The following is a 144,179-nucleotide window of genomic DNA, read 5'->3' as shown; positions in this document are numbered from 1 at the left end:
TAATGCTTTGTATTTTGTCTACGCTGCATGCTTGGCAGCATTGTGTTACACTGGCAAATGCAGCTAACACTGCAATTATGTGTTTTCGTTTATTTATGTCAGACTGTACAAGGGAGCCGAGGCCTCTGTCAGGCACTCCAGCCTTTAGCCCCGGCTACCCCCTTTGTGTGAAAGGAAAAATAAACTTCACTTCATGTGCTGTTTTGTGACATCCATCAAACATGAAAAAACAGTTATGCATGTATGCTATGTTGTGAGGCTATGCAAAGAACTGCTTCATTTTTTATTCGAGTGCACTTCCACAACGATTTTACGCAGATATAATTTTGCAGTTTAAAAATAAAATCTATTGTTGCATGCTAAAATTCTGTCAAAATTCTGAACAGAAGAATACCATAAATTTCGAACTTTAGGTACCTGGTACGCAATATGACACCGGCTGAAAAAATATTAACAGAACAAAATTATTTTAAGCTCAACGTATCACTGATACCATGCATTGTAAACGTGCAATATATATCTTCTCAGTTTCCTTAATGTTTCTGGTACACCCTAGCTGGAAGGCATTGGGCTGATGGCAAGGTAAAGTGGCAGAAAAAGTTTTACTGAGAAAAAAGTGGGATGCATTCATCCTAGTAACCCTCAAAAGGTTAAGAAATTGATGCTCAGCAGTAGAGCTTCCTCCACAGCAACAAAAAACCTACATTGAACCACAGTGCATGCACACACCATCTCTCCAGCATTTCGCTCATGCACTCTGTCATGGCAGAATTTGGTACCAATGCAGTGAACAGCTGTAGGCCACTGTTTGCAACATATGTTGCATATAAAACTCCATCAACAACAACATTTGGTGAAAACTGTTTCATTGCCTTTCTTGTGTTGCCAATGCGTGATTAGACACTCTGAATTACGAGCTTTCCAGTGACATAAAAAAATGTACATTAAAAAATTGGTTGGCTGTAGAAACAATCAGGCCCTCAAAACCAACAGAATCGTTAAGAAAGGGTAAGTATTCATTGGTACAAGTACATCCCTGGAGCTAAGAAGCCAGCTGCGCTACTCAACTTCTCAAGCGTTTTCTTATAATGTGCCAAGGGGGATGCTGTGTATTATACAGTTGCGCAATTTTTCCTTTTATTTTGGCCTACTTAACATTTTAAAACATCAGTAAACTGTTAAAGCATATATAGTATTGCAAATAATGACTGTTAAATCGAACACAACAAAATCAAATTTGGAGTGTTAAACCCCTGAATATTTCTACAGATCAAATAGCACTTGTCTAAAACACACAGCCAACCGCTCCAGTTGCCGTTTTCCGCAGAAATATGTTAATGCCGACGCCGTATGAATATTTACATGACATACGGCGTGCTAGGCCTTTGTGAGATAGTTTAAGCGTGAACAGAAGCATGTAGCTAAGGTGACATAGAAGCCGTCGCTAACAAGAGCTATGCACTCCACTGCTCTGGACAAGTGTGATTCCACCTGTAGCTGCAGTGTTGTCATTTTTTGGTGCATGAAATTCTCTATGTTCACTTTACATCTGGTCTTTGATATAAATACATGGAAAGATAGAAATAAAAAGAATAACAAATAAAACCTTCTAGGTCTGAGTGAGAATACAAGCCAAGCTGCTTGTGTGGCAAGCAGGCGTTCTACCACAAAGCCACGTGCCTGCTCAAAAATAATTTTCATCCTTTACAAATACACGCGTCTTGTATACACGCTTCACAATACAACATGTAATATCGCAGTATTTCATGGTACAAATGTGCATTGCCACTGGCCATCAGAACGTGTGATTATAATAATGACTTTGTTGTTTAAAGCCAGCCATGAATAACAAAAGGCACAAATGCTACTGTAGTATTCTCTTAAGACCACATAGTGGGTGCATAACAAGTTTAAAAACATTTCATGCGCATAGTTGCTCGTGGTTTAAAGCATACTACCCATTGCCTGTATTGCATAGTCTATCCTGTGTCCTATCTCTGCGCTCTTCAAAGTAACTATGTGTACGTATCAACAAGCTTGCTTAGCCACCATTTAGAAATCCATTACACAGACTGCAGCTATATGCGAAACCCTTACTGGCACAAGCCACTTTAAACATTATTTACATAGAAATATTCTGCAGTATAAACGTTTCAAGTAATGTTATTCTGTAAAAAGTATGCACTAGGTGGTTGGAGTATGCGCTAGTGATTGGATATGACTGTCGTGTTCTACTCGAACCTTAAGGGTTTCCTAATTTTTTTTCACCAAACAACTGTAAGGTTCATATATAGTAATGTTCCACAAGCATGGTTTTGTAAGTGATCACCCTTTTTGGCCTATACTGGAAGAGTGGAGGGGGTGCTGTTAGGAGTGAATTTACAGGCTGTTAAGAGTAGATGGGCAAATCTGACAGATTGTTGTGCAAGTATTAGGGCATGTCAGTTCAGATTAAATACCTGACAAAGATCACTGGCAGGGATCCTGATAGATGTGGACTCTTGAAAGAATTTCATGCTAGGAAAGACGTTATGTGTCATTGACTCATCTGTTGAAACTTGGAAGGTCAAAAAAGTTTTGCAAGCATAGTTATGTGACGTTTCTTGACAGTACATGACTGTGACATCGCACACTCCCACACTGCACATGTGTCTGTTTCCTAACATATTTGCTAGCAAAGCCACAACAGGGTGTTGATTTTTTTTTCAAATTTCCTGACTTTTCCAGGTTTTTCACAGCAATTTAAAAGCAAACTTCATGACCATGAAGTCTGCTTGGAAAACTGTGCGGTGGAAAGAACACTATAGCGGTAAAAAAATAAAATATGAGGCACTCATATAAAACAAATGAACATATTTTGCACACACACTCATAATGTTGTGAGTGTATATAAATATGAAAAAAATGTGTGTATCTGGTCAAAATAAACCTGTGACCCAGACACTGAGGAAGTTGGGCGTTTGATTTTTGGAACAACCAGGACACAACCACACAAATAAAATCAACTGCAGCTGCAGGTTTGAAGGAGCCTGCAATAGTCCAACAGTGCAGCCGATGCTGCTAGGAAACGTAGAAGTGGTGCCATCTCGCGGCATTCATATAAAACAAGGATGCGGCAACCCGGCCAGGTGGCATACTGTAGCACATTCTAGTTCATTATAATGGCTGTAGCCTGCAGGCCATTTAGGATTGCATTAGATTACCTTGACCTAGACAGCTGTATTTACTAATGATTTGCATCCCCGTCTAATTTGTACACGTCTAAAATATACTTTTCAGCAAAAAAGAGTATTTACGTATTTTATGCATCCTTGTCTTGACAACGACTAACAACAACGTCGCAAGAACAAACCGCACAGCAAAATTTACTTTATCCTTTCTTTCACTCTCTCGCTTTTTTTTTACACAATGCACACATGCTTGTTGGCGTTTTATTTCTCTGGGTTCTGACACGTGGAGCACAGTGAAAGTCCTCAGGCACCTGCAATAAAAGCTGTGGCAGCGTTTGAAGCGCTGATGTTTGAATATGGGGTGGAAAAAAGGAATCTGTCAGGCCGCAAGAGATTCTCTGATTTCATAGGTAAATAAAAGATGCAGAATCGTGAGTTAGGCAAACTGGTGAATGTTCACCGTAGAAAATTTTACAAAGGAACAGGCTAGAAGCGGTCAGAGAGGGTCACAGCGCTGATTTCACAACTGCAATTTATTTGGGAAAGGGAAGAACATATATAAGAAATATTGACTCATCAAAACTGTGCACATGTACACATGTGTTACAACACAGAATGATTCGTGTCTTCTCTAAGAGCTTGTGTTCTTCATCTAGAAGAGTGTTACATGGAATACTTATACACTTGTTGCTAGATCTAATGAAAAATTATTTGGCTATTTCACACATGCGCTAATCAACATGTCAATATTTGATATTTGATTTCTACAAGTGGGGCACACACAGGGCTGGGCAGTATCGCAATAGTATTTAGGAGATACTTTTGAGTGTCTGTATTGCTTTTTTGCAGCGCCCATTTGAAAAACTGGAGCTTGTTGCGGAAGCCACAAACCACCCGAAGAATTTGGTGCGTGGTGCCGTGTGCCATCTACGATACTTCTTTCTGCAGAGCATTTCTAAAAAACGCCAGCATGGCCAAACGGCGATTCGAAAGAGGTCTTTTTGAGTTTCCTTTCGCATTCCTTGTTTTGTCCGTTCTTAATTCTTTCTGCCTTTTCTATAATGTTTCTAGAAAACACAAAACCTTCAACTGGAAGTTCGTTTGTTTATGGTTCCAGCACTTCGCTTGAACTATGCTCCTTCTAGCATAGCTAATACTGTTGCTGTTGAGTTCCGGATTTTGGTGTACAATGCGTGTGACTGATGCTCTCATACGGCATAGTTTTTTATTGCAACTGATATCTGTAAATATGTGGCTATTAACAATTATGTGCAGTATAAGCATCCTTTGTAATGCCTTAATGGCACTCAGAGGACGTCGATAATATAATAAATCAATTTCATTTGCAAGTTTCAATGCGCTGCACATTTTAAATATTATGCTGCACAAAACAAATGTCTGTATGGAGTATAACTATCCCCGACATAGAGAAAAGTATTTGAGTATCTGTATTCCGGAGTACTTTTTTTTTGCCTTGTGCAAAAGCATCTCAGAAATATCTTGTCACATCAATTACAAATTTTTATCAGTATCTGTATTTATGCTTCCAAACCACGCATTTCGATATCTGTATTCCAGTATACTTTTTCGGGCATCTCTGCCCAACCCTGAGCACATATCCACATGGCTCACAATGAGCTGCCAAAAGTGAACGTTTATGTAACGCCCCATTTCACGTACATATTCGCAGCCGCCAGACATTGGGATCCCATTAACTACGCTAGTAGTGCAAGGAGCATATCTGTGAACATGACTGGAGACACATTTGTTCCCTTTCCCTGGCTGCTGACACAACGCTCTATCCACCAAAGTACACACATTATGCACTTTATTACGTGCTGAGAATGACATGTTTATGTCATAACGAGCACCAACATTTCTCAAACCATGTACTATCGTGTGTATGTATGGGATAACTGCCTGCCTCTTTTTCTTGCTAATTTCTGGGGCATTTGAATCACAATGATGAAACTTCTTGAGCTTTGAAATAAGTTTTTCCGACAAGGAGCAAATCACGTCACTCGGAAAGCCAGAATTTGCAAGGCGAGCACCTTGTGCATCAAATGCATGCGCCATAAGGTGCTCGCGTAACTTCTGAAGAGCGGCACCCAGCACAGTTGAAGCAATGGCTCCCTGTATGGTTTTAAGAGGCCAGAATTAAAATTTAGAATTGGCTTTATGAATCTAGGTTGGTATTGCTACAAATGTGATCTTTGATGAAAGCCTGTCTTAAATCGAGAAACTGTAGCTCATAAATTTTTGGCAACTCCAAAGTGAAATGCTGACATCCCGTTTTCCTTAAAATATTTCTTTATATTAGCAACCAGTACAGAGCAAACCTTAATGTCCAGTTGAACTAAGAAGTCATGGACATATCAAACAGCGTGTGATGATAACCAATTCATATGCTTTTGCACCTGCCCGTCTACATACCCAAGAAAAATCTAACTATTTACAGGTATATTCATTATTCAATGCAGATGCCAGATTTTTGGACAAAATTATTTCCCTTCCAAGACACAACGGTAGAATTTGATAGCCTGCATGAGCTCTAAAAACGACGCAATAGAGAAGCCACACTGGCAATGAAACAACAACTCATCGTTATCTTCTCTTATGCACTGCTTTATACACTTCAAATCTTCACATTGGGGCAAGCAATAATATAAATCTTTTACGTCTATACCAAATGCATTGCGGCACAAAGAAGGTTGTTCACTTAGTGATAAGATGATAGATTCCGAGTTAGAAATTCTTAGCGGATCACAAGTCTTCAAACGCTCCAAATTTCTTCGAACATACTCTGAAACATTTATTTACCAAGTGTCTCTTTCTGAAACAACAGCTCTTGGCAACATGAATCTTCACTGAAATAAAAACTGGTACTTCTTGCCTTTTTGCTTTTTTCACACTTGCCGCTACGCATTCCCGATTAAGCGTTCGTAACAGGGCATGAACTTATTCACTCAGTCACCCACTTTTTGCATCAACACTTTTTTTATTCATATATACCCTAAAGGCCCATTCGGGCATTACGTAGGAGTTTTAGTTGTACAATAAATTTGCAAATCAGAACATTGCCATTATAAAATTAAAATGGTAAACAATGTAAAATACAGTTCCATAGACAAAGATGCAAAAGGGGAAAAAATTGTGGCAGGAATGAAAACTCAATAAAAGAGACACAGCTATGTGCGAAAAAATATATATACAGAAAATTGCCCTGAAAAAAATTGGCCCCGTATCTGCATATTTGACCAAAAATGTCCTCGAAAGACTACCGTCTTTCGCCTGAAAAGAGTGAATAGAATGAAATATTTCTTTGATGTTTTGCACGAGAAAACTGGTGAATAGGATCCTGGAGGTGTTGCGTGAGACATGAGTGCCATCTGGTGGTAATCTGAGAAAACAAAAGGATGGCCTTTGTTATAGCGAGAACGCAGCTGTGCGTGCAATCTTGGAAGCCATATTTTGTAGATTTCAAGATAGGTAGCAGCACAGTATCGTCTTAGCAAAGCGTAGGAAACTCGCCTTTTCGTGCAAAGCGTCACATTGTCAGCTGCACTGCTTAGAATTACTTATTTATGACTTTTCTAGTATAAAGAAACACAGTGCAGAATATCAACGTGTTGATATTGTGCCTCAAATGTGCTCAGTATTTGCTTTTTATCGACAATCGTACAAATATCAACGCAGAAACTTGAGCAATACTGGCGCATGCTGTGGATGTGGTCGTATTTGAGCCTTTTTTCTGATAGACAGACCAAAATTTTTGTGTTGAAATATCCCAAGCAAGACTATCGTCTTTAAGGAGAAAATATATTTACAATGAAAGAAGAGTAAAAATAGGCGCATACATGCACTTACAAACTCATACAGATAGGTAAGCCATATGTCCAAGAAAATATTGAATAAGTTTACAAAACGGCATGATCAATGAATCAAGCAATGTCGCCCAGCAGTGTGTTCCAGTGATGTATGGCTCAAAGTAATGGTGAGTGTTGATACACAATTGTGCATGCCAAAAAAGGCTGTATTTTGATTTGGTGATCAGTTTCAAATTAATATGAGGTGTGTTTGTGCGTGCTTCACGAAGACAGATTTACTATGATAAAATGTATAAAAATGCAACAACAGTGACGACAGTATGCGTTTTTCGAGAAGGGGTAATGAAAGTGAGTGAGTAATATCTGTAGTGCTGCAGTTGCGAGAATACTACTTGGTGAAAAATCCTGCTGCTTCATTTTGTATTGATTCTAGTTAATCGATGAGATATGATTGATGTGGGTCCTAGATGATGGATGCATATTCTATCTTTGAACGGACAAGTGTAGTGTACGCTAGCATTTTAGTGCTGTAGTTCACCAAGTAAAGGTTTCTTTTAATAATGCCAAGTGCTTTTGACAGTTTACTAGTTATGATATCGATGCACTTATTCTAAGATAGGTTAGAAGATAAATAAATTTCAATATATTTAAACAGGGATACTTTTTCAATGGGGACAGCTTGAATTTTATATTGACTCATTTCTGTTTTATGTGCTCTTGTAAATGTCATGGCCTTTGTTTTGGAAGTGTTAATTTGCATTTGCCACTGGTGACACCAAAATGAGGGTTTATTAATGTCCAACTATAATGACACGTTAGCTTGGGTGCTATAAATTTTTCTATAAATGATGTAGTGATGTAGTTGTATGTAAATAATCTGATGGTAGATGATAAACCATGTCCAATGTCGTTGATGTAAATGAGAAACAAAACTGGTCCCAGGATTGATCCCTGGGGAACACCAGACTTTACATGCGAAAGTGAAGATGCGTGTCTATTCACATAAATTTATTGGCTGCAGTTGCTCAGAAAATGATTTGTTCAGCTTTTTTCCAAACCAGTGACTACATTATCATTATACATAGAGCCATCCAGAGTTAAAAAGAAGCCTTCCTTGTCAGCAATCAAAATACACAACTTAGCTTCCAGATGCGTCTCAGACAGCATGAACACCGTTGTGAGGAGTGACCATGCTATGTACAACAAAGGCAAGCTGAAAAAGCCAGTAGACAATTTTTTTGAAGCTAAGTTGCGTTTTGGTTACCTTCGTGCTACTTTCGTTTACGTACTCTTCTATGAACGTAATGCTAAAAAATACCATGTATTTAATAACACCATCTCAAGAAAATGAAAATGAAATGAGAGAAGAGTGTGCTACTCTTGAAATATCTGCAATAAGTATATAGCGGAGGACGTTTGCAGCTGCATCGCCAATCATACTAATAACAGTAATATTATAAAAGGCAGGATATAGCCCAGCAAGCCTCTTGTGATGGCAGTTCTAACATAAGCACCTAACTAAAAGGCCTTCAAGCCAAGCTGAAATTGTGCCCATGACAAATATGCACAAATTTACCGATGTGAGAAATGCTGTGCTTGGAAAGTCAGATATAGTATGTGATATGTAGAAGGAACATACATCAAAATAGGGCGTGTACCAATATGAAAGCTAAGGAATCCTTTAGTCAATAAGAACAAGCTGCCGAGCGGATATTTCCCTAGTCTTGTTTACACTGTAGTCTGACACGATTGTGACAACCCTTTAATCTACGAGATCTGTGATTTCAATGAAAGAGTTAAAAAACACGAATATGATGTCACCAAATCATGGGCGGCCTTGAATGCCCTCGCTGAACATGTGGAATATACAGGCTTTCAAACGAACTGGTCAAGTAACCGTGTTCTGGAGGAAGAAAACAAGCTTGCATCATGCCGGCACCTGGAATCCCTGCACATGCTTACAGCTGCACATATCCTCAATAAGATTTATGGAACGCTGACCATATACTTTTGCTGCTTACATCAAGCACCTAGTCATACTTAAATACGATGTACCTTTCTCATGGCTATCATTCAGAACAATATCCGGTGCCCAAGCGTCAATAAACTTTGTGTTGTTTTGGTCAGTGTATCCTTTTGTTTGTACACTAAGAAGAAACAGTTATGCATTGCCTTTTTTTTTTTCAGGCCTCTTCTAGCTGTTCACTGCAGTTGCAATTGAAGGAGTGACCTTTTGAGTATTGATCAAGGGTGATGCTTATTTTCGTGATGGTGGCACAGAATTCCGTCAGTTTCCATGAATTGGCCAGGTTTTACCAAAGTTCCCCCAGTTTTCCAGCAAGGCCCATATTCCCCGACTTTTCCAGGTTGGTAGACACCCTGCACAAATAAAGATAGATGGCAGTTAAATCGCGTCCTGTGTTTCTCGTCTTATGCGAGTGTCATTCTGCACTTTATTACTTTGGAAGTACTTGTTGCTGGGCTGGTTGGTATAACATTATTAGGGGAAATTATAGACGATGCGAATGTGTGGTGCGGTGTAAATATTTTCTGTAGTTCAGCTGCGAGTGACGCTCTTTCCCTGTGCTTTTTCATTTTTCCTGTGGTGCTTAGGCATCTACAATTTTCCCCCTCTTTTTCGGAACTCTCCGGTACAGCCTTCCTGTCCTGTCCAACACGTACAAGACTAACATCCGTGCACTGCCAAGCGTACAAGCCCAAGCACTTCGGACATGCCTTGGCCTTCCAAGATGCTCATCGACAGTGTCAACTATTGTTATTGCACAAGAACAACCGGTCACAACGCATATCATTGTCGAGACGCTGAGAGCGCACATTCGGCATTTATCACGGCTGCCGTCACATCATTTAGCGTGTTTGACAACTCGGAGGCCCCATTCTTAGTACTGCGGTATTGTGACAAACCATCAAGACATGCTACCACCAGGCTTCAAACTTGCGATGCATCCAGCAGCTGCGCTATGGAGTCTTCGTCAACCTGACGTGCGATTATCAGTTCCTGGAATCTTTAGGAAGGCACGCATGTCAAAGCTAGCCCTGAAGCAAATGACTTTGCGTCTGTTGGACGAAAGGTACTTCGACCACATACATGTTTACACCGATGGCTCCACTAATTCCAACAGCTATTCAGGAGCAGTGGTTGTTCCATCTGAAAATGTGTTGCTTCAGTACAAGTTTTCTCACACCACGACGTCGACAGCAGCAGAGCTCGCAGCACTTCAAGGTGCAGTAAAGTACGTTTTTCGGCAGCAACCTAACCAATGGGCCATCTTTTGCGGCTCCAGGTCAGCCTTACAGTCACTGCGGTTTGTTATGCAGCACGGGTTACACTAACAATCAGTATATCAGATAAGGTACGACTACCACGAAGCGCTCAAGGAAGGTAACGATATTATATTTCATTGGTTGCCGAGTCATTGCGAAATCGTCGGCAATGACCGCGCGGATGAAGCTGCTCGATCGGCTCATGACCAAGACCAGCACACGCCCATACTACTTTTGAGAACGGACGCTGCAATGCTACTACAATCACTTGCTCGCCGTATATCTCTCCTACAATAGAATACGCAGGGCTTCTCCAACACGCACCTGTATTTGATCGACCCAAACTCTACACTTCGTTTGCCATCCGGGCTCCCACGATGCGCTGAAACTTTACTGTGTCGCATGAGGTTGGGCGTAGCATTTACGAATTCGTACTCTCGTCTCCTTGGAATGGAGAGCACTTCGGCATGCAACATCTGCGCCTGCGAGGAAACGCTTGAGCACATTCTATGTCATTGCCCAGCATACCAGACCGAACGACGTATTATGGAAGCCAAGCTCTGTCAGCTGTATTCACAGCCGCTTACAGAAGAGAAGATCCTGGGACCTTGGACGACGTCTTCCCATACGCGCAAAGCCACAAAAGCCATCTTGTACTTTTTAAGGACCACAACACTTCACGACCGCTTGTGAAAGAACTGTGCGAGACCGTGCTATGTAGTCTCGAGCTGACTATTTATGCTTCTCTTTCTTACTCCTCTTCTTTTCTATCTCTTTCCGTTCTATTATTCTCCTTTTCCCCCACCCCAAGTGTACGGTAGCCAACCGAGCCAAGCTTGGTTAACCTCCCTGCCTTTCCTCTCTATTTATATATATATCTCTCTCCCCCTTAGCTTAATGACCTCCCTGAAGATATGTACCCTCTCACTCAATAATAACCATTGTTAAACTATTGTATGTGGCATTGTTGATGCAAAATGACCTTATAGTACATGCTAGAGCTCCTGCAGAATCACCGGCTGAATGTGACAACCAGTGTACCATTTATAGGACACGAAGTACTGACATTTTCAATATATCTTGTTCGCACAGTGCTTCACTGGAGTCATGCAAGCTTAAAATATGGTGCTCCGACAAAGAAATTTTTCTTCCTGTGCTGTGACCAATGGGAAAACTATGTAGACAATAACGAAAAGATATCACAGCTAGGCTTAGCGTTGTGATGTCTGCCTCAATAAATTAATCTAATAAATTAAAGCAAGTGTGCTTATATCACCATGGCGTTGCCAGTTTATTACTACATTTGATATGAACCTCTGCTCACTCCACCATGGTGTTCCAGGGGGTGTACACAGGCTTACCTCTGAGACAGAATTGCCAGAAGTAATTTCACTGTCACAATCTTAACAGGTGTGCGACAAGCATGTGCCAGTGCAGAGAACACAAGAGAAGTGGTCACTGCTTACATGTTCAAGGTCCTATGCACGCACACCGGACTATGATTTTACAGAGTTTTACATCTTGAGGGGAGTATACATGGTGGTGGCTGGAGCCATCTTTGTGGGCATCAGCTAGACTGTCACAATGTGCATATTGTTGCTTGAGACAACTGTTTAGGACAAAAAAGGGAACCGTAGAAAAAAATTAGGCTAGTGTAAACGCTTGTGTTGAGGAGACTCTCAAAAGGTATATGGTGTGTCATCCTGCAACATATAAGCAACATTTATACCTAGTTTATGTTAGTAGGAGTCTGCTAAACATTGGCCATACAAGCTTGCGGATAGAGAATGATGATGTCCAGAAGATACCCTCCTGAAATGTTAACCTGCACCGTTCTTCTTTGCCCTTCTTGGTGCACTGGAATTTTTGCCACTAGTTCCTTCAGTGGGCGCTTTTGAAGGGCTTGTGAATAAGCTCACTCTTACCAGCTACTTTTCCCAAGAACAATCCTGCTGTTGAAACTTGTTTGCTTGGCAGAAATTTTTAATAGGAAAAGAAGCTTCAATCGTTACCCAAATAGAGCTACAGCACCGCAAGATTACTATGATCTTACGTACACAGACCTCCCACATACAACTCACTAAAACGTCACCAATTACCTCTACGGTGAGCCTGATTATGCTTTAAGACAGCATGTAAGTTTCTTGATCTTATACTTTTTAATATGTACATGAACCTTGAAAAAACAAGACTGTCACGTGCAGTGCATAAAACCAGTGCTTGTGAACTGCAATGATGCCATCGTTAGCACCAGCAAAAGTAAATTCACCCTGCTAGAAAGTAAATTCTGCATGAAGCCTGTAAATGTACTGTTAACAAAGTATTCTCAACAACTTCATTACTTCTATTTCTGTAATTTGCATAATCCTGTCTCATGCATACCTTGCTGTCAACCCAAAAATTATTGACCTCTGAGGTGTTACTGAAGTGACCAGGCTCATTTAACATACCTGCAAGCCTCAGTGCTAACATAAGAAAATTGAAGACTTTGATAAAGTAATGCTCTCTGCTACTCACCCCTTCAAAAAAAATTTTAGCATCCCCTTCTGTCACAGGTCCCGTTAATTAGGGAGGCGATCGCCGGGCTAATTCCAAGGGTCGAAGTATTGGCCCACGAACCGCACCACGAAAGCGTGGACAATTTAAAAGTGGTCTTATTTGGCGTGCCAGCGGACGCCGGCTGTGGCCCAAAGAACAAGTCAGAGCCGAGAGTTAATAAACAAAACAAAATTATATTCTCAGTTATGGCAGATCAAAACGATACACAAGTATGCACACTCGACAATAGTTGAATACAATATGTCACCAATCAAACAATGCACTGCAGAGTACAAACAGCCACACTCGAAACAACGGACATAGACAACAATACGCACTACAATACAGTCGCATGCATCGAACAACCAAGACACTTAAAGACTAAAGAGTTAAAAAACTTATTCAGTCCAAAGTTCTTGGAACAAAAGTCTGAATGATACTCTTCCGAGAATCACTCACTCAAAGTCCAGCGTTGTTCTCGTTCCGCTGTCCCCGAAGTTTCTCTTCCAGGAAACCTCGCGTCTTCGATTGGCCGCTCTCCAAGCTTCAAACTTCTTCGCCGGAAACACGTCGGCTTCACAAACGCAGCTGCTGCCACGCGTCTTCGTTCGATAGCGGTAGACACACACTCTTGCCTGTAGCTCGAGTCTTTACCCCTCAGGTGGAAATCCTCTTCTTCTCCTCCTTTGTCATGGAAGACAACAAGGCGGAACACCCTACGCACTCTGGCGCATACCTTCTTCTTCTCCTGCTTTGTCACTAAAGACAAAACCTTCACCGACAGACGCAGCGGGATACCCTACGCACTCTGGCACTAACTTCCTTCTTCTCCTGATCTCCCATCTCTGCTGCTCGGTTAAATACCTTCCGCGCGAAATTCCAGAAAATTCTCATCATTTCGTCGGCGCGATACGCAGCGAAGGCTGGGGAAAGGGCGAGACGGTGCGAGGGCCGTCCGCGATGGATGACGCAACCCTGCATCACCCCGCCCCTTTCCATCGAGAACGTCCTAGGGCTTGCTCGGCCGCCGATGCGAGGAGGTTCGACGGCGAACCTACGCTTCCGAGGGGAGAGGAACGCGCGCCCGGGGAGTCTTCGGATGCTTGTTTTCTTTTTTTTAATCGTTGACCTCTCGGCAATTTTTCGCGAGAATTTAGTGGCGCGCCCTTTTTTGAGCGCTCGTTTTGTGACACTGCCCCCCACTTGAGGAATATTATCTCATAATATTCAAAACCAAACAAACCAGTGTGAACAGTCCCCACACTCTCAAAAACTGTAACATAGTCCGTCGCTCATGACACGTCACATTCACAGTAGATCACTCAATACAATTGTACATTGTAATTCAATCTCACAACACATAAAATATAACCACAGGTGCATGAGTAAAACACTCCATCACATATTCCAGACCATACAAATGTACAAAGTTCTCTCAGTGCAACACTTCTACAATCACATCACCGTAACAAACATTGCGACTCGCTCGACATACAGTTGTGACACAGGATAACAAGAACATTAACAGAACATATGGCACTCAGCCGTGCCAAACACATTCTGATTGCACCTCAGTACCTATCCTGTATACCTTGAGCGGCGCTTGCGCCCTTTCTTGCGGTGCTCGCTCGACCTCTTGTTTTTCCTCGTTCTTTATTGGCGAGCCCTTTCCAACGACGGTATCTGAGGCCGCGTCTCAGCCATCTTTGTCACTTCTGACACCGATAACGGGTCATAACGTTCAACGGGTCCTGTCTATTTATTTACCAGCTTGTTCATGTCACGGCATTGGTCTTGGCTGGCCGACTCCGCCATCTTTACATTGTCGTTCAGTTGAGGTCGAGCCGACCTAAGTCCAGCTGCCCAGCACGTAAACTCATTCAATACAATCATGTTCTCATTCGCTGTCTCTTGCACCCAGGCTTCACCTTGGGCTCGGGTGAAATCCTTCACAGGATTGTTCTCCGCTGAATATCGCGGTACCTGTGTCGGCGGGGGCTCCATCTTCGGGTCTTCCCCCAAACGTTCTGGTTCGTTCGGCCCTCGCGCCCCTTCGATGTTTCCGATGACGAGGTCGTACAGGGGGATCGTCATGCATAGAACGGTAACCTTCCCGCTGAAGTACGGGGTTTTAACCTCAATCTCTGCTTCGGGAAGCATCCGAACCGCACTATCGATTGGGCAAACTGGTTGCGTTTTGCCTGGTCACTCACTTTCCCGTGCCAAATTTCTCCGCACGATAACGGTGGAGCTACCGGTGTCTCTTAACACCGTAATCTTCTTGCCCGCAACTTTTCCAGGCAGCGTTGGCATTCCCTTCGTAACACCGGTTGACTGTTTTCTCATTACAGCACCCACAATAGGAAGTTTCTCCCCATTTTTCAACTCTACGAATCCGTCGGTGACGGCATCACCATCGGATTTTGGTGCTGCTAGCACACAGGATACCTGGTGAGTTTGACTCGCTCCGTTTCGACATGCGTCTGCTTTGTGCCCAGTCTGACCACACTTGAAACATTTTACGACCGTGGGACTCGTAAAGTTAGTTCGACAGTTGTTCACGCAATGCCCCACTCGGTTACATAGAAAACATCGCGGAACATTCTCCGGAGCACGCTTCTTTTGTTCGGGTGCCGAATTTTTTAATCTACGGGACACTCCTTCTTGACCTTGGCCAAATTAGTGCCACCTTGCGCTTCCAAGAATTGATCAGCTAATTCAAGCATGTCTTCAAGTGACTTAGCTCTCCTCTCTTTCAAGTACAGCGACAGGCTTGGGTGGCAACTAGTAAGGAATTGTTCTCTAATTAGGAGCTCTCTAAGTTCATCGTACTCCTGCGCTGTCCCTGAAAGTTCAATCCATCTGTCGAAATAATGGCAAAATCGGGCGGCATACTGCGTAGCCGTCTCAACATCAGCTGGCTTTCATGTCCGAAATATGTCCCAGAATCCTTCCACAGTAAATCTAAATCGCTTCAGCAAAGCAGTTTTCACCTTTGCATAGTTGGCTGCATCGGTCGGCGTCAGCCTACCATACACACTGAGCGCTTCACCGCTCAAGCAAGTACTCAAAGCAGTTGCCCCTTGATGTTCCGGCCAATTCTGGCTCCTTGCAATCGTCTCAAATCTGTGAAGGTACGCGTCAAGGTTGTCCTTTCTTTCATCAAACGCTACGAGCAGCTTGCTTGGGTTAAAGCGGAAGCCTTGATCTTCCCGTTCGCTGCTTTCAACTCTAGCTTGAACCGGAGTTTCACTTCGCTGCCCGCAGGTCACGGGTTCAAATCCCGGCTGCGGCGGCTGCATTTCCGATGGAGGCGGAAATGTTGTAGGCCCGTGTGCTCAGATTTGGGTGCACGTTAAAGAACCCCAGGTGGTCTAAATTTCCGGAGCCCTCCACTACGGCGTCTCTCATAATCATTTGGTGGTTTTGGGACGTTAAACCCCACAAATCAATCAATCAATCAGTTTCACTTCGCCGTTGCAAACGGAGCCGCTCGAGTTCCATCTCGTGCTGCCGCTGCCGTTCCCTTTCAGCCATCTCCGCTTCTCTTTCTTCTTTCGCCCTCTCAGCTGCCAGTCTTTCTCTCTCCAACTCCAATTTCAATTGTTGCTCTCTTTCTTCCTTCAGCTGTCGCTCTTTTGCCTCTCTTTCTTCTTTCAGCTGTCGCTCCTTTGCTTCTCTTTCTTCTCTCGCCCTTTCAGCTGCCAACCTTTCTCGTTCCAACTCAGCTGTTTTTTCTTCCTTGGCTCTCTCAGCTGCCAACCTCTCTCTCTTCAACTCAGCTTCCTTTTCCGCTTTGGCTCTTTCGACCGCCAACCTTTTTTTTTCAGCTCAGCTGCCTTTTCTTCTTTGGCCCTCTCTTTTTGTTCTTTTTCCTTCTGGGTGACCCACTTCCGTAGCTCAGCGCCAGAAAGACCCATCTTCTCACCAAGAGCGACTAACTTCTCGAGATACATTGTGTCTCGCAAATGAAGTCTTGCCGCGTGCAAAAAGTATCTGCCTAAATCAGTACATCGGAACTCTCTCGTGCACTCGTTAACGAGAAGACTGAGCAACACACAAAATCATTCCGACAGCAGAATCAAGAACTCGAGGCTCTTTCTCACTACTTTGGACACACTGTGCACCAGAAGGTCCTCGTCGCGGACGCCAGATTAATTGTCACAGGTCCCGTTAATTAGGGAGGCGATCGCCGGGCTAATTCCAAGGGTCGAAGTATCGGCCCCCCGAACCGCACCACGAAAGCGTGGACAATTTAGAAGTGGTCCTATTTGGCGCGCCAGCGGACGCCAGCTGTGGCCCAAAGAACAAGTCAGAGCCGAGAGTTGATAAACAAAACAAAATTATATTCTCAGTTATGGCAGATCAAAATGATACACAAGTATGCACACTCGATAATATTTGAATACAATATGTCACCAATCAAACAATGTACTACACAGTACAATCAGCCACACTCGAAACAACGGACACAGACAACAATACGCACTACAATACAGTCGCATGCATCGAACATGCATGCATACCATAAGGAACCTTGCCGTCTTTGCTCGGTCGGGAGCTGTATGCATTCGCGAGAACCGCCTCTGCGCATGGATACGTGGTCTCGTTCTGTAATACTGTCTATAAGCAATGTGGTAACGACTTGCCCGATCATGAACACCGTGTGTTATGCTATTTGTGGATGTATGCCGTACGTGTATGTCTGGTAAGTGCGTGTGTAGCGTAAGGATCGATGTGTCGCTTGGGTGAAGTGTATCCTTGCGCCAAAACTTTCATTGAAGCTTCTTCTTGCGTAACTGCGTGAGACAGATACGAAATGCACAAGTTGGAAGCGATGAAATATTACCAGGCGTTCACACGACGTTATTTTCTAAGTGGCTTAAATATGCTGTCGCCGATTAGGATAATCAGTTTTCTAAGCTATGTCTGTTCTTGTGGGTGTATACAAAGAAAAAAAAAAGAAATAAGGTTGAAGATATGCTGGGAGCACTATAAATATTAGGTCGAAATTGCCACCTTAAGCGTCTTCTTAAAACTAAACAGTGCCGCAAGGCAGTCGAGCCTTGCGGTGAAGTGCACGCTGTGTATTGCGGTAAAGCATACATATTGCGCGCGCTCATGTGTAAATTGGAAATGTAGCACTGACATTGGGCCTCGTGTGTACACCTAAATTGTACACGCGCTATCCTCTGCCTCATCAGTGACGATGCAGCAGTCAGTATCGTCATCATCTTCAGCTTGTGTAACAAGCCCAGAACAATTTACCCAGTAAAATACATTTTGTGGCAGGCAATTCGCAAGGCATTCAAATTTAAGTTCATTGCAGGATTAATTCAAGATTGTTAAATGGCACCTTCAAATAAACAAAACATGCATATGAGAGGCTTCAGTCGTACTTCAAAATTTGTGCCATGCCTAAGTGCAAGGTGGTTAGAGGAAACTGGTTATGACCCGACATAATACCGCATGTTCGAACGTCTTACATGGGCTGCTTGTTGGCAAAATGGGGTGGTAATTAGGTAAGTGCCTGCAGGGATCTGCACCAAGAGACGAAACCTGCTACATTTTTTCAAAAATTTCATTATTTGTGTCAAGCATGCGTGCACTCTTCGTTGTTGTGTTCTATCAGGGAGCAAGTATATGGCATATGCTTGAAATCCATACGTTACCCCTGCGATTTGGAGATGTCATCACAGTGGACATGAACGTGCAATGTAGTTGAAAACATTGCTGGGCACCAACTTCCTAACAATTTGAACCCGCTTATACTACAAAAGTTACCACGTGACTTCAGCCAAATAGTTTCTAACTGTTGTGGTTACTGTCAGATAAAAGTAATAATGAGCTAGTTGTGCTTGGACAACAGTCTTGCTTTACTGTATTAAAATACAGTAATTTAGTACCTGCATATAGAACTGACCACTTAGTTATTTTTTTAATTTGTGGTCCTATTTGTTACAGTTTACTTTCAAAATATTTCATACAAGGTGGTTGAGTTTTAAGTCCATACAGTGGGCAAATTTTATCAGCAGTACCGCATGCTGTACAATCACTTTTACTTCTCCTAGAAAGCATGGTTTTCCACTATTCCGGTATGTCTCGGCTGGGCTTCTCGACCTCGACGACTGTACATGTCAAACAGTTTGCCAAGTGTAACTACTTACTCCCCCATAACTCTAAATTTTGTCGAGCCATATTAATAATTGGAAGTAAGGACCAGTTACAAAACCCTTTTTTTTATGAAGCGCTCATTAATCAGGAACCTAACAATTCTGTACATAAACGATGACAGCAACCACTTCTGCACACATTGAACGATTAGGTTGTACTAATAAAAGCATTAATGTAATCAGACTCTTTTTTTAAAGTAAATACAATGCATAAATAGTCTTACCAGTCCGTGATTCAATATTGTAGCTAAACTATCACTGAAGGCCAGAGTCATTTACAAATGCCATGTGAATTCCCGGAAAGCGCTAGGTAGCTTGATATAAATTGGGGATGTCTGCAAAAAAGCAAAAAGCCTACGTTTATGTTGCGCAGAAGTCCAAGTGAACATGCATGCATATGTTCATGAACTAGTTCCCTGTAACATGTGGTGCAACAGCTCTAGCTTAAAAGCTTCAGGAGGCTTTTATGCGGCTCCAAAAAGATTTTAGTTGCACCACAAGCTCCGGATATGCCTTTCATGAGTCACGTCATTGTGCCTGTTGAGTCTTTAAAAAAACAGGTTTGAAGGGGATGCTAAAAATTTTTTTGAAGGGGTGAGTAGCAGAGCATTAATTTATTAAAGTCTTCAATTTTATTATGTTAGCTCTGAGGCTTGCAGGTATGTTAAATTAGCATGATCACATGAGAAACACCTCATAGGTCAATAATTTTTTGGTTGACAGCAAGGTATGCATGAGACATGATTATGTAAATTGCAGAAGTAGAAGTAATGAAGTGTTCGAAAAGACTTTGTTAACAGTATATTCACAGGCTTCACGCAGAATTTGCTTTCCAGCAGGGTGAATTTAGTTTTGCTGATGCTTCCGATGGCATCATTGCACTTCATAAGCACTGGTTTTATGCACTGCACGTGACGATCTTGTTTTTTTTTCAAGGTTTATGTACTGATTAAAAAGTATAGGATCAAGAAACTTACATGCTGTCTTAAGGCATAATCAGGCTCACCATAGAGGTAATTGGTGACATTTTAGTGAGTTGTATGTGGGAGGTCTGGGTACATAACATCATAGTAATCTTGCAACGCTGTAGCTTTATTTGTGTAACAAATGAAGCTTCTTTTCCTGTTAAACATTTCTGCCAAGCAAACAAGTTCCAACAGTAGGATTTGCCCTTGATAAAGCAGGTGGTAAGAGTGAGCTTATTCAGAAGCCCTTCAAGAGTACCCACTGAAGGAATTAGTACCTATAGGGCAAAAATTCCAGTGCACCAAAAAGGGCAAGGGAGGATGGTGCAGGTTAACATTTCAAGAGGGTATCTTCTTCACATCATCCTTCTCTAGTCACAAGCTTGTATGGCCAATGTTTAGCAGACTCCTACTAACATAAACTAGGTATAAATTTTGCTTCTCTATTGCAAGATGACACACCATATACCTTTTGAGAGTCTCCTCACCACAAGCACTTACATTAGCCTAAAAATATTTTTTTCTACGGTGCGCTTTTTTGTCCTAAACAGTTGTCTGAAGCAACAATATGCACATTGTGACAGTTTAGCTGGTGACCACAGAGATGGCTCCCGCCATCACGAAGTATACTCCACTCAAAATGTAAGACACTGCAAAATCCTAGTCCGGTGTGCGTGCATACGACCTTGAACATGCAATCAGTGACCACTTCTCTTGTGTTCTCTGCACTGGCGCATGCTTGTCGCACAGCTGTTCAAGATTGTGACAGTGAAATTAGTTCTGGCAATGCTGTCTCAGAGGTAAGACTGTGTACACCCTTAGGAACACCATGGTGGAGCGAGCAGAGGTTCATATCAAATGTAGCAATAAACTGGAAACACCATGGTGATATAAGCACACTTGCATTAATTTATTACATTTTTATTGAGGCAGACATCACACAGCTAAGCCTAGTTGTGATCTCTTTTCATTATAGTCTACATAGTTTTCCCGTTGGTCACAGCACAGGAAGAAAAATGTTTCTGTGGGAGCACCATATTTTAAGCTCCAATGAAGCACTGTGCGAACAGATACATTGAAAATTTCAATACTTCCGGTCCTATAAATGGTGAACTGGTTGTCACATTCAGCCGGTGATCCTGCAGGAGCTTTAGCATATACTCTAAGGTCCTTTTGCATCAACAATGCCACATACAATAGTTTAACAATGGTTGTTAATGGGCAAGATGATGCATAGCTTCAGGGAGGTAATTAAGCTCAGGGGAAAAATTATGATGCCTAAGCACCACTGAAAAAATGAAAAAGCACAGAAAAAAGCGTCAGTGGCAGCTGAACTACAGAAAATATTTACACTGCACCACACATTCGCGTCGTCTAGAATTTTCCCTAATAATGTTATACCAACCTGCCAAGCAACAAGTACTTCTAAGGTAATAAAGTGCAGAATGACACTTGCATAAGACAGGAAACACAGGACGCGAGTTAACTGCCATCTATCTTTTTTTGTGCAGGGTGTCTACCAACCTGGGAAAGTCTGGGAATTGGGGCCTTGCTGGAAAACTGGAGGAACTTTGGTAAAACCTGGCTAATTCATAGAAACTGGCGGCAGTCTGTGCCACCATCACAAAAATAAGCATTACCTTTGATCAATACTCAAAAAGTCACTCCTTCGACTGCAACTACAGTGAACAGCTAGAAGAGGCCTAAAATAAAGGCAATGCAAAACTATTTCTTCTTAGTGTACAAACAAAAGGATACACCGACCAAAATAACACAAAGTTTATTGATGTTTGGGCACCTGATAATGTTCTGAATGAGAGCCATAAGAAAGGTACATCGTAATTAAGTATGACTAGGTGCGTGGTGTAAGCATCAAAAGTATATGGTCAGCGTTCCATAAATCTTATTGAGGATATGTGCAGCTGTGTGAATGTGCAGGGATTCCAGGTGCTGGCATGATGCAAGTTTGTTTTCTTCGACCAGAACATGGTTGCTTGACCAGTCAATTTGAAAGCCTGTATATTCCACATGTTCAGCGAGGGCATTCAAGGCCATCCATGATTTGGTGACTTCATTTTGAACTGTTGTGTTGTTTAACTCTTTCATTGAAATCACAGATCTCATAGACTGGCATGTTGTCACACTCGTGGCAGACTACAGTGTAAAGAAAACTACAGAATTTTCCGTTCGGCACCTTATTCTTCCCTATGACTAAAGCATTCCTTAGCTTTCATGTAGGTACATGCAATATTTTGATGTATGTTACTTCTACATATCACATAGCATATCTGACTTTCCAAGCATAGCATTTCTCACATTGGTAAAATTGTGCATATTTGTCGTGGCCACAAATTCGGCTTGGCTTGAAGGCCTTTTAGTTAGGTACTTATGTTAGAACTGCCATCACAAGAGGTTTGCTGGGCTACCTCACAGAATTTTCTTACGTGCAGTGTTGTTTGGCATTTCAGCTTCAATAGAGCGACACCAGGTGCTGTTTGTCTACATGACTTTGTGTGAGCTGATGCCGACCTGATTGCATGCGAGGAGTTCTGCAATGCTGCCAACATCAGAAGTACATGCCACTGTGGAAAAGTAAGAAGTGTATGAACTGTTCTCCAGATTTGGTAGGTAAATCAATAAGGCTGTGCTCTTTCTGCAATAGGTGGCACAATACGTAGTGAGCTGTGCACCAGGGTCTCATGGCTTGTCATATGTGTATATAAGGAAAGCGCAGCTGAACCATTGAGGGCAATAAAATGGGTTTGTTGACATTTTTTTTTTCCTTTGTCGAAGTTCTTGCGATCAATCTGCTCATGCTGTGAAAGTAGAAACGAATGTAGGCTTTCGCCACAGGCACGGCTGTCATGCACAGATACCTATGCGCGCACACCGGTCACATGAAAATGCCTGAAAAATCAACATACACATTTGTATAATAGGCACCTGCAACATGTATGCCCCACTAGAGGGATGGTTTTGTTTTGTAGCACAATGAAGCTATAGGGAAAGTCAAAGCTGGTTTTTATTTTGCTTTTGTTTTTGAATTGAATATTGGAATTTAGTTTCCGTATTCTAGACGTGTACTCTTTAAACACTGAAAGTGTTATTAACGTACGTCAACAACTGCAGGCTGCGGTACCCACACTTACTTTTGTAAGGGCCTGTGATGCAGTGGCTTGTGTCGTCTTCAGTTGTAAAATAGTGCCTGTACATCCTCGCAGGACCAGTGGTTTAGCTGAACCCACAATACTCACATATTCAAGCAGTTTCTGTTACAAATATATTTTCTAACTTTGCCAATTGTGTCATTGCTTATGTGATCATGCATGAGGCACCACAGCACAGTACGTCACATCACATAAGCTGCACAGACTGCAGTGAAACAAAACTATGGTTAACTAAGACAGTAAAATACATGCAATACCTAGAAAGAAGCGGTAGCGACACTCTATTAAAAACCTCAGCAAAACCAATTTCTTCACTGCGCTTAGCAGCTTGGCATTTAATGCAATGTTTTCTCACATTGGTCGGGTATGCCAGGTAGGGAACTTTACCGGCACAGTGTCCCTTGACAATGTCCCCCTTTGCGGCATGTTCCTGAGGACGTGCTCATTGTAGTGTGTTGTTCATTCTTTGCACAAGCATTTGAGCTCTAAATGTTTTTGCAGGCAAAATAGGTTGAATGAAGGACCTGATTGTTCATGAGGACTGCTCGCCTCCACTTGTCCAGAAGATCACCATCTTTTGTTGCACAAAACAAGGAAAACTTTTTTCCCACACCTTATGCCCCAGGGTGTATTGCAGCAGGGTACAAAACGTTTTCCCCAATTATGAACTGCAGACTATGACGCATTCTTATGAAATCATGCCTTAAATTACTGGGCAGCAACTGATGCTACTTATCATTGAAACCCAACAATTACAGCGAGAGCGTGTCACACTCTTTTCACAGTGCTCCCACACAGTCTTCTTTATATTATCGTTTCGAATGTTGTGCCGCCTGCCTTGTTCTTGCATAGCAGACGCCCTTTCGTGGAGAGAGCGCTTGCTTGCCAGGCAGTGCTATGAGAGCTTGCACACCAGCTGTCAAACTCACCATAAAATTATCTGAACGAGTGTCACGTTGGCCAATAAGAGCTCTGTGAAGTGCCGCATAAGGTATACAACATGTGCAGAAAGCACGCACAATGACTTTCAGTAGAAGCAACGGCTCGCATTGATGCCGCTGACGTACGACGGCGATGTTGCCGACGGCTAATATTAGTGTTTGGGGGAGGCATATAGCTGATACTTTTTTAAAGCACATAATTTATAGCTGATACTTTCGAACGGCCGTAGTTATTTCGTTAAGTGGTTTGATGCACCAGCCATATTTTGCAGGAACGCCTTGTGGTGTCTGACATACAAACTATACCGCCGAAATAACTAGCTAGCAAATTAATGAACTAGCATGCCACCATAAGCGATTCCTTCACAAGAGCTCCAGTCGTGGATAGAAATCTTTACATTTATTAGCACGAAGACCTCCACGCGAAATTGCACGTCTACGTGAGTTTCCTAAACGATGAACACACTCATTGACTCAGTAGGTCATGTCTACAGTGTTAAAGCAGGCTTTAAGTTAAGCAAGCCTTGACATAACCCATACTCATAGTGATAAACTTGCAACTTAAATCGCAAAGTGGAGTGGAAAATCTCTGTCTGAAATTCTGATTTGATTAATTTGATTGATTGATATGTGAGGTCGAACGTCCCAAAACCACCCTATGATTATGAGAGACGCCGCAGTGGAGGGCTCCGGAAATTTAGACCACCTGGGGTTCTTTAACGTGCACCAAAATCCAAGCACACGGGCCTACAACATTTTCGCCTCCATCGGAAATGCAGCCGCTGCAGCAAGGATTCGATCCCACGACCTGTGGGTCAGCAGCCGAGTACCTTAGCCACTACACCACCACGGCGGGGCTGCCTGAAATTCCTATTTCTGATTCTATGCAACTGTGTCTTTTGTCGCAACTCGTTAGACTTAACAGATGGAATCATGAAATGCTTTCGGTCGACATGAACAGGCACCGATGGCATCCAACAGCAAGGTCATTCTAGGGTGAAAGGTATTTCGCAGCTCAATGCGCACTAAAGTACAAGTGCATATCCAAAAAACAGATGCGTTGTACACCACCGAATCCGTACTTCTAAAGCAAAGTTGGAAACTGAGGGTGACTGTAAACAAACGAGGGCTGCGAGTGGTCCTACGTGACAGCATCTAGCCAAAACCAACTCGGCGCCAGCCTCGGAGAGGTTCGAGGAGAGAGAAAGAGGGAAGTGTGCTTTTAACCACATATATTGTGACTTAACGAAGTTGCAGGGGTGTTCGCACACCTCTCCTACTGGGCGCGAAGAAAAATGAGTATGACAACAAGAGTGAGGAAAGCCGCAAAGCAAGTTTGGGTGAAGTTGTTGATGCTTTTAACAACGCTTGCACATTTTTTAGCACCCACGACTGTGACGAAGCTATGCAAAGCGTACTAAGTGGTCAGCCATCAAACTCCTTCAAAGCAATGTCATTATATGAAACAGAACAAGGTCACCAACAACCCTAAATAAATTTTAATTGTGTTGAGTAATTGCAAGATTTGCATATTTTTCAGTTCTCGCTGCAAAGAAATTGTGACAACGAACAGAGATTAAGGGGCTCGACTGTACAGCAGTAGCAATAGTTGAAAAAAAAAGCTAAGAAATTTCTGTGCACAGACATTTGTGGCGTCTCACATATCATGTTACTAAATTCATGTTTCTCTAGAGCTTGTGTGGGTTCAGGCTCACTCATAGGTAGCAGGCAACATCATCGATGACTACCATGCTTGAGAAATGTTAACCTGGGCCGAGCAAGAACCGCAACAGCTACTGCACCCGGGTACCGGCATTCGGGACATTACCCGGTTACATCAAGAGGAATGGTGCAAACTGCCAGAACCGCAGCCCAAACTGGCCAGGCAACAGCAGACGATCCCACATTGAGTTCGGGGAGGATCGCTTAAGCATCGCGTCCTATTTACTAATTTTGTTTCCTTCCTCACATCAAACTCCTTATTTTCCTTCTTTTCGGCATGGGTTTTGCAAGAACTACTCATGCGAAACAACACTAATATTGTTTAACCATAACAATTCCTCTACTTTTGACAAAGGCCATATTATTCACTGTATATTTTTAAATTTTGCTAAAGCGTCCGGCAAGGTGTCTCATCGCTTACTACTTCTCCAACTTAGTATTCTTAACATTGACCCTAACATCTTGAACTGGATAACCATACTCAATTTGCAACTTGATGCTGCATCCCCTTGTTGTGATGTAAAGTCGGGCGTCCCTCAAGGCTCTGTTCTCAGCTCATTGTTACTTCTAATTTATAATAATGACTTACCTACAGAAATTAATAGTCTCACTAAACTATTTGCTGATTGTGTTTTATGCCATGAAATCACTAATCAGCATGATAACTCTATTCTTCAACCTGACTTGAATAGCATATAAAGCAACTGCTCGCAACGGCTTATGTTCTTAAATCCCACTATAAAAGCTAAATCATGCATTTATTGCATCGCCCTGACTTGACAAAATCTTTCGGCTATGCCATCAATAACATCAAACTCGAGTAGGTAACATGATATAAATACCTCGGAATTCAGATTGCCAATAACCGTTCTTAGCATGCACACATTGAATACATCACGAAGAATGCTAACAGATCTCTCTGCAGTGGCGTACCAATTCTTTCGTGAGTGGGCGGCGGGCAAGCCTACCTCACTCGTCACCAAATATATATATATATATATATATATATATATATATTTATTTATTTATTTACAATACTGCCAGTCTCTTACGAGACCAAAGCAGGAGGGCATGAGTATCAAAATACAATGAATGCTAAGTACTTTCTTACAGGCGGCATACAGAACTGTAGTTATTTTAAAATTAGTAATAATAATCCTAGTTACATAGAAACATTAGACATAGGTATTTATGCACTCCAAATATTCACACTTCGGAAGCAGCAAACTAAATCTTTGCTGCATAAAAAAAATCAATACAGATTTATACAGAGAAGGCATTGTGTAAACTTATACATCCAAATAAATACTACTGGAAAACAATATTGGAGGTCATGGTTGAAGAAAGCCGTTGTCTCAAAGTATACTCTCAATTTTTGAAGTGAATTCTGCCAGTGATGTTACGTTAGTAATGGAGGGATCTAACCTATTCCATTCGCTGATTGACAGGGGGAAAAAGGATTGCTTGAAACAGTCGTTGTTGGAAGAGTATTCTTTGATAGTGTATGCATGTTTATGTCGTAGTGTTCGTGATTCTGCCAAAGATATGTACCTGGATGCATCGATCCGGCTGTGGTTATGCAGAATGTGGTGTAAAAATTTGAGACGCGCGATTTTTGCTCTTGTTGCAAGAGTGGGTAGACCGGAGGTTTCTAAAAGGTGTGTGGGTGAGTCGGTGCGTTTGTACTTATTATGTATAAACCTAATGGCCTTCCTTTGAACCCGTTCAACTTTTGCTATATTAGTAACACCTTGCGGGAACCACACAGTGTTAGCGTACTCCAAGATTGGTCGCACGAATGTGGTGTAAGTTAGGAGCCTAGTATCTGTCGGCGCGAAGGGTAAACGCCTTCGTAGAAAAAACAGTTTACGCAAAGCCGATGCTGTAACATTGTTAATGTGCGCATCCCATCTCAATTCGGAAGTCAAGGTGACGCCAAGATACTTCTGCTGCGTAACTCTTTGTAAAGGTACGCCGTTAATTGTATAGGTAAAGTCGGAGGGTTCTTTTTTCCTGGTTACCGTCATGCAAACTGTTTTTGTTAGGTTAATTAACATTTGCCACTGCTCACACCAGTGAGCAATCTTACTCAATGAATTATTTAAAGATAAATGATCATCCGAACTGTTAATTGCTCTATAAATAATGCAGTCGTCTGCGAAAAGTTTAATTTTACAGTCTATGTTATCAGTGATGTCATTTATGTAAATTAGAAATAATAATGGCCCTAGGACGGAGCCTTGGGGAACACCTGACTTAACTGGGGCTGTCCACGACGATACTCCTTCGAAAACCACGAACTGTGACCGGTTTATAAGAAAGTCTCTTACCCAGTTCGTAATTTCCCCATCCCCAATAATGTTCTGCAATTTCGAAATCAGTTTAGTATGACACACTCGATCGAACGCTTTTGCTAAATCAAGTAGAATTACGTCAGTTTGGCCACGGTTGTTTATACTGAGTGCAAGGTCGTGGACAACCTCGGTAAGCTGCGTGATTGTTGATAAACCTTTCCGGAAGCCATGTTGATGGGGGGACAGGAGATTGTTGTTTTCTAGAAAAATAGTTAAATGCTTAGCGATTATATGCTCTAGTATCTTACATGACGTACTGGTGAGGGATATAGGTCTAAAATTAGTAGGAACAGCAGTATCTCCGGTTTTGTGTATGGGTATCACCTTTGCTACTTTCCATTCTGATGGCAGTTTTGCTGTTTCTATTGATTTGCGATAAATTATGCCGAGGTATTTACTACACGGTTCTGCGTATCGAAAAAGAAATTCATTTGCAATATCATCGGGGCCACTGGCTTTCTTCGTGTCTAGATTCAAAAGTAGGTTAAGAATCCCGGGGTCGCTTATAACTAATGGTTCAATGGGAATTCGAGCTGTGGGCAAGGCCGCAGGAGTGGTGCCATTGTCATCAGTAAAGACAGATTGAAAATAATCGTTGAAAATATTGGCCTGGTTTGTTTTATCGCTATCGCTTAAACACGTCTTTGTTTCAGCGGCAGAGCGAAAATGTTTCCAGAATCGTTGAGGGTTGTTTTTTATGTAACACGGAAGCGTTGTAGTAAAATATTGCCTTTTGGCGAAGCTAGCTTTTTGTTTGAAGTCTGTAATAGCACGTGCTAGGTTAGATACGGTTACTGGATTCTTGCCTTTCTTTTTGATTGCTTGGCGTAGCCTCTTAACTTTTCGCTTTGCGTGTAAAACTTCGCGGGTTATCCAAGGATTATGTTTTTTTTGCCTTTTTGTTCTCAGTGGGACAAAGTGGGTAACGCAGAACACAACGATAGTCTTGAAACACGACCATAGATGATTTACATCAGTCGTTGGATGTATAGCAAGGTTTGAAAAGTTTTCAAATTCGTGAGCTAAGTAGGTTACAATGCTGGCATCATCACCTTTAGGAAAATTTTGTACAGTAGTTACTGATGAACGTGGTGTTATGTCATATCCTAGTTGGAGCTGACAGATTGGTATGCGGTGATCTGATATCCCCGGAATCACATTGACGACTGATTTATTTAACGGGAACTGGCCACTAATCAATATAAGGTCGAGTACGCTTTTTGTTTGATCTTTTATACGTGTTGGCGCAAGCACGACTTGTTGTAGATTGAAATTTAAAATTAAATCCATAAGTGTCTCCGATGACTGTGACGTGTACTGCATGTTGTTCCAATTTATGTCGGGAAGGTTAAAATCACCCATGATGATTAGTCGAGAGTTATGGGCATGAGTTTGAAGATAATCTTGGATCGCTATAATACATTTGTTGTCTGATGAGGGGCTTCTGTAAACGCACCCGGTTACTATGCTGATTCCATCACAATGAATTTTACAGAATACCGCCTCTGCGCCTATAACTTCGGGAAGCACGGCAAAAGGAATCGATTTGCTTATCAACAGGGCCACACCCCCACCACGTGTGGGACGATCTTTCCGGATTACAGCGTACTCTGGGGGAGTGAATTCGTCGTTTAAGATATCAGGCGTCAACCATGTTTCCGTGATGGCGACTATGTGTGGCTCTTGATCAAGCAGTAGTTGTTCAAGGCTTGCCGATTTATTTAGTATACTGCGGGCGTTTACGGTTAGTAACATTATTTCTTTGATTGGGCGTGTTGTCGGGTCTTCGGGCGGTTTACTATGTCGTTTTTTTCTACTGGAACCCTTTCACCCTTTTCGTCGTCCCAGACAAAAGCGACATCGTTAATATAAAGCTTGGTGTATGCTAGTGCGACTTTGTCTTTTTTTTCCCGATTAGTTTTGGCGCTGTCCCAAAGCTTTTTCCTTGTCTCACGGGTTTTGCGAGCGAAATCCTCCCCTATAGAGAGGCCAGTATTTTTGAGCTTGAAGCAATTCTTCAAAACACTCCCTTTCTGTCTCGAGTCAAGAAGCTTCAGAATCACTGGTCGTGTCTTGTTTAGCGCATATCTGCCTAATCTATGAATTCTTTCAATTTGAACCGGCTCCAGCCCAAGAACACTTTCTATTATACCTTTGTTAACTGCTTGCTCCAGTTTATCGCTTGTTTCGTCTTTCATTTCTTCTAGGCCATAAATAATTAAGTTTGACCGACGGCTGCGGTTCTCAAGCTCCTAAACTCTTTGCTCAAGCGTTTTAATTGTGCTATTCATGGCAAAAATCTGGTCGTTGCAGGCTTTAAGTTTTTCTTCTAGTGCGCCTAGAGCGTCCAGTTTATTTCAATACCCGCTAGTCTCTGTTCCTTAATTTCCTTAATATCTGCGGAAATTACATTCAGTTGCTTCATGATTTGAGAGAGCTCAGGTCCGGGATTGGTCTCTACATCACCGCCGAGCAACAACAGTTTTCTCACGAACAATGAGCATTCAAACAACAGATCACACAGCCGGGGGCACGGCAGCACCAACAGGCATCGGTCACTAGAGCGGATACATTTACCGAAACGTTTCCTTACCTGCACAAGGAATACGAAGTGGTTAGGGATCCGCATGGCCAAGGTGCCGCCGTGCCCTATGGCCGCCGCGCTCCTGGGTGACGAACTTATAGGCTGATCCGCGAGGGGCGACCACGGGTGAGCGCATGCGCCGGAATCCGTGAGTGTTGACGAGTACTGATGGCGTTGATAATCCAGGGCGATCCTTGCAACTGTCTCTGGCACGTGGCTGTTCGTCGCTTTCCGAGTGGCGCTAACCAAAAATGGCTTTCCGGTAGCGCTGGTGCAAGGTGGGAACAGCAGGCCGAGTAGAAACTGCACAAGGAATACGAAGTGGTTAGGGATCCGCATGGCCAAGGTGCCGCCGTGCCCTATGGCCGCCGTGCTCCTGGGTGACGAACTTATAGGCTGATCCGCGAGGGGCGACCACGGGTGAGCGCATGCGCCGGAATCCGTGAGTGTTGACGAGTACTGATGGCGTTGATAATCCAGGGCGATCCTTGCAACTGTCTCTGGCACGTGGCTGTTCGTCGCTTTCCGAGTGGCGCTAACCAAAAATGGCTTTCCGGTAGCGCTGGTGCAAGGTGGGAACAGCAGGCCGAGTAGAAACTGCACAAGGAATACGAAGTGGTTAGGGATCCGCATGGCCAAGGTGCCGCCGTGCCCTATATATGGCACGGCGGCATATATATATGCCCCATATATATTTATATATATATATATATATATATATATATATATATATATATATTTATATATATATATATATATATATATGAACCTACAAGGAACATTATCAAAGCGGAAATGTTGGCAAAATTACACTATGTTGTAACATATCCTCATAACAATTTCATTCTCTTATAGAAACACAATTGAGTAAATGGTGTTGTGATAAATAATTACACCTTACTTGTTCGTTACCCCATCGTGCAGCCAAGAGTGACCACTGTCGAAAGTGGGGTGGCTCAGCCCCCTAAGTTTTCTTAATGGAGGGGGGGGGGGGGGGGTTCGCGTCCCCTTGCTCTCCCACCGGCTGGTACGCCTACGTCTTTCTGGTACATTTGCAGAAGTTTTTCGAACGCTTCATGTCATCTAAAATTATAACTCTACAAAACATCAAATAGGCCCTAGCTGGAATATGCTGCTCATCTTTGAATTCTGGTCAAAAGATATTAACAACTATAATTGAATCAGTTCAGAAACATTCAGCGCGTTTCACACACTCAAATCATTCCCACTCAGCTAGCATTTCACTGACGAAATCAGACCTTGGACTAACAAATTTGAAACTTCGAAGAAAAATGTCCCATGTATTTCTTTTTCAAAAGATCAGCTACCATAAATGTTCACTTAAACAGGAAATCATCTCGGCATCTTCATACATATCATTGCATCATCATTTCTTTTTCATTCAAGGTTTTCATTCCTTTTTACTGCACTAATTTTTTTCAGACTCCTTTTTAGCAAAAACGAGCACTAAGTGGAACCGCCTTCCGCATTCTCTTGCTTGCATGGAGGATGCGTCATCATTCAAGGCTGCTATAACGGATTACGTCTTCAGCCTATTGTAACTTAGTTTATTTGAGCATGTATTTTAATTAATATGTTGTATTGCTATGATGTGTTTGTTGCCTTTTTTATAACACTATGCCTCTGTAAGGCCTTTATGCGCCCTGAGGTTAAATGAATGAAATGAACCGCATGTGCCCTGCGAAACATGCCACGCTCAGTGCGTTTTACAAAAGAGAAAAAGACTTCCTGCCACATATCTTGGCAGATTGCTCAGAACTCAAGACCCCCTTCCTTCCCTTTCCCCTAACACCCTCAATACCCAACCTCTTTGGCGTGGGAGACCTTGATATCAAGCCCCCTCCTACAATCTCAACTTGCACTGACGAACAAGGGCCAGGATCTACTGAGAACATATGGGTCCTGTAACCAGTGAACCACCTCGTCTGGTGCCGGTGTGCACCACCAACATAGTTGGGCTCAACAAACGTTGATTCATCTCTCTGATTCTCAGCATCTAAATTTGGGGCTATGTGGAATCCCCAGTTTTAGTTTCTTGTAATGTGTCACACAGCATCCCACAACAGGAATTTTTTGTAACCCATTCTCACACGCTTTCTCCAGATAAATAGCAGTCCCTTCCCTGTTCTTGGGCTAGCTTGACTTTCTCTTCAGCTAATCGGCATTATTACACCTTTTGCCTCTACCAGATAACACATCTAGTGCCGAAACAATCAAAGAATTGCAATTGGAGAACAGACCCTGGCACTCACTTAATCTCTTGGTTTCCCGCCCATATGGGTGCGGACGTTCATCAGCACGTACCTAACCTCAACGAGCTTGCCCACGACCGTGCGCGAAATCTAACGCGCCGCGGCGGCATGGCGGCCTTGTGGGGTCAGGATGAAATCCAGCATAACAATCCACTTCTTACGTTTAATGAAATCACATCTCACTATCGGTCGGCTAAGTAGAAGGGCCTATTCTCTTCCTCACTCGAAGTAAGACAGGTCTCAGTTAATTACACTTAGAATGCTCCAGACGGGCTCGTTCCCCTCGCGGGGCCTTCTCAGTTGTATCTCCACAGACGTTGACTCAAGTTGCCCGGAATGTAATGAACTTTATTGTTTCTTAGCGCATATGCTTTGGCAATGCTAAGCGTTACCTAACGGCCCTCTATCCAGCAAAGCCGACTGGGAAGAGGCACTCCGGAGCTCATCGCTCCAGGCAATCCAGAGGGCCCAAGAAAGGGCGGAACATCACGGTGTCCCAGTCCCGACTTGGACGCGGCCAGCGGCTTCCGCGGGTCCCCGATAGGGGTTCCCGCGAAAGCTCGTCAGGATCACGTAAAGTTCATTGTATGTCTGTCTGTCCGTCCGTCCGTCCGTCTGTCTGTCTGTCTGTCTGTCTGTCTGTCTGTCTGTCTGTCTGTCTGTCTGTCTGTCTGTCTGTCTGTCTGTCTGTCTGTCTGTCTGTCTGTCTGTCTGGGTCATTCTATGCCAAACGTCTCAGCCATTTTGGCGACCATCTCAAATGTACTCGAAATAAACAATTGTGCTGATTCACTGCGTTGAAAACAGTGAACTGCTAAAATTTTTCTGAGAGAAAAAAAATTTTGGTCATGTGGCTGCCTTCTGAGTTTCCTGAAAACGTCGTTTGGGTGTTGTTTGTGGAAAAGTTTATTTTAAAAGTACCACTCCTTCTTTCTATACCAACATTGGTCTACATGTTAAGCAAAAACGCTTGAAGCTCAGTAATATTAGAGTAATTTTACTGCGGCGCATATGCCTACAAGAATTTAGCCGAAATGCCTTATGTTTGCAGTTTTTTTATTGCAATACTGCTGTTTGTATGAATACCTGAGTAGTGAATACTTTCTCGACAAAAGGTATATTTTTAGAGAAAAATATTTTCAGACCTCTCAAGCAGCTAAACGTTACGATGAAAAATCACAAATTTTGCAAGTCGTCCTTTTTGTCCATATTGAAAGTCAATTTGCACCTTCTGGTGCTATAATTAGGTCACCTTTATACCTAAATCAAAAGCAAATAAACAGTTATTTTTATATACAAATTTCATCATTACATTTTTTTGTTTCAGGGAAAAAAGCAATTTTTGAACTTTCCACTTGGAGCCCATCTTCCAATCTGGTCATACGACAGCTGCCGCTTTGAAATTCCACATTGCCATCAATAGGAAAGTTTGAAAATTATTTTCTCCCTTAAAACAAAAAAATTAATGATGAGCTTTGCCATTTGAAAAGAAGTGCTGATTTGCTTTCGATTTAAATATTAAGATGACTTTCAATTTGACCACTGCAGGGTGCAAATTGGATCTGAATATAGACAAAAATGACAATGTTGTGAAATTTATGTTTTTTTTTCGTTTAAATTTTATGTGCATGAGAGGTCTAACAATATTTTTTCCTCAAAATACACCTTTTGTGGAGTAAGTATTCACTACACAGGTATTCATACCAACTGCAGTATTGCAATAAAAAAACTGCAAACATAAGACATTTTGGCTCAATTCTTGGAGGCGCATGCGTTAGTAAAATTTCACTAATACTACTGAGCTTCAAGCACCATGCACAAGCAGTTTTGCTTAACATGTAGACCAAATTTGGTATAGAAAAAAGGAGCGGTACTTTTAAGAAAAATTTTCCACAAACAACACCTAAATGACATTTTCGGGTGACTCAGAAGGCAGCCACGTCACCAAAAATTTTTTCTCTAAGAAAAATTCTACCAGTTCACTATTTTAAACGCAGTGCTCCAGCAAGATTTTTTTTTCGAATACATTTAAGATGGTCGCCAAAATGGCTGGGACGTTCGATGTATATGATCCAATTACATAGATGACTTGCAGAATTTTTACTTTATATATCAGACATTGCTGCCCTGTTTTGGAAACAAGTAAGGCATATCAGACATCTCATTTTCAGTATTTCAATTAAGAGAATAAAATGGGCTAACATGGGTTTCATGAAATATGATCTGTGTACATAACAATAACAGTAACAGTAGTATTGATCTTTCCTTTGATGCACAATAGGGAATTCACATTTACACCAGATGCTTGTCAACTTAAGAAACCGCTTAAGAAAAACACGCGGAAGCTGTCTCAGAAACAGCCCGTGCGACGAGAACGACGAACGTACCCGGCGACCAAACAAAAAAGGGAGCCACTACTCGTCGTGCTGCAAAATAGGCGAACTAACACTTCTCACAGTGAATGCTAGAAGCGTAATTAATAAGCCTGAACCTCTTGAAAATTTTATCATCAATTATGAGCCTCACTTAGCAGCCGTCACAGAAACGTGGCTCGCGCCTGATGTTTTAGATCACGAATTTACACCACCCAACTATTCCGTGATCCGAAAAGATCGCCCCACACGTGGCGGTGGGGTAGCAATATTGATAAGAAAAGGCCTCTCTTTCGTGGCCCTTCCAGAGGTACAAAATGCTGAAGCGGTTTTTTGTAAACTACTTTGTGACGGTACCAGCATATTGTTAGGTTGTGTTTATCGAAGCCCAAACTCGGGTGACGATTCTATCAGTGCAATTCATGATTACATTCAACGTCATGCTTACGGTTCACGTATTGTACTCATTGGTGATTGTAATCTTCCAGACATTAACTGGGATAGTATGTGCTATACGTCATCAGCTTCGGATGTGTTATTTGACCTCATGCTAACCTTCAGTCTTCATCAGGTCGTTTCGCAGCCTACTCACTCGCAGGGAGTAACTGAGAACATACTTGATCTAATATTTTTCAGCGACCATTTCGACATAAACCGCATAAGAATTGATGTAACCCGCGGAATATCTGACCACGACGTACCAGTGTGCGTAGTTCCTCTTGGTGGCACCATGAGCACTCATTCTTCTGTATCCGTTGTAACAAACTTCGAAAACGCTGACGACGATAGCATACTAACTCATCTCGCTCATGAATTTCTGTATTTCTCAGAAATGGGGTTGAATACATCAGTAGATGTCGATTCCCTTTGGTTTCACTTCATATCTGTCGTACGTTTTTGTATCGTTCACCACATACCTACAAAAGTCAAACGCCCACCAAAAAATAATCCATGGATCACGCGCGAAGTTATTCAGGCGAAGCGACGTTTGAAAATGTTACGTAGAGCAATAAAAACAAAAGGCGGGGGAGAATCCAGAATTCGAAAGCTACCGGATGCCATCGCAGAATTTAAGCACAAAGCTAAACTTGTTAAACAACGCTATTTTGACGAGACACTACCTACGTTCCTTCTAAATATTCCCTGCAGGTTCTGGAATCACTTTCGCGCCACTAAAGCAGCAGCATCGCATCTCCTTCCAGAAGAAAAAACTGTTAAGGCCAACGCATATAGCGATTTTTTCGATCGGTGTTTACCGTTGATGATAACGTTATTCCGCCAATAGAAGAGCAACATCGTACGAAAGTCGACCAATTAGACATCGCTGATGCTTAGATTTTCAACCTGCTACTTAAGCTCGACACCAAAAAAAGTAGTGGACCAGACGATATACCGAACAGTTTCCTGAAAAGATATGCAGAATGGTGTAGCAAATATCTTGGTCTCATTTTCCGAAAATCACTCAAGACTTCACAACTACCTAACGATTGGAAGATCGCAAAGGTGATACCGATCCATAAACAAGGATTGATTGATTTGTGGGGTTTAACGTCCCAAAACCACCATATGATTATGAGAGACGCCGTAGTGGAGGGCTTCAGAAATTTTGACCACCTGGGGTTCTTTAACGTGCACCCAAATCTGAGTACACGGGCCTACAACATTTGCGCCTCCATCGCAAATGCAGCCGCCACAGCCGGGATTTGATCCCGTGACCTGCGGGTCAGCAGCCGAGTACCTTAGCCACTAGACCACCGTGGCGGGGCCGATCCATAAAGGAGGAGACGCAGCACAATTTTCAAATTTCAGACCTATTTCATTGACCAGCACATCATGTAAACTACTCGAACACATAATCTTAAAACACATGACAGTATTTCTAGAGCACATAAAATTTTTCTCCCCTAACCAACATGGTTTTCGAAGTGGTTTATCGACGGTAACTCAACTTACTGAACTAGTTCATGACCTTGTCATTACAGTTAATAACCGTGGTCAAACTGACTTAATTCTACTTGACCTATCTAAGGCTTTTGACTGTGTATGCCACAGCAAATTAAAGCTAAAGTAGAAAATGTTTTTGGAATAGGGGAACTTTCCGCTTGGATAAAAGCTTTCTTATCTAACAGGTCACAATTTGTACTCTATGAACAGATGTCTTCTAACACAGTAGCAGTAACATCCGGCGTTCGCCAAGGCTCGGTACTTGGGCCATTGCTTTTCTTGCTCTATATTAATGATATCACTGCTAACATCACTTGCAACATCAAGCTATTTGCGGACGACTGTGTGATCTGTAGAGAAATTAATCATTACAACGATCACATTAGGCTTAATAATTCTCTAGCTGTCGTGGCTAATTGGTGCTCTAAATGGCAGATGAAAATAAACACACAAAAATCAGGGATAATGACCGTAAGCAGAAAAACAAAACCATCCAACTTCCCATACACCATTAATAACACACTTCTTAATAAAGTTGAGGAACATAAATATCTAGGAGTTACTCTGACTTCTGATCTCAAATGGGACACACACATCGTTAATATAACTTCGAAGGCGCTACGCAAAGTATTTTTCTTAAAACGAACTCTAACGCTCTCAACAACGCCAACGAAGCTGCTAGCTTACACATCATTTGTAAGACCAGCTTTAGAATATGCAAACACTGTCTGGTTTCCGTATTCGCTGACTAATATAACCAAACTAGAAGCAATACAAAGGAAAGCTGTAAGATTTATTTACAACAAATATAGACGCACAGATTCCACAACACATCTTTTAACTCAGTCAGATTTACAAACGCTGTCCACAAGAGCGAAACACGCTCGCTTAAAATTCCTTTTCCAGCTAGTAAAAAATAACTACAAGATAGATTCATCCAAATACCTTTCATTTTCGCAGGCTCGGCAAACTCGCAATAAACATGGGCGCACATTGTCAGAATACGCATGTAGGAACGACACGTTTAAGTACTCATTCTTCCCGCGCGCGATAGCGGAATGGAACCAACTTGATGCCACTATCACAAACTCCCAATCACTATCAGAATTTATTGCACAGATAGAAAAAAAACTGGGTGCGCATAACAGTTTATACGCATGCCAGCGCACCGGTCCAGATCTGCTGTTCGTTAGTTAAAGCAACACCTTTTTCAATGTTCCTTTCACAGTAGTATAGCTATTTTTGAAGTATGCTTTCAGTGCTTGCTATTCCTGTCACAACTGTTCCATTTATGTTTTCCCTCACGATACCAATGCTAACATAAGTTCCTTTCTTCAATCATGTATTTTATTTCTATCGCCTTTCAGCATGGTTTCAGCTCTGTATAATGGCTATAACTTGCTTTGTATCTTGTGATTATTGCATACATTGTGTATTAATAACATAATTAACGTTTAACATCTGCACTGCTCAATGGTTATATGATCCTCATGTCCTGTTATTATGCTTGCATGTTTTTACGTCTACATCCTTTTTGTGTGTGTAAAAAATTAGTGTATTGCCCAACTGCCACGCTCTCGAATGAGAGTAGCAGTATTGTAAACAAATAAATAAATAAATAAATAACTCATGGCAGAGAAAATGCACATAAGAGAGGTAACCTCACTGGCCTCCTTAGTAGTTCTTGTCAGATTGCTTATTCTGCACTTCTGAGTAAAGGAGATGCTGTTGCATAAGGGCTGTGCACCAGTGAGCTTACCCGCTGGCGCCTCTCAAACATACTGTGGTAATGAACACACAGTAAAACCCGCTTATACCATTGGTAGCCGAAGTCGCAAATAGTCCCACTGCACGCGTCATTTCACTCTAATCAAATCGTTTCGGAAGGCTCTACATGTGCAAAACATGACCAACAGGCAGCCGCTCGATTCCGACGATCTAAGCATGCAACTTATGTTCAAAGGTCGTCCGTGGACCTGCAGTGCCAACATAACGAATTAACTCGGGAAAAAATGAAAAAGGCCGTAGCGGAATGCCGCTAACTAAATACTCCAACGTCCACGTTTACGTGGTCTTCGCCGCGCGGTATCACACTGCGCGGAACTTATACGTGGGACGGCTATCACAGCTACACACGCCTAATTTCACCTAATTTTATCTTCCGCGGGCACTTGCGATGAAGCACGTGCACTGTAGCACTGCAAGCACGCCTGCGTTTTCTTGGAGGATTGAATTCGTCCCTTCTAAATGCAACAATTGCAATATGTGTCGTTGACTCGTCGCTAACCCGTATATTTGATCGCCCACAGCTGCTACCGACTAGGCAGCTAGCCCATGATAACATCCACATTAATTGCTTACCTGGCTACCACGTTTCGTCGGGTGCACGCCGTCAACCTTCAGCATCCCCATCAGCTCGCATGTGCCGTCCACGAAACCGTAGCCGTTCTTGTGGCACAGCGCCTGCAAAATGGCATTCGTCTCCCCGGCATCCGTGTTGAACGCCTCCAATTCTCCGACAGACAGCGCCCACTGGCACTTGCGCAAACTCGCTTGTCTCGGCAGAATTTCAGACACTACAACACGGATTGACAGATTGACATCAAGAATTCTGGAGATCAGTGATCGGAACCTGGCAATCAGCACAAGGGGTTCTTCATCGACATTGTTAGTGCCAACGTGAAGAACGACCACGAGCACATCTGCCGAAGAATGAGCAATTTAAGAGAACAATTTCTGGATCCGCACACCGCTGAATGAGCGAACCTCGACATGTGTCCTGGAGCTCAATGTGAAAGACCCTGCGAGGACCTTCAACATTGAGTCTCCGGCAACGAGTGCACAGGTCATGTTAGGGTTGTCTTTTCAGCAGCCGCACATGAACACTTCAAGCACACTTAAACAGAGAAATAAATGCGAACAAACTACAACGCGAAAAGTGCAACAGAATTGACAGGCACAACTGGAAGTTCACATGAAATCTCCAACACGATACGGTAGCAGAATCCGCCGGCTGTCAACGGTTAGAATGGTCCGCACAGTCAACCGCACAAGTGACCACCACTGAACAATGAGGGCACAGTGCTAGGGAACAAAGTTTCGAAATGAGAGCTTTTGCCGGTATGCTTTCTGCGCAGGAAGGCGAAGCGCAAGCCGCTGCAGAGCTTCGGCCGCCGAAGTTTCGTCTGCTCGACTTGCACCCTTGCTTGCAGCGCGTGGGAGCATGTTGCGCTGTTGCAGCACGTGCATGCGAACACGTTGTTGCAAGACTAACACGGGTTTGTGACGCAACGGTATGTGTACGCAACTTACACATACCGATAGCTCCACCGACAATAGACAGGATGCAGTATATTTGGTTCCTAAATGGGTGATCAAAAACTCCTTAAACAGGAATGGCTATGCAGCTGGGCTGTGTCGTCCGGTGCTTCCTTGGTAATTTTTCATGGAAAATTCTGGTAACGATGCGGCGTCTGCATTAAAGAAAAAGCAGCGTTAGGTGTCAGTGAAAATTCGAGGTAAGAGCTAGCCGGAGGACGTTTGCACCTTTATGCTTTTCTTGCGGCACACAGCCCTTGCAGGATTGATTGATTGATTGATATGTGGGGTTTAACGTCCCAAAATCACTTCATGATTATGAGAGACGCCGTAGTGGAGGGCTCCGGAAATTTAGACCACCTGGGGTTCTTTAACGTGCACCCAAATCTGAGCACACGGGCCTACAACATTTCCGCCTCCATCGGAAATGCAGCCGCCGCAGCCGGGATTCGAACCCGCGCCATGCGGGTCAGCAGCCGAGTACCTTAGCCACTAGACCACCGCGGCGGGGCAAGCCCTTGCAGGAGCGAAACAGGCTATCAATACAGTGTTTCAGTGCGGCGGCTCCAAGCGGCTTGCATACGTGAGCCCTTACGTTCTTTTGTGTTCTCCACAGGTGCGGCGGTGAGTACAATGAAACGCGATAGCGTGCGTGTGCTACAAGCAGCTAGGGGTACCCGACATTAAAACACGTGTGTGCACGCACGCGCGCGCCCATGTGGATGCGGATGCTGCTATCGGGTACACACACACACACACACACACACACACACACACACACACATATATATATATATATATATATATATATATATATATATATATATATATATATATATATATATATATATATTTCATGACCTTTCACTGTGTTTAAACTTTGCGCACCGGCAAATGGATGTGAAGAATCATTGTGGCTGACAGCGCCAAGACCCATTCATAGAGTATAAGTGGGCATGGCGCACTGCGCAGTGCTTTATAAACGCTGTGCCATGTCCTATCGTGTAGCTCGACAAAAGAAATACTGAATGCTGCATGTAACAGCAACGCGCGTCCTCGCGTCGTGAAAGCCTGCATGCACTTCCAAGTGCATAAATGGAACGAATTAACGCACATGTGAAGAGCAATACGAAAAGCTCTTTCACAGCATGCAGATTATCAACAAAAACGCGTCATACACAAACAGCCTTCTTGTGATTGGTAAAACCTAATAAAGGTAATTCATATTTATTTTACTGTTGATGTTTTACAAATGTGAGTAAAGATATTACAGGCGAAGCATTTCTTCTATCTATCTATCTATCTATCTATCTATCTATCTATCTATCTATCTAGCCGCTCACGTCTGGGTGTTCTCGTGATCACCTCCTTAACTTGGCGTGAACCAAAATTAGTATGGGAGGGTTCCATAGTTTGACGAATACGACGCGCCGGTGAAGACATGAATAAGGTCACAATCCTGTTACGCGCGTCGTCTAACGCTTTCTGCTGAACAGTGACACATACCCGTGGGCGGGTATGTGCCCCAAGTAATTGACACTTAATTTTTTGCATCTACCCAAGAATGAAGAGAACACACGTGAAAAATTTTGACGCGTGAGCATTGAGAAATTGTGAACCATTTCCCCGAAGTGAACCCTGCTGGGATGCGAAGCAGCAGTGGTGCGCACGTCGTTGACCCAGTTGAAACGGGCGTCGACACGGGTGCTGGAAGAACGGCTGGAAGCGAACTCAGTGTAATGTTTACTCGAGTAAACGTTTGTTTGAAACGCAAAGACATGGGAGGCGGGCTGGGGTTTGTGTAAGTTTCATCGCAGGTAACGAGCTGAAAGAGTTATTCTACTCGACGTGCGGTCGATCGTTGCGGGTGGGGGAGTGGGTGAAGCAGGAGAGATGTGTGTTATAAGCGGGTGGAGGTGCCGGCAGCTGCTGCGGGTGAGACGTTAACGCGTAGCGGTGACTTGACCTACTTGGCACTGCTCCCATACCTGCGGAGAGAGAAACGCGCCACGGTACGTTCGCACGGATGTACGTACGGCGTTATACACGTAAGTCAGAGATTCTTCGCATCTAAAAAGCCTTATATCGGCAGCGCTGACCCGACGAATGCAAAGAATAAATGTCGCGGTCCCATCAGGAATCGAACCCAAGCATTCTGCGCGGCAATCAAGCAATTCTACAACAAAGCCACGCCAGATCTCGGACCTACTTTTCAAATAGGTTAATACCTTAATATGGTCATGAAACGTTAATAGTGGTTGCAGTGGTGGCAATCCAGCTTTATAAACATTACATATGTACTCCTATGATGCAGCTGTGATGTCGGGTTAACATCAATTGTTGCTAGGTGCCATGCACTGAAGTTGATTTATGCAGCAGTGTCCAGGGCTACCATCCTCACTAGCACCAGCACTTCATACCGCCTTATTGATTCTGGTGTTCCTAATGCTCAAGTTTATGTTTGCATCATTGCATGAGTGCAAACAACTGGTTATATAAACACTTGAAATTCTTCAATGTATGTCTGTGTGTGGAACATTTGGACGTATATTTGGCGTAATTTCATGACGTGCCGCTATAAAAAAATCACAACATGGTCACGCTAAGCATGCCTCCGCATGCTTCACATAAGGTCGATTCCGGAGCTACGTGGAATATGCTGAATTTTTCACAAATATCCTTGGGCAAGACGTACTTTCGACACGAATCTTGACATAGGTATGTGTCAGTTCTTAACATTTCAAGCAGCACTCTCTTTTATATTCATACGAAACACAGCTGTAGTGTATGGCTCATAGTTGAGGAAAATGCTGGCAAACCACAACTTGCACTTCTGCAATTAAGACAACATAACTTAAGCGCCCACTGAACGCTTGTGTTATGCATGGTGTACTACTAAGTTATTACCGTTACTTCGTGCGATCAGGCTGACATTATGATCTGTGCATGATACAGCTCCTCAGCTGCACGATAGTGATTTGCATCACAAAGCTGTTTTCTGGTACGACAGGCATGAGAATTTTGGGACAGGATGTGACGACGAGCATGTACGCTAAATCTGAGTGCGCCATCAATTTAGTTGATCTGTGTATAGGAGCGAAAATTTAGCCAGGTAATGGTGAAAAAGTGACGCAAAGGAAAAAACGAGGAGCCCTCAAAAAGTAGGGCGAAAGAAGTTCAGTGTGCGTGTGCCTCCTTCTTTCTCTCTTTTCTTCTCTCTTTCTCTTTGAGAGCTCGCCTTTTTTTCTTGCTCTGTTCCCTGTTTTATCTTTACTCTTTGTTTTCTTTTATGCCTTTGGATACATCACTTTCTACATTCCTTCCTTTCCAGGTGAAAATACTCCACGGTTTCAGTTCACTTTAACAAAAACCATGGCTATACAGCTGGGACTAAGTACAAGCCAACAGATTAGCAACATGTTCCAGTTGGTTCCAGCATGAACCACTCGAGACTGAAAATGAAACCAGCTGGCCTGGAAATGGAATCAGCTGGAATCATTTGTTATAATGAAACCAGTTGGTGTTTATTATTATTATTATTATTATTATTATTATTATTATTATTATTATTATTATTATTATTATTATTATTATTATTATTATTATTAATATTAATATTATTATTATTATTATTATTATTATTATTATTATTATTATTATTATTATTATTATTATTATTATTATTATTATTATTATTATTATTATTATTATTATTATTATTATTATTATTATTATTATTATTATTATTATTATTATTATTATTATTATTATTATTATTATTATTATTATTATTATTATTATTATTATCTTCCTTATGCCCATTCTCTTCATCCCAGAATAGCTGTAGTGCAAGGCAAATAAGTGATAAGGCCTCAATGCCTTCATGATGGATTTTTTTGTACATCTAATGCTGACAACATTTACAGTTCATTGTATGCCAGTACTAGTTTCATTTCAAAAAGGCACAGGGTATTTCAAGCAGTGCAAACAACTAAAAAAACAGTTTGTGTAAAGCACAGGACATATGCACAACCAAATATTGCTGTGTGCTGCATCGATGTTTAAAGGGGCTGGCACTCCGTTACCACCTATTGCCTAGCACCTCTCTGCCAGAGGAGGACATGGCACTGCAATTTATAGAAAGGCATAAAGCTACTCTGAAAAGGTCTATTTGCTTTGCCTCATACTGCCATCACCTGATCTTTTGGAGATAAGGTAAGGTTGCATGAAAAACAGGTAGCCGTGCATCAGTCATTCCCTAATACGTACCTCCTTCAAAAATCCAAAACATCCCCGGGATGTCCTGAAATGACGAAAATGTTCTTGTTCTGTAGGGTGTGCCACAAGACTGGCTGATATATCTGAGTCCATTAAATGCAGTTAAGATATGTAGGTCTCTGTAAGGACATTATAAATACTGCCTTGAACAGTGTAACAGTGATATACATAGTTAGTGAGTAAACTGCAAATCAAGTGCAATGTTATCAATGCAATGATAATAATTAAAATATAAAAAATAATAATAAATAAATATATTGCTAACATGATTATAATAGTATTGTTTGGTTTCCGCATATAAAGTAACTAATTGCGAGGATTAAAAAGGAGTGCACAGGAAGGCAATGAGGTATATTTATAACAAATGCAATCTAACGAATTCTCCTACTGAGTTGCAAACGAAAGCTGGTCTACTAACACTACAAGGTAGGGCAAAAATAGCAAGACCAAAAATTTTTTTCAATTAATTCATAGTGACATAAACATCGACACGTCAAAAGTAACTTTTTTCTGTCGTTTTAAGTTAACACAATACAGGCCCTCACAAACACTTAATAAATACACTTTTAAATCAAGTTGCTATAAATATTCATACTTCCCCCAAACCATAAAAGAATGCAAACCAAATAAGTCCTTTTGGTACTGATGCCTCATATTTCACTGTGTTCTTAGTATGGTACAAGCGTCACGCATAACCGAGAGAAGAGAAAACAAAGAAAAGAAGGCAGTATTTGCCGAACAGTGTAATAGACAGCCCTTTCTTAAGAATTACATAGAAAGTGCAGTAGGGTAAAGATAACTAGATGGCGCTGTACCCCTACTCTCAGATTGGCTGCATGGGGGGGGGGGGGGGGCTCTGCCTGGGTATGCATAGAACGAGCGGATCCCTCAATCTCCTTTCTAGTCACCATACGTAGTGGATCGTTGGTGGGGCATGAACGAAACAGAGGGGCGGGCACGTTAAAGACACCTGCGCTCGGCTTCCTTGGCACGCGTCTCGTCGGTGTTACCCATGCGCCATCTGCATTCTCGAACGCGATCGGACGCATAGACTCATGCATGGACGGACGCTTCACTTCACTCATCATCAATCACTCCATGAATATGCTGTAATTTTGTTTAATTTTCTTTTTTTCTTCTGGGATTTAAAAAATTTATTATTATTTTTCCTCATTTTAACTTGCACATGTGTTGTAATACCACTACTATTATTATATTCTAACAAAGCTTATTCAGCAGCTAAGTACGTCTATATCGCCCTACATTTCATACAACACTACGCAGTACAGATTTAAAACTACGCTTCAAAGTTAGACTCCACTTATTTACTCATAAATTGTGCCACTCTCTTGATGCAGTGATTCATATACTGAATTATATTAGAATTTTCTAACACATTTGACAAGGTCAGTCATAAACATTTACTTTAAAATTAAGTCATCTGGACCTTGGCTCTACCGAATAAAGTTTAGTACTTTGAATGCTTCGCATGAAATTGAACTCACTTTGTGCTCAGCTAAGCCCAGCTTGTTTCTCATTTTAACTGCCAATGCCCCTTCCTTGCTATCATCTAAATTTCATCTAGACCTGCTGACAATAGTGTTGTCATTTGTGAAATCACTAACAGAAACTATTTGTACATGTTATAGATATATTGCTAAAAAATAGGAAAATCTGAAACTCCCGCACTAACTATAAAGTTAGTGCGGGATAAATACCATATTCTTTCGTCACGATCGTAAAAATGCACGTGGCGGAGGCATACTCATCGCCACTAAAAAAGAACTATCATGCTCTCTAATCAACACATCTTCACAACTAGAATCATTATGGGTAATATGCCGTGCCCCTCCCGAAGCAATAATACTTGGCGTATGCTATAGGCCCCCTCGAACTGACCCAGACTTCCCCCGCAAACTTAACGAAATCTTATCCCAGCTAAATAATAAACACCCTAACGCACGTGTTCTGCTTTATGTGGATTTTAACTTTCCCTCCATTAATTGGCTCAATCAGGTTTCACCAACCTCGGGAAATACTGAAGCAAGAGAATTCGTCGATGTTTGCCTCAACTTTAACCTCCAACAGGTAACCGAACTAACGCACGTCACTAGTGAATCCTCAAACATTTTAGACCTGGTATTAACAAATAGCCCCGAAAGCTTAAAATCTATTGCATACTTACGTGAAATCAGCGATCACAAAGTCATCCATACCATATTTAACTTCACCCCAAAAATACGCTCCATTTTCCGCAAAACGATTCAGTTGCATGATAAGGGTAATTATGAATTAATTAATCGTGAATTACGAGATTTACTACCATACTTCGAACTCAATCTCGGTTCCTGTTCTCTCAATGACAGCTGGCTAATGCTTAAGGACAAGATAACTGACTTGACTAATAAATTCATCCCCACAGTGAGCTTTACTGCCAATAAAAATAAACCATGGTTTTCCACAAGTTTGAAAACATTTGAAAATAAAAAAAGCGCCTCTTCCGAGCTGCGAAGTTTAATGGCAATGCATGCACATGGGGCAAGTACTATGCTGCGGAAGATGCTTATTATGCTGAAATTAGAAAAGCGAAACAGACATTCTATCACAATGATTTATCTAAAATTCTGAAAGCTAACCCTAGAAAATTCTGGGAAATCATAAACCCGCAACTAACACGAGACATCAAACTTACAAACGATAAAAATGAAGACGTAAGCGACACTGTTTGTGCCAATATCTTTAACACCGCGTTCCCATCAGTGTTCACTAAAGAAGCCAACGTACCGTTTCCTACGCCACCTACTACGACATTACCAGTGATGGCCCCTGTTGTGTTATCCGTTAGTGGCATTTCATCACTCATTGACAAATTAAAACTTTCATCATCAGCTGGTGTAGACAATATTAACTCTAAATTGTTAAAAAATACTAAGGAAATCATTACAGTGTACTTTTCGATGATGTTCTCATTGTCACTCGAAACAGGAATTTCACCAGACGACTTGAAGGAGGGAAAGGTCATTCCAGTCCACAAATCAGGTAACAGACAGTCCCCCCTAAATTATTGACCCATCTCTCTAACAAGCGTCCCCTGCAAACTCATGGAACATGTCATATATTCACACATCATGAACTTTCTTGACACCAACAGTTTTTTTCATTCTTCCCAGCATGGATTTCACAAATCATTATCCTGTGAAACCCAACTTGCTATATTTATTCATGATATACACTCTTCCCTCGACCGTCACTTTAAGAACGATGCAATCTTTCTCGACTTCGCAAAAGCATTTGATATGGTACCGCACAAACGCCTACTGTTAAAACTTTCCCAGATGAACCTGCACCCCAACATTCTTGCATGGATCACACGATTTCTTACTAACCGCTCTCAGTTCGCCTCCATTAAAAATACCCGTTCTAGCTCCCTCCCAGTAACATCCGGCGTCCCCCAAGGATCTGTACTCGCACCCCTCTTGTTCCTAATATATATAAATGATCTTTCTGTTCATGTATCTTCCCATATCCGTTTATTTGCCGACGACTCTGTCATCTATCGCACAGTTACTAACATTTCTGACCAAACTACACTCCAACAGGATCTGGATCTCGTGCAACAGTGGTGTGATCTTTTGTTAATGAAGCTTAACCCCACTAAATGCAAACTCGTCTCATTTCAACGCCAGCGTAATCCTTTATCATTCTCATACCTAATCTCTAATTCCGCTATCGAACAAGTTCAGTCATAGAAATACCTAGGCGTCACCTTAACATCTGACCTTTCCTGGAACACACACATCAACAACATCATATCATCCGCGAACAGATCCCTCGGTTTCCTAAAGCGTCATTTGCGTCACGCACCACTAGACATAAAACTTCTGGCTTACAAATCGCTCATCAGACCTAAACTAGAATATGCAGTGCCCATCTGGAGCCCGCACCAGATATACCTAATAAACGAAATAGAATCTGTACAAAATCGTGCCACTAGGTTCATTCACTCTTCATATTCATACGACATAAGCATATCATCCCTAAAACGTGACATTGGTATTGCTAATCTTTCTGTGCGTCGCCGCATCGCCAGCCTCTGTTTGTTTCACAAGTTCTTTCACAGTTCCCTCAATCAAGTACCTTACATCATCCCACCAACGCGCATATCTCACCGCACAACCCATCCTTATTCAATCGCGCGCACACGCGCTCGCACTACTACTTTTGCTGCCTCATTGAACGCCAGCGGCCGAAAGCGGCGACCCCCACGGGTTTGACGCGAGTGAATGCTGCTCCGGGACGTCCGAGCACGCTAGTGTCTCGCTTTAATCACCCTACCCCTTCCCCCTTTATGCCGGATCGTCAATAAAGTTGTTTCGCTCACTTCTTCGCACAGCAGTGTTGCGCAAAACATAAATACATAATGTTTGTCAGAAGATCACTCTCTGTAACCTCCATTTTTTAACCCACCCCTTATGTAATACACCCTCACCGGGGTCTTTAAGGTAATAAAGTGAAGTGAAGTGAAAGTTAGCAATGCTAACCATATGCTTGGCTTGTGCCAGAAATGTCGCACCACTCCTTCCTTGCATAATGTTAACGTACAACCAAACCAAAACATGTGCACGCATGTGCCTTTAACACGTTTTGTAAACAGATTTTTGTCCAATGCCTATGAACAAGCCTTACCGTCGCCTTTTGGCCTGTTTGACACTTCAGGGCCTTCGATGCACTGTAAGGGCACAAGAAAACTTGTGGGTCTTAAAAGTGACTTGTTTCCAGACTTTGCAATATGATGGTTGATTGAAAGTGATAAAATACTGAAGTTGATAAATGAGTTAGTTGTGGTGTCTTGTATAATAATATGAATACTCTGTGAAAAAGAAGCAAGCATGCAAATTAGTAAATTCATAATGAAAACATAATGACATCAGTGCAAGATTGGTTGTTGTGGTAACTCACCTGCAATTTGATCGTAATTATGGAATATGAATGTTTAACTATCTTGAGTTTTAATGAACTGGCATTTAGTTTGTGAATAACAGTATGCTAAAGAGCATGTACATATTCTTGTTTGGTTGTACAACAACAGCGTTAGGAAATATTTTTAAAGAATGAGTGGTAAAAAAATTGTGGCACAAGCCAAGAACATTATTAGCATTGCTCATTTTGTAGTCAGCCTGGACATTCGAGAATAATTTAACAGACATCTGCCCAGCCAAGTATTTAAAATTACCAAGGATGTTTCAAGGGACGTCTACATAATAATTGCACCTGCATGCATGAGCTCGTGTCTCTCAAGTTTCATGCATGTGCTTCGTCATGGCAGAGCACCGTGCAAATACGCCCAATGGTTGTCGGCCACTGTTTGGTACACAAGTTGTGCAGCAGAATGAATTTGAAATAAATTTTAATACAAAATGCTTCATTGCTATTTCCCAGTTGATGTATTATTTCTATTGCAATATAAAAACAAGTACATCAAATACTGGCTGTATCTCCCTTTGCAGCTATGATAAGGACTCCTAGCAATCTTAAAAGTAGGAATCGAGTATCTGGCGAAAACATCAAGCCCTTAAAATCTACAGAAGTGTTAAGAAAGGGTAAGTGACAATTGTATAGGTAGCAAAATCACTTTCCTAGAGCGAAGCAGCCAGCTGCACTAGATAAGCTGTCATGTTTAATGCGTATAACCTGCCAGAGTGAAATTTATGATACTTTAACACATTTTCTTTTTATTTCAGTGAACTTAACATTTTAAATTTTACTAAACAAGTAAAAAATATTTAGTTCTACAAATAATGGCGACTGAATAAAATAGAAGAGTATTCAACTTGGTATGTGAAATCGTAGAATATTTTGCACACCCTTCGAACTTCGCAGTTTCAGAATTTTCCTGGGACACATACTTCTCCTTATGGGCTTTACATGTTTTCTAGAGAAATCTTCTGGGCTATCATCGTGAAATAATTGTTTAAATTAAGCCATCATAGCAAGTGTTATACTTGTACTTCGTTTGTTTTTTTTTTGCAAAACAGTTGTAGGGTTCACATATCTCTATTTTCAAGAAATATGAAGTAAATGAATGAAAGTATAGTTAGGCAGCTAACTGAATGATTGAATGACCCGTATGGACTATGACCACTGGAAGGGTGGAGTGGGTGTTGTTACACGTGGACTTACAAGCTGTTAAGGGTAGATAGACAAATCTGGCTGATTGTGTGTAAGTATTAGGGCATTTCAGTTCAGATTAAATACCAGACAAAGATTACAGGCAGCAGTCCTGATAAATGTGAACTGTTGGAAGCAGTTCAAGCTGGAAAAGAAGTGGCGTATTTATTAGTGACACATTTGTTAAAACCTTGAAAGCCAGAAAAGTTCCTCGAGCAGGCAATGTTATGTGATGTTTTAATGACTGTGACACTGCACACTGTCACTCTGCCCATGTGTCTGTTTCCTTATATATTTTCAACCAAAGCCACAAATAAAGATAGATGGCAGTTAACTCGCGTCCTGTGTTTCCTGTCTTATGCAAGTGTCATTGTGCACTTTATTACCTTAGAAGTACTTGTTGCTGGGCAGGTTGGTATAACATTATTAGGGAAAATTCTAGACGATGTGAATGTGTGGTGCAGTGTAAATATTTTCTGTAGTTCAGCTGCAACTGATGCTCTTTTTCTGTGCTTTTTCATTTTTCCAGTGGTGCTTAGGCATCTATAATTTCCCCCTTAGCTTAATTACCTCCCTGAAGCTATGCATCATCTTGCCCATTAACAACCATTGTTAAACTATTGTATGTGGCATTTTTGATGCAAAAGGACCTTAGAGTACATGCTAAAGCTCCTGCAGGATCACCGGCTGAATGTGACAACCAGTTCACCATTTATAAGACCCGAAGTATTGACATTTTCAATATATCTGTTCGCACAGTGCTTAATTGGAGTCATGCAAGCTTAAAATATGGTGCTCTCACAGAGAAATTTTTCTTCCTGTGCTGTGACCAACGGGAAAACTATGTAGACAATAATGAAAAGAGATCACAACTAGGCTTAGCTGTGTGATGTCTGCCTCAATAAAAATGTAATAAATTAATGCAAGTGTGCTTATATCACCATGGTGTTTCCAGTTTATTGCTACATTTGATATGAACCTCTGCTCGCTCCGCCATAATGTTCCTAAGGGTGTACACAGTCTTACCTCTGAGACAGCATTGCTAGAACTAATTTCACTGTCACAATCTTGAACAGCTGTGCGACACGCATGTGCCAGTGCAGAGAACACAAGAGAAGTGGTCACTGCTTACATGTTCAAGGTCGTATTCACGCACACCGGACTATGATTTTGCAGTGTCTTACATTTTGAGTGGAGCATACATCGTGATGGCGGGTGCCATCTCTGTGATCACCAGCTAGACTGTCACAATGTGCATATTATTGCTTGAGACAACTGTTTAGGTCAAAAAAAGGGCACCGTAGAAAAAATATTTTTAGGCTAATGTAAGGGCTTGTGGTGAGGAGACTCTCAAAAGGTATATGGTGTGTCATCTTGCAATAGAGAAGCAACATTTATACCTAGTTTATGTTAGTTGGAGTCTGCTAAACATTGGCCATACAAGCTTGTGGCTAGAGAAGGATGATGTCCAGAAGATACCCTCCTGAAATGTTAACCTGCGCCGTCCTCTCTTGCCCTTCTTGGTGCACTGGAATTTTTTCCCTATAGGTACTAATTCCTTTAGTGGGTATTCTTGAAGGGCTTCTGAATAAGCTCACTCTTACCACCTGCTTTACCCAAGGGCAAATTCTACTGTTGGAACTTGTTTGCTTGGCAGAAATTTTTAACAGGAAAAGAAGCTTCACTCATTACACAAATAAAGCTACAGCATTGCAAGATTACTATGATGTTATCTACACAGACCTCCCACATATAAATCACTAAAATGTCACCACTTACCTTTATGGTCAGCCTGATTATGCCTTAAGACAGCATGTAAGTTTCTTGATCCTATACTTTTTAATCAGTACATGAACCTTGAAAAAACAAGATCATCACGTGCAGTCCATAAAACCAGTGCTTATGAACTGCCATGATGCCATCGAAAGCATTAGCAAAAGTAAATTCACCCTGCTGGAAAGCAAATTTTCCATGAAGCCTGTAAATGTACTGTTAACAAAGTCTTCTCGAACCTTTAATTTTGTCTATTTCTGCAATTTGCATAATCCTGTTTCATACACACCTTGCTGTTCACCCTATAATTATTGACCTCTGAGTGTTACTCAAGTGACCATGCCCATTTAACATACCTGCAAGCCTCAGTGCTAACCTAATGAAATTGGAGACTTTAATAAAGTAATGCTCTCTTATGCTCACCCCTTCAAAAAAGTTTTTATCATCCCCTGAAAACCCATTCTTTAAAAACTTGATCATCAGAGATTCGATGTATCTCCACACCTGATGACAGACATTTGTCCAATTAGAGCCACATTATAACAACAAGCAGCCTTTGTAGGATGCTTGAACACGTGCCATCATCTCAGGTCAACATGTTTCCTGAAACCACCTTGCTCTTAGTTATGCGACAGAATGGTTTTCATAAATCATTTTGTTGCTAAGCTCAACTTGCCTCATGACAAACTGTGTGTTTAATTTTAGACTATTCTTGGGGAGCTATTTTTCTTAATAACTAAAGAAAACCCGATAAAGTGAAGCATGAGCTTTTAAAAGGAAATTTGCAAAACATGCACAATCATCTCCAAAACCTAGCCTGAGTATATCTTTCAATAATAATGATCATTTTCATTTTAGAGCACATATCTGATGGCACAAAATCTGGAGTACCAAGGAGTCTGTCACAGGTATTTTTTTCTTCTTTATTGGGGGCCATGCAACAATTTTAAATTATTCATGCGATATACTAGAAGTTTACTGCAGTGTGAATCACTTGCCACGATTAAAAAAAAATAATTATGGGGGGAACATATAGACTCTTTACAAAGCTTGAAGTTGGTGCTGATGCCGTCTGTCGCATGACCAGTAATGAGACAAAGCACGGCGCATCGCATTAGGCCTAATAGCAGTGCTACGCTTCCATTTCACACACACACACATGCGTGCGTTATGTATGCTTTACTGCAATACACTGCAAGCACTTCACCCCATGACATATCTGTATTGCGGCAATGTTAAATTTTAAAAAGACCTTTACGGGTTAGCAATTGAAGCTCGACAATGCTCCCAGCAATGAAATTTCTATTTTATTACATTTTTTTTTCATTTTTTTACACTTGCCTAAACTAGTGTTTAGGCAAGTGTATAAAAGAGAATTTGCCCACGCTGTCCCAGTCGGGACAGATGTCCCCGATTTTTTCCGGACTGTTCAGTAAACGAAAAAAAAAAGAAACGTTTTGTGTTATAAAAGGCATTCCAAATAACGTGCGTCCAACTGATCACATAGACAAAGAAATGTTGCTGTGGTTAGGTGCAAGGAACTTTAAACACTTCAGCTGTACTTTAGCGTCAACTTTTACTAGAGCATTCTAGAGCGAGAGGAAGTGTCACGAAGAGCACATAGCAAAATTTAGTGCCACATCAAGAGACCGACGCAATGAAGAGAAGAAATAACGGATTTGTTTGGAAGGCACCGCAACAAAGAAAACTAATTTCCTCACCCACACACAACTACCTTCACTGTTGGTTACCCCAATCTAAACACACACTGCTAAGCAAACAAATTGCCATCATCTGCGACTGCCTAATAAAGCCACTCGGACAAGAACGTTCTCTAATTCCAACTTGTGCATTCCGTATCTATCTCGCGCACTTACGCAAGAACAAGCTTCAACGAAAGCGTTGGCACAGTATATACTTCCTCCCAAGTGACACCAGCTGTTTGATCGGTCCTCAAGCAACACGCATGCACCTACCGTACATCCGCGTAGTACATGCGTCAGACCAACATTCACAAAGTGTGTTCCAAAGGCCTTTATTTTATGCTCGTTATCATTGCTTGTAGATTTGGCGGAAAACACTTCGGGCGAATGCCGTTAACAACTCGATAAGCACGGATGAGAAGCTCCTGAACATGGCGACATCAGAGGAATTAACAAAAGCGGCAGCGACTTGCGTATGAATCACTTTCTAACAACAGAAAGCGACCACGACCCCACTGGCAGAGGCGGTTCTCGCCATTTCAAACAGATTACAGTCCAATCCAACACCAACATCGGAGAAAAAAACATCACGACTATAATACGATGAACCCGCCACATACTGTGTATCACAAGCTAGTGAGGAACTCTACCGGAACCACAGAATAAAGAACGCCTAAATGGCCTGAAAAATGTTTTCCACAACCCCGATTCTAACGCCATCTATTCATACACTTTAAGCCAAGTCAAGCCGGTTTTAAGTGGCTATTGGGTGAACCGAACGTTTTTTCCTCGAAAAGGTTCGTGCCACCGGGTGAACCAAAACACTTCCTTAATTAAAACGGCCTCTTAATTGCACGGCAGCGCCGCGCTCGACTTCTGCTAGGCGCGGTTTATTCCGTAAATAAAACGAATTCTGTAACGCGCGGTTCATTCCGTTAATTAAATTGGCCTCATAATTGCACGGCAGCGCCACGCTCGACTTCTGCTAGGCTCGGTTCATTCCGTTAATTGAAACAAATTCTGTAATGCGTGGTTCATTCCGTTAATTACAACGAAATTAAAACGGCCTCATAATTGCACGGCAGCACCACGCTCGACTTCTGCTAGGCTCGGTTCATTCCGTTAATTAAAACGGCCAGCGTCGCTCATGCACGCGCGAAATGCACCGCGGATGGCACCAAATTCTTACGGAGAAGCCACAACTACAGAAGAAAACTTTTTAGCCAAATTTAGCCGCAGTCTGGCAACACCCACCCCAAAGTCTGGCAACTGACTTATGCAACGCCAAAAGTACAGTGCACTAGATATAGGGGTAGTGGGACGAGGGGAGAGTGGAAGCAATCAGCGGCGGCGTAGCGAAACGCACGGAAATTTTCGTGCGCGGCGTGGTGGCGCCACTGCGCCTTTCTCCTGAAGCCTCCTCAGAGCTGTAGCACAGCAACGTGCGTTCGGACAACAGGCGCTGACGATTGTAGTCACTCGTGCGTGGTATTTTTGGTGGTGTGGTGAACGTACCGCTGAGTTAGATGGGGAAACCTCGGCGAAGGAATTATTGTTTTACGCCAGGTTGTAAAACTGGGTATAGCAGAGTGAAAGATGCCCCGAAGTTGTCTCTGTTCAGTGTCCCTGAGGATGAAGAAATGCGCCGCACGTGGAAACTGAATCTACACCGCAAGGACAAGCCACTAGAAGGGACTGACGCCGTGTGCGAGCTTCATTTTGAAGGAAAATATATATTGAGAGATTACGTACACGTAATCGACGGCAAAGAGGTGCGTTTACCCCGCGGGAAGCCATCTCTCTCGCCAGATGCAGTGCCCCCGATATTGCCAAACCTCCCCAGGTACCTTTCGAAAACTCCGTCGTGCGAGCGTCCCACAAAGAAGAGAGCTTTCTCACGCCTCCACGACCACCAAACAAAAAGGCTGTGCGTAAAAGAGGACGACATGCAGACAAGTGAGGCTGCGAACAACAGTGACGACGCTGAGAATCGCCCCTTTGAATTGAGCGAAGTTCCCAAACCCACGGAGCGCTGGGCACTCCATAAATTTCCTAACTATGACGGTGTTGGGTACATTTTGGCTACTCTGGATAGTGAGAAAAACTGTCAGCGTTGCAAAAACTGTATTGATGAACTACAGTGAGGACCCCAATTCAGTGATTGGCCGCTCTTACGTACGAAAGACTCTTGTGTCAGAAAGTGTGTCACAGACAATTGATGAAGCTAAGCAAGTGTTGGAGGGAGCTCATTCTTTGCACGTTTGCAAGGCAGCAGGCATCTTGGAAGACTTTACTGCTGTGCCCATCACTCAAGGATTGAAGCAACAAATGATTGTTGCAGATGGACTTGTCCAGAGCTTCAGGTGCAAAGGGACTGTAAATGAAACAGGTGAGTACGTGAAAATATACCTAGCTATTTAATTTTAGTGGGCGATAACCGTGTGCACCTAAAAATGTTTTATTGCTGAAAATCTAGCATCGAAATAAACGAACGCGTTTTGCTCTGAGAAAACTGAAAGTTAGTGCGTAATGTCTTTCACATATTTTTCAGCTCCATCGACCCACGTTCGCTCTATTATTAGCGCTATGCTTAAGTTTCTTCTCGTTTCTATGCTCTTTCTTTGTTTACTGATCTCCTCGTCAGTTCTCCACTTCGCACACGGACCTAGTGAACATTTCAACCTGATGTACACAGTAATGATTTTTTTCAACCCTTTGCAGGATCTGCCTGTATTTCATGCACGTACTTGCGGAAGGCTTTACTTACCCGAAGAAGCGATGTAAATCGTAGAAAGCGCAAAAGGACGTCTGTTGCAACGCTACGGATTCTCAGGGAAAAAATCGCCGCATGAAAACAAAGATACATGGACTGGCAGAGCAGCTCGATGAAATGAGAGCAAAAATGCTAAAATTGAAGATTAGGTGCTGGAAAAAAAGCATAATGCGTCTGCCTTCAAAGCAGCAGGCTAGTGTGCGACAGTGCTTCAAAGCATCGAAGAGAGCTAGCAGGAAAGGCATGAAGTACGCGCAAGACCGGTTTCTTGAATGTATTTTAATTAAGCTCAAGAGCCCACGCTTGTATGACCATATTCGCAAACACGAGATCTTGGTCTTGCCAAGCAAAACGACCATTAAAAATATATGAAGTCGTATAGGTCGGCATTTTGCTTTAATATGACAACAATGAATATTCTGAAGATAAAAACTACAACTATGTCAGAATATCAAAAACATGGAGGTCTCCTCGTCGACGAAATCAAGCTCTCCGAGCACTTCAGCGTTTCATCGTCCGGTCAGATTCAAGGCTTCGTCGACCTAGGTGAATTCACCAAACCAGAAGACAGGTATAAACAGTGCGACCACGGCATGTTAATTATGTTTGTACCTTTTGTGGGGAAGTGGAGCCAGATAATCGGTGTGTTTGCAACCAAAGGGAACGTCAAAGGCGACACCTTATTTAAGATGATGATTGAGGCTGTCATTATTGTGGAGGAGGCTGGCCTGTTCGTAGACCATATCACTTGCGATGGAGCCACCTGGAATAGAAATATGTGGAAGCTGGCCGGGGTGTCTGCATCGTCAAAGAATATTACCTGCAAGGTGGAACACCCAGTTGACGCCTCAATAAATCTACACTTTGTTTCGGATTTCCCGCACCTCATAAAGTGCCTGAGGAATGGCCTCCTGAAGACTGAATTCATCACTCCCGAAGGAAGGGTATATGGATAATATTGCACTTTTTAAAGCCTTAGGTACCTCATCGAGCATGAAAATTAACCGTTGGTGTCATCAACACAGGTGACAAAAAATAATCAACACGTGATGGCGTCAACTTATGACGTCAAATATCCCCGATATTTGTGAAGTCATGATGATGTATGTGACATTACATGATGACGTCATCACACGACACCGTTGCTTTGCAATGGCCCACCAATCACGGAGGCAGTGCAACCCTAGATGAGGATAGCAGAAAGCTTGCAACGCCTCCAACTCTGGAGGTAGTGCAGAATCATTTCACGTGACGAAAGCTTTCTGAGGGTACGTGGTGGGGGAGGATTGATATCCCGAATGAGAAGAAACAGAAGAAGGTGGCCGTCACCTTTAAATTATCTTAGGGAAATGCACAAGGGCCCCTGCAAGTTTTAAGAAAAGCTTAGTTTAAATTCCCGTAATCACCGTAACAGATGAGACACAGGGCATGAGCATCATCGGTGGATCACTCCGCGCTTTGCTGTCTCATTTTGATTTTGTCTGAATTACATCTCCTTATCACTGTCGGCAACTAGTTAGGCCGATAATCAGTATACTGTTGAATCTTACGATTGTTACATTCATGACTATCTATTACTCAATTTCAGGTGACGGTGCGACCCGTTCAAGAGGCGTTTTTTCTGGACTCCCCTGACCACACACTGAAGGTTATGCGAGGGTTTACTGAAGCCCACCTCAACCCCAACTCATTCGAGAAGATGAGGGTTCCATTGGCTTTTCACCTTTTCGGGACGAACGTTCTGAGGACCATGTCTTTCTACAAAACAGAAGTTGAAAGAAAAATCGGCAGAATAGCGGCTACAGAAAAATTCTTTGAGTAAGTTGCGTTTATGATGCTATTATACGCCAATGAGCTCGTTCGTCCAACTTCAAAGGTTTTTATTTCTAATATTTCTAATATTCTTTTTTATTTGCAGGAAGATTAACAAGTTGACAAAGGTCATGACAGCAAGGTTTTCTGCAGAAGCCCTGAGGCCTGCTTCGACAACTTCTGCAGTTTTGGAGGAATTTCTTGTTTACTTAAACAAATGGGAAGCTGGCACTGTCAACAAGGGTGGACTTCTGAGTGATTCCACAGCGATGGGGCTTAGAGTGACCGTTGCCAGTACGTTATCTCTTCTGAAATACTTAGAAGAAAATCTAGGGTTCAAGTACCTAATGACGTCCCGCCTTAGCACTGACCCTGGGGAGCACATGTTTGGAATTATCCACCAGTCCAGTGGGTGTAATTCTCACCCCTCGCCAGATCAGTTCCTCATCACAGTAAACTGTTTGTCTTTCTACAACATGGCAAGGAGTGTGAATGGTGCAAATTGCACTCCAGATATCATAAATGCGCTTCTCAGCGTGGAAGACAAGACTTCAATCATTACTCCTAACATTGTTGATGAGCTTTTCTCACAAGGAAGGTCAGAAGAGGCCGAAGAGTCTCTAGCCAGGTTGGAAGCTCCCCGTGCAAGCCATTCATCAATAGTGATAGAGAGGAGTGACTCGCGACTGATATATTACGTAGCAGGCTACGTAGCAAGAAAGTGCGTCCTGAAACTTGACTGTCGCGCATGTGAGCATATACTCTTTGTCCGGCAAACCGAAGCTAAAGCGCATCTGCTGCCCTCTGACTACACTGAACCGTGTGACTGTAGCGGACTTTTGTACCCCTCACAAGATCTGTACGCATTCATAGAAGCACTTGAGAATATATTTACTGAATGCTTCAGTGTCTAGGAGCTACAAACGAAAAGCATCTGTGATATTTTGGCTCTTGTGAAGAGCAACTTTCTCTGCTCCAGTGGTATTGGATGCGACTCTCATAAGGAAGATGTAAGCACCAGAATTGTTTCTTTCTACGTCCTCACGCGTCTGCACTTGCTCAAAGGAATTAACAGTGCGAGAAGCGCCAAGCGACAGCGAGCAAAGTATGTTAAGCTCAGCCGAACGACCTAGAAGCCTTCGCACATAGTTCTTGAAAAGTGTCCTTGTGTTGATTAAAATGTTTCAATGTATAGTTTCAGTTGTTTATATCTCACTCTTTTTTTTCTGCAAGCACGCAATCGGCGATGCAGTGCTGCATCCCTTCTTTCTGAGTAGCCACGCGCAGTTTCAAAAACTTATTTACTGGCAGGTTTGTCCCTAAAAATCCCTCGGCTTGGATCTTTCAAGAAAAAAACCATTTATTATCTTTTAGTTGACAGAGTAGAATCTAGGCACTCCGCACTCTTCATTTGAATGCGCGGTGAACACTCGCCCCATGCGGTGCGCTTCAGGCAGGATGGATGGATGGATGGATGGATGGATGGATGGATGGATGGATGGATGGATGGATGGATGGATGGATGGATGGATGGATGGATGGATGGATGGATGGATGGATGGATGGATGGATGGATGGATGGATGGATGGATGGATGGATGGATGGATGGATATGACTGTACCCTTTAGATCGGCCGGTGGCTAGCGCCACTAAGCCGTACTACTTAATGAACCAAAAACTAGATTTTTTTTCTTTCAAAAGTGAGTTTGAGGATTCGTACTTTGCAGTGAAGAGTTTAAATTTCACTCGTGACTTGACTTTTGCCACCAATCAGGATGGATAGATGGATGGATGGATATGGCTGTACCCTTTAGATATGCGGAGGCTAGCGCCACCAAGCCGTAATTTTTAATGAACTCAAAACTATATTTATTTATTTTTTCCTTAAAAAGTGAGTTTGAGTATTCGTACTTTGCAGTGAAGAGTTTAATTTTCACTCGTGCCTTGACTTTAGCCACCAATCAGATAACCTCCTTCAAGTTACGTCTACTTGCTTAAAGTCTATTTTGCCCTCCCGGTCCCTAAACCCCAGTGCTTTGAAAAACTCTGCGCCATCATCCTGCACTATAGGGTGAAGCCCTTTACAGAACATTATCAAGTGTTCGGCAGTTTCTTCTTCCTCTCCGCACGCACTGCATACTCTGTCTACCCCTTCGTATTTGGCCCGATATGTCTTGGTTCGCAGTACTCCCGTCCTTGCCTCAAACAGTAGAGAACTACCCCGAGTGTTATCATAGATCCTTTCCTTGGCAATTTTCTGCTTAAAAGTTCGATAGATCTCTAGTGCGGACTTCTTAATCATGCCCAATTTCCACATGTCAGTCTCCGTTTCCTTCACTTTCTTCTCAACCGATAGTTCTTTTTGGTTTGGCCACCTGCTGTTTTCTAAGTATTTACCAGTCAACTTCCTGGTTCGCTTCCTCCATTTTGTATCGACATTATTCATGTACAAGTAGCTGAAAACCTTCCTAGCCCAACGCCCTTCCTTCATTTCTCTCAATCGCTTCTCAAATTTTATCTTGCTGCTAGCTTCCCTGCCCTCAAATGATGTCCATCTCATATCACCTTGTACTCCCTGATTTGGTGTATTCCCGTGAGCTCCTAAAGCAAGCCTACCTATTCCACGCTGCTTAATTTCTAATCTTGCTTGAACTTCTGATCTCATTCACAAGACCACATTGCCGAACGTCAGCCCAGGAACCATGACCCCCTTCCATATTCCTCTCACAACATCATACCTATTGTAATTCCACAGTGCCCTATTTTTCATCACTGCTGCATTCCTGTTACCTTTAGTCGTCACGTATATTTCGTGTTCCCTCAGGTACTCGATCCCATTGCTTATCCATACGCCAAGATATTTGTATTTATCTGTTATCTCTAGCGTGACGTCCTGTATTCTGAGCTCACTACCTTCGTTGTCATTGAAAATCATGACTGCTGATTTTTCCTTACTGAATCTAAAATCTAGCCTATCTCCCTCATTACCGCAGATGTCCATCAATCTCTGCAAATCTTCCTTGTTGTTGGCCATTAGCACTATATCATCTGCGTACAATAATGCTGGTAGTGCCTGATCAATAAGTTTTCCTTGTTAAACTAAAGAGAGGTCCACTTCCTTCTAATTTTGCCTCTAATCCTTGTAGGTACATCATGAATAATAAGGGTGACAGGGGGCACCCCTGCCTAAGCCCCCGTTTTACCTCTGCAGGCTTGGATACCTGTTTTCCCCACTTTATAACTACCTTGTTACCTTTATAGATACCCTTTAAAAGATTAGTGGCTGCATGTTGCACGCCTAGTGTGTCCAGTATTCCCCACAATTCCTCTTGAACCACGCTATCGTACGCTCCCTTGATATCCAAGAATGCTAGCCACATGGGCCTGTGTTCCTTTTCTGCTATTTCGATGCACTGAGTCAGTGAGAACAGATTGTCTTCGAACCTCCTGTGTTTCTGAAACCCATTCTGCAGTTCCCCCAGCACCCCCCCCTTTTCTTCTATCCATGCCTGCAGTCTTTCCTTTATAATCTGCATCGCCAGCCTGTAGACCACTGATGTCACTGTTATAGGACGGTAGTTGTTTATGTCAGCTTTGTCCCCCTTTCCTTTATAGATCATGCTCATCCTGCTAAGTTTCCATTCATCGGGAACTTCACCATCGATTATTATTTTGCTCACTGCCTCTCTCAAAGCCTGCTTAGACTTCGGACCTAATGTCTTGATCAGCCTAATTGGGATGCCATCTGGGCCTGTTGATGTACTACTAGGAACCCTTTTCCCAGCTCTTTCCCACTCTCGTTGTGAAAATGGAGCCATTGCACCACTTGATTCGTCCTTGTCTATTGTGGGGCATAAAGTTCTTCTTTGTTGAAATTTTTCTGTCACCCTTGCTCTTATATGTTCAATAGCTTCGTCCCCTTCTAGCCTGGCACCTTGGGCTGTAGTTATAAAACTCTGCTCTAGGCTCGTCTCATTTCTTAGGGAGTTTAGATGGTTCCAAAATTTCGCAGCTGCCTTTCTATCTTTTTTATGTACTTGTGCCAGCCACTTAGCTCCCTTTCTTCTAATCTTTTCATAGATCAGAAGGGATGCAGCCCTTCTACAGCTTAGAAAGGTTTCCAATTTTCTTTCAACATCATCTGTCGGTTCACTCCGCTGCTTAGCATGTCTGTGTTCCCTAGAGGCTTCCTGACGTTTTGCTATGGCTCTCTTAACTTCCTCATCCCACCAACTTTTGGGTTTGAGTCTTCTTTTCCGGGGTGACTTGTTACGCGTCTTAGCAAGCTCTAGCTCAAAGAGTCTAATTATATTCATGTATGTCCACACTGTCTTATTATCCTCCGTGATTACTTTCTCAATTTGTTTAGTGGCTATTTCCATTTGCCTTTCTGAATAAAAATTTTCCTGTAGTTGTCATCTTGTCTCCTTCCCACTTTCACTGCTCTTCCAAAACTTAGCTTGATACGTTTGTGATCACTACCCAGACTTCTGGAGCCACCTTCATCTATGTGCATTCCCCTGAGCTTATCATACATCCTATGTGACATCAGTGCATAATCTATCGTCGACTGCAGCCTTCCTACCTCCCATGTTATTTGCCCTTCACACTTCTCGGTACTGTTGCAAATGATCAAATCAAGCCTTTCACACATATCCATGATAATTTTGCCTGTCGGGTCGGTATACCCATCTATATCTTCTATGTGCGCATTCATGTCTTCTAGTATAATTATCTCGCACTCTCTTCCTAACTCCTGAATGTCCATTGATATACACTCTACCATTGCCTGGTTTTCCTCTCTGGCCTTTGCTCCCGTCCACAAGTACACGAAACCAAGGAGTGTCATTTGACCTGCCACTTTCCCTTTTAGCCATAAATGTTCCTTGCACTCCTGCTTGACCCTTGGCCAGTCTATACTTTTATGAATGAATGCCCCAATACCACCCCCCTTTCTGCTGCCTTCTGTTCTATTACAATATTCCCATGCGTATTCCGGATTGTTCGGAGGTTGTTCCATGTCCCTGAGATGTGTTTCTACAAAACCTTATACCATCGGCCTCTCTTCCCTTAGCTGTTCTTCTATCTCTTCCCACTTCAGCCTGTTCCTACCACCCTGCATGTTAATATACCCTATGTCTGAATGGGCTCGGCGCTCGTGGCTACGTCTATTTATGCCCCGGACTTTACCTATCTTAGACATTGGTGCCACTTTGGAATTGTATCTGTCCATAACACCTGTCGAAGAGTCTCCCTGGTTGTTTTCCTCGTTACTAGCTATCCTGCACCCCGAAGGGCGCGCTTGCCCCCCAAAAAAGCTACTGCGCGTCCTGCAAGTCGCCAACCCACCTCATGACCTAGTCGCCCTTCGAAGTGAATTCTGTCTCGTTGAAAACCACCCCACCTATGCACCTCTCTGTTTATTTCCACCACCTCAAAGCCTTTCTCTCGACTCATCCGCCATATCTCTTGGTTTGCGTTGACAACCGCTCTTTGCAGGTTGCTATCACGCACAGGTACCTCCGGTATCGTGCATATCACTACCTGTACCTTAGGAGAAGTGGCGCGCATGTCATCGACGCCTTTCGCCAGTGTGGCTGCTAGTCTTGCTGTATCTTCATTTAAGACATCGTTTAAACCGCCTGAAATTATACCGAGGTTTCGTCTATCATCTGTAGTTTTGAGTTTTGCGCTCGCTTGCCTCATGACTGCTTCAAGCTTGCGTCCTGGAAACGCCCCTACTGCAACCCTCTTGTTACCTCTTACTCTCTCTTTGATGGCTTCTGTGCATCGATTTAAATTCGAGTCCCCGGCGGGGATGGATGGATGGATCGATGGATGCTATGAGCGTCCCCTTTATAACGGGGTGGTGACAAGTATGCCACCAGGCTCGACAAAAAAAAACCTTTTTTCTTTTTTTATGTTGGCCTAATGCCTCTACTTCGATAAATTCTATCTTAATGGAAAAAAGGTAAATTTTCAGCTTAAGTTCTCTGCCATTTACGGCACACTGTCCATATTTTATTTTTCCAATATTTATTTTTGTCCTTTTTCTCTAATTTTCTGCCACCAATACTCTAACCGTCTCTTACTTATTTCAATCGCGGGTGTGTTCAGCTTTCCATTGTTGTCCCTAAAACCCAAGGCTTCCTGTAGGCTCGTGCCCAAACGTACACCTGGGTGGATATCTCCACATTCAATCAGAACATGCTCCGCCGTTTCCTTATCTTTCCCGCAGCATGTGCATTGTTCTTCTTCTTTACTGAATCTTGCTTTATAACTACGCGTTCTAAGGCAACCCGATCTCGCTTCAAACAGTAAAGCGCTTCCCCTTGAATTATCGTAAAATGCCTCCCTCCTTATTTCATTTTTGCCCTTTCGGTAGTTACTCAAAGCCGGTTTTTTCTCCATAGCTGCCATCCAGTAAATCCTCTCCGCCTCCCTGACTTTTCCCTTAACGTTACACTGAATCCTAGTCCAAGAGCTTCACCTTCCCTTCTGCATATATTCGCCAGCTGCTGTATATCATCTCGACTGTCCGCAAATAAGACGATATCGTCCGCATAAAATAAACCTGGAAGCTTCTGCTCAATCATCATGCCGCCCTGTTTGTGTGACAGATTAAAACCAATGTTGCTACCTTCTAGCGCTTTTTCCATACTCACCATGTACAGCATGAATAACAGCGGGGACAAAGGACATCCCTGTCTCAGACCCCTGCTAACCTCAACGTTCTCTTTGCTACGCATTCCTTCCCACTCTATGCAAACTGTATTTTCTCGGTATATCTCCCTCAAAAGCTGTATACAGTCGTCGCCCATGCCCATTCCTTTCAATATATCCCACAAAATTTCCTGATTAACGTTGTCGTATGCCCCAGTGATGTCTAGAAAAGCCACGTACAAGGGCCTATTCTCTATTTTAGATATTTCTATACACTGAGTGAGAACAAACAGGTTATCGTCTAACCACCTGTCGACTCGAAATCCGTTCTGAAGTTCTCCCAAATTATCGTTATGTTCGGCCCATGTTTCTATTTTCATTTTTACTGCTTGCATCGCCATCCTGTATAGTACCGATGTAATGGTTAGTGGTCTATACGAGCGAATCTTGTCCTTTTCTCCCTTGCCTTTATAGATTAAGTTCATTCTACTTTGTCGCCAACTGTCCGGTATTTGTCCGTCCTTTAAGCTTTTTTCTACTGCTTTTAACAATGCTTCTTTAGTGTTATGTCCTAGTTCGTTAATGAGGCTAACGGGAATCCCATATAAACCCGCGGCAGTGCGCTTTGGAATTTTTCCTTCGGCCTTTTTCCAGTTGAAATTATCAAGTACTAGCTCTTCCTCTGTTGCTTTCTCCGCCACACTTTTACTCACCGGGGAGATCCCCTGGACGCTCTTTTGAAACGAATCGGCTGTTACCTTTTGGATGTAACCTAGCGCTTCGTACCCTTCCAATTGATTTCCTCCTTCATCTAGAATATGTTGTTGCGTTGTGACAGACTTCCTACCTAGCGCCTTTATGTGGCTCCAAAAAATCTTAGGCGCGGCCTCCTTTTTTTTCGTGTATCTCTGTCATCCAGCGTTCACTTTCACCTTTAATTTTTGCCTCTACCAATTTCTGTACAAGGGATTTTTTCTCTAAATATATTTCCCATATTTTTTTGACTTCGTCCTGCGGCCGCTTCTCCTTTTTTGCCTTTCTATGCTCCCGTGATGCTTCGCGTCGCTTCTCGATCGCCTCCCGGATTTCCTTGTTCCACCAACTTTTTGGCTTCCTTTTTCCTTTCCAGCAAACAGTTTTCTTCTCTTTCCCTATCTCCTTCGTCATTAGATGTAACAGCTCACTATACTCCCAGTCCTTGCCTGGTATTTCGCCTACTTCTTCCTCGACTCTTGCGGCTATATTTATTATTTGTTTGTCATTTAAATACGAGCTGCCAGACTTTGATTCCATGCTCATATTTTCAGTTTCGTATCCCATTTGTAATGTTATTCGTTTATGATCACTACCCAAGCTGTTAATGCCTTCCTCGTCTATCCTCATTTCTGTCAGTTTGTGGTAAATTCCTTCAGTCATGAGACAATAATCAATACTTGATTGCTTGTTTCCGACTTCCCATGTGATCTGGCCGTCACATTTAGGCCCCGTGTTAACTATCTCCAGACTATGTTGCTCGCAAAGATCTAGTAATAACTTCCCATTGGTGTCTGAATATCCGTCAAGGTCATGTATGTGGGCATTCATGTCCCCTAGAAGGATGATTTCGGCCCCATTACCAAATTCCTTAATATCCGCACTCATGCAATCCACTATCTCCTGATTCTTTTCTCTGCAGTTATTCCCCGTCCACAAGTAGGCTACCCCTAGCCACGTTTCCTTTCCACCTACTGTGCCCAGAACCCAGAGGTGCTCTGAACACGTCTGTTTCACTCTAACCCATTTGGCTCCGCGGTGAATTAGCATTCCTACACCCCCACCTTTCCTTTCCGATATGGCCCTGTTACACCCTTCCCAAACATAATTTTTAATATGTGGTGGCTCTTCCAAGTCTCTAAGGTGTGTTTCTGTAACCGCATACACGCCTATCTGTTCTTTGTTTAACTGCTCCTCAATCTCTAACCATTTTGCCTTCTTTCTGCCACCCTGCATGTTTATGTAACTAATTGCAACACGCGCCTTTTTCCTTTTTCTTTTACCTTTTTTCTGGTTTTTCGCAATTCTACCTGTCAAAGTGTCCTCCTGGTTGTTTTCCCTGTTACGAGCTACCCCGGACTCCGAAGGGCCCGTGAGCCCCCCAAAAAAGCTACTGGAGAAAGGCGCTGCAACGCCGCCTAGCGGTTTCCGTGCAAACGGCCTCGCCGCGCGGACCGCCCTCGTCACACTACCCCTATCTTTTGGTATTGTTCACTATACCAAAAGGAACCTTGCCGCAAAGACGACGGAGAAATAACCACCGCACGGTGAATTTCCTCACAAGTTAATGAGGAACCTTACGGTGGAGCTTTCGTTTTCACCACCTAAACGTCCCCCAAAAATGTCCAACACAGCGATTCTGTCGCCGTCTATTCATACTCTTTAGGCCAAGTAAAGCCGATTTTAAGCGGCTATTGGGTGAACCGAGCGTTTTGGCTTTCAAAAGGTTCGTGCCACCCGGTGGCAGCAGACGCGGCCTGTCAGCGAACTTAGTTGGGCCAGTTGGTTCTGCATGTCGATGCGAATGCGCTTTGAAGACGCGCACAGAGAATTGACAGCGCACACCTGTGTTTTCCTTTTCTGAGTCTTTAAAGCACACCCACATCGTCGACATGCAGAAGAAGAGTTGACTAGGTTTTGTTACTGTAGTTCTGTTTGGCGTTGCATAAGTTGTTGCCAGATTTGGAGGGTCAGTGTTGTCAGATTGTTGCCAAATTTGGCAGAGAAATTTTTTTGTAGTTGGGGCTTTTTCATGAGGATTTGGTGTCGTCCGCGGTGCATCTTGCGAGTGCATGAGCAACGCTGGGGCGCGTTCTCTTGCTGTGTGCGCTGCTGTGCAATTAAGAGATCGTGTCTCAGAATTAGGGAATCAACGACGGGTCGTCCACCGTGCATTTCGCGAGTGCGATGAACTCGTTCGCGAGTGTGTGTGCGACATAATTAACGCAATGGACCGCGCGTTACAGAAGTCGGGGCGCGTTCTCTTGCTGTTTGCGCAGCTCTGCAATTAAGAGATCGCGTCTCAGTATTAGGGACGACGGGAAAAACTGAATAGAGTCGCAGCAGGCGGTGAGCTGCCCCCGCCCCCTTTTTTTTTCACAGCTGATCGTGCCGCGTCGACCGTGTGCCACGACGGGGACGCTACGCTTCACCTAGTTGTGTCAGCACTAGACATATCGTTCGGACTCGTGTACATGTGACGAATAAACGTCCCAATAAGGCTGGCTAATCGGGGCACGCCTGGAAGGCTGCTATATTGACGCAATAGTAGCGAGTTAAGCGCGACTCGCGCGTACCTGTAAATAGGAACCCACCGACGAGCCACCGTCGCTTGCAGGGCCCCACCCACAATAAGCACAAACGACCAAAATTCCAAATAATGACTGCATATGCGATAGGGGCGGCAGCGCACCACTTGCTGCGACTCTATTCAGTTTTCCCCGCCGTCCCTCTCTTAATTGCACAGCGGCGCACACAGCAAGAGAACGCGCCCCGCCTTCTGTAACGCACGGTTTATTGCGTTAATTACGTCGCACACACACTCGCGAACAAGTTCATCGCACTCGCGAAATGCATGGTGGACGACGTGTCGTTGATTCCCTAACTCTGAGACACGATCTCTTAATTCCACAGCAGCGCACACAGCACGATAAAGCGCCCCGACTTCTGGAACGCTCGTTTATTAAAACGGCCAATGTAGCTCACGCACTCGCGAAATGCACCACGGACGACACCAAATCCTCACGAAAAAGCCACAAATACAGGGGCAAGTTTCTTCGCTAGATTTGGCAGCAGTCTGGCAACTGACTTATGCAACGCCAAAGAGAACCTTGCTGAAGAGTTTCCCGTTCCATAGTGAAGTTGTTCAATGCAGCTTTTAGACTAGAAGCGAAAACCTTCGTCATGTCAAACTTCGGACATATTTCTGTTTTCGTTCAAGCATGCAATCTCTAGATTAAACTATTATTTTTGCGCCTGTGTTACGCCGGGCACTCTCGAGATCATCAGCGTTCGGAATTTCCCGCGATCCGAAGTGTTCGTGTGACCGAGAAAATATAAAATGTACTGGTTATGTGAAGACATCCACTGAGGCTTGGTCACACGAACTATTATGGTTTACTCAGGAGTAAGCTATTCATGAATCAAACTTTCAAGTTGAACCCACCTAAGCATTGTTTGCACTGAAAGCTAAATGAGCTAGAATGCAGCGATATTAACTAGCAGCAGAAAGACAGGTGATAAGTAATTTGCTCACACAGATGAGTGCCCACTTGCCGGCGTCGCTTTAAAAAAAAATCAAATGCAACGACAACGAAACGTGGACACCACGACGTACACAGTGCGGCGATTCGTGTAGAGCATGGCTACGTTGTGACCCATGTTGTTTCAAACAGTACGCATCGTTATTATCGTTCAAACTATACGAGAAACACCTTTGCGATACATTTTCAGTGTTCGCTTTCACGTTTTGTTACCCATTTCACGCGTCAGTACACACATCTACCACGAGTGGGAGACGACAGCGACCGATATGTTCCCGGTAGCCGGGACCTTCGACTAATCTAAAGTTTGAGTATCGTCTCTGTGCCATTAGTGTGCGCTGAGCTTTACATTGCCTTTAATGAAGTGGGAAGAACAAGCCTACGCGCTCTTAATGGGAATCCAGTTTTCTCTCGTGGTCAAAACAGAACGTTTTGACTAGCATGTAAAATTAGTTCAGGCTTGCAGACTGCATCCTGTCTTGACAAAGCTGTGCCCGAGTTACGAGCGCTTCATCGGAATAACTTTATCCGCATAAAATATTGGAACACAAGCAGCCGCGGCCAACAACAAACGCTAAAACCACGCAAGAACAAGCTAAATCGGATGTTTCCTGGGGTGGTTTTCTGGTGAATGCATAAGGTTGCCAGAGACCAGCAGGCTCTGGCGAAACCGTCTATGGTGTACTAGAATATATAGCACACTATACTAGGACGTGGCGAGCGTCGTCGGTCGCAACGGCCAGTGGTCACGACGAGTGCATGTGGCAGTACAGCCGCACGCGTTCATTCGTCGGAAGAGGCGGGAGTGTTGAGGCGTGCCCAGGGCTGTAGTACATCAACCTAGCAGTACATCAACGGCCCCAGATGACATTCCAATTCTGCTGATAAAGATATTGGGTCCGAAGTCTCAGCAAACTTTGAGAGAGGCAGTGAGGAAAACAACAATCGATGATGAAGTCCCTGATGGATGGAAACTTATCAGGATCTATAAAGGAAAGGGGGACAAAGCTGACATAAACAACTACCGTCCTATAACAGTGACATCAGTGGTCTACAGGCTGGCGTGCAGATTATAAAGGAAAGACTGCAGGCATTGATAGAGGATGAGGGGGTACTGGGGGAACAGCAGAATGGATTTCGGAAACACAGGAGGTTGGAAGACAATCTGTTCTCACTGACGCAGTCCATTGAAATAGCAGAAAAGGAACACAGGCCCCTGTGGCTAGCATTTTTGGATATCAAAGGAGCGTACAATAGCATGGTTCAAGAGCACTTGAGGGGAATGCTGGACACACTAGGTGTGGAAGATGGAGTCACTATTCTTTTAAAGGATATCTATAAAAATAACAAGGCAGTTATAAAGTGGGAAAAACAGGTATCCAAGCCCACAGAGGTAAAACGGGGGCTTAGGCAGGGTTGTCCTCTGCACACCTTGTTATCCATGTTGTACCTACAAGGATTAGAGGCCAAATTAATGGGAAGTGAACTTGGCTTCATCCTCTCTTTCGTCAAACAAGGAAAACATTGAACAGGCACTACCAGCGTTATAGTACGCAGATGAAATAGTGCTAATGGCCGGCAGCAAGGAAGATTTGCAGAGATTGATGGACATCTGCGGTAAAGAGGGGTTTCAGATTCAGTAAGAAAAAACCAGCAGTCATAATTTTGAATGATAGTGAAGGTAGTGAGCTTAGAATACAGGAGGTCACACTAGAAATAACAGATACATACAAATATCTGGGCATATGGATAAGCAATGGAACCGAGTACATCAGGTAGCATGAAATATACGTAACGAATAAAGGTAACAGGAATGCAGCAGTGATGAAAATTAGGGCACTGTGGAATTACAATAGGTATGATGTTGTGAGAAGAATATGAAAAGGGGTCATGGTTCCTGGTCTAACTTTATGCAATGCGGTCTTGTGCATGAGATCAGAAGTTCAAGCAAGATTAGAAATTAAGCAACGTGGAATAGGTAGGCCTGCCTTAGGAGCTCACGGAATACACCAAATCAGGGAGTAAAAGGTGATATGGGATGGACATCTTTTGAGGGCAGGGAAGCTAGAAGCAAGATAAAATTTGAGAAGAGATTGAGAGAATTGGGGGAGGAGCATTGGGCTGGGAAGGTATTGAGCTACTTGTACATGAAGAATGTCGATACAAAATGGAGGAAGCAAACCGGAAAATTGACTGGCAAATATTTGGAAAACAGCAGCGGGCCAAACCAAAAAGAATTATCGGTTAAGAAGAAGGTGAAGGAAGCTGAGACCGATATGTGGAGAATTGGCATGATTAAGAAGTCCGCACTAGAGATCTATCAAACTTTTAAGCAGGAAATTGCCAAGGAAAGGATCTATGATAATACTCGGGGTAGTTCTCTACTGTTTGAGGCCAGGGCGGGAGTATTGCGAACCAAGACATATCGGGCCGAATACGAAGGGGTAGACACGGTATGCAGTGCGTGTGGAGAGGAAGAAGAAACTGCCGAACACTTGATAATGGTCTGTGAAGGGCCTCACCCTATAGTTCAGTATGATGGCGCAGAGTTTTTCAAAGCACTGGGGTTTAGGGACAGGGAGGGCAAAATAAAGCGGGTAGAATTAACTAAAAGGAGGTTATCAGATGAAGTCAAGGCACGAGTGAAAATTAAAGCATTCACTGCAAAGTACCAGTCCTCAACTTCACTATTTAAAGGAAAAAAAAGATAAATCTGGTTGCTGGGTCACTAAGTATTACGACTAGGTGGCGTTAGTCGCCGCCTGATCTAAAGGGTACAGCCACATGAATCCATTAGGGGAGCAGGCGGCCGGCTGCAGTTTCCGCCACCACGGCGCTGCAGGCCAACTTTGCACTGAGCAAATGAGGGTCGTCTATTACAGCTAGGCGCGGTGTAGCAGGTGAGCAGCGCTTACACAACACCACAACTTCTTGGTTTAGGCACGAGGAGCACAATGTAGAGCCTAGATGCATGTGCGGCGTCTTTCCATGTCATTGGTGAAAATAATAGCTCGCGTATAGTGTAGTGCTAGACGAGAATTTGTCGAATAAAGAGCTGTTTTGTCGTCCTGTAACTTCTTGTTCTTCCAGGTAGTAAAGCAAAGATTTAGAGCTCAGTTGTACTTGAAACGTCTTACCGAAGCCATGGTAAAGGCTGCGACTCGTATAACCTATTTTTGCGAGTCTAGGCGTAGGGATCTTCAACGTTGTGGACATCAACTTGTACAGCAAAAAGCACCCCGGGGGGCCGTACCCCAAAGGAAGTTGGAACCGAGCCATTGCTGTAAGGTATCGGCCACATTTAAAATCCCACTGAAACGATGCTATTTTTCTGTTCAGCTGGTATATAAACCAGTGCACTTTCTTCTTCTGAAGTATTCAGATTTATGAGTGTCTGAGAGTATAATACTTAGAATGATTACAAATCCGAAACTTGTGAAAATATAAAGACAACAGTGTGTTGACACAAAAAAATTGTCACTGTCACACCCTAGTCACGAGCATTTGAATTTCAATATCAAACAAGCGCATAGCTGAATTCCTGTAACAATTCAGGCTTGTGACAGTCAAACAAGCCATAGGACAACCACTTTTGTACCTATACCCATTCGGTCATTTTTTGCATGATGGATGTACTATGAAGGGACATTTTCTGCACTTCAGGTAAATCTTCAACTAGATCAGTGAGAGTCGCTGGGGATGCAGTCTTTTTTTTTTTTTTTCACTCAGCCGGCGTATCTCAAGTTTTCTCCATTCTCGAGCGGCAGTGCCAGAGATCAAGCGTTTCCTTAATTCGCTAGTTGCAATCAACACATTGTTCAGTTGTTTTTGTTATTCTGTTTTTTTTTATCACTGTAACCGCTAAAATGACACAAGACACACATACGTCTGTTAGCACCAGTCATGCCCACACGGTCCTTGTAATGAATATTTCTTAGCGGCGCACTTTCTCCTTTCGCTGTGCCAGTAGATGTAATCTGTGAATTCTGCGTTATAGAAGGTTATTACGGGAAGTTTTTCCGCCTGCTCAAGGACCGACGAAATCTAGTTGCAATGGAAGTTGAAGCACACTTTTTTTTTTCAATCGCTCAGAAAAACTGGAGTCCTTCGAAAGGATTGGGGACCTCTTGCCGGCATTATTCTGGCAGATCGCAAGGCAGCAGTAGTTAGTTGTAGTACAAGCACGCTTTATTTTGCAGCTTCATTATAATTACACTGGGAAATTCGGAAATAATCAAAGAACTCCATCACTCCTCGATGTCCATGCATCTTGGTCGGTTTAGACTTCTCCATTTATGATATGACTATATGTCTTCAGAATGTCGCTTTCTTGAGAGTAAACACCGTCCATCTTGCGCGTCTTTTCCAGACTTTTCCATGAATATTTCCCACTTTTGCAGTAACAGCGCGGGTCGGACGGCGAGGAGAAGTGGTGTTTTTAGGGTCTTTTCTTCTACCCGCTGGTGCGCCCGGCCACCAAACACATTGTTATGATGTCCGGAGGGTCTGAGCTATGGCGCACGGGATAGCAGCAGCAGTAGAATTACCCTCGGGAGACGTACACATGTGCTCAATGCGTGTACACATGGTCAATGCTTAGATTGTGTCCAGGATGTCAACAATCGGAGAGTTAACTACATCGTGGATGTCTGAGTATCTTCGTGACTGTAGGCGTCGAATTGTCTTCAGAAGACCGTGCAAGCATGCCATGCGACGAGACATACACACAGAAAAAAAAGTGCGACCGAACACCAGCACGGAACGCACGAAAATGCAGCGGCGGTGAAGCCAGCGAGAAACAGCCGGTTACTTGGCGCAAAGTTAGAGTGCAAGCGCCCTCACACTCCCTAAGAGCAAATCGCACCTACCTGGAAAGGAGGAGTTCAAAAACTAAAAAAAGTATCTCTAAACGCTGGAACACGTAGCACCAGTGTCGATGTCGCAGGACACTCCATTTTCAATAAACTCTCGTACACTGCTTGCCGTCAAAATGCAATAACTTCCACCCGAGGGATTCGATTCAAATTCGGTCAACACGACCTACGCACACTGAGCAATAACAGGAAGAGCTCAAGTCAATTTTGAAATTTGATGTTAGTGCTCTTTTAATCAAGTGAAGTGTCCATGAATCTTTCGTATGTGAGGTTGCTATAGTGATGTGTATTCTTGGCGACATGTTCAGGTGTTCATTGTATGCTCGCGCAAGTGTACTTATACATTTGATGTGATTTGAGAATAAGGCTTAGTTGGAAGTTAGCGCTCTGCCCTCTTGTGTCTGTCTGCTCGGTCATTTCTTCTTTACTGCAATGCGTCATACCAGGCCAAAGATACAGCCAACACTTTGCAATTTACTAATACTTGTATGACGTACGTGACAGCATTTTCAAGTTAAAGCCAGAACTTAGAGCCTTCAAAACATACGTGCGCGTCACCAGTCCGCATTTAACTGTTGCACGACGTGAACCGCAGTCAGAGGCTTTGCAGAGTTTCATAGTCAAGGTTACCACAGTCCTCCGTCAAGGTTACTCAAAACAATAACAGGAAACCTACATTATCACACTTTCTCATGCGACCGGCTGTGGAAAATGCGAGTAGTTCGCTCACCCAACATGTTCGCAATAGCCCGTATCCAGTGCTCTCGCCGTTCTGCTTCGTGCGATCGCTTCAGAAATCAGTACAACTAAAGTCCTTTACGTCTATGGCAGTTGATAACACAACAGTAGCATCAACTGAGAGCTTTCTTCGTAATGCGTGGAGCTGTTGCGTCTGCTCTTGTTTTCGCCGTCATTCTGGCAAGCGATCCAGCAAGCACTTCATGGCGATTCTGTTGCGTGTCCAACTAGTGGAAATAAATTAGTAGCACTTTTTCTAAGTTTTCAGTGCGCAAACACACCTATAGAGCTTAATGATTGTATTGCACTCGCTAGTAAACTCTGCAAGGACTTTGAACAACCCAAAACTGCTCCGACAAATGGCGCTACATGTGGGTCAAACTCCTGAGTCATACGTCTGCTGTCGCTTCAGGTGCATTCATAGCGGCTGATAAAGAACTTTGAGGTGTAGATGCCACGAACTCTTTTAGTGCCTTTGAAGGCTTACCAGAGATCCTCTCGTGACAAGAACAGCAGCATTACTGTTGCAGAAGACATTTACAAAAACTGCTTTGCAGCCATTTGTAATGAAATTTGACTTGTTACTAAATTAGTATTAAATTACTACTATTAGTACACAACACTGCATCAATCTCCACAATTTTGTGGATGCAGAAACAGTTTGCTTGCCAATTAGCAACGATAGAGGCTGCTAAACATTTTCAAATTTTCAAGCACTGATTGCCTATTATGAAGCCTAGACAGGTCAAGACACAGGGCTGTTCCTTTGGGTTTGCTACGCTTTGGTCAGCACTATAAATAGCCGCTCATGGGCTAGTTTTTTTTTTTAATAGTGCACAAGTAACTAATATTCAAACTGCATTATCCATCTTTTTATAACACATTTACTGGATGCAGTGTCAATAAAAAGGCAGTAAAGGTCAGCCAAACATAATGTACAACAGAATTTGAAGCAATCCTCCATTACCGAATATGTTGCATAAGCGTGTGTATTTTGTATGCAGTTCGTAGGTATGGATAATTAATAGCTCCCAACTGCACTCACGTAATTGGTCAAAATAGCTTTTTGGCCATTGGAAGCAAAATTCACATCACACGTGAGGGCAAGAAGCTTTCTGAACAGCTGATTCAGACTTTCCAAACTGATTGCACTGGGCTCATAGAGAGTAGCTTTTGATGATGCTGAAATTAAAGGAGGGGCAAAGCAAACTTTATTCATGAGCATTTGGAGAGTATCCGAATTTTTCGCTCTACAGCCACTTTTCTTTGGCTAATAGAGTAATGTCATTTTTCGCTTCAGCACCTTCACAAGTTCTCTCCTCTAGTTTCCTTCCCGTGTATTGGTGTTCCTCCAAATACTGGCTTGCCACTGAAAGCTTCACCTTTTTTGTCATTAGGGCAATGATCGGCCACCAATCTTCTTTACAGGGTCACAAATAATAGGTTGATTAAAAGCAATATTTCAAAATTCTGAAGAAAGGCAGAACACTTGCTCACTCAGTTTTCACTTGCAAACAAGCCATGTGTTTGGGCACTGATCTCCATCTCAACTGAGCGTTGCTTTAAAATGCTGCCATTACAGATCACTATCTTCTGAGATGTGCCCTGCTAACTTCCATATTCATGTTCGTGGATTCATTAGTTAGAACTTTCAAAAGAGTGTCTGTCTCAATTGCAGTTTTTTTTTATGTAGGACTTCAAGCAATTGTACGAACCCCGATTTGTTAAAGAAAGTGCCAATAGGTGCTCTTATTAGCGATTTCTCAATTTCTATGACATACAGCACTCTATGGATTAAATCTGTAAATTTTACATGATGAGAATTTCATAAATGATGAAATATTCACACATAATAAATGACCACCAAACAAACAATGAAGTTTGTTGACATAATGCTTTATATTATATCGAGATTCTTATCACGATTCACTTAGCAAAATGCAGTTCGTATTAGCGATCTTTAAAATCTAAACAGAGAGTGGTTGCCCCGATTGCCAGCATTTGAGCGCACCACAGGCTCATTATTAGTCATTTTACATTCTTATGACAAAGAATACAGTCGCCATATTAAAATTCAGTGCTAAGAACTTCAAGTACTACTGCAAGCTTTGAGCAATGCATCCACTTGCATTTGAAATGCACAATGTCTTGCAAAAGATGCCCTGCAACAACATTTAACATTTCTTTCACGATTTTGTTACAGTCTGTATTTCATTAGATGCCACTCTTTGATGTCTCGTTAATTTCCCTCTAAATGTGGGCAGTAACAGTGGTTCAGCAATTATAACAATGCTATGTTTCGAACTTCACCATTAAATTTGATGAGGTGTCAAAAACTATGCCTAGCACATGATAGCTGCAGATTCTAGCTGGACCGACACTGTTGCAGCCATTCAACAGGATGTCAAACTGTCACATTATGCATTAATCCGATGTTGTGAAATATGTGCACTAGATCGGCGACTTGCATAATAGCAACTTCACAAGCAAACCAAGCAAAGCCAGTAAAATGTGCTGACCATAGCTCGGCTTTGCAGAATATAGTGATACAATTCAAAATTAATTGATCTCCATGACGGCATGAAAATATAATTAATAAAGGTGCTTAGTTAAAAAACACTTTTTTTTAACCAATGGGGCTAAACGCACCTTGCACAGGTTGTGCAAGGTTAGGCACCTAGCTTATCCTGGCTTTCTTTAACTTCTCTTTTTCCCACCACTATGTAGTGAGGAAGAAAAATATGTGTGCAACTTCCATGCCTTTCCCTCTACATGGTCTCTCCGGAGAGTACTAGGGCTGAACTAAACATTTATTTACAACACATTGACATCGTAGTTTTGAAAATATACCCCTTCTGCCTTTCCAGCAGAAGGTGCATCACACCGCATTTCCAGCAGAAGCTCTACCAATCACAGAATGTGACACAGAATTAAGATCCTTCGTTACAACCTTTTGAAGAGCCTTGACTGTGCCACACTTTCATGACCCTTTTCTCTTGAGGCAAGTGACATCAGGGCTGTAGGGCAGCTGGAGAAGCTTTGTGATGCAATGTTTCACCAGGAAGTCCATTAGAGAAAAGGTTCTCAAGCATGTTGGTGCCAGGAAACCCTGCTAATCTACATTAAAGGGTCAGTCAACAGGCTCCAACTCCCGCGCTCCTTTCCTACGCCTGACCAATGGCCCTTGCACGCACAGTGACAACAACTCATTAAAGGGTCAGTCAACAGGCTCCAACTCCCGCGCTCCTTTCCTACACCTGACCAATGCTCCTTGCACGCGCAGTGACGACAACTCGGCGACGTCACGCAGCTCGCAGCTCGTCGGTTGGTCTAAACCAGATCTGAACAAACAGTAATGAAGTCAACGACAGTTCCTGTTTTTACCCACAGCTTTTCAAAGCTATTCAAACATACGAGTTGCCAAGCTCCTCATAGGCTCCAGGCATCGAAATCAAAACACTTCACTGACCCAGTTTTTGGGAGCGAGCAGATTGTCGTGCCAACTGTTGGTCAGCACACCCACTATTAAGCGCATTATATGTGTTTTGTGTTGCTGCTCCGGGATGGCATGACAGTCTGTTCCCAATATATTGAACTCCAGAAAAATCAAGCCAACTTCATGTCCGGGTTTTGGAAGACAGTTTTGCTGCAAATCGAGTGACTAGGCTGCGGAGAAACATCGGCACCGAGTGAACAGTAAACAACCAGGCATCACAGCAAGTGGATGTGCATTGGGACTGAACGAGTTTGCCGAGCCCCTAAATCGCTGACGTCTTGTCACATTGCCAAAGCAGGCTAAGTCACGACGAAGGGCCACGTCTCCCCCCCCCCCCCCCCCTCCGAAGGAGAAGTGTGGCGAGAATGCGTGAAAACTTGAAACCAGCTAAAGACGATCTAGACCCTGTAACTTCCTTAATATAGCACGTATTTGCAAAATTCGTGAGGCAGCATGTTCACGAAGTAAAAGTGCGCATATTTCTCTTTACAACAATTTTTAGATTTAGGCCCTTTAAGTGCCAAACCCCCTCCTCCTCCTTGGCAAGCTTTTTAAATGTCTGATGATGTGCAACCCACGTGATGTGCCATTCTTTTTTTATTTTGCCTTTTTTAAACCTTTCGACTTTCCAGATACGCTAGTGGCACCTTCTTCAAATAGCCGATATGCGCATAGTGATAATATAGGATATAAAACCTCAGCGATTTAAGCCACCACGCATCCCCTTTTCGAATTTGGCTGACTACAAACTGCTGGTGGAATTCGTTGTGCAGCTCATGCGTTTGTTACACACTGAGATACGCTTATTGACACCCAGGCATAAATAATAGAGATTACCTAGATTGATCGCACCCCGGTATCTCCATCTAAGGTATTTGAGTTGGCGAGTTCGGAACCAGGGAAAATGTATCAGGGGCTCGAAAAATCGTGGGGAAGGCCACGGAAACCACTTTAAAAATTCCTGCATTAGAGGAATGTGGCTCGATGCACTGTCGTAACTTTTTGCCATTGAAAGGTGTCTTGGCTTTTGCTCATCTTCAACTTGCTCTCTTCAACTATGCCAACAATCAGTATTGCTCTCTTCTTTCGTAAAACAATTGGTGCCACTTGAAAACTCTTGATGAAACCATGGCATCTCTCCCATAACCAGTCTCGATTCTGCCATGGGTCTCACACGCTGTTTTGATTTATTAGTGGGGTTTAACGTCCCAAAGTCACCATATGATTATGAGAGACGCCGTAGTGGAGGGCTCCGGAAATTTCGACCACCTGGGGTTCTTTAACGTACACCCAAATCTGAGCACATTTCCGCCTCCATCGGAAATGCAGCCGCCGCAGCCGGGATTTGATCCCGCGACTGCGGGTCAGCAGCAGAGTACCTTAGCCACTAGATCAGACGCTGTTTTACCCAGTTTGAAATAAAACTATACCACGTAATGTAACTAATAGAATTTATAGTGGCGATAACAAGGCACCTTGACAGGGGTTCATTTCCGTCAAGGCTCAGAGACAACTTGCGACTGGCATCCTGGTAGCTAAGTCGCTCCATCACACAACCGGCACAGGAATACCCCCCTCCTTTACAAATATTTCCCGAAAAAAAATTTAATAATAATTAACGGTATTCACGTCTCAAAATCCCAATAATATTATGAGAGATGCCATACTGGAAGGCTATGGAAGTATAGACCACCTGGGGTTCTTCTAACGTGCACCTAAACCTGGCATGCAAAAACCAGTCCTACTACTTTCCGGACAAACCCTGTATTTTTCTTTGTTTCTCAGCAATGCTGACCTCCTCGCACTCACTTCTCCTAGGGTACTTGGATAGCTTGTTTTCACTTCTCCTAGGGTACTTGGATAGCTTGTTTTCACATCATAGGTACGTGAACATTCTAATCTCACTTCATTAAGATTCTTTTTACCAAGAATTGCCCTTCCCTTCATTCGGTCAACCATCCTAGACCCTATGCTGGACAAACCAGTGAACATGTCCTGCAAGCAAAGCAGAAAAGGAAGAGGAGGATTAAGATTGGTTGGGATAACGAGAGCACATGCCTGTTCATGACAATCATTTTCTATCTACAACACACACCAAACCTTGACGATAACAGCTCTGCTGTGAAATTGGTCTTCCTTTCTTTAGCAACCTTTCAATCATTAAAAAAAAATATATGATATACGTCACCCAAGGATGGCAGTATGTTTAGAAATGTGTGGCACTACTACAAATTCTACACACAATGTAAGCTTGTAAGGAAAGGACAGCACTCATATTCCCGAGATAGGCAAAACATTTTTGCCACATTAAAAAGACCCTGAAACAGTCTTTTTTTAATGAAACAGTCTTTTTTTTAATTTGTTGAAGTTTAGGCTACAGCATCATCAGACCATTTGCACCACAAATTTATTGACACGCCATACACCAAGTTCGCTAGGAACAATCATATCGTACCCGCCTCTGCTTTGCCTCCCAACTAATGAGATGCTGGCAATCGAAGAGCTCTCATGAGCGCACTCAACGTTTTGACCTTTTCAAAATTCAGACCTCCCAGCATACACGGCGACAGGTTGCGTGAAGTCTCGGAGGCCATCACACAGTGCACCCGGCAGCACACACGCTGTCTGGCAACAGAGAGAAGATTGCGGAGTGGTTGATATCTGCTTCGACAGGCGCCGTCTTAGAGTTTTCTATATGTACACTAGAGGGAACTCTGGCACTAGTGTCTATGGAAGCTGCAACGCATGGCGCTTCGGCATGAAATAGTAGATGAATTTACCTAGATTTTGTACTTACATTCCTTTGGATTCGCATGGCTTGAAGCTGCTTTGTCACGAAACAATGGCAAATATTCAGCAGTTGCACTTCACCATTTCAAATTGGGTCACAAAGTTCAAAAGGGTTCATTCTTTCCTTCAAAACAAAACCAAAAACACCAATAAAAGAAACCACAAGTGCGATTTGCCTCCCGCAAGTAAAAGACTAGGCAGATCCAGACTAGGCAGATCCTTGATTGGCCACCCTAGCAGATGATGTTACTTCCACACATTCTACAGCCAATCAGATCAGCAACTTATGTGATGTCTCGTTACTAGAGCATGTTGTTTTGTAAATGAGCGGTTGAAAACGCATTTGGCCGAGTCGCAGCAATCTGCGGTCTTAAAGTATTATCATAAATTACAAAGTTTATGCAGAAAGCTCAAACCGGTCTGTAAATGACCTTTGGAAATTGGTCTACCAGCGAAATATGTTTGTTCAAAATCGTCAACACTGTTTCAGGGTCCCTTTAAGGTCACACTTATCAAGCAAAAGCAGCACTGGTACCAAACACACATTCTTTCTAATGTGTGTGTGTGTGTACACATACACACACGCACAAACACACACGCACGCAATAAAACCTCATTTATTCGAACTTGTTTATTTTGAAATCCCACGTAATCCGAAGGATTTTTTTCGGTCCCGTGTTTGGCAATATAAAGTTGAGTGGGTAATTTGAAGCGGCCGTCAGCACCAGTCTGATCAATTTGAAAACTTGCAACCATTTGTGCCGATTCCCGATTCCGATTTACATTTACATAAAAACTGCAACCCTCAGGAACCACAAGGCAATGCAGTGCAGTGATTCTAATGAGTGACAGATGAAGCACCCAAGCCACGCTTCTGCCACCACGAAAAAACAAAAGAAGGTGGGTCTTGTTACTTACCTAAATGTGCGCCTGCAGAAAAAAAGACATGCTTCATTGCACTGCAGTAGTGACACGCGGATAGCACTTTACATGCTTCTCGCAACGTCAGCACATCATGAATTACCCATGCTTTCTGGGAATATGAATAAACTATTGTGACGACGCTCGTTGCTGAAGTTGGTGATGAGCACTTCTGCCCGCCCATTAATTAGTGCCAGAACGTCTCTCGCTATTGAAACACCTTGCGTAAGCAATAGCGTGTCTATTCGCTCCGCTATTACCTCATTACGGCACGGCCGTTCACATAACACCGACACAAGGCAGCAAGATCTCGGCAGGAGCATGACATCATCTGCTACACGTAAACGTTGCAGTTGTTCTTCAATGGTGGCGTCGACTAAGGATGGGCAGAAAAGGTGACGATACGTTCTGGAATGTTGATAACAGCACCATACTCTCGCAGAAAATCCATACCCAAAATCAACTCTTTACAACAGTCCGGTAAAATGACAAAAGTGGCGACGAAGTTCGAATCATCGACTACGAGCCGAGCGGTGCATTTACCGGTAGGCGTCATTAGCTGCCCACCAGCACTCCTTATGCTCGGCCCACTCCACGGCGTCTTAACCTTCTTAAGGCGGTCGGCAAGCTCTTGTTGCATAATAGAGAAGTCAGCACCAGTGTCAACCAGTGCTGTTACGTGGTGTCCGTCTATAATAACGCTGAGGTCCGCACGTACGAATTTATTGGCATTAGTACTCGAGCTTGTCGTCGTCTTCATCATTACCGTCGTCACATCGTCTTTGTGTAGAGGCAAGGGGGTCTTTTTGGCGTCTCGGCGATTGGCAACCTTGCCCCCGGAGGTCGCGGCAGTTAGTTTCCCTGGCACGGGCTTGGGGAGGGGTTTCTGACGGCGTCAGCGTATCCTTGGCTATTCGGGGAATTCTGACCTCGTGCAGGTGAGGGAGACCGCCAGCGACGAATTGGTGAAGACGCTTGGTTGGTCGGCAGGTAATCAGCACCATGGTCACGAGGGTCTTCAGAATAAAAGGAAGCGGGCCGAGACAAGTTTCCAAACCGGGCTTCTCGATGACAGCAGTAGCGCGAGATGTGGCCTGGTTCACCGCAGTAGAAACAAAGGGGTCGACGGTCGGCAGTGCGCCACAAGTAGGTCCGACGTACTGGTGGTCGCCGCACAGGTTCCCGCTGCCACCACGGCAAGGTAACAAGCCGTGGCTGAAAGGGTGCTTCTTCTGGGGCAGACGGATGACGGCGGACGGCGTCGACATAGGTCAGTAGACGTGGTTCGGGTGGTGCGCGCCAGTGATGGAAAGGCTTGCCGTAGTTCCTGGCGCACGATTTCTGCAACAGAAGCAACTGGGGGATCGTTAGACGGAAGGCCGAGGGCCCGCAGCTCTTCCCGCAGGATTTGTAGAATCATTTGCCGTAAAGAGTTTTCGGAAACGGCAGCGTTTTGAGCGGCGGCACCAACAGGCGTTTGGTCGGGCAGGCGGTCAAAGTGGCGGCATCGTTGCCGGAGTGCCCGCTTAATGACAGTCGCCTCTTTAAGGAATTCATCCACTGTTGTTGGCAGATTTCGTACAAGGCCGGCAAAAAGCGGCTCCTTAACTCCCCGCATCGGGTGACGAACTTTCCTTGCCTCGGGCATGTCAGGGTCAGCGCGGCGAAATAGACGGGCCATATGCTCAGCGAATATGGCCACGCTTTCGTTCGGCTTTTGCATGCGGGCTTCAATCATCTGTTGTGCGAGATCCTGTCGGCCCGCACTCAGGAACGTCTCGAGAAGCTTTTGGCGGAAATTGTCCCAGGTTTGGAAAGTAGGCTCCCTGTTCTCGTACCATGTGCGAGCGCTATTTTCCATTGCGAAGTAGGCACGGCCAAGTTTTTCTTGCACGCTCCAACGATTCACCACAACGGTCCGCTCGAACTAGTCGAGCCAGTCCTCGACATCTTCATACGGTTCTCCACGGAAGACTTCGGGAACACGAGGAGTCTCATAAGTTAGCTGGTAAGGGTGAGTCGTCTGGGCCGGAGGAAGATTCGCAGACGTTGAAGGGGCCGCCATGTTGGTAACAGGAGATGCCGTCAAGAGTTCTAGACTTAGGCCTAGTAGGCGCCCGCTGAATCGGTGTACTGGAGTCGCAACAAGATGTTGAGGCTCCGGACTGGGTGTATGGTCCCGAACAACGCTTTCTTGCATCAGGTTGCAGGCCTCAGCACCTCCACCAGTGTCGCGACGTCAAGACAGAGGTCGTACTTGAAGACGCTGAGAAAACAGCAGTGGGTCGGTCTTTTTATTAACCGCACGCGCGAGAGAGAGTTCCTCGTCTTTCTCGTTGTTGCATTCTGCATAAAAGCGTGCAAATGCGCGTACGCACTGTCACCTTCGTCTTTTTCGCGGGACGCACGTGACACTATAAAGGTCACTATGGGTGCAATTCGCTATGTATGCGAACTTAAGACTGGTGGTTGCTCCAGGCATGCTCGCACTTGTACTGCTGGCGGAGCTTCTGCTTGCAACGCCTACATTGAAAACTCAGCTAGAAAAGTTCAATGATCATGCTTTCCAGCCAAAACACATTGCGATTACATTACACTGGCCATTAATAAATTCTTTATTTTGCCAGAAAGAATGGGCAAATGGTCTCATGATGACGCGCTGACGCTGCACGGAGCAGGTGACATGCTGCCTATGTGTCACTACTGTATTGCAGCGAAGCATGTCTTTTCTGAAGGCTTACAATTTGGTTGATCACGAGATTATTATTTTTTTTTTGCTGGCAGCAGCGGTGACTGCCATTTTTCCGTGTTCGCGGCAAAATTGGGCCGAGCTATTGCTGGAAATCATAACTCTTTGAGCTCGAAACTATCAGACACTGCAAATGACCACCTCTGACCACTTTCAGAAATTCAAAGTCCCTTTCACTCCACTTATTGCATGTTTCATTATTTCGAAAACCCACTTAATTCCAAGATTTTTTTTACTGTCAATGACTGAATTAACGAGGTTTTACTATATATATATATATATATATATATATATATATATATATATATATATATATAGCAATGGCACACGAGATTTGAAATCAACACTACCAATGGTTGGTATGGCGTTGCTGTGTGCATGTCCCTTACTGCATTTTCACACTGATGCAGTTCTCAGTACAAAAACTGCTGTCTTCCGAATTTAAGACACATTGAACAACCTTGCAGGTCACTGATAAAGGCTTTCTGTTCAATGCAAGCAAAATATGCAAACGCTGCCACACTCGTAAAAGTGGTTTTGTTGAGCTAGTGCTAGGACACTTTTGCTCCACTATGCGTAGGAAGAGTCAGTCTACTGTGCTACAGTGGGCACTTTGTCAGTGAGATTTTCAAAAAAAGGCGACCATCCAGGCAAGAACCACAACCAGCAGGACAAGCACACCACCAGCCCAAGGCCGTAGTATTGATGAGGCATTGCAGCCATTACCGCTGCAGGTGTAGATACAGGCTCGATATTCCCGATCATCTCCAGGTCGTTTCACATAATCACAGTAATGGCCCCGGTCACGAGACGAACAGAACCGGAATGTCCCAATGCGACCTGCACATTGAGGCAAACAAGTGACAATATACAAACAAGCCTCTTCACATAATAAGCGACACTTTACCGGCCACCAAGCATTGAGCAATATGCTTTTCCAGCCAGCCACCAGTTGGTGCAGTCATGCCGCTGCAGTACACTGCAGATTTTTTATTCGCACGTGCCTGTCAAAAGGTAGCACTGTCGTGGCTGGCTTGGAAGCAGCATCATGCCAGCCAATCGCTGTGTGAAAAATAGACAAGAGTTACCTGATAACTTGCGAGCCTTCTCCTTTTTTTTCTTATACATGAAATCATTCTTCATAGACATAAATTTCACCAAGGTGCATTTAGGCCTCAAGTGCCTCACCTTCTTAAAGGGAGACGCTACTCCTACTACTAATCTGTATTGATTTGATTGATTTGTGGGGTTTAACGTCCCAAAACCACCATATGATTATGAGAGACGCCATAGTGGAGGGCTCTGGAAATTTCAACCACCTGTGCGCCCGAATCTGAGCACACGGGCCTACAACATTTCCGCCTCCATTGAAAATGCAGCCGCCACAGCCGGGATTTTATCCCGCGACCTGTTCTGTAATCTGTAGCCTAGGGTAACAAAATTTATGCTGTTACATAGGCTTTTATGCTCATTTCAATTCAATAATCATAATAGTTTGCATAGTTTTTGTTCTGTACCATAGCAATAAGTAAAATATAGTTATTTTTAAACAGTTTTCTGCCACTAAACTTTGAGCATGAAGAAAAGTGTTGGTTCTAAGGGCTCCTTTTCTTTATTTGACAAAATATTAATGAGAACTAACAAACAACAATGCCAGGGACAGTATAGCAGATGTATAGAGAAAGTATAGTGTGTTCCCCACTCGCCATAATGGCAACAAGTGGTGCCACGTTTAAATGCACATATATACCCTATAAAGTGGACGGAGGATGACTGCCATCATAGCTCAGTGATAGAGAATCAGACGCTTTATTTGAAGGCTACAGGTTTGGATCCTGCCGGTGCCAAGTTATCTTTTTGCCCACTTTTCTTTTTCACATTTACATTACCATTACTTCTAATAACGTCCCCTATACTTTCCCTGGCATTGTTGTCTGTTAGTTCTCATAAATTTTGTTGGAATGTGGCTTTAGTAAACCCCTTATGCGAAAAGCAATGGAAAGCAGCCATGAGAGCATTTTCAAGGTACTCTAGACAATGAGCACTTTTTAGTTTTTTAGTAGCCACCCTGTGATCTTTAAAAGCGATTTTAACCTACTTCGAGTTTAACTCTTTCGTTACCACGCAAAAATGTTTATTTTTTACTTAACTCTTTCGTTACCACGCAAAAATGTTTATTTTTTACATGTCTCGGGAAGACAGTTTTTGCCAGTTTGAGAAGTACTCCAGCACACATTGCAGCATACCAAATTTTGCACAATGAAGTGCTCTTTCCAAAAAATATATATCTTGAAGAGCAACAAAAATATTTGGGAATGAATAAAAATACAAAAAGTGTAACTTTTGGTTGCCAGCTGTTAAACAGCACAATAAAAAACTATATCTTAAAACATTGAAAAAAAATTCAAAATATACATTTCAAAGATAAGTAACCCAAGAAGAGTACAAAAAATAAATCCCGTAGAAATGGTGTTATTCACATGCACAAAAAAAAAAAAATTGGAACCGAGATACTGCTTCATTGCTAGTGCCATGCAGTAAAGCATTGCTTGGTTTTTTGTGAGAAACTTGTCAACTCGTACACTTCTTTCAGTATGTTTTTTTTTTTCATTTTTGTGATCAGAGCCTGCAGATGTTCTAATATAAATGAATGCCCGTGATGTGAATAATCCCTCTATAAATCAGATAGATATCCAATTAACTTGGCTATCTTGTCTAGCCTCACCTTTTTCCATGAGCCACTTCACTCTGCATAGGTTGGCGTTCCAATATATGAATCAAAGCATATTTTTTTACAGTTTTACACATCATATAAAAAAACAAAAAAGAACAATATCGTGTGCAGTTCTGAAATGTTTTGTGCTGTTCCGTAGTCATGACCAAAATGTGCTCTGGTGGCCTTCTTGTCGCATGGAAAAGCTCTGCAGCCGGTGGCAGCCCGACACGCCCCAGCAACGTGTGGACCTCGCACGTAACCAGAGTAGCTATAAGATTGTGCCCAAAGGTCAGCAGCTATGCACTTGCGACGGAAGAGACAACTTGAGGCATTGAAAAAAACCCCCATGAATGGCTGCGGATGTCTCAGGCTGACGCAAAACATAATCGCCATAAAATCTGAAGCTGATGTGCTGCTGTCATTAGACTCTAAGCTTGTCCTCACTCAATCCATGTGTGGTTGAAAGACAGTTTTGAGTGGCGTGTGTTTTTGCAGCGCAGGTGCGGACCCATGCGTGCACGACGACGACACCATAGAAGCAACTAGTGACACTAGATGCGGCCCTGTGTGTGATATAATGATTCAAGCCGAATCAAAGTTGTTGGAAACTGGCTGAGAAGGCCACCTCCACACTTTATACATACGGCGGACTTTCGGAGATATCTTTTGTAGAATGAATTTTCCCTGACTCCCAGCAACAACTCTCTACTGTGTAGCTGGCATAAATTTCTGGCAATTATTACTGCTCAACACTGTCAGATTTCAAAGCTGACACTTCAATTCAGTATTTGGCGTGCAAAGGTTCTTTCCATTACAGAACTTCAGTGTTACTGTCACATAACCACAAAGGGCATGCACTTCTGTCAAATTCGCCAGCTATAAGTGCATTTTTCAAACACACGACATTGGTTCATGCAAAGGTCTGTCTGTTGCCAAGACAGGAAAATTCATATTGATTCTGAAAGTTGAATGGCGGGACTAAGTACTAGAAAGTGCTAGGTGCACGAAACAAATTAAACATGCTAAAATTGACGATCCAAAGCGTCAATCACCGGTGATTGATTTGAAGGGCAGAAGCGTACTAGTAGCTACTTCTAAATCTTTACAGTGCCATCACATCAACGTTCAGAGTGACCTTGAAGTTGTGTATGCTTGCGTCGATGATGGCCACCACAAAATCACGATAGTTCTTTGCTACCGTCCTCCTTCTTGCCCACCCACATTGCTGAGCTTCATGATGTGTTAAACACACTTACTTGCAGCACCCTTCTAATCCCATTATATTACTGGGGGATTTCAACTTTCCCAACATATGCTGGGATCAATGCTGTAATCCTTCCTCTTCACAATGTAAGAAATTCCTTGATCTCTGCTCCTTATTTTCCCTGACACAATTAGTAGTGGAACCCAACAAGAAACTCGAACTTCCCTAATCTCCTCGACTTAATCGTATGATCTCGTTCTGACATATGAATGTTGCATGCATACCATGGTCAAGTCATCACCTTAGTCTCTCGTTCAACTTCAACAAATGTAGAAAAAAAGTTAATTTATCGCTACGATAAAGTTAACTTTGATGAGATTAATGCTGAGCTAACCAGTTTCCTTGATCCCTTTTGAACAATTTTGATTATTGCACAATAGACGAGAACTGAATTACGTTTATAAATGAAATACTTGATGTGAACCACAAATTTGTCCCCTCAAGTTAAATATCCTGTAATGTTAAAAAGCCCTGGTTCAATGCACAGTTAAAAAGCCTTTCTAACAAAAACAACAACAAAAAAGCGAATGTATCCAACAGCCAAAAAGGATGGTTTGACTTCGAAATGGGATGCCTACAAAAAGTCAAGCAGCACCTATATAACGGCAATAAAGCTTGCCAATAAGGCAATCCCCATGCACACATTGCTGACAATGCCCAAAAAATTTTGGCCTTCTAGTGACGATTCCGTGGCATTGATTGATTGTACAAGCTTACCGGTACCTGGTGATGTATGCCCCAAGCTTCTTAATTCTGCTTTCTGTAACAACTTTGCCGTACTTTCCAAACCCGAATTTCCTCGTCTTGAGTGTTGTGATCGCCCTGTTATGGATTTTATTATCATTGAGCCTTTTGGGGCTGAAAATGTAATTATGGGTCTCAAATGGTCATCAAATCCTGGTGCTGAATTAATTGATGCAAAATTTCTGAAAAGTACTGTTGTTTATTCATCTGTTTTACTTTCAAGAATGTTCCAGCAAGCCTTAGACACATATCAGCTATCTATTGATTGAAAGGTCGAGAAGATAGTCCCTATTTACAAGTCCTGCAGCAGGAATTCACTCCTCGAATACAGCCACATGTCTCTCACCAGCATTCCTCGCAAAGTTCTTGGAACATATTCTGTATTCACACTTGCAAAGCACCTTGACAGTAATTAATTTTTTATGAAAGCACAAGATGGTTTCCGAAAAAACTTGTCTTGCAAAACACTTCTTATTCTTGACAAAGGTTCTTTTGCTGACTGTATTTTTCAACTTTGACAAAGTATGTCACCAACTTAGTAAACTCAGTGTTGATCCTAACCTGTTTAGATGGCTTGAGAATTTCCTCTTAAATCAGTCACAATGCGTTGCATCAAACCGTCATACATCTTCGTTTAACTCTGTGGACTCAGGTGTGCCACAGGGATCGCATTCAGGCCCTCGTCTTTTCCTCATCTACATAACGACTTACGAAACCATGTTTCCTCCAACATTTATCTTTTCCCAGATGACTGCGTTTTCCTCCGCTAAATCTCAGATAATGATAATGCAACTAAAGGTGTCTAAATGTAAAACAATGCATGTAACTCGTGACAATATTCCTCCACGAAACTATGATCTCAATAACATTCCCCTAGAAGCCGTAAAATTCTACTAGTACCTTGGCATCTGCATAATCTCGACACTTTCCTGGTCTTTACACATTGATAAGCCAATTAACATGTTACTACCCGCATGTTAGGATATATCGGGTGAAATTTCTCTTCTGCTCCTTCCTTATTAGAATTATTCTTATACAAAACACTCATTAGGAGTAAAATGGATTATGCATAATTGATCTGGCACCCTAACTCTGCAACCCATATTCAATCACTTGAAGTATAATCCAAAATCATGCCGCTCGTTTCATTTCAGCAATTACAGCCGAACATCAAGCGTAAATTTTATTAAAAACTCCTTACTACTTCCTCCCCTCTCATTCCAAGGTAAGTGTTCCCGCCTTGCTTAATTGTATAATTTATGTTTTCCCAATTCCTAAACAATTCCTACCCGCGTGGTGACCTTATATCATCCTGTTCTCACATTTATTCTCGAAGTGATCATGTCCATAGGGTTGGGATAATGCACTACCATACCAGGACCTGTCACAGACATTTATTTCCAGGATGACTCAAGAATGTAACCACCTTCCTGGCACTATTATTTCTATCAAGGCACACTGAAAGTTTCACTTGGCCATTTCAGACATCATCACTCTTGGACTTTACTAACCAATTATTCTTTGTGTTACCTAGCCATTTTTGCTGTTTTGTTTTTATTTTATTTTTGTATGTATTGTTAACCACTGCTCTCTGTAATACTTTGGTCCTAAGGGTAAAATTAAATGAAATGGTTAGCAAGACTTTCAAATTGGAGGCTGATTTAATTACAAAGGCAGGCGAGTCGTGTCCAAATCCACCTTCCATTATTTGATCCTCAAAAAAAGCACCATTTCCGAGCATGTTCACCTGATACCAGCATTACAATCTGGTGACGTCATGAAAAAAAGTGTCATTATGCAATCTTGTCAATAAATGATCATTTGAAAGTAAGTGCTTCTGCTGTCATTGCCTTCCTCTGTCTTTGCATGCATGCACTTAAGGGGAGATGCGAAAAAACTGAAGTTTTTTCTAAAATTACGTATGTTTCGTTTTTAATTGCTCTCCTCTCACAACAAGAAACCAGAAGATTGCAATTAAACTCAAAGTAGAGTAAAATAACTTTTAAGGGCACAACATGGCTACTAAAAACTAAAAAGAGCTCACTGTCTAGAGTCCTCTGCAAATTGTCACCTGGCTGCTTGTCACCTGGCTGCTTTCCATTGCATTTCGCAGGAGGAGTTCACTAAAACCACCTGCCCAAAATAACCATGATTGCCAAGCTGACATGATGGAAGAAATCATCTTAAAAACCATATCTTTTCTGCATAGATGAGCTTTCACATATACCTATAAAGGGCATTTTTTTTTCAAGATTCATTTTTGTGTAACTTCTCGAGTTTGGATATTATAATTTTGGTACTTCTGATAGCCTGATCAGGATAAAATTTCACCCACTTGTTCCTTAACATGTGAAGAGTACAAGTATTTCCTTTAAAATTTGATATCTCCTGAATAATTATTATGAACGTAAAGTATGCAATTAGTATAGGCTGAAGATTCTAAGAAATTTTGCATTACAATTTTTTTGTCCAAAAAATTTCTTATGCACACTTTCTTGACAGCTAATTGTATTTACAGTTATTGTAGGACAATATAAACCATTATTGACCCACAACAATTAAGCTTTATTGGCATAAAAAGTTTGTAAAACATAAACTGTACACATCGTCATGGCATAAAGCAAAAACTGAAACTATATTATAACTAATCATATGCTTGAAATCAGCATAAAAACCTATATATGCAGGAACAATTTCATCACCCTAGGCTACAGATTAGTCCAACTTTTTTTTTTTTTTTCGAATCTAAGGGTGGATGAAAGTGGACTTTATAGTGTTTTGGAGTAGCTCAAGGACCAGAAATAATGCTGTTTTGGAGCAGCTTTAATGCAGTAAAATGAAGTTATAGAGCAGGTTTGAAGCACCAAAAGGTGTCTTTTAGTGCTATGCAAGTTATTCATAGAGCAACTTTCTAGCGTCAAATATCATCGCCAATCGAAATTATTTCCGGTAAACATTTCTGGTGCATGTGCATGCGTGTTATCATCATCAAACATCACATCCAACACAAAAATAACTCGGGAGAAAACAAGGGATAGGCAATACTTATCTCTTGTTTTCATGACTGCTAGATAATCTCAGCGCACATCGCTTGGCAAATGTTTGTTATCCCTACACTAATTAGACAAGATGCTCTGCTGATCTGTGCTCAGTATGGAGCGAAGTGGGGACACGCAATTCACACGGCAAATTCGCGCGCACGGTAGCGAGCCATCCGGCAGCGACAGCGTGGGCAGCATAGGTGCCATGCTGCACGCAACTAAGAGATGATACAGTCCACGAGCTTGAATGAAACTGTCGCTTGTCGCTTAGTATCAGATCGCAGTAGAGAAGTGCACATATGTATCACGGATAGTGTCCTTCCATCTCAATCGCTGCATATCCCGGGCATTGCATGTTTTTAAATGCTCCTTCCTTGGCGTCGCGCTATAAAACGCTCATGTGAGAGTGCTAGCCAAATATCTCTTCCGCATTTTGTCCTAAAATGAAAAAAATGCTCTCTGGTTGGTACTTTGGGCAAGAACTGCTGTGGTACTGTATTTCTTTATTGGTAGCGATGGTGCATGTCAGGACATGCACATTTATACTTGTAAACGCGCACTGCCATTTAGTACATGATCATGCCATGTCCCCAGCTGGTACAAATTATCGAGGTTTCACTGCATTACTAGACCATTTGCAGTTACTTGTGTTAATGCCACCACTTTTGCGGGAAAACCATGGTGGTAATAGGGATGAGACGAGCACTAGCGAACCCCATGAATGAATCAAATTACGCAATCATGATCGACCTTCACTGGATATGAATGCGGCCGTGTCTTTTGGGTAGCCAACGCTCGATGTTGATCGGTCAACGATAATAATTTGCTAGATTTAGCAGTTTACGCTTACAATCAACAATTATCGCGGAAATTGCCGTTATGTACAGCCTGGCACAGCAGGTCAATTGGGGCAGAATGGTGCAATTAGCGCAGCAATTCCACTCCTGGAATTGCATCTCCTGCAATTCCAGGAGTGTTCTGCTATTAAAAGCCAACTCCCCTAAAAATCACTACTCCTAAGAAATTATCCCGTAAGATTTAGACATTTTTCAAGTTTCTTGGCTTTCTTACTTTATTATTCAGTTTTCGACAATACTGGCACAGGCACATATGTAACACTGGAACAGATTTACATTGCCAGTACTTGTATACATGCAAGTGAACGACGCTTGATTTCTTCACAGCGTTTTTCGAGTGTAGGTGTGCAGGATAGTGTGCGACATGTCTGCTGTAATTTTCTTTCGAGGGTCCTTGATTTTTTTTAATAAGTGGCCCGAAGCACTTTCGAAAATAGATGGCCCAGCATCCTTGAGCCTAGTTCTCATTCCTGACATTAAAATATGGCCGTGCATCAATCTCGGCAGACAATGTCTTGAGGACGAAATGGGGAGCAGCGTCTTTGACACACACCACCTCTCCTTTGCAGCACATCATATTTTTGTGGTATCGCACAAGAAGACTTTGTTCATTGACTGGTGGCCTGAAAAGTGCATACCATTGTATGAAATGTTTGTACCTACTGTTGCAAAAGGGCACAAAGCACTTGCTCATTCTTGCGCAGAACAAAAACACTTGATCACTAAACGTATTTCAAAAAACAAGCTCGAAAGCAAAGCGGCAAGAAAATGCTTGCACTGCACGGCTATGTAGCACATGATCTGTGAAAAATATTGAAAGTTATATGGTGGTGGTGGTCATGGTGATCCAAGCTTTAATTTGCCAGAAAAAGGGGGGACCAGTCTAAAGACCGGTTGCTTTGACTTATGCAGCGAGGATCACTTGGGATAATGCAGCCTCCACCACTTGCTGGAGAGACTTTGCAGAATAGCTAGCTGCCCACCACGGTCGTCAATCCGGCATGCCATCTGCTGACACGCAGAAAAGGAATACACAAACAGGCTCTCCCCACAAAGTGCTCCTTTTGTGTCGTTTGTTCACCTAAATTTTTTTCGTACACCGTGACGTACAGTCAGCACCAAAAGACCATGCAAAGCAAGCGCTGCCCAGGTGACGCGCCTAAAATACACAAGATGCGTTGTCCTAGCGAGCTGGCTGATGAACAAATAGTAATAGAGAACCGCTGCGAGGTGTACTACGGGCATGTTTCAACGTGTTCTCATACGCCTCATGCGTTCTGAAATGCACGGTGAACATTATGCGACACGACCACTGATCTTGATCAATTTGCATTGTGTTGTAGGCTACTTAGAAGGCGCAAGACCAGCCAAGATTAAGACACTTCGCTGAAAACTGTGATGCAGCGGGGGAGCAGCGATTATTTTCTGCTACAGTTTCAGCAATTTGATGATTGACTGATATGTAGAGTTTAATGTCCCAAACCAGCACATAATTACGAGACGCCCTAGTAGAGGGCTCCGGAAATTTCGACCACCTTGGGTTCTTTCAACAAAATCTGAGAACACGGGCCCACAGCGTCTTTGCGTCTATTGAAAATGCAGCCACCACAGCTGGGATTTGATCCTGCGGCCTGCCGGTCAGCAGCTTTAGCCATCAGGCCACCGCGGCGGGGCACGGTTTCAGTGATGTGGTGCGCATGATTGGGTACCTTCGCAAGACTGTTGTCGGAAGGATGGAAGCTGTCCGATGTGAAGTATGTCTATGATGTGAAAGAAACAGTTTTTAGTAGAGATAGGGATTGTGACCTTTCAGGCATAGTGCCAAACATTATACAACATGAACTTACAGGTAAGTGTGTTCAAATCGCACTAGCGAAGCTTGGCATTGTATGCAGTGCCCTAATTATGCACCCACTCTGAAGTACAACAAGTGCCTCAGGCAGCACTGAGCTAGCATGTGACCCAGTGACAGCTGTTTTGAGTGAGCCCATCACTATTACGTGGTTAGTGGTAACAGCTCTTGTGCAATATTCCAGAAGCTCTAACCACATACATGAGCTGTCACTCACCATAAAGAAAAGCGTGTAGTGAAATGCGCTAGTCGATTTCCTAAGCGTTGAGTTCAACGACTAGCATGAAACCACAAAATGCTCATATCGCAGTCTTTTTAAAAAAGAAAGATGTTCTTGAAGCTTATGGTGAATCTTGAAATACCTCATTTACTCGCGTAATGAACACACTTTTTTTCTTGAAAAATTGGAGCAAAGTTGAGGGTGCGATTACTGCGTCGAGAAAATTTTATGACAACTTTTTCAGGATGAGCAAAAACTGTTGGGAAACAGCCCCTTTGTTGCACTTCACTCATCTTCAATCTTGAGCAAGCTGTCCTTGCATCGCCCACGCACGCCATAAAAGCGTTTTGCGACTATCTTCTCTCGCGATCGCTTAACCGCAACTGTGGTATCTGCTGTGATCTCGAGGGGCGCCCAGAAGCGTGCACTAGCACCCTACGACGCACTTTGCCAAGTTCGCGGGAACCTGGCATGACGACCGCAATAATGTCGTTTTCATTAAGCAAGTAACCAACATTGCAGCAAGCTACCCCAGAAGCATCAAAACAAATCGTCGATAACAAGATTAATGACAAAATACGGCCGCCGCCTCACTTTCTGTACGCGCAGAAGACAAGCCAAGCGAGAATTGGGAGTGCTACTATGTTGCGAAAATCCTCCAATCTTTTCTGAGAGACAAGCGATTTTTCCTCGTTGTCGAAAAACCTGCAAAGCGATAGCGATGAATAACCTTTCGCAACAGCAAATTTTGTAGCATCGCTTGAAAATCACGTGCACGTCCTTGGGCCTTAAGGTTTCGTATTTGCAGGGAGCGACTGTCAGTTAAAGTGGGCAGTTTCACGACTTTCATTCGCTGTGTGCTTATAAGCTGCGTGTCTACACTTGCATCGTTTATCAATCCTGCTGTGGCGTGTACATAAAAAAGACTGGGGCATGCAGATAGAAAGAAAAACAATAGGGCACACGGCAATGGGCAAGGGGGGAGAGGAGGAAAGAGCGAGCCGAGGTGCCAGGTGTCTGTTAGCGGGACTGCAGAGGATGAATGTAGGGGGTGCATTTATTACGCCGAGGAAAAAAAAATCCTAATTTTGACGACTGAAGTTGAGGACGTATTTACTGTGCGAGCACGTTCGTAACACGGGTAAATACGATATATATATGTGTGTGTGTGTATATACATACATAGCATGCACAAGAGAGAGACTTTTTTTTTATTTAACAATACTGTCAATCCCGTCAGAGATTTTTACAGGAGTGGGTTGGAAAGTGTCAACAAACATTCTATATTCACATACTTATACAATTGTATGGGTACAAAAAAATCATGGTATAAAATGATAACAATTATGGACCTACATTATTAACGAGGCACATGTATCAGTCACATGTGCACACACTGAAAAAAACACGAAAAAAAAAGAAAAAGGTAAGCACGCAAGATACAAAGTCGGTACCGACTTCCACCTTTTTAAACCACAAATGTACTGGCAGGGAGGACAATGATCAGTACAATCCTGATAGCGTCACTATCATGTAGCTGATAGAACGGCTTGGCCAGCAAGTTCGTAAAATTTGTTGACAGTAGGCTGCACAACCACCGTCTCGGGTAAAGCATTCCACTCTTGCACTGCCCGCGGGAAAAACGAAGAACTAAATGTATTGTTGGTGCATAAATATTCTTGCAGTGTAAGGTGATGCTTGTGACGGGTTTCTCTATAAGTGTTGAAAGAAATGTAGGTGTTCGAATCTACATTAAGTTTGTTGTGTAGGATTAGGTACATAAATTTGAGTCGGGATAGCATCGCACGACTGGCTAGCGTGTGAAGGCCAATATCTGTTACAGATAAAACGCGCGGCTTTGCGCTGGATGGCCTCAATAGTGGCTATGTGTTTTTGGGTAGACGGGAACCATGCCACGCTCGCATATTCTAAGATAGGGCGTATAATCGTCGCATAGGCCAAGAGCTTCGCTTCTCTTGTCGAGTATCGCAAGGCCCGCTTTAATAACATTAGCTTCCGCATCGCTTTGCCAGTCACGTGATCTACATGCGCCGACCATCTGAGATCTGACGATATGACGACGCCCAAGTACTTGTACTGAGTGACTGTTTTAAGGATGATCCTATCATAGCCATACGAGAAAGTAAGTTTGGATTTCTTTTTTGTTACTGTCATTGCAACTATTTTATCGAAGTTGATGACCATTTGCCAACTCTCGCACCATTGTGCTAACAAGGCGAAATCATTGTTCAAACTTATTTGATCTTGCTGGCTTTGTATTTCTTTATACAGGACGCAGTCATCTGCAAATAACCTAATTTTAGATTGAACCCTACAAGTTATGTCGTTTATAAACAGAAGAAACAGGATAAGAGCCAAAACTGAACCCTGAGGTACTCCAGAAAGCACCGGCATAACGGTCAAATGCCTTTGAAAAGTCTAGTAGAATTATGTCTATTTGTGTCTGATCGTTTATTCCTTTAGCGAGATCATGCAGGATTTCTACAAGTTGGGTAACGGTAGAGAGACCAGTCCTGAAGCCATGTTGATGGGGATGGAGAGCATTGTTTTCCTCGACGAACTGGGTAATAGATTTTAGTATAATATGCTCTAAAATTTTGCAGCAAGTACATGTGAGAGAAATAGGCCCATAATTAGACGGAGAAGAAGGATTACCAGATTTGTAGACAGGCACTATTTTTGCCATTTTCCATTCGGCTGGCAGACATTGTTCTGAAACTGACTTGTTGTAAAGAAGACATAAGTATTTGCTTACAAGTTCGGTGTAGCGTTTCAGGAAGCAGTTCGGGATTCCGTCTGGGCCGGTGGACTTCTTTTCGTCTAACTTCAATAAGAATGAAAGCACGCCTGCTTCGGTTATGACTGGTGCACTTAGCGTCTCGTTTCTCTCTATATTTTCTGGCCTGTAGGCATGCGCAATGCCATTGTAAGGAGCATATACGGAATGGAAAAAAACGTTAAACGTTCCCAGGGTGTCTAGCAAATTATTATTTTAAGATTCCCTGACTTTTCCAGGTTTTCCCTGACAATTTCAAGTGAAATTCCCTGACCTCTGCATAGGCGGCAATACATGTAAGATCATTAGTGCAGACGACAAAACATTGTTTTATTTAGAGCGCAAACATAAATAATTCACCGCAAATTGTAGTCGCTGACTAGAGTATTATTGCACAAAGTCTATGCAAACACACATCGGCTTCTGCTGTTTGTGTCAGCCACTGCACAAGAGTTCTTGAAGCACTCATCTGTTACTTCTTAAGAGCATCTATTTTTTCTTGCAGGAGACTAGCTTCCGTCAGCGAGTCACTAAGCAGCCTTCGCTTCTTTTCTTCCAGTTCTTTGACAAGAGCAGCCACTCTTTTCTTGTTCTTCTGAACACCTGACTCCACTCGTCTTTCTGCCTTCTTTTTCTGCAGTTCCTCTCTGAAGATGCTGTAGGAATTCCGAACCATCTGCAGCATCTTGTCAGTAATTAGAACTTTTTCCACGCCGCCTGCCGCCAACACGGCATCATGCACCAGTCGTGCTATCAGCAAGTCTTCTTTCAAGTTTTCGACGAGGCATTCTTTGTTGACCGAGAAGCCTCTTTCTACGGCAGCATTGCCGTGAGACAGAGGATGATCTTGATAAAAGACAGCAGCTCTTTGTGATCATGTGAGCAGAGATCTGGCCACACAACGTCCAGCCTCTGCTCTTTCCTGTGAAAATTTTTCAATTTTTCTTGGTTGAGGCTCGATGAACAGACCTCTATGTAAGAACGATGGGCCCGCTCTGCTTGCAGACCAGTCATCCACTGCTGCTCTGACAGCACTTCAAGTGCCAGGGTCAATCGTTTTGGGCCAGCCTCCGGAGACAATGCAAATGTGGGGTCCGAACAGCTGGCACCCCTTGTTAGCTTGTACTTCAATGGTGACCTCTCCACCACCTTCTGACGTCTTTCTTGAATTGGTGCAAAGTAAGCTGTGGCATTTTGGGCACCTTGCGGAGCTCATTCTTCGCAGCGAACCCAATGTCGAAGATAGGTACGGGTATACAGTTCTCAAGCTTCTCTAAGTCAATCTTGAGCAACTTTGCGGGTGTGTCTGCAGCAACAAGCACTTCCTTCTTGACAATCCTTGCAAGCAGTGACCGCAGTATATTGTGCAGTGCAGTTGAAAGAAAGGGCACCATTGGATTGTCAGTCTGAAATTCTGCCAAAAATGGCTCCAGTTCCTCACAAATTGACAGCATGAAGGCCAGTTTTACTGGCAACAGCTGATCCCTCACTGCGTTCGCAACAGCACTGTAGCTAGAGCATATAGGCTGCTTCTTTGCCTTCACAGGGCCCTCCACAAACTTCACCAGGTTAGGAAGAAGTTCTAACGCCCTGGTGATTACCTTCCCATTTTCGAGCCACCTGACAGCACAGAATTTGAGGGGAAATAGTGCACTTCCTGTAAAGGTGACGTAGTCTGCACGACGTGCAGGCACACATTTGAACAAGTTGTAGCTGCTGCGAAGAAAGCCTATCACATCCCAGCCAGTTGCAGCATGACCTGCCTTGTATGCTCCATTCATTACGTGCAGCCCGCAACTTCCAATATCTAGGATATTGTGACTCTCATCCAACTCCTTGAGTTCCTCCTTCAGTGACCTCAGGAACTTCATGTTCACATTCGGCCCATCCATTGAAACTTGTAGTATCTTGGCTTGCTTGAGCTCTTCTGTGGCCTTCCTAAATGCAGATGCCAGGTCCTCTGCACACAATTGCCCCAAGAAGCATGAAGTTAGCTACTGCGTTTTCACAGTGCCATCAGTAGTGTCATCCCAATATCGGACGAGCACATCTATCTGTTGCTTCTGGGTCACTTTGTTCAGCGACTCGTCAAATGAAACAACTAAGAACGGCACACCGGCAAGGCTTGATAGAAGATTCTTACGAAAGTAAGGCGCAATACCGTGGCAAATCGTATACCCTACATTGTCCTTCCCTAGATGAAGTTTTTCAGCGACTTCACATCCCGGAAACATGAGAGGGAAGAGCGAGGCCAACGCCGCTCTTGACCGAAAAGATCCGTGTGAGTCACTACCGCGTTTAAGCACCACATTATTTCGGCCTTTGTCACAGCGCTCTTCAGAAGAAAGCCACTCATCGATGTCTTCGCACTTGTGGTGGGGGCAGGCTCCTCGGGCACGACTGTCCGGTCTTCGCTACATTTGGCCGAAGCGTTCGTCGCTGGCGTAAAAAAGGACAACATACCAGTTTGCGAGGCGCTCGACCGACACTTCAAACCAGCAAGATGCTTCTTGCTGGACACGTGACTGGAAACTGCAGTTCCTCCCATGTAGCTTAAAGAAAACGTTTTGCAGCACAGTGTGCAATGAGCACTGTGAGGATCATTCTACACGGGCTTAATCCAGCTTGCATATTCCGATACGTTCGGGTTCGTCCAGTCCGAATTAAAGGAGCACTTTCTCGCCGCCGACATCGTCAGTGAGAAGGCTTCTCTTCAGAAAAAAAAAACGATGAAAACACACCGTCACGGGAAGGTTCCGTCGTTTAAAACATGGCGGACAGAAGAGGTGGTCCAAAACAACAAAAGTGTATACCCAGCATGCCCAGCGCGCACTGCTCAAGGTTGCCAGGCCACGGAGAAAAAAAGGCCAAACTTGTCAACCTTGGCACTACTGCCCCACTGGCTTGGATTGGATCTGTCCCCGTTGGCTGTTTGCGCCAATTACGGTGAGCTGAGCGCGCGCTCCGCGCCGGGGAACAAGTTGCGAGTCATTTTCCCTGAATGGGTTTTTTTTTTAGCAACATTCCCTGACGATTCCCTGATTTTTCCCGGCGTGTATCATTTCCCTGACAATTCCCGGTTTTCCCGGTTTTCCCGGTTGCTAGACACCCTGGTTTCTGCTTGTTGCTTTTCTTCCTTGGGTGACAGTGGTTTTGCACTGCTTTCTTTACATCTAATATATCGCCAGAATTTTTGGGGTGAATGTTGGATAAAGTTGTTAAGCGTTGTACTGCAGTAGTGCTGCCTTGCTAACTTTGTTTATTCTTTTAGCAGCCTGTTTAATGAATTTATTTTTTGGTGGAAGTCCGGGTCCGGGAGGACCCTATTAGATTTCCTCAGTCTTTTTATTCTTCGTTTTATGTGAATTACATCGCGCGTGATCCATGGGTTGTACTTGTTAGTGTTCTTTTGAATTTGTGGGATATATTGCCCCAAGCAGTGCATAACATGTGCTTTGAACAAAAGCTAAATCTCGTCTAAGCCAGCCGAGCCGTCTGAGACCAGTTCATTGAAGTTGTGGTACTCATGGGCTAGGTAGGTCATAATGGCATCGTCATCTGCTCTGTTAAAGGCGTACACGGACTTTCTAGTACCACGTTGAGCAACCTTTTCTGGAAGTGTTAGCGTACACAAAACCATATCATGGTCAGATATTCCTTCAAGGACTTCGACGTTGTATTTCCCTTTCAAAAAGAAATCACTCAAAAAAACGAGGTCTAAGATGGAGCTTGAAGTGCCCTGCACACGAGTAGGCTGAGAAACAACTTGGGTAAGGTTGAAAGTGAACAGACGACTTAGAAATATATTGTTTGTTACACTTGATGGGCATAGAGAGTTCCAATTAATATCGGGGAGATTGAAATCTCCTCCCATTATTATGCCGCTCCCCGCCATGTGATCTTGCATATAATCTAGAAGCTGATCAAGATATGACGCTTCGGCTCGGAAGAGTCTATTCTGGCCTAGCTGAATCCTACACTAGACCGCCTCTACACCCGAAACGTCTGGCATCACTGTGTAACTTATGCCTTGTTTTAGGAGCAAGGCGACACCACCGCCTCTAGCTGGTCTATCTTTTCGGATAATGAAATAGCCCTGTGGAGCCACCTCACAGTTTCCAATATCATAATGTAACCAAGTCTCAGTCACACAAATAATGTTGGGTTCGAGTGCAATCAGGTTTGCTTCAAAGTGTTTGATTTTATCGATAAGGCTGCGCGCATTAACGTTAAGCACAACTAGCGTCGAGGGCGGTTTCAAGGTCGCCCGGCTTGTTCGTTGTCCCTGCTTCCGTTTTTTGCGACTTCCACTATGTCGTTACTCTGGTCATCCCAGGTGTACAGGCGATTATTAATTCTGACTTTATCATAAGACAAGAAAACTTTGTCTTTCTGGTCTCGGTGTTCCTTTGTTCTGTCTCAGAGCTTTCTTCTAATTTCTCTGACTACGGGCGAGAAATCTTCGCTAATTGAGTATTCCGTTCCTTTTAGCTTCTTGCAATTTTTAAGTATATTGTCTTTATCCCAATAGTCAAGTAACTTTAAGATTGCAGGTCTGTTTTTAGGACTGCCAGTAGCCTTCCGTCGCCCAAGACGGTGAATTCTTTCTATGCCAGCCGTTTTTATTCCAATCTTATCTTCAAAGATTCCTTTTTCAACAGCGTCAAGCAGATCCTGGTGCGTTTCAGTTTCAAGTTCCTTGACACCATACACAACAAGGTTAGACCTACGGCCTCTGTTATCTAACTCGTCAATTTTTTTAGTCAAAGATACAACCACATTTTCAAGTTTATCAACCCTTTCCACGCATTCAAGTACCTGCTTTTCCATTTTGCCTATTTTTTCAAACTTTTTATCTACAGCTGCAAGCTTTTGGTTGGTCACCATTTTTTCGTTCTTTATCTCCTGGATATCCTTTGCAATTATTTTGAGCTGTTCTTCAAGCACAGTGTCACGAGGCCCAGGATTAGTCTCGACATCCCCCGCCAGCAGCAGCAACAAACGCAAGGAAGACGATAAATCACAGAACCATTCAAGCAAAAGGTGTTGGCACGGCAGCAAGACCAGGCATACATTACTGCTATGAAAGCATTTGCCAAATCGCTTTCTCACCTGGACGACAAACAAGAAGGGGTTTGAGTGATGCATTTTGGCATTGCCGCCGCGCCCACTGAAGGATCCCTCGCAAGACAGTCTCTTAAATAGCAGCTAGCAACTCCGTGACGTCATGGTCTCGGACAATGTTGCGCTGTAAGTGACCGCCAACGCCATCCGGTGCCCGATGATAAGGCCAGGTATGTCCAGTGTTCGTGGGTACGCGTTGAAAATCCATTGATGAGTTGCCCGATGTCGGTCCAGCCGAAGATAGCAGCATGCCAAGCATAACCTGGACGGCAAACAAGAAGGGGTTTGAGCAATGCATTTTGGCATTGCCGCCGCGTTCACTGAAGGATCCCTCGCCAAGACAATCTCTTAAGTAGCAGTTCCGTGACGTCATGGTCTCGGACGATGTTGCGCTGTTCGCTGGGAAGTGACCGCCAACGCCATCCGGTGCCCGATGATAAGGCCAGGTATGTCCAGTGTTCGTGGGTATGCGTTGAAAATCCATTGATGAGTTGCCCCTGTCGGTCCAGCCGAAGAAAGCAGCATGCCAAGCATAACCTGGACGGCAAACAAGAAGGGGTTTGAGCGATGCATTTTGGCATTGCCGCCACGCCCACTGAAGGATCCCTCGCCAAGACAGTCTCTTGAGCAGCAGCTCCGTGACGTCATGGTCTCGGACGATGTTGCACTGTTAGCTGTGAAGTGACGGCCAACGCCATCCGGTGCCCGATGATAAGGCCAGGTATGTCCAGTGTTCGTGGGTACACGTTGAAAATCCATTGATGAGTTGCCCGATGTCGGTCCAGCCGAAGAAAGCAGCATGCCAAGCATAACCTGGACGGCAAACAAGAAGGGGTTTGAGCGATGCATTTTGGCATTGCCGCCGTGCCCACTCACACATTTATTGAAAGTTTTATGAAGACAACAAATAAACGTTTGCTACATTAAAAAAACTCGGTTTCCTCATGCGTGTGCGTACATTCAGTACTTATCTTGCACAAAAGCCGTGCAAATGCCGCAATTTTCGCCATCCTGTAGCTTCATTCGTAATGTGACCACAGCACCAAACTTCCTACTTATGACTGCTCCGTTATCCGAATTTTAATATCCTGAAAGGAAAAGAAGCTGGCATAAACAATCCCCGGTAAAATAGCTGCAAAACAGGTTGGCCAACAGTCTGTTGGCAATGGATGAGAGCCTAAGCCAAGCTCTCAAAAAATATCCCGGGCCAGTGCTAGAGGAGGCTTCAGCCCCATGCTCTCTGCCTATGCTGCAGACAACACAACTATAGTCCAAAATACTGTACACAATGAAGTGGTAGACACGTAAAAGGCACAGTCAGTTGGAACTCGTGCTTGTGGGTTAAGATTGAGTGAAGATTGAGTGTTCCATTTGTCTAAATGTTTAGTGCACTTATGCGAGAAAGAAAGGTGAGTAGGTTAAGAAATAAGTGGATTACTGAAATCATACAGTCATCGCCCTTAGGATGAGCCATGCATGATTCCTAAAAAAAGTGCTGTCAAATACACGCCTCCCAAGGTCCTATTTTCATTGCCAATGAGCCATATTGTGACAACTCACCCCCATACATGCCTGTGGCCTTGATGCAGTAGTTGGCCTCGTACAGGTTGTCACAACTTGTTGGCTCTGGTGAATTGTTATGGTCCCACAGCTCGGAGCAGTGAAGGTGTTGATTGGAATCACACTGGTGGCAATAAACGGCTTCAACTGGAACATAGTAAATACACACAATAACTAATGCAGAGCTTCACACTTCCTTTCACTCATGCACACATGTGAACTGAGCAGTAGCTATTGCTTCATTTGTGCAAACCATCTATGTACCTACTTGATGCGTGTCCAATGTACTCAAAGTTGCCAGCAACAAATGTTGGCAAATGAAGATCACCTCCACAGAGCTTCAATATATGCCCATAGATTTACCCATTTCAATTTCACCCATAACTACCTGCTGCTTTCAAAAGAGAATATTAGGCATTCACTCTGTTTCACTGCCTATATAAAGCTCTCAAGTTCAATCCGTGGTTGGGATCCAGAGTCCTGGCAACTAACGACACATGCCAGGCTCTGACGAGTGGGCATCCAGCCCCCTTTTTTTCGAAGAGGGGGATAATGGTGATGACTGGAGAGATGCCAATAATAAATTCATGTTCATACCAGTGAGCCCATTTCTTTTCTAAACACAAAGCGTTCAAAAACACTTCTTGAGGGTAGATCAATGGTTGCACATAGTGAGGAGGGTTTTTCTGTGCAGTCATCAATGCGTGGCTGGAAACACTCCTAATGTTCTTTAACGTTGTATTGGTCCTAATATATGTGATTTCCTTAGGAATATGAAGAGAGCAGTAATGCAGCTCTGCAACAGTTCTGGTTGTATACAAACTGAACAAAATTTTTTTACCCTATAGCATGCCTGTCAGCTTTGTGTATTCTAACAGTGAAGCTCTGTTTGCACTGATTATAACATGCATAAATGCCAACTCGCCCACTTCCTTTCCTTACTCCACAGCAGATCAACCACAGCTGGGAAGGAAGATATAACAAGTTTTACAAGTGCCATATGCCACTGTGAGCAGAAGTTTGAGGGAGGCAGGGGATGTCACACACACCTGCAGGATCCACTCCACGTGGGACTAACAGTAAGATTCGTGCAAAAGGTGTTGGCCACTTATTGAATCGTCCCGTCCTGATTCTTATCATGGTTGCACCTAGACTTACTTGGAACAGTGCTTGGTGGGCATGCTTATGCCAGAACCGGACATCAAGCATAACAACTATGAAACATCGTTTGTCACTGCCAGCTTTCTCACTATGTCGCAAGTACTCCCGTCTTTGCCTTTTTTCCATGAGATCTACCGTCTTCCATCTATCCCTACGTATTGAGTTCATTACACCTCCCACTCATCATTCATCTGACACTGATCACAAACATAAGGTTAAAGGTTCTTTTTTCAACACAAACGCATTTTCTTCTTGCTCCTTCATACCGTTCACATCCAACGATTGGAACCAACTACACAGTGACATTGTTTCCATCTCTGATCACTCCCTTTTGTGTCATTCATTATAAGCTCACCTGCTTTGTGATAGCTCTCCATAGTCACATGATGTATTTCTACTTCCTACAGCTTTTTATTTTTTTGACATGTTTTGAGATGCCAGCATTATATTATTTCCTTTCTTTTTTTTTCAGCAGTTTTCTCATGTTCACATTCTGCCGCTAGTACAGTAAAGTTTTGTCTCCAGAGTTCTTCTTTTTATGCTTCTGTTTTGTTGTTTCATCAAGTAGAGATTTTATTTCTGTTGGCTTTGATACTTGTATAATATCGCATGTCTTGTTTCTTTGTTTTTAAACTTTTATATATTGTGACCCGCTTCCTTCTGTAATGCTTCAGCGATGGGGGGTAATGAAAATATATAAATAAATAAAGTTCTAAGCCTAAAAATGGTGCAGCTTGGGCAAGAATTTGACAATCTTGGCTAAACATTTTTGGGCTGAGATGATCATTTTCAGCGACAGTTGTAAAAGCCTATTCATTAGCAGTAGTGTTACTGCATGGAAACTATGGGTAGCTCTTGATTGGTGATGTGGCTATCCAGCAGCTCTTCCCATCACTCCACTGCGGGTGGCACGGCTGTGATACCCCGAGATGTGATATAGTCTGGCTTTGACTGAACACCGTCAGCTGTGAGGAGCCAAAAGATGAATTTTACTGAAAGTATACAAATTGCCTCAAATAAAGGCGCTCTCTCTGTGTATATATAACGTGCAGTAGGGTGGGAAGTAGGTTTTCCTACTTCCCATCCTGAAGCAGCCTAAAGCAGCTGCATTTTCGATGAAGGCGAAAATGCTGTAGGCCTGTGTGCTCAGATTTGGGTGCACGTACAAGAACCCCAGGTGGTCGATATTTCCGGAGCCCTTCACTACGGTGTCTCTCATAATCATATGGTGGTATTGGTTTAGTATGGCCGAATGATATTTCACAGGTGAGAGGGTGTTCAGCTCACATACCCCTCCAGGGCAACACTACTCATCGTCCCGTTTCTCGCCAGCCTCATGTCACCAGAGGTCTATATGATCGGATGCAGAATCAGGGGGAATGTGTGTACTGGGATACTCGCCAGTGTGCTCATCGTTCTTGACCCGTAGGAGAGCCACCCTCAGAGTGGAAGCCCTGCTCGATCTCCTCGGATCTGAGGTGTCCCACTCTGAGGGTGGCTCTCCTACGGGTCAAGAACGATTTGACATATTCGTAGAATCTGACTCCGAGGCCGAGCTCAACAATCGACCGCAACACGAAAGAGTGAGTAACATTGTTGAAGGCTTTCTCTAAGTCGAGGCCAAAAATGGCCCGCATGCCTTGAGTGTTGCAGTCGATGACTTGGTGCTTGAGCAGCTTTATAGCGTCTTGTGTCAAAAGCTTGGCCCGAAAAGCAATCATGGTGCGCGGGTAGAGCCCATTATCTTCCAGGTACCGAGCCAACCTATTGAGTACCACATGCTCGGCTACCTTGCCCACGCAGGACGTGAGCGAAATGGGGCGCATGTTGTCCAAGTTGGGTGGCCTCCCCGGCTTGGGAATGAGCACGGTGCATGCGACCTTCCACGGGTCGGGGAGCTGGCGTCGCCACTCTTCCATGCCTTGTTGATTACTTCGGTGACGTAGTCGATCACCGGTCGTCCAGGTTGCACAGAGTCTTATAAATTATGCCGTCGGCGCCCGCGGCAGACCTTCCATTGAGCGTGTGGAGCGCCTGCCGAACCTATTCGTGGCATATCTCGGCGTCCAGTTCAGTGTTGGTCGGTCCCGAGTGCTCGGGGTACGTTGTTGCGGGGTTCAAGTCGACAGGGAGGTACTTCTGCACCAGATGCTTCAAAACCTCCTCTTGTGAAGAGGAGTGCTTGGCTTCGTGCACGGCTCGTGCTAGTATGTTCCGCTGGTTAGTTTTGGTGCTGGTCTTGTTGAGCAGGTGCTTGAGCAGGTTCTATGTCTTGAGATTATGCATCTGGCCGTCTACAGAGTTGCACACCTCACTCCACCGCTGCTCAACTAAAAATGACACTGCGGCTCTCAAGAATCGCTGCAGATTATCGCTTATATGTCACGGGGTCGTGACGTGGCCGAAGACAGGAAACTTCGTGTTGGGATTTAACTGTTTATTTGGGCAAACCTGTGCCCGGTAAACCGAAAGTCCAATTACAGCAGCAGTCTCGCACAGATAGCAGTCTCGGACTGATAGCGGCGAACGGAGCGTCGGCCTTCGATCAACAACTGACAAGCGGCGAAGCGCGTCGGCATTTATACTCTTGCCGTCGAATGTTCTAGCGTTATCGCTGGCGGTGACGTAAGTTCCAGAACAATCTGTACCGTTCGCACAGTGGGCGTGATCTTATCGAAATGATCTACTACAGTCCGGAACCTTCTCGAAAACTGCAGGCGCGGTTTGCGCTGAGAATCGTGTGGTGTTTTGGGACGATAACAAAAACTTGGGAAATGGAATGTGGCATTGCCCCCCTCTGAAAAAGGCATCGTCCCGATGCTTACTCTAAAAATTAAGGTACAATAATAATGCAAGAAAGTACAATGAATAAATTACGATACAACAATAATACAAAAAAAACCACTGTTTCAGTTTGTTAACGCACATGAAACGGCTTGAGGCGCGCGACATGGACGACTTCAGGTCGCGATCGGCGTCGTTGAGAGTTCGTGATGCCGTCGGGGACAACCTCGTAATCAAGTGGGCCGAGACGTCGAACCACCCTGTACGGTCCGAAATACCGTCGCAGAAACTTTTCATTTAGTCCACGTCGGCGTATCGGCGTCCACACCCAAACACGTTCACCGGGCTGGTATTCCACGAAGCGTCGTCGAAGGTTTTAACGATGGCTGTCGGTCGTCTGCTAATTCTTGATACGGAGACGCGCAAGTTGTCGGGCTTCTTCGGCGCGTTGAAGGTACTCGCTCACATCGAGGTTTTCTTCGTCGGTGACGTTGGGTAACATGGCATCGAGCGTCGTTGCCGGGCTCCTTCCGTAGACCAATTTGTATGGAGATAGCTGCGTCGTCTCCTGCACCGCCGTGTTGTATGCGAAGGTCACATGCGGAACAATAGCGTCCCACGTCTTGTGTTCGTCATCGACGTACATTGACAGCATGTCGGCGATCGTCTTGTTAAGCCGCTCGGTGAGGCCGTTGGTCTGTGGGTGGTACGCTGTCGTCCGGCGGTGGTTTGTTTGGCTGTATGCCAAGATCGCTTGAGTTAAGTCGGCAGTGAATGCCGTTCCTCTGTCAGTGATAAGGACCTCCGGGGCGCCGTGACGTAGGACGATATTTTCGACGAAGAACTTAGCTACCTCGGATGCACTGCTTTTTGGCAGGGCTTTTGTCTTAGCGTAGCGGGTGAGGTAGTCGGTAGCTACCACGATCCACTTGTTTCCGAAAGCCGACGTCGGGAACGGCCCCAGTAGGTCCATACCAATCTGCTGGAAAGGTCGGCAAGGTGGATCAATTGGCTGCAGAAGTCCCGCTAGCCTTGTCGGCGGTGTCTTGCGTCGCTGACAGTCCCGGCATGTCCTCACTTAACGAGTGACGTTGGTAGTAAGATGTGGCCAGTAGTATCTATCTTGTATCCTCGCGAGCGTGCGAGAAACACTGAGGTGCCCTGCCGTCGGATCGTCGTGCAGGGCCTGCAGGAGTTCTGGTCGCAGAGCTGAAGGCACCACAAGGAGGTACTTAGCTCGAAGCGGTGAAAAGTTTTTCTTAGTTTGCTTTTGTAGAAGACCGTTTCGTAGAAAGAACAACGCAAGCGCGCGCTTGAATACCTTCAGGACTTCGGCGGTCTTGCCTTCGAGGTATTTTATTAGGGCCTTAAGTTCCGGGTCGGCCCGCTGTCGTTCAGCGAAGTTGTCGATAGTTATCGTTCCCAAGAAGTAGTCGTCATCCGGGTCGTCGGGTAGCGGTTGGTCGACAGGCGCACGAGAGAGACAGTCGGCGTCGGAGTGTTTTTTTGCCGGACTTGTAAATGACAGTAATGTCATATTCTTGAAATCTCAGGCTCCATCGTGCGAGGCGACCTGAAGGGTCCTTCAAGGTGGCTAGCCAACACAAGACGTGGTGGTCGCTCACAACTTCGAAGGGCCTGCCGTAGAGGTGGGGGCGAAATTTCGACGTAGCCCAGATGATGGCGAGGCACTCCTTTTCTGTTGTGGAGTAATTTGCTTCTGCTTTGGATAGCGATCGGCTGGCGTAACTAATAACCCTTTCAAGTCCGTCAGCCCTCTGCACAAGATTGGGGCCAAGACCTACGCTGCTTGCGTCAGTATGTATTTCTGTCTCGGCGAATTCGTCGAAATGGGCAAGTAACGGAGGCGTCTGGAGGCGATGTTTAAGCTTCCAGACGCTGTTCTAGCGTTATCGCTGGCAGTGGCGTAGGTTCCAGAAGAATCTGTACCGTTCGCACAGTGGGCGTGATCTTATCGAAATGATCTGTTACAGTCCGGAACCTTCTCGAAAACTGCAGGCACGATTTGCGCTGAGAATCGTGGGGGGTTTTGGGACGATAACAAAAACTTGGGAAATGAAACGTGGCAATATGTAGTGGCTTGCGCTACCTAGTGACGGCACTCCTATCGAATTTCTCAAGTCAAGGTAAAGCATTGAGTGAAGGAATGTTCTAGAATAGGGGGGTGAGTCATTACTTTTGTTTACAAGTCCATAAAAATGTATTCTGACGCTTACTGGCTGCCTCGTGCTTCCATCTACCCACCATGACAGGGAGATCAAGAAAATGATTGCTTCTTGGGAATTATAAGTGCCGATGACTTCATCGAATGACAGCAAGCCGACCCGGAACTTGTGGAATACCTCTAACGCAAGACCATTGTTTTGAAGGTATTCAAGAGAGGAGTGGCGTCGTTTTCTTAGAGAAACAAACTTTTAAAGAAAAACTTCTCGCCATTTTGAGCCACAAAGGTTCTGGAAGCTTTGCATGACGACCTGACCATTGGACACATAAAATTTTCTCGCACGCTCTCAAAGATATAAGAAAACGATTACTGGCCTCATCTCACTGTCGATGTCAGCCATCACATACCTACATACTTGCAAAGACTTAGCAATGGAAGACACCGTCCGCTGCCTGTAATGCTTGTAATTTTTTGTATATTTGTAGTTTAGATTTTTTTTCTGGGTGAAGGGGCCAGTCAAGCTGTGAAATGAAGCTTTTTTCCCTTTGCACCAAACCACGTATACATTGTATTTTCGTGTACTTGTCACGTGGTTGAATAAACTCAAACTCAAACTTAAACCGTCAACCAGACCATGCGGTCTTCCGCAACCTATCAAACCATCTTTCCAATAGTTCACGCAAACCTATTGGACTTACGGCGGCAATTCTTAACATCAACTGCCGGATATTAATGTATCAATATAACTACCTACTACTTCACCCGCTATTCCAAAACAACGACCCTGCCCAAAGGCAGTGCCGCCAAAAAATAATATCTGGGGTTAAATTTTCTGAAAACCACACATTGTTATAAAAGGCTCTAATGGAGGGTCCAGTAATTTCAACCACCTAGGATTCTTTAACAGCACCTAAATCTAAGTAGACAGCCCTCGGGCATTTCTGCCTCTATCAAAAATGCGCCCACGACGGCTGGCATTCAATCCCATGACCTGCAGGTCAGCAGTTGAGTGGCATAACCACCAGGCCATTGGGGCAGGTGCAGTGCCTCCGAGGTAGCCGAGTTCTCCGTTGAGAACATCGCCCTACGTCGATACGTGTTTTTCGTCTATGAGAAACCACTCTGTCTCCAAGGGGACTTTCTCACAGCTTTGCCATCTAGCACTATGACCTCAGACGCCACCGACTTCGACGCACCATCGCCGCCTAACACAAGTCACGTGCAGCCCACAAGGCAAGCATACCTTTTGTGTTCAAGGAGCTAGCACCATGCACGCACACTTTCCTCTGCGACAACACCGTATGCCAGCCTTTAGAGCCACCTTACAGTGGACCCTAACTATTTGTCCATCCAGATGACAAGAACTTCACTCTGCGCCTGAACGGGAACGACGTCCGCATCTCGATTGACCAACTCAAGCCCGCATACATCACTGCAAACAAACCGGGCAGAGCCACTCCGTCCACAGCCGCCGACGTCGCAGCCCGCTTCTTTCACGACATGCTCTGAACATCTGGTACGCCTCCCAAATATCTACAGACCCTAAGGGCTCTGCACTCCGAGGCAGAGTGATGTGGCTACTACTGCGCACAAACCTGCACAGCATTCGCCTCGTCACTGGTTAGCCTGGCATGACACGACCACTTGCTGCAACACGCTTCTGATAATGGACAGCGCCACCGCAGCTTCACCAGAGGCTAACGTCACCACTGGTGGCTATAAAACTCAAGCTGCCAAGCTCGGTTTCCTCCTTGCTTCTCTGAACGCAGCGGTGGCATACTCGCCTCGCTGCTACTACCACATTCAGGAAACAGAGTAAGCCCTATAGGCACCGGGCACGAGGCGAGTTTGGACTGGTGGTGCCTCTGTTAGTGGCACTGGGCAACTAGTGGCATGTGGGTGCCGGAGTGGACGCAGGCGCTTGCTGCGGGGCTAGATGTTGCTTTCGTTTCATTGTGCTGCCGTTGCTTGTCTCATGCGCTGCAAAAATCTACGTCAGGTATATAAAGAATGATGATTACATTACCTGCTAAAATATCAAGACTGGTGAAGCATCACACACACAAAAAAAAAACAGGAGCAGGCAAGAACTACAACGGAGAAACAAGTACAATCAATGAAACATCGAGTACAAAAAAAAAGGTGAAAACAGAATGAGAGATGTATGCTTTCTCTTTTTTTTTCTTTTTTTTTTTTCAACGTTAGGGGACAATGTTAACACGTACGCTGACCCGCAGATCACGGGATCGAATCTCGGCTGCGGCAGCTGCATTTTCGATGGAGGCGAAAATGCTGTAGGCCTGTGTGCTCAGATTTGGGTGCACGTTCAAGAACCCCAGGTGGTTGATTTTTCCGGAGCCCTTCACTACGGTGTCTCTCATAATTATATGGTGCTATTGGGACGTTAAACCCCACACATCAATCAAATCAAACCAATCAATGTTAATGTGTAGACACAATATCAAGTAAAAAATCGCGAGATCGAAGTCCGGTTACAGCGGCTGCATTTTATATGGAGGCGAATATGTCTGAGGCCCGTGTACTTAGATTTAGGTGCAGGTGCGTGTTAAAGAACCCCAGGTGGTCAAATATTTTGGAGCCCTCCACTATGACATCTCTCAAAATCATGTCATGGTTTTGAGACATTAAACCCCTGATATTATTATTAGACACCATAACAAAGCATTAGGAAAGATTCGGCTGGTCCCACACATTGTGGATCAGCTTTATGCGAAGCAGTCAGCAAGTCTATGCTGCCCTTATTAGCTTTGAGTGAACTATAATGAAGCGAATCGACGTGTTTTTGTAGGTGGAGTAGTTGTGCGGACATAGTGGGCTTGCCAGCCATGCCGACTACATTGACGTTTGAAGGGTAACTTATCGCTCGACGTAATGACATTAAAATACGTCATTTATTGCAACAAGGCACACGCTACGGTGCAATTAACGTTTCGTGTGTGATGTTGTGAATTCTATACGTACCATTCAACAGAGTGTTTCTTCGGAGTCGTACAACTCCCGATATTAGCTTGCCGAGTCATATTAGCACATATTTTTATACGACGGCTATAAAAGCAGAGCCAACATGTACTGCAAGCAGAATCGACATTAAGCTGACATGGCGCCTGTATCACAAGATTAGCTTCACATAAGTAATGTTTATTACCTTACCTTACCATAAAATTAGAAAGTAAGCACTGCAACCACTACTGACGTTGGTTACACCCGGCATCTTCTTACACATAGGGTTTTTTCAAAAGCAGCTTCAAGACCGGGCTTGGCTCCTCTGATGTAGAATACTTAATTGCCACTAAGAATGCCTAAGTTCAGTTCCTTCTGGTACCCTTATTTCTATTCCCGCAGCCCGTATACACGCTACACATGGCGGTAGGAAATGGTTTCATGACGTACAAGCCAAGATTTTTCGCGCTACTCATGTCACAACCAGATAGCCATGTTCTTGATACGCTAAAACACCTAGGCAATATTGGTCAATACCATTTCGCTCAAAAAGGCGACCACTAGAGCACCTATCAATTTCAGGGTCTAGATAAACAGACACGTAGATAGAAACGCTCGAAGTGTACAAGGTTCGCTAAGAAATGCTTCGCAGTGAAAATGTAAATGAAAATGGTGAGCTATTCCTGCTAAGCTTGTCGCATTGAGCGTCACATGCAGGGTGCATTTGCAACACAATTTACACTTGCTGTCACCTTTGCATTCCGTAATTTAACGCATGTGGCCTGCTTTCCCTAAAGCAGACACACAAAGCGTACGTCAGCTGGTCAAGCCTTGAAAGCGACCGCACAATATAACTGGCATCACCATGGGTTCACTTCAGCCATCAGGACTCGCCGTTCCTCCAGAAGCGGTATGAACAACAGTGTAAAACAGCAAGTTCGGTAGTTATAATGCAAAATTGTTTACAATAATTCTCCAGGTCGGTCTCACTTGCAGCCCCGAAAGGGAAGAAGGCATCATGCCCTCTCTAACCAGACTGTCAACGTAAACAAACGCCTGAAAGCACAGCACTACACAAAGCTGAGTTGCTTGATGCTCTGACGATGCTTCTTGTTGTGAAAACACAAAAGGGACACATATCATCCTTTCCAGATGATTTGGCGACTGCTAAACGCTGGTACTCCCACAAACAGCTGCCCGAGTTTTCTGGAAACTCGACGGCAGGCTCGGTTATCTGAACACATGTCAGACAGTTGACCGCTTTGTGCATTGTCAAAAAAACGCGGTTGCTTCTCTTTGCTTGGGCGATAAAGACAACAGCCTACAGCTTCGGACTGTTCAAAACAAAACACTCCTGCTACTCTACGAATGCGATTCCGAAAGCACCAGGGTCTTTTCTGCGTTGTCTATTTCACATGCCAGTGGTGCCCCTGCCGCTGCTCGAAGCGCTTTTCGGGAGGAGAGCAGCTGACGCCATATACGATGGCCGCCCAGTGCCTATACCTGCCATGTACTTTAGGTGAAGTTTATATACTTTTTTCTCTATAACCATGAGAGTTATAAAAATTATTTTATCATTATTGTGATCATAAGACATTCCTCTTCTTACTGAAGCTGGTTTAGCACTAAAGTTGTAATGCTCGTTTTTGTCAATTTTGTTTTACTTTAGGTAACTAATTATCACATGATAATAGCAATTTTATATCATGTTGCAGAAGAGCACTTACTCACTAGCACTTTGAGTTGGGCGAGTTCGTAAATACTCGCATAAGCTTCAGCGCGAATTTGACGAAGACAAAGAAGCCACACAGCGCTTGTCTGTGTGTCTCCCTTGTCTGCATCAAATTTGCAATTACTCCCACAACAGTAATTCTCCTTCAGCGAATTCCCTAGTATGACATCCAAATACTGACCAAAATCTATGATTCTAGATACCATGGTTGGTGAGATAAAGAAAAATAGGTATAAAAAAACGTTTTGCAATAATCGCACTTTATGTGAAAAATGTGCATTGTTGCAAAAGTACAACGACATAACCGCAAATTGACGGGCCCGTTCCCTAGACACCAGCCAAATACTCATCACCAAGATCGTTTTTTTTTTTTTCCGTGTCGAAACATCCTGCCTGGCCAGCCTCCTTCTGTTACCTACTGTGCAGCCCTGTCAGCAAAGTACTGTCACTCAAGGTGTGTAGGCCCTGCACTGTGTAGTGCTCTGGCGAAATTTAAAAGGAGTTCAGCACATTCACATGTGCTATATTGTCATCATTAAAAGTGAAAACAGCATCAAGAGTGCATATTTTCAGTGTTTAGTGTCCGAGAAAAATGTTTTTCGGAACTCGCTCACACATGACAATTCATTAGGGTTTTGAAGTTTCCCACAGAGACATTTAGCAAAAAATTTTGGATGAGCTCGCTCCAGGTAATTGGGCTTAACAGTCTTAACAACAGATGCTGAAAGGTGTTCTTCATGAATGAATGGTTCAGCACTCAATTGGGCTTTGTTGAAATCGCACCAAGTTTCGACGTCCTTCGGGCAAAGGCCGTGGATGGCCTTTACTATGTTTTTGCAGTTCTGGGCCCATTATTTTCTGAATGTGCCAAAATGCACTGCAGCTTTCAGAATGTAACCTCTTCATATGGCTATGATGCTTGAACTACAAAGAATCCTTTGCTACGCAAAAATAGGCGCATGGCAGGCCACCACACAAGTTTTGAAATATGTCACTTTTAGAGAAAAAAAAAGATTACACTGAGACAAAGGACTAGAAAAGGCTGCAGATTTCAAATAATGCAATAGGAAAAAAAAGAACTTTTCAATACTTTTACTTACCTTGCCCCCTTCATGAACGATCATCATGTTTTATGTTGGGATGTGTCCTTCTATTGACACAGCACACCACAATACAATATTCAATTCTGTGTTGATTTTTTTAGTCGATGTGGGTGTGTGCACCATCTGATTTCCTGAATAAAACATCATGCAGCAAGCCATGCCAAATTTGTACCACATTGCAAGTCGTTTAAGCTTTCTTTTGGAGTACAGGGTTTTCTTGTGCATATATGCGGATCTCCCTAAGTGGGCTTGTTTAGACAAAGTTGAGTTTGCCACAGTGGTGTAGTGGTTAGGGTGCTTGGCTGCGGACCCGAAAGTTGCGGTTTGATCCCGGCTGTGGTGGTCACATTCGATGGAAGCAAAATGGTAGAGGCCCGTGCACTATGCAACGTTGACGAACACTAGATGGTCGAAATTTTTAGAGCCCTCCACTATGCATCCCTCATAATCATACCTTGGTTTTGGGATGTTAAACTCCATATATTATTAGACAAGGTTGAACTTAAATTCTATAAACACGGCGTACCATTTATTGCATAAGGAAGAAATATTTAAATGGCAGCTAGAGTATCAAGCAATGCCATGGATGAAATATTTTCTGAGTGCACGAACTATCTAGATCGACCCTTACTGCAGCAATGCCACCAATGCCCATGAAGGTTTTAAACTTGATGTTTCACCTCTCATTTGCCAGCCCAATGACGTGTGCATGCAGTATGCGGCTCTGTCATGTTTCGCCTGTGCGGTGCAGATAGCACCCATTGTTTTGATACATGCATTCTAGGATGTTGTTGATTTAGGTGATCGTTCTTACATACACAAACTTTTATTTTGCTGGATGGCCCAGTTGGTGCGTGGAGAGTCAACGAACGCAGTCACGGCACTACTACTATGGAAATCACCACTTCCTCTCAGCAAGGGTGGCATCTATTCCTAGTGAAAAATTCTTTCAACACCCTCCCCAGCGTGACATCTTTGCGATGAAAAATCACAGTGTGTTGTCATAAATATTGATGATTGAAGTGCTACATAAGCCTTTTTTTTTTTTTTGCAAGCACTAAACTGTGGAGCCAGACTTTGCAACTACCAATCTTTTTTCCATGCGAAATGGCAAAAAGTTTTGAGGTGTCACAGTTGTGGCAGCCAAACGTACAGCTACCTAGCATTGCACACACATGTGCACTTCGCACACCCTGCTGCACCAAACGCACAGGACAGTGGCACTCAAGAGCTAGCAACACGGTGCTGAGAGTAAAGAAAGGGTGCATGCATGATCAGTCATGGAGAGGAGGAAGCGGTGTATACCAAGAGCTTTTCCGAAGGTACAGGGACACTAACCCAAACACCTTGTTTGGGTCTTGACATTGATATGCCGACATGGACTCAGTGAAAAACTTTGACGGTGCTTCAGCCCATAATACAAAATACTCTGTCTTGGCTCGCTGGAGTATGAAGTTGTCCTAGACAGCATTACAAGCTCTTAGAGACACTGCACACTACCTTATGTTGCTTATGTCATGCACCTCAAGCCGTTTTATCTGCATTAGCAAACATAGTCTAATTTTTTCATTCTTTCTAACTGTTCTTTTCTTGTGCACCCATATTTTTTCCTATTCCATTTCCTGTTTTAAGCATTAGGTGAATGCTTTTTCAGAGAGAAGCAACGCAAGGCATGCTTATCTTTTTTTACTATGTAATCTGCCCGTTTTGCACGTTACCATTACCTTGTTAAAGTCCCCCCTCAACGTCTGGGAACATTGCTGATTTTTTCAGAACTTTCTGATAACACTGCTCCCAAAGCGACCAATAAAGTTTATTCTAGACTAACACGGCCACCACCATAATGTTGAAATCGCCAATGCCACATCTATAAATACGACACCCTTGGCTGGAATAGATTTCCACAAGGCGAGAGATCTGCAGTAATTTTCTTTCTTCTTTTAATGTCCAGTCTCCAGATTTTTGGCAGTGGTGACGACGGCAGTGCAATTGGCCTAATCGCTGTTGGTTCTCGGTGCAGGTCCCCGTTTGTTCAGCTGCAATACGCCCTTCCGTTTCTACGCATCACCAGCTGCGCATCACTACTTGCTGCCTCAGCGACGTGTGAAGATAACGTCCGGACGGAAGCTGAACGGTCAGCGGAGCTTGGGGCCTGCGACGACTAGCGGCGGCGATTTTTCAACCTGAAGAAACCGCATAAAAGGACTGCAAAACTGTTACCCGCCTCATTTTGGCAGTGGTGACGACGGCAGTGCAATTGGCCTAATCGCTGTTGGTTCTCGGTGCAGGTCCCCGTTTGTTCAGCTGCAATACGCCCTTCCGTTTCTACGCATCACCAGCTGCGCATCACTACTTGCTGCCTCAGCGACGTGTGAAGATAACGTCCGGACGGAAGCTGAACGGTCAGCGGAGCTTGGGGCCTGCGACGACTAGCGGCGGCGATTTTTCAACCTGAAGAAACCGCATAAAAGGACTGCAAAACTGTTACCCGCCTCATTTTGGCAGTGGTGACGACGGCAGTGCAATTGGCCTAATCGCTGTTGGTTCTCGGTGCAGGTTAGTGCTCAGAAAACTTACGATATCCTCTATCGTGTTTTTTTTTTTTTTTTTTTTTTTTTTGACATTTCCGTTGTTGCCACTGCCATAGTCTGCTGTATTTTTTGCAAAATACCTTTTTTTTTTTTTTTTTTTTTTGTACTTGTTGCTTGGCTGCGAAAGTGTTGTGTGAAATGGCAAAGGATGTTGCAAAGGTAAAAGAGGAGCTAAAAGCGGAAATTCATAAACTGAGAGATGAATTCAAGACATCCAGAGAGTCATTGGAGAGAGACTTAAGAATTGAAATTCGTGAGCTCCGTACTGAGCAAAGAAACATGACCCAAAGCCTTGAATTCTCTCACGGTGTTATAGAGGAACTAAAGAAGAGTCTGGAAGCAGAAATTGCCAAGAACGCTAACTTGAAGAGCGAGAATGAGGCTATGCAGATGAGATGTAACTCACTTGAAAAGCGCACGTGTGAACTTGAAAAACGCATCACCAATCAAGAGCAGTATTCAAGAAACCACAACATTGAAATTAAGGGCGTTGAAAAGCGCGAAAATGAACGGGTCAGTGATATTGTTTCGCAGATAGGTGCTGCTATCGGTGAGCCGATTGCGTTTTCCGATATCGAGTCTTGCCATCGTGTGTCCACAAGAAATCCAGAGAAATCAAACATCATCGTGCAGTTCAAATCTCGTGCAAAACGTGATGTGACCCTAAAGAAAGCGAAGAAGACGCGGCTCACTAACTTGCAGATTGGGCTTAACAGCCCAAATGCCATTTTCGTTAATGAGCATTTGTGCCCTGCGCTAAAATCGCTTCTTGGCAGGGCTATCAGACGCAAGCATGAACACAAGTGGAAGTCTGTGTGGACATTCGGTGGCAGGATATTTGCGAGGCAGTCTGACGACGCTGCAGTGTTTCAGATCGCGGACGAGGCTGACCTTGATAAAATTCACTAGTTTGAGGGTTACATATGTTCGTTGCTATTCAATAACCAAAAACTTGTCAAGATGGATTACCACGAATTTGCCCTGCCACGTCATATTACTCCAGTCAGCAAAAATCTTTTTTCTGTTCTGCACATAAATACATGCTCGGCTGCTTCTAAGCACGAAGAAATATGTGATTTTGTCACTGAATTTAGTTTGAAATTTTCTGCCATACTGCTCACAGAAACATGGTACAATGATGGATGTACCACTCTAAGCTTACCCGGTTACAATAATTTCTTTCTGAATAGGCCTCAACAACGAGGTGGTGGCGTCGCTATCTATGTTAAAGAAGGTCCAAGATATGTGTTGGTACCAGATTTTTGCAAAGTTACTGAGGACTATGAAATACTGACACTGCGGGAAAACACAAAATTTATAACCGTTGTATACCGTCCACCCCATGGTAACACATACAATTTTTTTTCCTTTTTTGAAAATCTTCTAGATTATATCTCAGTAAACAACCTTCATCTAGTTTGTGGCGGTGACTTCAACATCAACATTTTGGAGAGCACACGCGAGGCGGCCGATTTTCAAAAGATTCTTAGCTCTACTGGTTTCACTAATTTAATTAGTACTGCGTCACGCGTGACACTTAATACTGCCTCAGCACTTGACTTAATTATCACGAACGTTGAAAATACAGTACTGCACGCGGGAACATTAGCATCAGGTATAAGTGACCACTGCCCTGTATTTGCTGCATTTGATTGCATTGTTACTGACAAAAAGCGCAAGTTCGAGCCTCTCGTTATTCAGCACTTATCTCAAGCAGCCTTGCAGTCGTTCGGGCATGAAATCAGTAAGTGCGATTGGTCACATGTCACGCGAACGAAAGACGTAAACGAGGCTTATTGCAGATTTGTTGAAACTTTTCTGCGCATCTACGTTAAGCATTTTCCCTTCAAAACCTATAAACAATCTAAAAAGATAAGAAAACCATGGGTAACGCGTGCGCACTTGGATATGATAAAAAATAAAAATAAACTTTATCATCTATTTCTGCGCACACGATGCCCGTCACAGCTGACAGAATTCAAGTCACTACGAAATAAGCTGAACAGCGAGCTTAAGCGTGCTAAAATTACTTATTATCATTCCATTTTTTCTGATATCTCGAAGAAACGCCCAGACGCTGCATGGAAGGTAATGAACTCCGTTTTGGGTCGTGACAAGAAGCATGTAACTCCGGAAAGTATTCTTGTTGACGGTCAACGTGTTACTGGCACCGTGTTGGCTGAACACTTTAATGCATACTTTGTGAACGCTGCCATGCCTGATTATAAGAGGAAATCTGGCAGCATGTCACATACTCAATTTTTGGAATACAGCGTTAGTGACAGTTTGTTTTTAACTCCAACCGATGAAGATGAAATCGTTAGAATGTTCATGAGTCTCACAAACAGCAGGGCCCTAGATGTAAACAATATGCAGATAAAACCCGTAAAATACGTCATTGCCTGTATCTCCTCTGTGCTAAAGCATATTTTCAACCTTGCAATGGTTACTGCTACCTTTCCCGAAGAAATGAAGAAAGCGAAAGTTTCTGTAATATACAAAGGAGGTGACCAACAGTGCATGAAAAACTACAGACCAATATCTGTCCTCCCAGTCTTTTCCAAAGGTTTAGAAAAAATTATCTGTAATCGCATAACAAGTTTTTTTTCTAGCAAACATATCCTATCAGACTCGCAATTCGGGTTTCGAAAAGGAAGGTCAACTGAAACAGCCCTACTAACAATGAAAGAATTTATAGTACACAACATCGAAAAGAGACTTTACACGCTAGGCCTGTTCATTGACTTTTCCAAGGCGTTCGATTCGCTCAGTCATCAGATTCTTGCGGACAAGTTGTTCGCATGTGGTATTCGCGGGAAACCATTAGATTTATTGAAATCTTACTTGCAAAACCGCCAGCAATACGTGTGCTTGCAGGGCTCTAAATCGCCATTTCTTTCTATTTCAAGAGGCGTGCCACAAGGAAGCATTTTGGGACCCCTATTATTCAATTTATATATAAATGACCTCGTAAATATTGATAAGTCAGCAAAATTTGTCATATATGCCGACGACAGCACCATACTATTTTCGGGGCCTAATGTGGGTGATCTTGTCTCTGAATGCAACAACACACTGTCAACGCTGTCAACATGGTCCAGCCTAAACGAACTAAAGATAAACCCAACAAAAACTAAAATTGTTATATTTCATGCAAGAAGCAAAACAGTTCAACTATTAAACCCAATTTCATATGAAGGTCAAAACATTGCTGTGGTAGACGAACACAAGATACTCGGAGTTACTTTTTCCTCTCACCTTAGTTGGAACTCGCATGTAGAAGAGCTATGTAGGAGACTGTCATCAACTACTGGAGCATTATCACGATGTCAACGCTTGCTCCCGACAAAGGTAAAGCTTCAAATATACTACGCGCTCTTCGCATCCCACCTCAACTACTGCAACCTGGTTTGGATCACCACAACTAAACAGAACCTAAATAAAATCTTGCTTCTGCAAAAGAAGATTCTCCGACATATTGCAGATATTCCCTACCTGGCCTCAACTAGAACAGTCTTTCAAGAATACACTGTCATGCGGGTTCAGCACTTATACAAATTTCGGGTCTTACAAGCTTTCTACTTTTCCGACACTTATAAAAAATTCCTGGAAACTATATCCCACCTAAAACTTAATGACACTACCATAAGTACGAGACATACTTTAGCGTGGTTTGTTCCTCATTACCGAACAACATACAACTTACAAGCATTGCACTATAATTTGCCATCTATCCTAAATGAATATACCGAACTTACTACTGCTACACACCGGCAGTTGCGTGAATTTTTTACGTCTATGTTGTAGCCCTCGCATTGATATGTCTTGACTATGCAAACTTTAGCTTATCTTGTCATACCGCATTCTTCTATTTTCAATATTCTGTGTTTGATCATTACGCGATATTGCTATTCCGTAAAATTTCTATACTTTCTGTACCTTTCTGTATTACAAAGTTGTTTATGCTGTACTAAACGTTTAAATGCATAATCTCATTTTGACTCTCTGTATGCTATTGTTATTGCTTGATGTAATTCAAACTGCAATTTTTACAATATTGCTCATGTATATTTACGTATGATCTTACAAGCCCATTTTGTACTGTTAACGTCGTATGCTGCCAATTGTAAAGGGTCTTCAGGGACCAAGTCAAGCTGCCTCGAGCAGCTTTTATCCCTGAAGCCCATCCAGAATTTCTCTGGTGAAATAAACTTTGACTTTGACTTTGAGTCTCGGGCTCTCAAGAAGACAGGGACTATGGTGACGGGGCTCGTCAGCGCAGTGCTATCGTCAGAATGAGGGGGCCCGTCAGCGCAGTAAGATTATCGTTAAAAGTGAAGGGGCCCGTCAGCGTAGTGAAATCGTAACAGTGACGGTACCCGTCATATAGCGATGCAGCTATAGCAACGGCCCCGTCATCATAAAGCTATGCTCCCTAAATTATTATAGGGACCATAGTAAAGCAATGACTACGGTGAGGAGGCCCTTCACCATAGTGTAATGATAAAAATGAGGGGGCACTTTGCCGTAAATTTGTTTTTGAACACCACGGTCAAGCTGTTCTGGTGGCGTGGTGTGGCTTGACGCACGGTTGGGGAAGCGGTCGTGTCATGATCCAGGTGGCCAGTTCGAATTCCCGTTTTCAAATGTTTTACTTTATTTTAACTTGTTTTTTTTTCAAGGTAATGCTGCAAGAAAGTCATGTCTTTGTCTGTGGCGGTTGTTAGATGGCCCTACCATGTGGATTTCGTCGTGCAGTGTCATTGGTGTCAGACTTTGGTGCAAATCGCACTCTTTTTTATTTTCTTCTCTCAGTATTGTTTTTAGTATTGTTACTTCTTTTTAAATGATAATCGTGTTTATTTATCGAAGATATAACTATCAACCTCCTTTTATGTCCAACGTGCTACAAAGACTTTTCCCCGATGATTTCGGATTCTTACAGCGCTGAACTAGCATATTCCATTGTAATTGATATGTGGGGTTTAATATCCCAAAACCACCATATGATTATGAGAGACGCCGTAGTGGAGGGCTCTGGAAATTTCGACCACCTGGGGTTCTTTAATGTGCACCCAAATCTGAGCACACGGGCCTACAACATTTCCGCCTCCATCAGAAATGCAGCCGCCGCAGCCAGGATTTAAACCCGCGACCTGCGGGTCAGCAGCCGAGTACCTTATCCACTAGACCACCGCGGCGGGGCCATATATTCCGTTGTGTGCATGCAAATTAAGTTTATTATCACAGTGAACAACCACCCTCGGCGTGGTTTCCATTCCTTTGCATTGATACCGTAGCTGCAACTAACAATTTGTTACACATAATGTGATGTTCCCAAATCAATCCGTTCACGCATTTTTCGTGTCGCTGTATAAAGACGACATATGGGCTGATGCCACACGTTGTGCAGGTCAACATAGAATGTGTTCCTACCCTGAGGGCTGTGTAGTTCAATAGCCTGTTTCAGTAAGTCCCAAAACCACAATACATATGACTACAATACATGTAGCTCCAACTTCAGGCCTACTTCACTTGAAATCGCACACACAGACTTAGACTTATTCATGTGATCAAATCGGCTCTTTCAAACAAGAGGATATGCATGTTGCTTTTGTCTTATGAATATGTGATATTGCTACATGCAAACGTAGATAGACATTTGAGCTCTCTACAATGCGGTAGATACTCGCACGGTGGTGTGCTCTCTGTAGCTGTCTTCTAATACCGAGACAACGCTTGTCCTGCGGGAGCAAAACGTGTTTCGTATATATTGCCACATGTTAGGCACCTACAAAAGTCTTGCGCCGCTTCCTGCTCTTATGAATACTGCCACACCAACTGACAAGCCAAACGCGCCATGCAACGTTGGCTACACGTGTCACCACATGACGCACTGGAAAAAGAAGGCTGGCGGTTTTTCGAAGGAGCGGCACGTGGCGAGACGCATAAAGAAGACGTTGACGAGGTTCTTCACTAGCGAGCTCAGAACAACCTTTTTGTATTTAGTTGATGGGCACAAGTTTGCCATAAATAAATAGTTGTTTTAGCTTTCGGCGTTGTATTAGTTCGTTACAAATTGGTGGAGGTGCTGGGTATGATTCCAAGCCCACCTCAGGTTAGAGAACATAGCACAGAAACCCGAAGGTTAGAGCCAGCGTAGTTGACTCCCGTGCACCAACGCACAAGTCGCCGCCTACGAGGTGAGCAGCCCGAGTTTGGTGCCCTCTTCGATTCTTCAAGACCAGTGGAGGCCGTAAGTTCCGGAGCCCCTGCAATGGCCGCCCAAGCGACTTCATTTCTATCTCATATCGTCGTGGACCCGCCCCGAATACCAGAGGTCTTCCATGGTAATATTTTCGAGGATTCCGAGGACTAGCTCCACGGGTTCGAACGCGTTCCCAGACTGAACGGTTGGGACGAAGACCAGAAACTTTGCTACGTCTACGAGGCACTGCAAGATTCTGCGCGTACGTGGTTCGAAAACCACGAAGCGTCCTTATTGTCGTGGGACGACTTTCGGAGAGAATTTCTTGCTACATACCCAAACACGGACCACAAAGAAAAGGCAGAGGCCACTCTTCAGACGCGAAACCAACGCAACAACGAGAGCGTCGCCATGTACATTGAAAACATGTCCCGACTGTTCCGCCGGGCCGACCCGAACATGGCTGAGCAAAAGAACTTGCGGCACCTGATGCGTGGAGTGAAGGAGGAGCTTTTTGCAGGCCTGGTGCATAATCCACCTTGCTGAGTTCAGATTAGAGGCGTCAATGATAGAAAAGACCCTGCAGCAGCGCGCTCGCCAATACAACAGGGACGTAAGCGTCTCATCTGTTAGCACGGCGTCGACAACCCTCACGAGTAACATTGACCTCTTGCGTGAAATGGTGAGGGCTGTCGTAAGGGAAGAACTTCAGAAAATACAAATGATTCAAGGTCATCCAGCGATGTCATCGTTTGCAGCCGTTGTGCGTGAAGAAGTGCGGCAAGCGGTTCTTCAACCACAACCTCAGGTGCTACAGCGCGCACGGCCGGGGCCTCCGCCTCAGTTGTCGTAAGCGCAAGTTGTACGAATTGACCTCGGACGCATGAATCGGACGGCTACGACTGCTGTGATGCCTCCGACGTTTTCTCCGAGTACACCACTACCAATGCCGGAAGCAATATCACGTAAGAGCGATGTATGGTGCACTGTAGACCGGCGGCCCCTCTGCTACCACTGCGTAGAAGCAGGTCACCTTTACCGGGTGTGCCAGTATCGTCGAGCGGGGCTGCGTGGTTTTCCAGTCAATGCACCATGCTTGAGGAACGGTGAACGGCCCTATTAAATCGAAGAGTACTTGTCCTCACGGCTATTCACCTCAAGACACGCAACAACGGGAGCCACATTGGACAGCACCGATGCGCTATCGGTCGCCGAGTCCTCGTCCGTCATCATATCTTTGAAGACCACGTTCACCTAGCCCACGGCGGGAAAACTAGAGACAGCCACCTCTGGAGGTGAGGCCGCTGATATACTGACAACTGAAGAGCATCCATTGTTAGCCCGACAGGACGGTGGCAGTTACTCAACGACGGACAAGTATAGTATGGGCGACGTTACCTCCGAGATATTAGTCACGATCGACGAGGTCGATGCCATTGCGCTAATAGACACTGGTGCAGACTATTCTGTTGTCAATAATGCTTTCGCAAAGAAGCTGAAGAAGGTAATGACTGAATGGACCGGACATCAAATACGTACCGCTGGAGGGCGCTTAGTTGGTCCCGTGGGGTTATGCACCGCAAGGATAGGAATAAGAGGATTCGTGTATGTCGGCAGCTTTATGGTGCTTCCTGAATGCTCCCGTGAACTGATTATAGACATGGACTTCTTGCAAACAAACAATGCAGTCATCGACTTACAAGAGTCCCAGGTTTCGTTACCTACAGAGAATGCCTTCGCAATCTGTCACGTGGATAAACCAATCGTTCTACCTCTACGCATTGTGGACGAAGATGTAACCGTGCCGCCACGTTCCAGTGTGACCGTTCTTCTGAGTAGTGAAGTTCTCCGTGACTGTGACGGAATAGCGGACGGAAACATTGGACTGCTACTAGAAAAAAGAATATGCGTGGCAAGAGGCCTGGTGACCCTTCGTGATGAATGTGCGTATGTCCTAATAACCAACTTTGGAAATGAGCTGCTGCATGTCGCGAAGGGAACATCCGTAGCATTGCGGCGCATGAGTACGTGCAAGTCTCAGATGTTTGCACTCTTGATAAAGCTTCAGAGACAGTAGATAATGTACTCCAATCAGTAGACATTGAGAGAGAGCTCTCGTCATCTCAGAAACAACAGATTGCTGACCTCATCAGAGAGTTCGCTGAGTGCTTCTCCACTTCGTCGAAAGTCGGACGTACTCCCGTCGCAAAGCACCGCATCGTGGTCGAAGAACACGTGAGACCTGTGCATCAGCGCCCATACCGAGTAGCGCCAAAAGAAAGGGAAGTCATCAAGAACCAAGTGCAGGAAATGCTCAACGATGATGTAATCCAGCCATCGAACACTCCGTGGGCATCACCGGTAGTGCTAGTCAAAAAGAAGGACAACACTCTGCGATTTTGCGTTGATACAGAAAGTTGAACAAAGTCGCGAAGTGTGATGTTTACCCACTTCGGCGGATCGATGATGCATTGAATAAGTTACGCAATGCTCACTTTTTTTCATCATTGGACTTAAAAAGTGGGTATTGGCAGATCGAGGTGGACGAACGAGATCGCGAGAAGATGGCATTTGTGACCCCCAGGCGGACTAAAGTTCAAAGTGCTCCCTTTCGGTTTGTGCTCTGCTCCCGCTACCTACCAGAGTATGATGGACACCGTGCGCTCTAGACTCAAGTGGCAATCGTGTCTCGTCTACCTCAAAGATGTAGTGGTTTTTCCTTTACCGATGTTGTCGTTTCTTCCTCAGACCAAGGCTATGTGGCAGCTACCACTCAGCAAGCCGGCTCCGTCAGCGAGAACCTCGACTCAGCTCATCGCCCAGGTTCTCGCTGGTCAGTGGCTCCTCCCATCGCTTAAATGTAGGATGCTGCCTTTAAAATAGGCAACATTACTCGAAAAAATATTGAAAGCCAAAAAGAAAGAGAAAAGTACAGTTGGTCAGTGCGACTCGAACTCAAGTCGCACGCCAACAATGTATACCCACTGCACTTCGAGAAATCACTTTGGTAGGGCTAACAACCGGCACAAACAGCGACGTGATTTTCTTGTACAAAAGCAAAATTACGCCACCTTGAAAGCAGTAACGTCAATATTGATACATTACAATAAAAAAATTAAATACAAAAATAATAAAATGTAGGTAAAACTGAGAACCTGCAGGACGACCGCATTCCCAACTGCGCGTCAACCCACTGCGCCAACAGAACAACTAGGCAATAGCATCTAAAACGACTACAAATTTACGGCAACGAACCCTCTCGCCAATAGTCATTGCTTCATGGCATAGAGTTTCATACAATAATACCTAGAGAGAAATCTGGCGCTGCGATCATGTACCTCCATGGGAATTATACGAAGTACCGGATTCGGATTGAATAGGGTTAGCTAGCGAAGTGTCTACGGACTTTTTTCTACAGTTTCAGTTTTGTTCTTCGCGCAGCGTGGGTACTGGGGTGTGGTGAAAAAGGCTGAAGCAGCGATTTTGTTGTTTGAGTAGGCTGACGAACACTAGATCTCCTGATTTTCTGTCACGTTGGAACGTTACAAGTCGCATTTCACAGTTTCACGAAGCATCATCCACTCACCGCTGTGCATAGATGTAGCATCCCATGTCGATGCAGGATACTGCCTCGAGTTCATGTTTTTCACGAGCGCGTCTTGCCTAAACTCATTTTAAATCGACTGCAAAACGATTACAAAGCTAAGAAGACTCATCATCACGCTTTGCTGACTCAATCTCACAACAAAACCAGAGATGCGTAGGGGGCAGACCACTGGAACATGTGCACCTAGCGTCAAAGAAGATGAAACTATAAGTGTTTCTCATTTAATACTATATTGTTATTTTTGTAAATAGATAATACATACTCCCAAGAGAAAAACAAGCATGTTTGTTTCTAGTGTTGAAAAAATAATTTAATAAATCTTGATGCCAAAACTGAAACGCAATGACTGAGCGATGCATACCCTGATGATTAAATTTGCCTGCCCAGGTTTCACTTTTGCCGCCTGGTCACAAAAGCTTTTTGCAATAAAGTTTGCGTACAAATAATTGAAGCACGTTTCAATTGGATATAAGTTCATATTACTTTGTTTTACACTTAGAAAATAAGCGTCGCGAATCTCAAGAATGCCATCACAAAGCTAAGAAGACTCATCATCACGCTTCGCTGACTCAATCTCACAACAAAACCAGAGATGCGTAGGGGGCAGACCACTGGAACATGTGCACCTAGCGTCGAAGAAGATGAAACTATACTATAAGTGTTTCTCATTTAATACTATACTGTTATTTTTGTAAATAGATAATACATACTCCCAAGAGAAAAACAAGCATGTTTGTTTCAAGTGTTGAAAAAATAATTTAATAAATCTTGATGCCAAAACTGAAACGCAATGACTGAGCGATGCATACCCTGATGATTAAATTTGCCTGCCCAGGTTTCACTTTTGCCGCCTGGTCACAAAAGCTTTTTGCAATAAAGTTTGCGTACAAATAATTGAAGCAAGTTTCAATTGGATATAAGTTCATATTACTTTGTTTTACACTTAGAAAATAAGTGTCGCGAATCTCAAGAATGCAATCCATCTGAAGCGGATCCGAAGCCTGTACTTCCCATAATTCCCATGAGGGTATAAGCGCCGCTAAAAGAGCCTGCGTACACACTAGCGCCAGATTCCCTTCGCGGTATTATTGTATGGAACTATGTTTCACGGTGATGGGGCCCATCACTATAGCTGCATCACTATTATGACGAGCCCCGCCCCCATAATCATGATTACACTAAGCTGATGGGCCTGCGTTGACGGCATCCATCACCATAGTAATTACATCTCAAGAATCACCTGTACTCCCAGCTTGTAGAAGCTAGCGCTGCTGTCCAATGGTTGTAGATAAGAACGAGCCAATAAGCTGTCATAATGCTACTTGATTGCAGATTGCCCTGACTGTACGATGTGCCACCATGTACGATGCAACATGCAGACCTACGCTAGCCATCGCGCAAAGAGAGATCTCCTCGATGGTTCCAGTACTTCTTAATGTGATCTGGAAACGTCTTTCGTTGTTCGCTAGGGAAGCTGGCTCGTTGACTTGGCTCGTCCTTGAATCCGAATAGGGCACTAGATGCATTCTATTGTGCACAAGCACTGCGGTAGGCGTTTCTACAACGTACGAGCGAAGCTTGGAGACTGAGCTGAAAACGCACGCCGTTTCTTTAACCTCTCGAACCCACACCGTGTCTCCCGTCTCCAGTGGAGGAAGGACAGTAGCCGCATGAGGACGATCGAAGTCTTTCTTCTGTCCTCTTCTTATTTGTTCGTCTTAGCACTTCACAACTTCGGGCTTAAGCCAGCGCGGTTGGAGGCAATCCGCCGGCTTGGGAAGTCTGGTTCACAGGCTGCGGCCCATGAGGAGCTGCGCTGGGCGAAACCCTGTAACGCCTGCAGTGTCTGTGTAAGACAGAAGTGCCAGAAAAGGATCATCTGCTTTCTCCAACAATTCGTTGACCGTACGCACCATCCTCTCAACTTCCCCGTTAGACTGCCGGTAGTTTGGACTTGAGTGATGTGTTGGAAGCCATAGTGTTTCACAAAAGTAGCGAATGCACGTGAAGCGAACAGCGGTCATCGTCGCTTTGTTAACTTCGAGAATGCCAAAATGCACTAAAATGCTTTTGACAGCATTGATGACTGCCTCAAAGTTTGTGCTTCGCATGTAGGTGACTTCAGGATAGCGAGAACGATAATCTACCACTAGAAGATAGTGTCCCCTGTGAGTGAATAAGTTCATTCCGACTTCTTGCCATGGTTGCGTTGGAGTTTCCGTCACAATGAATGGCTCACTTCGTTGTGCTCTTCTGGCTGCGCACAGCCTACAGCGACTGACTTTGTTCCGTATTTGCTGCGAAAGCCCGTACCACCACACGGAGTCTTGTGCTCTCCACCGGCATTGGTTGATACCTTGGTGGCCTTCATGGATAAGATCGAGCTCATCCGTTTTCAGTGAAGTCGGGATGACAAAGCGGTTACCCTTGAGCAGGACACCATCGCGAAAAGAGAGATCTCCTCGATGGTCCCAGTACTTCTTAATGTGATCTGGAAGCCTGTCTCAACGAGGCCAGCCCTGGGTACAATACTTGATGAGCTGGATGCATTCGCCGTCGAGTTCTTGGCGCCTGCAGACATCTTCTACAGTAACCAGCTTCGTGTCAGTGACCACTGCCACTTGCGATTCCACGAACTCCTCTAGCACATCCACTGGACTAATCGATGGCTTCTCGTCCAAAGCCCTTGAAAGAGTATCGGCAGTGCCTAGCTCTTAGCCCGGAATGTAGACCAAGTTGAATTGGTATACGGAATGTATAGGAGAAGAACTCATTATTCGAAGGTCGCAGGTTCGGTTCCTGCCCACGGCGAGTTATCTTTTCATGCACTTTTCTTTGTTGACATTACAATTGGGTCTAATAACTTCCCCTATATATTCCTTGGCATTATTGTCAGTTATCTCATTCTGTGAAAACACGAAAAACGAGCCCTTAAGTATACACTTCTTCCCCTTATTCATTAATGAGGGTCTCGTACTGGCAGACTTGGTGCCGTTAGATTGTATACGAGGGACTATTGGTCAGCTGCCAGCTCGTAATAAGTTCACGTGCTACGTGACGCCAAACAGGCTCATAAAGAGTGTGCCACACTCGCCGCCATGGCTACTAGTGGTGCTGACTGACACTCCCACGTTTAATTTGACATAGATACCCAATAGAGTGGCTGGGGGGGGGGGGGGGATAGCTGTCGTGGTAGCTCAGTGGTAGAGCATCGAACGCGTTATTCGAAGGTCGCAGGTTCGGATCCTGCCCACGGCAAGTTATCTTTTCACCCACTTTTCTTTCTTCATATTTACATTACAATTGGGTCTAATAACTTCCCCTATACATTCCTTGGCATTAGTGTCTGTTAGATATCATATATGTGTGGTTGTGTGGTTTTCTTTAACAGCACACCACGCCCTGTTAGATCGCATACCCGAGCTGGAGCGCCTTCAAAAAGAATCGAAGAGAAAGCTAGCATTTGCCAAGAGCAGATACCTTAAAAGTGAACTAGAAAAAGAAGTGCTGGAGTCAAAAATCAAACATCTCTTCAGTGATGACCAAATGAGTTTCCTAGAGCAGCTTTCAACGAAGGGGATGTGCTGGGAGGCCAACACACTGGTGAAAGCACTTAAGCTTCGTCTGTCCTGCATTTCTCAAGGGTACTCTTTAGTGCGAGATAGTGGTTTTCTGTTTCCGGCTGAGCGTACACTCCAACGCCATCTAGAGAGCTTCAAGTTTCAGCCTGGGCTTCTTCAAGACATGCTCGAACCTCTAAGGGAGAAGGTACGCTTAAGACGACTTTTTTATACCTAAAAAAAACATCGCAGGATTAAATTTGGTGCTATAAATAGGTAATAGCATTAATCATTCTGTTAATTAATATATGAGCTTCTGCACCCTCATGCTTCTCATTGTAATAATGCTATGTTACTTTCATTTCAGAGTATAAATAGGGCTTAAATATTTTTGATTCGGTGATTATTATTAACTTTTGCCAACTTTAGAGGCTAGGCTCGTTAATCATCTCGAATTTTGAGTAATCATCAAAGAGACCACACAGAGTAGACTCAAGGAGGATATCAGGGCTTCCATTCAGGTCCTTGTCCTAGCGTCTACGGCATTGTGCTCTTTCCTGTTTCCCAGAAATGATGTTAGCACTACTTATGTATCTATATATAAATGTGTTTACAGCGGACTTTGTATCTCTTCTGAGGATTGGTTATATTTTTTCCCCTAGGTGAACCTCATGAAGCCTCATGAATGCCACGCCACATTAATGATCGACGAAATGCAACTCACACCGGGGCTTGTTTACGATCATTCATCCCGGTGTGTTTTCAGCCCTCCTACACTTCCTCTAGCTGATGGTTCTCTGCCGAAAGATACCTTAGCTACCCATGGCTTAGTGTTCATGTTGGGTGGACTGTCAACCAGATGGAAGCAAACTACTGCGTATCATTGAACGGGCAATTCATTAAGTGCTCTAGCTATGAAGGAAGAGATCATTCACATCTTAACGGCCTGTGAGTCACTTGGGCTGAAAATTCATGCAGTGACTTCAGACTTGGCGGGTGGAAACCTGGCGCTTTGGAAGAGTTTCGGTATTCTCATGGGAAGACAGCAGGCCACACATGAGTTGCGTTCACCCCTGTGGGTCTGAATGAAAACTGTGGTTTTTTGCTGATGTGCCACACTTGCTCAAGAGTTTGTTGAAAAATCACTTGACTAGAGCTCAGCTAATTGATCTTCCTGATAATGTAGTCTAGAAAAATGACTTATTGAAAAACGTTGTTAATCTCGAATTTATAAAAATTCTTGTCCAACGTGACGCTAAATCTGAGCTGAAACTAGCCCCTCACCTAAATTCGGCCTGTTTAGACCCTAGTCACCATGACAAAATGAAAGTCAGCACGGCCTACAGTTTATTTCACAACGACACATCAGCTGGTTTGCACCTTTTGGTAGAGATGGATCATATCAAAGAATGCGCTTTCGAAGGCTTAATTTGTTGCAGTGATTTTTCGCTCATTTCACTTGCTAACATCTAGGACTACCAAGCTCGCCTTTAGCAGCGCAGTTGAAGGAGCCTATGAAGACAGCGTATCATTTCTGAATGAGACAGTGGAGCTGTTTTCTAAAATTTCTGTTGGTGCACAGACAAAATCGGTATGGAAGCCTGTTCAAACAGGCATGATTTTGTCGACACTCTCTGCTCTCGAACTGCAAGAGATGCTACTCAATAAATACAAGTTCCAGGAGTAGGTTTAGTCAAGATAGACTTGAGAACTTGTTTTCAACTTTGCAAGCAAAAAACCGCGTTCCACGCCTCTATGAATTCTAGTGTAGACTTCAGAGCGCAGCACAATTTCTAAAGCCGCTTACGCACAGCAGTTACTCAGACGACGAAGGCTTTTTGCTCGTAAGCTTGAATGCGGGAAAGGAACAGTGGAGAACCCACTGCAACTGTTCCTTCTGACATTCTAGACTTGAGCACAGAAGGAGAGGAGTCTCTAGTCTACCTAGCAGGATACGTTGTATCGAAAATAACAAAGAGACTTAACTGCGAACACTGCAAGGCTTCTCTAGCCTCTAGTGCTGCTAGTTGCAGGCTAATTCAGATGAAGAACTTTTCTACGTCACACCTGTTGCTCACTAGCCATTACGCAGGTGTGATCGAAGTTACAAAAGTTGCAGAGAACGTTTTCTGTGCAAGCAAAAAGGCACTGCCATCCAACCAAGTGAGATTATTCGAAGTTGAAGCGATGATACTTCAGAGTGTTCGCGTGCAAACATTTAACCCTTCTTGCCATACCATATTGCCAGAAGTCGTTCGTGTGTTCTTGAGAGTACAAATGCAGATTTAAGTCCGTACAGACGCTTCTCAGATCGCACTTAACACAGCACAGAGTAAGTGCCGAAGTAAGAGTATTCGTATGCGTGCCGCAGTATCCAGTCTATGATAGACTACTTGAATCCTTTCTAATGATGCTGATGCGCATGGTTGAAAGGCAGCGTGTTTCATTAACCGAGGGCTCTGAAAGTCTCTTTTACAGCTACATTTCACCAAGCATTTTTCATTTCACTTTGTTAATGTCATCTTTTGTTCCTCTGTATGTTTCCCGAACAAAGCGTCAGGAGGCACGTCAAATAAAAACAGCACCTGAGCAGTCTGAATTATGTTATGGCTGCTATGCAATCGATTGCCCATGACCCTAACGATTAATGTGAATTTCTTTCGTCAGCGCTGAATATTTTCTACAAGTACGTCAACAAACTAGCAAAATATTAAAATTTTGCAGCTCTCTCAATCTGCCGGTGCTGTCAGCGTTTACTGGTCCTACTAGCTGTTTTACATAACAATTGCAAGAGAAATGGCACTTGGGTAAATCAGTAAGACATCAGCTTAAAAAAATAAACGATAAAATCCATAAATGAGGATCACAAAGTTATAAGCAGATATTCAAACGTTTGCTATTATATCTATACGCATCTTTTTAAACCAATGATTACTGCACCGCCGCGATATCACAACGCTAGTGCTCTTGTCACATCAAGTGTCATGAAAGGAAAGAGTCAGAGAAATGCGAGAGAAAGACGCTGCTGCCGACGCCGCCAACACAGAAATTTCTACGAACCGAGGTCTTTAAAGCAGTCTAGTTAAAAAAAAAAAAACTTCACACTCTAACTAAGCTGTGCTAAAGCAATACCATTTTAGCAGGCGTTCCTGCGGCCGCCTTCCAAGGCATACACTGTAATAAAAACTCGAGTATTTGGGGTGTTTTTTTGCCACACAACTGCAATCGACGTCTCTACTTCGCATGCTTTCTTCGCGTTACTACCACGGTTCCGGCACTTCGCGGCCATCAACGTTGCGTGCGTTATCAGCAAGACATGACATTCTTGATAGTAAAGTGGCGCGGGCCGGTTCATAGGGTTGGCGCCGCACGGTGGGAGAGAATACAGATAAGGTTTGGACACTTGGGAGAGGAAGGTTGGACACATTAAAGAGAATATGGAGGAGAGTATAGCTACTTTCTCTATTAAGGGACATTACTGACACCATGTACGATGCACCACCATGTACGATGCGACATGCAGACTGACGCTAGGCAAGTCTACATCAGTGACTTGAAGGCAGGTTGACCAAACGAATCGCCCTAGCTTTATTCGACCACCCTATGGATGGATGGATGGATGGATTGATGTGGCTGTACTTTTTAGATCGGGCGGCGGCTAACGCCACCTTGTCGTAATACTTAGTGAACCACCAACTAAATTTATTTTTTTTCCTTTCAATAGTGAAGTATAGGACTGGTACATTGCAGTGAATGGTTAAATTTTCACTCTTGCCTTGACTTTAGCCCCCAATCAGATAACCTCCTTCTAGTTAATTCTACCCACTTAAAGTCTGTTTTGCCCTCCCTGTCCCTAAACCGGTGATTTAAAAAACTGCGCCATCATCCTGAGCTATAGGTTGAAGCCCTTTACAGAACATTATGAAGTGTTTGGCAGTTTCTTCTTCCTCTCCACACACATTGCATACTGTGTCGACCCCTTTGTATTTGACCCGATATGTTTTGGTTTGCAATACTCCCGTCCTGGACTCAAACAGTAGAGAACTACCCCTGAGTATTATCATAGATCCTTTCCATGGCAATTTCCTGCTTAAAAGTTCGATAGATCTCTAGTGCAGACTTCTTAATCATGCCAATTCTCCACATGTCAGTCTCCGTTTCCTTCACTGTCTTCTTAACCGATAATTCTTTTTGGTTGGCCACCTGCTGTTTTCAAAGTATGTACAGTCAATTTCCTGGTTCGATTCCTCCATTTTGTACCGACATTCTTCATGTACAAGTAGCTGAAAACCTTCCTAGCCCAACGCTCCTCCTCCATTCCTCTCAATCGCTTCTCAAATTTTATCTTGCTGCTAGCTTCCCTGTCCTCAAATGATGTCCATCCCATATCACTTTGTACTCCCCAATTTGGTGTATTCCCGTGAGCTCCTAAAGCAAGCCTATCTATTCCCCGTTGCTTAATTTCTAATCTTGCTTGAACTGCTGATCTCATGCACAAGACCGCATTGCCGAACGTCAGCCCAGGAACTATAACCCCTTTCCATATTCCTCTCACAACATCACACCTATTGTAGTTCCACAGTTCCCTATTTTTCATCACTGCTGCATTCCTGTTACTTTTAGTCGTCACGTATATTTCGTGTTCCCTTAGGTACTCGGTCCCTATTGCTTATTCATACGCCCAGACATTTGTATTTATCTTATCTCTAGCGTGACCTCCTGTATTCTAAGCTCACTACCTTCATTATCATTAACATCATGACTGCTGATTTTTCCTTACTGAATCTAAAATCTAATCTATCTCCCTCATTACCACAGATGTCCATCAATCTCAGCAAATCTTCCTTGTTGACGGCCATTAGCACTATATTGTCGGCCATTAGCATAGAGGGCAAGGCATGGCGCCCTCTATAGCGCACGGCGCCCTCTACAATGACAGCACGATATTTCGTTCCTACAACAACCGCGCAACCGATCGTTTTCAAAATACGCCAAGGAAATGCCGCCCGCGCGTCCAGCCGTTAACAAAACATGCTTGACAGGTCGAAGTGGCAACGCCCGCGGCGAATTCGTGCGCAATGAAGCGTTCCAAAGAGAGCGGCAAGCTCATAGGTTCATTGAAGGTAACTCAACGCTTTTCCCTTAATGCACACAGTCCAGTGAAAAGAAAGAAATTAATGAAGCTTGAATATGGCAAGAGCCTACCGTTGCAAGTAAACAGCTGCAAGAGAGCAGCTTAAAAAAAATTAGAAGCGGTGCCGATGTTGAGCGAAACGGAGCGTGTTTGAGGCTTAGATGAGGGTGTGACCGGATAACGAACAGGCGTCGGTTCTGCATGCCGAAAAGCAGCGTCACTTTCATTAATTGTAGAAAGCAATACAACATTCATGGCAAGATTCTTGCCAAGGAGTAGCGATGACTGATCGAAGGTCATGAATCTGGGCATGAATGGAAACAAAGGGGAAAAAACTGGAAAAAAAAGAAGAACGTGCTCACCTGATGCTAAGCTACTCACAACCGTCGCTACAGTTACAAGTAGCCACCACACCGAAGCCATCGTGGAAAAGTGCTCGACTATACAACGCACTAAAATGACGTGCCTAATAATATCACGTAAGTGTCGTGAAAGCAATCGTCAAAGCTACGGTATGAGACTCCACACGTTAAAACGGCTTGTTGCCACCGCATTCCACAGTCACTCGAACCCTCATGGAGGAAGGAATAAACTGGCGAACCCCCAGCCACTTCCTCCGTGCCCCCAACACAGCCGCCAAGAAAGGAGAGAGACGTGATTGCGATTCCTCTGCATGGAGGAAAGAAGACTGAGGAGAACACGGAGGAAGTGCGGAGAGGCTCGCGCTATCCAAGCGGCAGAAAAAAAAGTGTGACGGAAGTCACGTGCTTTTTTGCACTGGTTGCTAGGCAATGTGGGCACGCCGTCGATGCTCTGTCAGGGTTGCAAGTTTACAAAGACGAGCGGATAGAGCCCCCCACAATGCACCGCGGCCCGACGCTCTTGAGGCCATGACCTACTACACTCCTGACCTGCCCAGAGAGCACCTCTTCCAGCGCCCACGTTCTAGTTCATACCTTCTGCCGCTAGGGCCGTCACCTACGAGCGGCGTGGCGCTAGGCAGCACCTGTTCGCTGACGTCACCTTCACTCTTTGTAGTCAAATTTTAACCAACAAAGCACTCGTAGTGCGAATTTATGATCCACAATTTAGAAATATCCAGAAATAATAATACTAAAAGACATTCAGAATTTTTTTTGCAATAAAATGCACGCGACAACGCATAGGCTGTCCAAAATCATGTAAATCCACGGGTTTCCACGTTTGTCAACCAGTGTGCTATAAATTCTTAAGCGCACTGAACAGCTTACTTGACCAGCAATGTATGGGAAGAAATAGTCACATATATGCCGACAGTTCACCACAGAAAGCAGGCATTCTTATACCAGCGCCTACAAAACAACCGTAAAGAAGCAGACGAACAGGTTATAGGTAGCGCCACCTACGGCGAGCGATTGAACGAGAGCGGGGACACGCGCTCCCATAGGAACCCCGCTATCTGAACAGGTCAGGAGTGTAGTAGGTCATGCTTGAGGCTATGCATTTCCGCTGGCCTAACTGTGTCATCGCGCTGTAGCTCCCCGCACTTTCGCATAGCGTTGCCGTGAGGCTGCTGCACCAGCGGGGTAGGTGTTCTGTGGCCTTGCTCGCAAAGGAAAGCCCTGCCAAGGCTTTTGGACCTGCGCCGAATTGAGTTGGAGGCGAAACGGCAAGGTTCTATTTGGCGTTGCATAAGTGGTTGCCAGACTGGAAGGGTGGTTGTTGCCAGACTGCTGCTAAATTTGGCAGAAAAGTTTTTTTCTGTAGTTGTGGCTTTTCCGCAAGAGTTTGGTGCTATCCGCGGTGCACTTCTTGGCTGAAAACTTTTCTCCTGTAATTGTGGCTTCTCTGTAAGAGTTTGGTGCTATCCGCGGTGAATTTTGCGAGTGCATGAGCGACGCTGGCCGTTTTAATTAACGGAATATACCGCGCCTAGCAGAAGTCGAGCGCGGCGCTGCCGTGCAATTAAGAGGCCGTTTTAATTCCGTTTTAATTAACGGAATGGACCGAGCCTAGCAGAGGTCGAGCGCGGCGCTGCTGCGCAATTAAAAGGCCGTTTTAATTCCGTTTTAATTAACGGAATGAACCGCGCATTACAGAATTCGTTTTGTTTATACGGAATATACCGCGCCTAGCAGAAGTCGAGCGCGGTGCTGCCGTGCAATTAAGAGGCCGTTTCAATTCCGTTTTAATTAACGGAATGAACCGAGCCTAGCAGAAGTCGAGCAGCGTGCAATTAAGAGGCCGTTTCAATTCCGCTTTAATTAACGGAATATACCGCGCCTAGCAGAAGTCGAGCGCGGCGCTGCCGTGCAATTAAGAGGCCGTTTCAATTCCGCTTTAATTAACGGAATATACCGCGCCTAGCAGAAGTCGAGCGCGGCGCTGCCGTGCAATTAAGAGGCCGTTTTAATTAACGGAATGAACCTCCCATTACAGAAGTCGAGGCGCGTTCTCTTGCTGTGTGCGCAGCTGTGCGATTAAGATATCGCGTCTCAGTATTAGGGATTACGGGGAAAACTGATTAGAGTCGCAGGAGGGGATGCGCTGCCCCCCTTCCCCCTTACTTTTCTTTTTTTCTCTCTCTCAGCTGATCGTGTCGCGTCGACCGCGCGCTACGATGGGGGACGCTACGCTTCCCCTAGCTGTGTCAGCACAAGACACATCGTTCGGACTCGTATATACATGTGATGAATAAGCGTTCCAAGGCTGGTTAATCGGAGTACGTCGGATATGCTACAGCTATGTACGCCTGGAAGGCTTCTTTATCGAAGCAGATGGAGTGAACTAAGCGCGACTTGCGCGTACCTGTAAATGGGACCCAGCCGACGAGCCGCCGTCGCTTACAGGGCCCCACCCACAATAAGCACAAATTGTTTCTGAGCTCAAGAGCGCAGTATAAAACAATAGGGTGGGTACATAAGAATAAAATGGCATAATATGTCTCACTACACGCTCATCACTCACGATATGGCAGGGATCCCTAAACAGGATATCGGCGAGCGATCACCTCCATTAATCGAAGGAAAAGGTCTTTCACGTTGAGACGTGCAACGACCAAGTACGTCTCGAGAGGCAAAAAAAAAAAAAAAAAAAAAAGAGGAGCCTTGCTCCTGTCTACCCAGCATTGCGAGTGTCCCGCGGAGCTGGGACAGCTAGCTGTTTCCTGCAACCATTGTACTTGAAGTGTGGGTCTGCTTGCCTTTTTTTTTTTTTTTTTTGCCGGGGCGATTGTACGTGACGACTTACTGCATCCAAGGTCACCATAATTAAGCCGAGGTCCTTGCGAATTCCCCATCACTCGGATGTTGGCGGCCGCTTCTGTGCTGTTCCCGACTGTCTGCAGGTCGAACTCCCGCTCGAAGCGATGGCGTCTTCGACAGTCCAATAACGCGACAGCTCCTGAAACGGTGACAATGTACTTTGCACAACTAACGTTACGACATTTCATAGGGATCACGATCCTAAAGCTTAGGGATTGCGCCGAGATAGGGAGCACCAAATAAGGAAATTTAAGAGGTTTACGTGAGCAAGTTTGGCCATGTGTCGACGCCCAATGCACCGAGGTGGAGTACGTGCCCTAGGTGGTGTACTGTTTACGTGATACGTTGGTCACATCACGTAGCATCACGTAACGTCGTTCGCACTCCCGCTCAAGTCACCGTTGCTGTGGAGAAGGAGGGGCACTGAAGTGGAGTACGTGACCTAGGTGTTGTACGATTCGAGGCGTCTTCGCCTATCCCGCATTTTCACACATATGCTCGCGTCGCGTCGGCGCCGTGACCCACCCCCTCTTCCTCCGCAGACGCTCGCGTCGCTTCGGGTCGGCGCCATGTCAACCAACGTTCGAGGTACAAAAAGGCTTTTTTATGTTTTTTTATTCCAGGCGTCTTTGCCCTCCCCCCCTCTTTCTCCGCAGACACTCGCGTCGCGTCGGGTCGGCGCCATGTCAGCCAACGTTCGAGGTCCGAAAAGGCTTTTTTATGTTTTTTTTGTTCCAGGCGTCTTTGCCCGCCCCGTCTTTCTCCGCAGGTGCTCGCGTGGCGTTAGGGCCGTGGCCCATCCACTCTTTCTCCCCAGATGCTCGCGCCACGTCGGCGCCGTGACCCACCCCCTCTTTCCCCGCTGATGCTGCATCACGTAGGCGCCCTGTCAAGGTTAGAGCGCTCTATCCCCCTTTCACCTCATGACCCTTATAAAATGCCGTAACGTTAGCCATGCAAGTTACACTGTTACCAAATCAGGAAGCGTCTCGTCATGGCCACGCCACGGATAGACCCCAGCATTGTCGAAATCGCCGACATCATAAGGTACCCTGCCGCGGAAGAGGTCTTCCTTCGTGAAATCGGACTGTCGCCTGCGCCATCGCTTCGACCGGCAGTTCGACCTCAGGCAGCCGGAACAACAACGGGGCGGCCACCGACGTCCGAGTACTGGGGTATTTGCAAGGATCTCTGCTTTAATCCAGGTGAGCCAGGATGCGGTGGAGAAGTCGTGACGTACAATCGCCCGGGAAAGAAAGGAAGCAGACCCACATTCAGGTGCAATCGTTGCAGGAAACAGCTCTCCCAGCTCCGCGGGACGCAGGCTCTGCAGGGTAGGCAGGGCCAAGGTTCCTTTTTTGCCTGTCAAGACGTACTTGGTCGTCCTAACGTAAAACTCTCTCGACGCGAAATAATATGGCTCACGTACGCCATGGTGAAAGGGTTCTCGTCAAGGAACACGAGAGAGCTTACAGAGAAGGAGTTTAAATTGAGCAACACCACGCGGACCGACTGGAGAAATTATATAAGAGAAGTAGCACTCGAAGAGCTGCGCGCACAGCCGGCGATGGGTGGAGTGGGCGAGGTCGTCCAAATCGACGAATGTTTGTTGAGGGGTCGGCGCAAGGCGAATCGAGGTCGCCTGCTGACTGGCGACAGTGTTCCTCCAAGGCGCCGCAACAATTACGGTGGCGTTTCGAACAAGGGCCCGTAGATTTTCGGCATGCTGCACGTGTCCACGAAGGAGTTGAGGCTGTTTCAAGTGGATAAAAGGGATGCTGCCACCCTTGGTTCACTGATAGCCAAACACATTCTTCCCGGGACGACGGTGTACAGCGACGAGTGGGCCGCGTACCAGTGCATACCCACACTTGTGGATGCCAACGGAACACCACTAAACTTGGACTGGCACACCGTGAACCACAGTGTCAACTTCGTTGATCCTACGACAGGCGCCAACACGCAAAGGATCGAAAGTGAATGGCAAAAGGCCAAGCGCCGTCTCGTGCGCAACAGCAACAAGACGACTACCTCACTTATGCCGGCTCACCTCGCCTGGCTTTGGTGGA

The 144,179-nt window shown here is 44.0% G+C and overlaps 2 protein-coding genes across 4 annotated transcripts; both read right to left on the bottom strand.

The window, feature by feature from the left end:
* Positions 1-82,610: 82,610 nt before the first annotated feature.
* bou (glycosylphosphatidylinositol anchored membrane protein boudin) lies at positions 82,611-142,313 on the bottom strand. 3 transcript variants are annotated; one of them, XM_075881066.1, is made up of 3 exons: positions 142,097-142,313; positions 105,843-105,989; positions 82,611-86,507 (listed from the first exon to the last, which is right to left on the bottom strand). In XM_075881066.1, exons 1-3 carry the CDS (start codon positions 142,296-142,298, stop codon positions 86,296-86,298), a joined length of 561 nt encoding a protein of 186 aa, XP_075737181.1. In that variant the 5' UTR covers positions 142,299-142,313; the 3' UTR covers positions 82,611-86,295. The 3 variants fall into 3 exon arrangements, with proteins under 3 accessions (XP_075737181.1, XP_075737183.1, XP_037268835.1); XM_075881068.1 differs by having other exon boundaries at positions 105,855-105,989; XM_037412938.2 differs by lacking the exon at positions 142,097-142,313 and adding an exon at positions 139,231-139,558.
* LOC142776767 (uncharacterized) lies at positions 86,515-105,836 on the bottom strand. The gene has a single exon (XM_075881065.1). The coding sequence runs from the start codon at positions 101,048-101,050 to the stop codon at positions 100,286-100,288; it is 765 nt and encodes a 254-aa protein (XP_075737180.1). The 5' UTR covers positions 101,051-105,836; the 3' UTR covers positions 86,515-100,285.
* Positions 142,314-144,179: the final 1,866 nt, after the last annotated feature.

The sequence above is a fragment of the Rhipicephalus microplus genome, chromosome X (assembly GCF_043290135.1).
Source record: "Rhipicephalus microplus isolate Deutch F79 chromosome X, USDA_Rmic, whole genome shotgun sequence".
Lineage (NCBI taxonomy): Eukaryota > Metazoa > Arthropoda > Arachnida > Ixodida > Ixodidae > Rhipicephalus > Rhipicephalus microplus.
This window is presented reverse-complemented; position numbering and strand designations above follow the sequence as displayed.

Coding starts and splice junctions, on each gene's coding strand:
- bou (XM_075881066.1), bottom strand. CDS start 142,298: ATGAAATGTCGTAACGTTAGTTGTGCAAAGTACATTGTCACCGTTTCA. Junction 105,990..142,096: donor TTATGGTGACCTTGGATGCA/GTAAGTCGTCAC, acceptor ACTATGTTCCAG/TTGAAGCCGTTTATTGCCAC. Junction 86,508..105,842: donor GGCCACAGGCATGTATGGGG/GTGAGTTGTCAC, acceptor CTCAATGTGCAG/GTCGCATTGGGACATTCCGG.
- LOC142776767 (XM_075881065.1), bottom strand. CDS start 101,050: ATGGATGGGCCGAATGTGAACATGAAGTTCCTGAGGTCACTGAAGGAG.